Raw genomic sequence first — 144179 nt, 5'->3', positions numbered from 1 at the left:
CAAACACGCAGTTTTAACGGAAGAACTCTGCTTTAGTTGCAGGTGGAACACAAGCAGCTTTTCTCCCACAGTGTACACAATGCGCACTTCCCCTAATGAACTTGTTGTATAAGAATGGTTACCAGCGTGGAGCGAACTGCCTCAGCCTTGGCAGTCTTTAGTAAGGACTATAAGCATTTCCTCTCCCAGAACGCGCAGTTTTATCGGAAGAGCTCTGCTTTACTTGTAGGTGGAAGATAAGCAGCTTTTCTCCCACTGTGTACTCTTTGGGCTCTTCCACAAATGAACTTCTATATGCAGGGTTTCCCACGTGGAACGAACTGCCTCAACCACGGCAGGGTGTAGCGAGGACGATAAGCATGTCCTCTCCCAAAACACGCAGTTTTACCCGATGAACTCTGCTTTAGTTGCAAGGGCAACACACGCAGCATTTCCCCACGGTGTACTCTTTGGTCTCTTCCACGAAGAAAAGTCTATATGCAGTGTTTACCAGGTGGAGCGAACTGCCTCAACCACGGCAGGCTGTAGCGAGGACTGTAAGCATGTCCTCTGCCAAAACACGCAGTTTTACCCGAAGAACTCTGCTTTAGTTGCAGGTGGAACACAAGCAGCATTTCTCCCACTGTGTTCTCTTTGGGCTCTTCCACAATTGAATTTCTATATGCAGAGTTTCCCACGTGGAGCGAACTGCCTCAACCAAGGCAGGCAGGAGGGAGGACTGTAAGCATTTCCTCTACCAAAACACGCAGTTTTATCGGAAGAGCTCTGCTTTAGTTGCAGGTGGAACACAAGCAGCTTTTCTCCCACTGTGTACTCTTTGGTCTCTTCCACGAATGAAATTCTATATGCCGGGCTTCCCACGTGGAGCGAACTGCCTCAACCAAGGCAGTCTACGGCGAGGACTGTAAACATGTCCTCTCCCCAAACACGCAGTTTTACCCGAAGAACTCTGGTTTAGTTGCAGGTGGAACACTAGCAGCTTTTCTCCCACAGTGTACACAACGGGTACTTCCCCTAATGAACTTGTTCTGTAAGAATGTTTACCCGCGTGGAGCGAACTGCCTCAACCATGGCAGGCAGTAGGGAGGACTGTAAGCATTTCCTCTCCCAAAACACGCAGTTTTGGCGGAACAACTCTGCTTTATTTGCAGGTGGAACACAAGCAGCTTTTCTCCCACAGTGTACACAATGGGCACTTCCCCTAATGAACTTGTTCGATAAGAATGTTTACCCGCGTGGAGCCAACTGCCTCAACCATGGCAGTCTCTAGTAAGGACTGTAAGCATTTCGTCTCCCAATACACGCAGTTTTATCGGAAGAGCTCTGCTCTAGTTGCAGGAGGAACAGAAGCAGCTTTTCTCCCACTGTGTAATCTTTGGTCTCTTCCACAAATGAACTATTATATGCAGGGTTTCCCACGTTGAGCGAACTGCCTCAAACACGGCAGGCTGTAGAGAGGACTGTAAGCATGTCCTCTCCCAAAACACGCAGTTTTACCTGAAGAACTCTGCTTTAGTTGCAGGTGGAACACAAGCAGCTTTTCTCCCACAGTGTACCCAAAGGGCCTTTGCCCGAAAGAGTTTCCTCTCCCAAAACACGCAGTTTTACCTGAAGAACTCTGCTTTAGTTGCAGGTGGAACACAAGCAGCAATTCTCCCACTGTGTACTCTTTGTGCTCTACCTCTAATGAACTTCCATATGCAGGGTTTCCCATGTGGAGAGAACTGTCTCAACCAAGGCAGGCAGGAGGGAGGAGTGTAAGCATTTCCTCTCCCACAACACGAAGTTTTACCCTAAGAACTCTGCTTTAGTTGCAGGTGGAACACAAGCAGCTTTTCTCCCACAGTGTACACAACGGGCACTTCCCCGAATGAACTTGTTCTATAAGAATGGTTACCCGCGTGGAGCGAACTGTCTCAACCAAGGCAGGCTGTAGGGAGGCCTGTAAGCATTTCCTCTCCCAAAACACGCAGTTTTATCGGAAGAACTCTGCTTTAGGTGCAGGTGGAACACAAGCAGCTTTTCTCCCACAGTGTACACAACGGGCCCTTCCCCGAATGAACTTGTTCTATAAGAATGGTTTCCCGCGTGGAGCGAACTGCCTCAACCATGGCAGGCAGGAGGGAGGACTGTAAGCATTTCCTCTCCCAAAACACCCAGTTTTAAAGGAAGAACTCTGCTTTAGTTGCAGGTGGAACACAAGCAGCTTTTCTCCCACATTGTACCCAATGGGCGCTTCCCCTAATGAACATGTTCTATAAGAATGGTTTCCCTCGTGGAGCGAACTGCCTCAACCAAGGCAGGCTATGGCGAGGACTGTAAACATGTCCTCTCCCCAAACACGCAGTTTTACCCGAAGAACTCTGCTTTAGTTGCAGGTGGAACACAAGCAGCTTTTCTCCCACAGTGTACCCAATTGTCCTTTGCCCGAAAGAAATTCTATACGCAAGGTGTGCCGCGTGGAGTGAAAGGCCTAAACCACCGCAGGCTGAAGTGAGGACTGTAAGCACTTCCTCTCCCAAAACACGCAGTTTTACCCGAAGAACTCTGCTTTAGTTGCAGGTGGAACACAAGCAGCATTTCTCCCACTGTGTACTCTTTGCGCTCTACCTCGAATGAACTTCTATATGCAGGGTTTCCCATGTGGAGCGAACTGTCTCAACCAAGGCAGGCAGGAGGGAGGACTGTAAGCATTTCCTCGCCCAAAACACGCAGTTTTATCGGAAGAACTCTGCTTTAGGTGCAGGTGGAACACAAGCAGCTTTTCTCCCACAGTGTACACAACGGGCACTTCCCCGAATGAACTTGTTCTATAAGAATGGTTACCCGCGTGGAGCGAACTGCCTCAACCATGGCAGGCAGTAGGGAGGACTGTAAGCATTTCCTCTCCCAAAACACGCAGTTTTATCGGAAGAGCTCTGCTTTAGTTGCAGGTGGAACACAAGCAGCTTTCCTCCCACAGTGTACACAACGGGCACTTCCCCTACTGAACTTGTTGTATAAGAATGTTTACCCGCGTGGAGCGAACTGCCTCAACCACGGCAGGCTGTAGCGAGGACTGTAAGCATGTCCTCTCCCAAAACACGCAGTTTTACCTGAAGAACTCTGCTTTAGTTGCAGGTGGAACACAAGCAGCTTTTCTCCCACAGTGTACCCAAAGGGCCTTTGCCCGAAAGAGTTTCCTCTCCCAAAACACGCAGTTTTACCTGAAGAACTCTGCTTTAGTTGCAGGTGGAACACAAGCAGCAATTCTCCCACTGTGTACTTTTTGCGCTCTACCTCGAATGAACTTCCATATGCAGGGTTTCCATGTGGAGCGAACTGTCTCAACCAAGGCATGCAGGAGGGAGGAGTGTAAGCATTTCCTCTCCCACAACACGAGGTTTTACCCTAAGAACTCTGCTTTAATTGCAGGTGGAACACAAGCAGCTTTTCTCCCGCTGTGTTCCCAATTGGTCTTTGCCCGAAAGGGTTTCCTCTCCCAAAACATGCAGTTTTACCCGAAGAACTCTGCTTTAGTTGCAGGTGGAACACAAGCAGCTTTTCTCCCACAGTGTACACAACGGGCACTTCCCCTAATGAACTTGTTCTATATGAATGTTTTCCCACGTGGAGCGAACTGTCTCAACCAAGGCAGGCTGTAGGGAGGCCTGTAAGCATTTCCTCTCCCAAAACACGCAGTCTTAACGGAAGAACTCTGCTTTAGTTGCAGGTGGAACACAAGCAGCTTTTCTCCCACTGTGTACTCTTTGGTCTCTTCCACGAATGAAATTCTATATGCCGGGCTTCCCACGTGGAGCGAACTGCCTCAACGAAGGCAGGCTATGGCGAGGACTCTAAACATGTCCTCTCCCCAAACACGCAGTTTTACCCGAAGAACTCTGCTTTAGTTGCAGGTGGAACACAAGCAGCTTTTCTCCCACAGTGTACCCAAAGGGCCTTTGCCCGAAAGAGTTTCCTCTCCGAAATCACGCAGTTTTACCTGAAGAACTCTGCTATAGTTGCAGGTGGAACACAAGCAGCATTTCTCCCACTGTGTACTCTTTGTGCTCTACCTCTAATGAACTTCCATATGCAGGGTTTCCCATGTGGAGAGAACTGTCTCAACCAAGGCAGGCAGGAGGGAGGACTGTAAGCATTTCCTCTCCCAAAACACGCAGTTTTACCCGAAGAACTCTGCTTTAGTTGCAGGTGGAACACAAGCAGCTTTTCTCCCACAGTGTACACAACGGGCACTTCCCCGAATGAACTTGTTCTATAAGAATGGTTACCCGCGTGGAGCGAACTGTCTCAACCAAGGCAGGCTGTAGGGAGGCCTGTAAGCATTTCCTCTCCCAAAACACGCAGTTTTATCGGAAGAACTCTGCTTTAGGTGCAGGTGGAACACAAGCAGCTTTTCTCCCACAGTGTACACAACGGGCACTACCCCGAATGAACTTGTACTATAAGAATGGTTTCCCGCGTGGAGCGAACTGCCTCAACCATGGCAGGCAGGAGGGAGGACTGTAAGCATTTCCTCTCCCAAAACACCCAGTTTTAACGGAAGAACTCTGCTTTAGTTGCAGGTGGAACACAAGCAGCTTTTCTCCCACACTGTACCCAATGGGCCTTTGCCCAAAAGAGTTTCCTCTCCGAAATCACGCAATTTTACCTGAAGAACTCTGCTTTAGTTGCAGGTGGAACACAAGCAGCAATTCTCCCACTGTGTACTTTTTGCGCTCTACCTCGAATGAACTTCCATATGCAGGGTTTCCCATGTGGAGCGAACTGTCTCAACCAAGGCAGGCAGGAGGGAGGAGTGTAAGCATTTCCTCTCCCACAACACGAAGTTTTACCCTAAGAACTCTGCTTTAATTGCAGGTGGAACACAAGCAGCTTTTCTCCCGCTGTGTTCCCAATTGGTCTTTGCCCGAAAGGGTTTCCTCTCCCAAAACATGCAGTTTTACCCGAAGAACTCTGCTTTAGTTGCAGGTGGAACACAAGCAGCTTTTCTCCCACAGTGTACACAACGGGCACTTCCCCTAATGAACTTGTTCTATATGAATGTTTTCCCACGTGGAGCGAACTGTCTCAACCAAGGCAGGCTGTAGGGAGGCCTGTAAGCATTTCCTCTCCCAAAACACGCAGTCTTAACGGAAGAACTCTGCTTTAGTTGCAGGTGGAACACAAGCAGCTTTTCTCCCACTGTGTACTCTTTGGTCTCTTCCACGAATGAAATTCTATATGCCGGGCTTCCCACGTGGAGCGAACTGCCTCAACGAAGGCAGGCTATGGCGAGGACTCTAAACATGTCCTCTCCCCAAACACGCAGTTTTACCCGAAGAACTCTGCTTTAGTTGCAGGTGGAACACAAGCAGCTTTTCTCCCACAGTGTACCCAAAGGGACTTTGCCCGAAAGAGTTTCCTCTCCGAAATCACGCAGTTTTACCTGAAGAACTCTGCTATAGTTGCAGGTGGAACACAAGCAGCATTTCTCCCACTGTGTACTCTTTGTGCTCTACCTCTAATGAACTTCCATATGCAGGGTTTCCCATGTGGAGAGAACTGTCTCAACCAAGGCAGGCAGGAGGGAGGACTGTAAGCATTTCCTCTCCCAAAACACGCAGTTTTACCCGAAGAACTCTGCTTTAGTTGCAGGTGGAACAGAAGCTGCTTTTCTCCCACAGTGTACACAATGGGCACTTCCCCTAATGAACTTGTTCTATAAGAATGGTTTCCCACGTGGAGCGAACTGCCTCAACCATGGCAGTCTCTAGTAAGGAGTGTAAGCATTTCCTCTCCCAAAACACGCAGTTTTATCGGAAGAGATCTGCTTTAGTTGCAGGTGGAACAGAAGCAGCTTTTCTACCACTGTGTACTCTTAAGGCTCTTCCTCAAATGAACTTCTATATGCAGGGTTTCCCACGTGGAGCGAACTGCTAAACCACGGCAGGCTGTAGCGAGGACTGTAAGCATGTCCTCTCCCAAAACATGCAGTTTTACCCGAAGAACTCTGCTTTAGTTGCAGGTGGAACACAAGCAGCTTTTCTCCCACAGTGTACACAACGGGCACTTCCCCTAATGAACTTGTTCTATAAGAATGTTTTCCCACGTGGAGCGAACTGTCTCAACCAAGGCAGGCTGTAGGGAGGCCTGTAAGCATTTCCTCTCCCAAAACACGCAGTTTTACCCGAAGAACTCTGCTTTAGTTGCAGGTGGAACACAAGCAGCTTTTCTCCCACAGTGTACACAACGGGCACTTCCCCGAATGAACTTGTTCTATAAGAATGGTTACCCGCGTGGAGCGAACTGCCTCAACCATGGCAGGCAGGAGGGAGGACTGTAAGCATTTCCTCTCCCAAACACGCAGTTTTAACGGAAGAACTCTGCTTTAGTTGCAGGTGGAACACAAGCAGCTTTTCTCCCACAGTGTACACAATGCGCACTTCCCCTAATGAACTTGTTGTATAAGAATGGTTACCAGCGTGGAGCGAACTGCCTCAGCCTTGGCAGTCTTTAGTAAGGACTATAAGCATTTCCTCTCCCAGAACGCGCAGTTTTATCGGAAGAGCTCTGCTTTACTTGTAGGTGGAAGATAAGCAGCTTTTCTCCCTCTGTGTACTCTTTGGGCTCTTCCACAAATGAACTTCTATATGCAGGGTTTCCCACGTGGAACGAACTGCCTCAACCACGGCAGGGTGTAGCGAGGACGATAAGCATGTCCTCTCCCAAAACACGCAGTTTTACCCGATGAACTCTGCTTTAGTTGCAGGGGCAACACACGCAGCATTTCCCCACGGTGTACTCTTTGGTCTCTTCCACGAAGAAAAGTCTATATGCAGTGTTTACCAGGTGGAGCGAACTGCCTCAACCACGGCAGGCTGTAGCGAGGACTGTAAGCATGTCCTCTGCCAAAACACGCAGTTTTACCCGAAGAACTCTGCTTTAGTTGCAGGTGGAACACAAGCAGCATTTCTCCCACTGTGTTCTCTTTGGGCTCTTCCACAATTGAATTTCTATATGCAGAGTTTCCCACGTGGAGCGAACTGCCTCAACCAAGGCAGGCAGGAGGGAGGACTGTAAGCATTTCCTCTACCAAAACACGCAGTTTTATCGGAAGAGCTCTGCTTTAGTTGCAGGTGGAACACAAGCAGCTTTTCTCCCACTGTGTACTCTTTGGTCTCTTCCACGAATGAAATTCTATATGCCGGGCTTCCCACGTGGAGCGAACTGCCTCAACCAAGGCAGTCTACGGCGAGGACTGTAAACATGTCCTCTCCCCAAACACGCAGTTTTACCCGAAGAACTCTGGTTTAGTTGCAGGTGGAACACTAGCAGCTTTTCTCCCACAGTGTACACAACGGGTACTTCCCCGAATGAACTTGTTCTGTAAGAATGTTTACCCGCGTGGAGCGAACTGCCTCAACCATGGCAGGCAGTAGGGAGGACTGTAAGCATTTCCTCTCCCAAAACACGCAGTTTTGGCGGAACAACTCTGCTTTATTTGCAGGTGGAACACAAGCAGCTTTTCTCCCACAGTGTACACAATGGGCACTTCCCCTAATGAACTTGTTCGATAAGAATGTTTACCCGCGTGGAGCCAACTGCCTCAACCATGGCAGTCTCTAGTAAGGACTGTAAGCATTTCGTCTCCCAATACACGCAGTTTTATCGGAAGAGCTCTGCTCTAGTTGCAGGAGGAACAGAAGCAGCTTTTCTCCCACTGTGTAATCTTTGGTCTCTTCCACAAATGAACTATTATATGCAGGGTTTCCCACGTTGAGCGAACTGCCTCAAACACGGCAGGCTGTAGAGAGGACTGTAAGCATGTCCTCTCCCAAAACACGCAGTTTTACCTGAAGAACTCTGCTTTAGTTGCAGGTGGAACACAAGCAGCTTTTCTCCCACAGTGTACCCAAAGGGCCTTTGCCCGAAAGAGTTTCCTCTCCCAAAACACGCAGTTTTACCTGAAGAACTCTGCTTTAGTTGCAGGTGGAACACAAGCAGCAATTCTCCCACTGTGTACTCTTTGTGCTCTACCTCTAATGAACTTCCATATGCAGGGTTTCCCATGTGGAGAGAACTGTCTCAACCAAGGCAGGCAGGAGGGAGGAGTGTAAGCATTTCCTCTCCCACAACACGAAGTTTTACCCTAAGAACTCTGCTTTAGTTGCAGGTGGAACACAAGCAGCTTTTCTCCCACAGTGTACACAACGGGCACTTCCCCGAATGAACTTGTTCTATAAGAATGGTTACCCGCGTGGAGCGAACTGTCTCAACCAAGGCAGGCTGTAGGGAGGCCTGTAAGCATTTCCTCTCCCAAAACACGCAGTTTTATCGGAAGAACTCTGCTTTAGGTGCAGGTGGAACACAAGCAGCTTTTCTCCCACAGTGTACACAACGGGCCCTTCCCCGAATGAACTTGTTCTATAAGAATGGTTTCCCGCGTGGAGCGAACTGCCTCAACCATGGCAGGCAGGAGGGAGGACTGTAAGCATTTCCTCTCCCAAAACACCCAGTTTTAACGGAAGAACTCTGCTTTAGTTGCAGGTGGAACACAAGCAGCTTTTCTCCCACAGTGTAAGCAAAGGGCCTTTACCCGAAAGAGTTTCCTCTCCCAAACCACGCAGTTTTAATGGAAGAACTCTGCTTTAGTTGCAGGTGGAACACAAGAAGCATTTCTCCCACTATGAACTCTTTCGGCTCTTCCATGAATGAACTTCTATATGCAGGGTTTCCTACGTGGAGCGAACTGTCTCAACCAAGGCAGGCAGTAGGGAGGCCTGTAAGCATTTCCTCTCCCAAAACAAGCAGTTTTACCTGAAGAACTCTGCTTTAGTTGCAGGTGGAACACAAGCAGCTTTTCTCCCACACTGTACCCAATGGGCCTTTGCCCGAAAGAGTTTCCTCTCCGAAATCACGCAGTTTTACCTGAAGAACTCTGCTATAGTTGCAGGTGGAACACAAGCAGCATTTCTCCCACTGTGTACTCCTTGTGCTCTACCTCTAATGAACTTCCATATGCAGGGTTTCCCATGTGGAGAGAACTGTCTCAACCAAGGCAGGCAGGAGGGAGGACTGTAAGCATTTCCTCTCCCAAAACACGCAGTTTTACCCGAAGAACTCTGCTTTAGTTGCAGGTGGAACAGAAGCTGCTTTTCTCCCACAGTGTACACAATGGGCACTTCCCCTAATGAACTTGTTCTATAAGAATGGTTTCCCACGTGGAGCGAACTGCCTCAACCATGGCAGTCTCTAGTAAGGAGTGTAAGCATTTCCTCTCCCAAAACACGCAGTTTTATCGGAAGAGATCTGCTTTAGTTGCAGGTGGAACAGAAGCAGCTTTTCTACCACTGTGTACTCTTAAGGCTCTTCCTCAAATGAACTTCTATATGCAGGGTTTCCCACGTGGAGCGAACTGCTAAACCACGGCAGGCTGTAGCGAGGACTGTAAGCATGTCCTCTCCCAAAACAGGCAGTTTTACCCGAAGAACTCTGCTTTAGTTGCAGGTGGAACACAAGCAGCTTTTCTCCCACATTGTACCCAATGGGCGCTTCCCCTAATGAACATGTTCTATAAGAATGGTTTCCCTCGTGGAGCGAACTGCCTCAACCAAGGCAGGCTATGGCGAGGACTGTAAACATGTCCTCTCCCCAAACACGCAGTTTTACCCGAAGAACTCTGCTTTAGTTGCAAGTGGAACACAAGCAGCTTTTCTCCCACAGTGTACCCAATTGTCCTTTGCCCGAAAGAAATTCTATACGCAAGGTGTGCCGCGTGGAGTGAAAGGCCTAAACCACCGCAGGCTGAAGTGAGGACTGTAAGCACTTCCTCTCCCAAAACACGCAGTTTTACCCGAAGAACTCTGCTTTAGTTGCAGGTGGAACACAAGCAGCATTTCTCCCACTGTGTACTCTTTGCGCTCTACCTCGAATGAACTTCTATATGCAGGGTTTCCCATGTGGAGCGAACTGTCTCAACCAAGGCAGGCAGGAGGGAGGACTGTAAGCATTTCCTCGCCCAAAACACGCAGTTTTATCGGAAGAACTCTGCTTTAGGTGCAGGTGGAACACAAGCAGCTTTTCTCCCACAGTGTACACAACGGGCACTTCCCCGAATGAACTTGTTCTATAAGAATGGTTACCCGCGTGGAGCGAACTGCCTCAACCATGGCAGGCAGTAGATAGGACTGTAAGCATTTCGTCTCCCAAAACACACAGTTTTATCGGAAGAGCTCTGCTTTAGTTGCAGGTGGAACACAAGCAGCTTTCCTCCCACAGTGTACACAACGGGCACTTCCCCTACTGAACTTGTTGTATAAGAATGTTTACCCGCGTGGAGCGAACTGCCTCAACCACGGCAGGCTGTAGCGAGGACTGTAAGCATGTCCTCTCCCAAAACACGCAGTTTTACCTGAAGAACTCTGCTTTAGTTGCAGGTGGAACACAAGCAGCTTTTCTCCCACAGTGTACCCAAAGGGCCTTTGCCCGAAAGAGTTTCCTCTCCCAAAACACGCAGTTTTACCTGAAGAACTCTGCTTTAGTTGCAGGTGGAACACAAGCAGCAATTCTCCCACTGTGTAAGTTTTGCGCTCTACCTCGAATGAACTTCCATATGCAGGGTTTCCCATGTGGAGCGAACTGTCTCAACCAAGGCATGCAGGAGGGAGGAGTGTAAGCATTTCCTCTCCCACAACACGAGGTTTTACCCTAAGAACTCTGCTTTAATTGCAGGTGGAACACAAGCAGCTTTTCTCCCGCTGTGTTCCCAATTGGTCTTTGCCCGAAAGGGTTTCCTCTCCAAAAACATGCAGTTTTACCCGAAGAACTCTGCTTTAGTTGCAGGTGGAACACAAGCAGCTTTTCTCCCACAGTGTACACAACGGGCACTTCCCCTAATGAACTTGTTCTATATGAATGTTTTCCCACGTGGAGCGAACTGTCTCAACCAAGGCAGGCTGTAGGGAGGCCTGTAAGCATTTCCTCTCCCAAAACACGCAGTCTTAACGGAAGAACTCTGCTTTAGTTGCAGGTGGAACACAAGCAGCTTTTCTCCCACTGTGTACTCTTTGGTCTCTTCCACGAATGAAATTCTATATGCCGGGCTTCCCACGTGGAGCGAACTGCGTCAACGAAGGCAGGCTATGGCGAGGACTCTAAACATGTCCTCTCCCCAAACACGCAGTTTTACCCGAAGAACTCTGCTTTAGTTGCAGGTGGAACACAAGCAGCTTTTCTCCCACAGTGTACCCAAAGGGCCTTTGCCCGAAAGAGTTTCCTCTCCGAAATCACGCAGTTTTACCTGAAGAACTCTGCTATAGTTGCAGGTGGAACACAAGCAGCATTTCTCCCACTGTGTACTCTTTGTGCTCTACCTCTAATGAACTTCCATATGCAGGGTTTCCCATGTGGAGAGAACTGTCTCAACCAAGGCAGGCAGGAGGGAGGACTGTAAGCATTTCCTCTCCCAAAACACGCAGTTTTACCCGAAGAACTCTGCTTTAGTTGCAGGTGGAACACAAGCAGCTTTTCTCCCACAGTGTACACAACGGGCACTTCCCCGAATGAACTTGTTCTATAAGAATGGTTACCCGCGTGGAGCGAACTGTCTCAACCAAGGCAGGCTGTAGGGAGGCCTGTAAGCATTTCCTCTCCCAAAACACGCAGTTTTATCGGAAGAACTCTGCTTTAGGTGCAGGTGGAACACAAGCAGCTTTTCTCCCACAGTGTACACAACGGGCACTACCCCGAATGAACTTGTACTATAAGAATGGTTTCCCGCGTGGAGCGAACTGCCTCAACCATGGCAGGCAGGAGGGAGGACTGTAAGCATTTCCTCTCCCAAAACACCCAGTTTTAACGGAAGAACTCTGCTTTAGTTGCAGGTGGAACAGAAGCTGCTTTTCTCCCACAGTGTACACAATGGGCACTTCCCCTAATGAACTTGTTCTATAAGAATGGTTTCCCACGTGGAGCAAACTGCCTCAACCATGGCAGTCTCTAGTAAGGAGTGTAAGCATTTCCTCTCCCAAAACACGCAGTTTTATTGGAAGAGATCTGCTTTAGTTGCAGGTGGAACAGAAGCAGCTTTTCTACCACTGTGTACTCTTTGGGCTCTTCCACAAATGAACTTCTATATGCAGGGTTTCCCACGTGGAGCGAACTGCTAAACCACGGCAGGCTGTAGCGAGGACTGTAAGCATGTCCTCTCCCAAAACACGCAGTTTTACCCGAAGAACTCTGCTTTAGTTGCATGTGGAACACAAGCAGCAATTCTCCCACTGTGTACTCTTTGCGCTCTACCTCGAATGAACTTCCATATGCAGGGTTTCCCATGTGGAGCGAACTGTCTCAACCAAGGCAGGCAGGAGGGAGGTGTGTAAGCATTTCCTCTCCCACAACACGAAGTTTTACCCTAAGAACTCTGCTTTAATTGCAGGTGGAACACAAGCAGCTTTTCTCCCGCTGTGTTCCCAATTGGTCCTTGCCCGAAAGGGTTTCCTCTCCCAAAACATGCAGTTTTACCCGAAGAACTCTGCTTTAGTTGCAGGTGGAACACAAGCAGCTTTTCTCCCACAGTGTACACAACGGGCACTTCCCCTAATGAACTTGTTCTATAAGAATGTTTTCCCACGTGGAGCGAACTGTCTCAACCAAGGCAGGCTGTAGGGAGGCCTGTAAGCATTTCCTCTCCCAAAACACGCAGTTTTACCCGAAGAACTCTGCTTTAGTTGCAGGTGGAACACAAGCAGCTTTTCTCCCACAGTGTACACAACGGGCACTTCCCCGAATGAACTTGTTCTATAAGAATGGTTACCCGCGTGGAGCGAACTGCCTCAACCATGGCAGGCAGGAGGGAGGACTGTAAGCATTTCCTCTCCCAAACACGCAGTTTTAACGGAAGAACTCTGCTTTAGTTGCAGGTGGAACACAAGCAGCTTTTCTCCCACAGTGTACACAATGCGCACTTCCCCTAATGAACTTGTTGTATAAGAATGGTTACCAGCGTGGAGCGAACTGCCTCAGCCTTGGCAGTCTTTAGTAAGGACTATAAGCATTTCCTCTCCCAGAACGCGCAGTTTTATCGGAAGAGCTCTGCTTTACTTGTAGGTGGAAGATAAGCAGCTTTTCTCCCACTGTGTACTCTTTGGGCTCTTCCACAAATGAACTTCTATATGCAGGGTTTCCCACGTGGAACGAACTGCCTCAACCACGGCAGGGTGTAGCGAGGACGATAAGCATGTCCTCTCCCAAAACACGCAGTTTTACCCGATGAACTCTGCTTTAGTTGCAAGGGCAACACACGCAGCATTTCCCCACGGTGTACTCTTTGGTCTCTTCCACGAAGAAAAGTCTATATGCAGTGTTTACCAGGTGGAGCGAACTGCCTCAACCACGGCAGGCTGTAGCGAGGACTGTAAGCATGTCCTCTGCCAAAACACGCAGTTTTACCCGAAGAACTCTGCTTTAGTTGCAGGTGGAACACAAGCAGCATTTCTCCCACTGTGTTCTCTTTGGGCTCTTCCACAATTGAATTTCTATATGCAGAGTTTCCCACGTGGAGCGAACTGCCTCAACCAAGGCAGGCAGGAGGGAGGACTGTAAGCATTTCCTCTACCAAAACACGCAGTTTTATCGGAAGAGCTCTGCTTTAGTTGCAGGTGGAACACAAGCAGCTTTTCTCCCACTGTGTACTCTTTGGTCTCTTCCACGAATGAAATTCTATATGCCGGGCTTCCCACGTGGAGCGAACTGCCTCAACCAAGGCAGTCTACGGCGAGGACTGTAAACATGTCCTCTCCCCAAACACGCAGTTTTACCCGAAGAACTCTGGTTTAGTTGCAGGTGGAACACTAGCAGCTTTTCTCCCACAGTGTACACAACGGGTACTTCCCCGAATGAACTTGTTCTGTAAGAATGTTTACCCGCGTGGAGCGAACTGCCTCAACCATGGCAGGCAGTAGGGAGGACTGTAAGCATTTCCTCTCCCAAAACACGCAGTTTTGGCGGAACAACTCTGCTTTATTTGCAGGTGGAACACAAGCAGCTTTTCTCCCACAGTGTACACAATGGGCACTTCCCCTAATGAACTTGTTCGATAAGAATGTTTACCCGCGTGGAGCCAACTGCCTCAACCATGGCAGTCTCTAGTAAGGACTGTAAGCATTTCGTCTCCCAATACACGCAGTTTTATCGGAAGAGCTCTGCTCTAGTTGCAGGAGGAACAGAAGCAGCTTTTCTCCCACTGTGTAATCTTTGGTCTCTTCCACAAATGAACTATTATATGCAGGGTTTCCCACGTTGAGCGAACTGCCTCAAACACGGCAGGCTGTAGAGAGGACTGTAAGCATGTCCTCTCCCAAAACACGCAGTTTTACCTGAAGAACTCTGCTTTAGTTGCAGGTGGAACACAAGCAGCTTTTCTCCCACAGTGTACCCAAAGGGCCTTTGCCCGAAAGAGTTTCCTCTCCCAAAACACGCAGTTTTACCTGAAGAACTCTGCTTTAGTTGCAGGTGGAACACAAGCAGCAATTCTCCCACTGTGTACTCTTTGTGCTCTACCTCTAATGAACTTCCATATGCAGGGTTTCCCATGTGGAGAGAACTGTCTCAACCAAGGCAGGCAGGAGGGAGGAGTGTAAGCATTTCCTCTCCCACAACACGAAGTTTTACCCTAAGAACTCTGCTTTAGTTGCAGGTGGAACACAAGCAGCTTTTCTCCCACAGTGTACACAACGGGCACTTCCCCGAATGAACTTGTTCTATAAGAATGGTTACCCGCGTGGAGCGAACTGTCTCAACCAAGGCAGGCTGTAGGGAGGCCTGTAAGCATTTCCTCTCCCAAAACACGCAGTTTTATCGGAAGAACTCTGCTTTAGGTGCAGGTGGAACACAAGCAGCTTTTCTCCCACAGTGTACACAACGGGCCCTTCCCCGAATGAACTTGTTCTATAAGAATGGTTTCCCGCGTGGAGCGAACTGCCTCAACCATGGCAGGCAGGAGGGAGGACTGTAAGCATTTCCTCTCCCAAAACACCCAGTTTTAAAGGAAGAACTCTGCTTTAGTTGCAGGTGGAACACAAGCAGCTTTTCTCCCACATTGTACCCAATGGGCGCTTCCCCTAATGAACATGTTCTATAAGAATGGTTTCCCTCGTGGAGCGAACTGCCTCAACCAAGGCAGGCTATGGCGAGGACTGTAAACATGTCCTCTCCCCAAACACGCAGTTTTACCCGAAGAACTCTGCTTTAGTTGCAGGTGGAACACAAGCAGCTTTTCTCCCACAGTGTACCCAATTGTCCTTTGCCCGAAAGAAATTCTATACGCAAGGTGTGCCGCGTGGAGTGAAAGGCCTAAACCACCGCAGGCTGAAGTGAGGACTGTAAGCACTTCCTCTCCCAAAACACGCAGTTTTACCCGAAGAACTCTGCTTTAGTTGCAGGTGGAACACAAGCAGCATTTCTCCCACTGTGTACTCTTTGCGCTCTACCTCGAATGAACTTCTATATGCAGGGTTTCCCATGTGGAGCGAACTGTCTCAACCAAGGCAGGCAGGAGGGAGGACTGTAAGCATTTCCTCGCCCAAAACACGCAGTTTTATCGGAAGAACTCTGCTTTAGGTGCAGGTGGAACACAAGCAGCTTTTCTCCCACAGTGTACACAACGGGCACTTCCCCGAATGAACTTGTTCTATAAGAATGGTTACCCGCGTGGAGCGAACTGCCTCAACCATGGCAGGCAGTAGGGAGGACTGTAAGCATTTCCTCTCCCAAAACACGCAGTTTTATCGGAAGAGCTCTGCTTTAGTTGCAGGTGGAACACAAGCAGCTTTCCTCCCACAGTGTACACAACGGGCACTTCCCCTACTGAACTTGTTGTATAAGAATGTTTACCCGCGTGGAGCGAACTGCCTCAACCACGGCAGGCTGTAGCGAGGACTGTAAGCATGTCCTCTCCCAAAACACGCAGTTTTACCTGAAGAACTCTGCTTTAGTTGCAGGTGGAACACAAGCAGCTTTTCTCCCACAGTGTACCCAAAGGGCCTTTGCCCGAAAGAGTTTCCTCTCCCAAAACACGCAGTTTTACCTGAAGAACTCTGCTTTAGTTGCAGGTGGAACACAAGCAGCAATTCTCCCACTGTGTACTTTTTGCGCTCTACCTCGAATGAACTTCCATATGCAGGGTTTCCATGTGGAGCGAACTGTCTCAACCAAGGCATGCAGGAGGGAGGAGTGTAAGCATTTCCTCTCCCACAACACGAGGTTTTACCCTAAGAACTCTGCTTTAATTGCAGGTGGAACACAAGCAGCTTTTCTCCCGCTGTGTTCCCAATTGGTCTTTGCCCGAAAGGGTTTCCTCTCCCAAAACATGCAGTTTTACCCGAAGAACTCTGCTTTAGTTGCAGGTGGAACACAAGCAGCTTTTCTCCCACAGTGTACACAACGGGCACTTCCCCTAATGAACTTGTTCTATATGAATGTTTTCCCACGTGGAGCGAACTGTCTCAACCAAGGCAGGCTGTAGGGAGGCCTGTAAGCATTTCCTCTCCCAAAACACGCAGTCTTAACGGAAGAACTCTGCTTTAGTTGCAGGTGGAACACAAGCAGCTTTTCTCCCACTGTGTACTCTTTGGTCTCTTCCACGAATGAAATTCTATATGCCGGGCTTCCCACGTGGAGCGAACTGCCTCAACGAAGGCAGGCTATGGCGAGGACTCTAAACATGTCCTCTCCCCAAACACGCAGTTTTACCCGAAGAACTCTGCTTTAGTTGCAGGTGGAACACAAGCAGCTTTTCTCCCACAGTGTACCCAAAGGGCCTTTGCCCGAAAGAGTTTCCTCTCCGAAATCACGCAGTTTTACCTGAAGAACTCTGCTATAGTTGCAGGTGGAACACAAGCAGCATTTCTCCCACTGTGTACTCTTTGTGCTCTACCTCTAATGAACTTCCATATGCAGGGTTTCCCATGTGGAGAGAACTGTCTCAACCAAGGCAGGCAGGAGGGAGGACTGTAAGCATTTCCTCTCCCAAAACACGCAGTTTTACCCGAAGAACTCTGCTTTAGTTGCAGGTGGAACACAAGCAGCTTTTCTCCCACAGTGTACACAACGGGCACTTCCCCGAATGAACTTGTTCTATAAGAATGGTTACCCGCGTGGAGCGAACTGTCTCAACCAAGGCAGGCTGTAGGGAGGCCTGTAAGCATTTCCTCTCCCAAAACACGCAGTTTTATCGGAAGAACTCTGCTTTAGGTGCAGGTGGAACACAAGCAGCTTTTCTCCCACAGTGTACACAACGGGCACTACCCCGAATGAACTTGTACTATAAGAATGGTTTCCCGCGTGGAGCGAACTGCCTCAACCATGGCAGGCAGGAGGGAGGACTGTAAGCATTTCCTCTCCCAAAACACCCAGTTTTAACGGAAGAACTCTGCTTTAGTTGCAGGTGGAACACAAGCAGCTTTTCTCCCACACTGTACCCAATGGGCCTTTGCCCAAAAGAGTTTCCTCTCCGAAATCACGCAATTTTACCTGAAGAACTCTGCTTTAGTTGCAGGTGGAACACAAGCAGCAATTCTCCCACTGTGTACTTTTTGCGCTCTACCTCGAATGAACTTCCATATGCAGGGTTTCCCATGTGGAGCGAACTGTCTCAACCAAGGCAGGCAGGAGGGAGGAGTGTAAGCATTTCCTCTCCCACAACACGAAGTTTTACCCTAAGAACTCTGCTTTAATTGCAGGTGGAACACAAGCAGCTTTTCTCCCGCTGTGTTCCCAATTGGTCTTTGCCCGAAAGGGTTTCCTCTCCCAAAACATGCAGTTTTACCCGAAGAACTCTGCTTTAGTTGCAGGTGGAACACAAGCAGCTTTTCTCCCACAGTGTACACAACGGGCACTTCCCCTAATGAACTTGTTCTATATGAATGTTTTCCCACGTGGAGCGAACTGTCTCAACCAAGGCAGGCTGTAGGGAGGCCTGTAAGCATTTCCTCTCCCAAAACACGCAGTCTTAACGGAAGAACTCTGCTTTAGTTGCAGGTGGAACACAAGCAGCTTTTCTCCCACTGTGTACTCTTTGGTCTCTTCCACGAATGAAATTCTATATGCCGGGCTTCCCACGTGGAGCGAACTGCCTCAACGAAGGCAGGCTATGGCGAGGACTCTAAACATGTCCTCTCCCCAAACACGCAGTTTTACCCGAAGAACTCTGCTTTAGTTGCAGGTGGAACACAAGCAGCTTTTCTCCCACAGTGTACCCAAAGGGACTTTGCCCGAAAGAGTTTCCTCTCCGAAATCACGCAGTTTTACCTGAAGAACTCTGCTATAGTTGCAGGTGGAACACAAGCAGCATTTCTCCCACTGTGTACTCTTTGTGCTCTACCTCTAATGAACTTCCATATGCAGGGTTTCCCATGTGGAGAGAACTGTCTCAACCAAGGCAGGCAGGAGGGAGGACTGTAAGCATTTCCTCTCCCAAAACACGCAGTTTTACCCGAAGAACTCTGCTTTAGTTGCAGGTGGAACAGAAGCTGCTTTTCTCCCACAGTGTACACAATGGGCACTTCCCCTAATGAACTTGTTCTATAAGAATGGTTTCCCACGTGGAGCGAACTGCCTCAACCATGGCAGTCTCTAGTAAGGAGTGTAAGCATTTCCTCTCCCAAAACACGCAGTTTTATCGGAAGAGATCTGCTTTAGTTGCAGGTGGAACAGAAGCAGCTTTTCTACCACTGTGTACTCTTAAGGCTCTTCCTCAAATGAACTTCTATATGCAGGGTTTCCCACGTGGAGCGAACTGCTAAACCACGGCAGGCTGTAGCGAGGACTGTAAGCATGTCCTCTCCCAAAACATGCAGTTTTACCCGAAGAACTCTGCTTTAGTTGCAGGTGGAACACAAGCAGCTTTTCTCCCACAGTGTACACAACGGGCACTTCCCCTAATGAACTTGTTCTATAAGAATGTTTTCCCACGTGGAGCGAACTGTCTCAACCAAGGCAGGCTGTAGGGAGGCCTGTAAGCATTTCCTCTCCCAAAACACGCAGTTTTACCCGAAGAACTCTGCTTTAGTTGCAGGTGGAACACAAGCAGCTTTTCTCCCACAGTGTACACAACGGGCACTTCCCCGAATGAACTTGTTCTATAAGAATGGTTACCCGCGTGGAGCGAACTGCCTCAACCATGGCAGGCAGGAGGGAGGACTGTAAGCATTTCCTCTCCCAAACACGCAGTTTTAACGGAAGAACTCTGCTTTAGTTGCAGGTGGAACACAAGCAGCTTTTCTCCCACAGTGTACACAATGCGCACTTCCCCTAATGAACTTGTTGTATAAGAATGGTTACCAGCGTGGAGCGAACTGCCTCAGCCTTGGCAGTCTTTAGTAAGGACTATAAGCATTTCCTCTCCCAGAACGCGCAGTTTTATCGGAAGAGCTCTGCTTTACTTGTAGGTGGAAGATAAGCAGCTTTTCTCCCTCTGTGTACTCTTTGGGCTCTTCCACAAATGAACTTCTATATGCAGGGTTTCCCACGTGGAACGAACTGCCTCAACCACGGCAGGGTGTAGCGAGGACGATAAGCATGTCCTCTCCCAAAACACGCAGTTTTACCCGATGAACTCTGCTTTAGTTGCAGGGGCAACACACGCAGCATTTCCCCACGGTGTACTCTTTGGTCTCTTCCACGAAGAAAAGTCTATATGCAGTGTTTACCAGGTGGAGCGAACTGCCTCAACCACGGCAGGCTGTAGCGAGGACTGTAAGCATGTCCTCTGCCAAAACACGCAGTTTTACCCGAAGAACTCTGCTTTAGTTGCAGGTGGAACACAAGCAGCATTTCTCCCACTGTGTTCTCTTTGGGCTCTTCCACAATTGAATTTCTATATGCAGAGTTTCCCACGTGGAGCGAACTGCCTCAACCAAGGCAGGCAGGAGGGAGGACTGTAAGCATTTCCTCTACCAAAACACGCAGTTTTATCGGAAGAGCTCTGCTTTAGTTGCAGGTGGAACACAAGCAGCTTTTCTCCCACTGTGTACTCTTTGGTCTCTTCCACGAATGAAATTCTATATGCCGGGCTTCCCACGTGGAGCGAACTGCCTCAACCAAGGCAGTCTACGGCGAGGACTGTAAACATGTCCTCTCCCCAAACACGCAGTTTTACCCGAAGAACTCTGGTTTAGTTGCAGGTGGAACACTAGCAGCTTTTCTCCCACAGTGTACACAACGGGTACTTCCCCGAATGAACTTGTTCTGTAAGAATGTTTACCCGCGTGGAGCGAACTGCCTCAACCATGGCAGGCAGTAGGGAGGACTGTAAGCATTTCCTCTCCCAAAACACGCAGTTTTGGCGGAACAACTCTGCTTTATTTGCAGGTGGAACACAAGCAGCTTTTCTCCCACAGTGTACACAATGGGCACTTCCCCTAATGAACTTGTTCGATAAGAATGTTTACCCGCGTGGAGCCAACTGCCTCAACCATGGCAGTCTCTAGTAAGGACTGTAAGCATTTCGTCTCCCAATACACGCAGTTTTATCGGAAGAGCTCTGCTCTAGTTGCAGGAGGAACAGAAGCAGCTTTTCTCCCACTGTGTAATCTTTGGTCTCTTCCACAAATGAACTATTATATGCAGGGTTTCCCACGTTGAGCGAACTGCCTCAAACACGGCAGGCTGTAGAGAGGACTGTAAGCATGTCCTCTCCCAAAACACGCAGTTTTACCTGAAGAACTCTGCTTTAGTTGCAGGTGGAACACAAGCAGCTTTTCTCCCACAGTGTACCCAAAGGGCCTTTGCCCGAAAGAGTTTCCTCTCCCAAAACACGCAGTTTTACCTGAAGAACTCTGCTTTAGTTGCAGGTGGAACACAAGCAGCAATTCTCCCACTGTGTACTCTTTGTGCTCTACCTCTAATGAACTTCCATATGCAGGGTTTCCCATGTGGAGAGAACTGTCTCAACCAAGGCAGGCAGGAGGGAGGAGTGTAAGCATTTCCTCTCCCACAACACGAAGTTTTACCCTAAGAACTCTGCTTTAGTTGCAGGTGGAACACAAGCAGCTTTTCTCCCACAGTGTACACAACGGGCACTTCCCCGAATGAACTTGTTCTATAAGAATGGTTACCCGCGTGGAGCGAACTGTCTCAACCAAGGCAGGCTGTAGGGAGGCCTGTAAGCATTTCCTCTCCCAAAACACGCAGTTTTATCGGAAGAACTCTGCTTTAGGTGCAGGTGGAACACAAGCAGCTTTTCTCCCACAGTGTACACAACGGGCCCTTCCCCGAATGAACTTGTTCTATAAGAATGGTTTCCCGCGTGGAGCGAACTGCCTCAACCATGGCAGGCAGGAGGGAGGACTGTAAGCATTTCCTCTCCCAAAACACCCAGTTTTAAAGGAAGAACTCTGCTTTAGTTGCAGGTGGAACACAAGCAGCTTTTCTCCCACATTGTACCCAATGGGCGCTTCCCCTAATGAACATGTTCTATAAGAATGGTTTCCCTCGTGGAGCGAACTGCCTCAACCAAGGCAGGCTATGGCGAGGACTGTAAACATGTCCTCTCCCCAAACACGCAGTTTTACCCGAAGAACTCTGCTTTAGTTGCAGGTGGAACACAAGCAGCTTTTCTCCCACAGTGTACCCAATTGTCCTTTGCCCGAAAGAAATTCTATACGCAAGGTGTGCCGCGTGGAGTGAAAGGCCTAAACCACCGCAGGCTGAAGTGAGGACTGTAAGCACTTCCTCTCCCAAAACACGCAGTTTTACCCGAAGAACTCTGCTTTAGTTGCAGGTGGAACACAAGCAGCATTTCTCCCACTGTGTACTCTTTGCGCTCTACCTCGAATGAACTTCTATATGCAGGGTTTCCCATGTGGAGCGAACTGTCTCAACCAAGGCAGGCAGGAGGGAGGACTGTAAGCATTTCCTCGCCCAAAACACGCAGTTTTATCGGAAGAACTCTGCTTTAGGTGCAGGTGGAACACAAGCAGCTTTTCTCCCACAGTGTACACAACGGGCACTTCCCCGAATGAACTTGTTCTATAAGAATGGTTACCCGCGTGGAGCGAACTGCCTCAACCATGGCAGGCAGTAGGGAGGACTGTAAGCATTTCCTCTCCCAAAACACGCAGTTTTATCGGAAGAGCTCTGCTTTAGTTGCAGGTGGAACACAAGCAGCTTTCCTCCCACAGTGTACACAACGGGCACTTCCCCTACTGAACTTGTTGTATAAGAATGTTTACCCGCGTGGAGCGAACTGCCTCAACCACGGCAGGCTGTAGCGAGGACTGTAAGCATGTCCTCTCCCAAAACACGCAGTTTTACCTGAAGAACTCTGCTTTAGTTGCAGGTGGAACACAAGCAGCTTTTCTCCCACAGTGTACCCAAAGGGCCTTTGCCCGAAAGAGTTTCCTCTCCCAAAACACGCAGTTTTACCTGAAGAACTCTGCTTTAGTTGCAGGTGGAACACAAGCAGCAATTCTCCCACTGTGTACTTTTTGCGCTCTACCTCGAATGAACTTCCATATGCAGGGTTTCCATGTGGAGCGAACTGTCTCAACCAAGGCATGCAGGAGGGAGGAGTGTAAGCATTTCCTCTGCCACAACACGAGGTTTTACCCTAAGAACTCTGCTTTAATTGCAGGTGGAACACAAGCAGCTTTTCTCCCGCTGTGTTCCCAATTGGTCTTTGCCCGAAAGGGTTTCCTCTCCCAAAACATGCAGTTTTACCCGAAGAACTCTGCTTTAGTTGCAGGTGGAACACAAGCAGCTTTTCTCCCACAGTGTACACAACGGGCACTTCCCCTAATGAACTTGTTCTATATGAATGTTTTCCCACGTGGAGCGAACTGTCTCAACCAAGGCAGGCTGTAGGGAGGCCTGTAAGCATTTCCTCTCCCAAAACACGCAGTCTTAACGGAAGAACTCTGCTTTAGTTGCAGGTGGAACACAAGCAGCTTTTCTCCCACTGTGTACTCTTTGGTCTCTTCCACGAATGAAATTCTATATGCCGGGCTTCCCACGTGGAGCGAACTGCCTCAACGAAGGCAGGCTATGGCGAGGACTCTAAACATGTCCTCTCCCCAAACACGCAGTTTTACCCGAAGAACTCTGCTTTAGTTGCAGGTGGAACACAAGCAGCTTTTCTCCCACAGTGTACCCAAAGGGCCTTTGCCCGAAAGAGTTTCCTCTCCGAAATCACGCAGTTTTACCTGAAGAACTCTGCTATAGTTGCAGGTGGAACACAAGCAGCATTTCTCCCACTGTGTACTCTTTGTGCTCTACCTCTAATGAACTTCCATATGCAGGGTTTCCCATGTGGAGAGAACTGTCTCAACCAAGGCAGGCAGGAGGGAGGACTGTAAGCATTTCCTCTCCCAAAACACGCAGTTTTACCCGAAGAACTCTGCTTTAGTTGCAGGTGGAACACAAGCAGCTTTTCTCCCACAGTGTACACAACGGGCACTTCCCCGAATGAACTTGTTCTATAAGAATGGTTACCCGCGTGGAGCGAACTGTCTCAACCAAGGCAGGCTGTAGGGAGGCCTGTAAGCATTTCCTCTCCCAAAACACGCAGTTTTATCGGAAGAACTCTGCTTTAGGTGCAGGTGGAACACAAGCAGCTTTTCTCCCACAGTGTACACAACGGGCACTACCCCGAATGAACTTGTACTATAAGAATGGTTTCCCGCGTGGAGCGAACTGCCTCAACCATGGCAGGCAGGAGGGAGGACTGTAAGCATTTCCTCTCCCAAAACACCCAGTTTTAACGGAAGAACTCTGCTTTAGTTGCAGGTGGAACACAAGCAGCTTTTCTCCCACACTGTACCCAATGGGCCTTTGCCCGAAAGAGTTTCCTCTCCGAAATCACGCAATTTTACCTGAAGAACTCTGCTTTAGTTGCAGGTGGAACACAAGCAGCTTTTCTCCCACAGTGTACCCAAAGGGCCTTTGCCCGAAAGAGTTTCCTCTCCCAAAACACGCAGTTTTACCTGAAGAACTCTGCTTTAGTTGCAGGTGGAACACAAGCAGCAATTCTCCCACTGTGTACTCTTTGTGCTCTACCTCTAATGAACTTCCATATGCAGGGTTTCCCATGTGGAGAGAACTGTCTCAACCAAGGCAGGCAGGAGGGAGGAGTGTAAGCATTTCCTCTCCCACAACACGAAGTTTTACCCTAAGAACTCTGCTTTAGTTGCAGGTGGAACACAAGCAGCTTTTCTCCCACAGTGTACACAACGGGCACTTCCCCGAATGAACTTGTTCTATAAGAATGGTTACCCGCGTGGAGCGAACTGTCTCAACCAAGGCAGGCTGTAGGGAGGCCTGTAAGCATTTCCTCTCCCAAAACACGCAGTTTTATCGGAAGAACTCTGCTTTAGGTGCAGGTGGAACACAAGCAGCTTTTCTCCCACAGTGTACACAACGGGCCCTTCCCCGAATGAACTTGTTCTATAAGAATGGTTTCCCGCGTGGAGCGAACTGCCTCAACCATGGCAGGCAGGAGGGAGGACTGTAAGCATTTCCTCTCCCAAAACACCCAGTTTTAAAGGAAGAACTCTGCTTTAGTTGCAGGTGGAACACAAGCAGCTTTTCTCCCACATTGTACCCAATGGGCGCTTCCCCTAATGAACATGTTCTATAAGAATGGTTTCCCTCGTGGAGCGAACTGCCTCAACCAAGGCAGGCTATGGCGAGGACTGTAAACATGTCCTCTCCCCAAACACGCAGTTTTACCCGAAGAACTCTGCTTTAGTTGCAGGTGGAACACAAGCAGCTTTTCTCCCACAGTGTACCCAATTGTCCTTTGCCCGAAAGAAATTCTATACGCAAGGTGTGCCGCGTGGAGTGAAAGGCCTAAACCACCGCAGGCTGAAGTGAGGACTGTAAGCACTTCCTCTCCCAAAACACGCAGTTTTACCCGAAGAACTCTGCTTTAGTTGCAGGTGGAACACAAGCAGCATTTCTCCCACTGTGTACTCTTTGCGCTCTACCTCGAATGAACTTCTATATGCAGGGTTTCCCATGTGGAGCGAACTGTCTCAACCAAGGCAGGCAGGAGGGAGGACTGTAAGCATTTCCTCGCCCAAAACACGCAGTTTTATCGGAAGAACTCTGCTTTAGGTGCAGGTGGAACACAAGCAGCTTTTCTCCCACAGTGTACACAACGGGCACTTCCCCGAATGAACTTGTTCTATAAGAATGGTTACCCGCGTGGAGCGAACTGCCTCAACCATGGCAGGCAGTAGGGAGGACTGTAAGCATTTCCTCTCCCAAAACACGCAGTTTTATCGGAAGAGCTCTGCTTTAGTTGCAGGTGGAACACAAGCAGCTTTCCTCCCACAGTGTACACAACGGGCACTTCCCCTACTGAACTTGTTGTATAAGAATGTTTACCCGCGTGGAGCGAACTGCCTCAACCACGGCAGGCTGTAGCGAGGACTGTAAGCATGTCCTCTCCCAAAACACGCAGTTTTACCTGAAGAACTCTGCTTTAGTTGCAGGTGGAACACAAGCAGCTTTTCTCCCACAGTGTACCCAAAGGGCCTTTGCCCGAAAGAGTTTCCTCTCCCAAAACACGCAGTTTTACCTGAAGAACTCTGCTTTAGTTGCAGGTGGAACACAAGCAGCAATTCTCCCACTGTGTACTTTTTGCGCTCTACCTCGAATGAACTTCCATATGCAGGGTTTCCATGTGGAGCGAACTGTCTCAACCAAGGCATGCAGGAGGGAGGAGTGTAAGCATTTCCTCTCCCACAACACGAGGTTTTACCCTAAGAACTCTGCTTTAATTGCAGGTGGAACACAAGCAGCTTTTCTCCCGCTGTGTTCCCAATTGGTCTTTGCCCGAAAGGGTTTCCTCTCCCAAAACATGCAGTTTTACCCGAAGAACTCTGCTTTAGTTGCAGGTGGAACACAAGCAGCTTTTCTCCCACAGTGTACACAACGGGCACTTCCCCTAATGAACTTGTTCTATATGAATGTTTTCCCACGTGGAGCGAACTGTCTCAACCAAGGCAGGCTGTAGGGAGGCCTGTAAGCATTTCCTCTCCCAAAACACGCAGTCTTAACGGAAGAACTCTGCTTTAGTTGCAGGTGGAACACAAGCAGCTTTTCTCCCACTGTGTACTCTTTGGTCTCTTCCACGAATGAAATTCTATATGCCGGGCTTCCCACGTGGAGCGAACTGCCTCAACGAAGGCAGGCTATGGCGAGGACTCTAAACATGTCCTCTCCCCAAACACGCAGTTTTACCCGAAGAACTCTGCTTTAGTTGCAGGTGGAACACAAGCAGCTTTTCTCCCACAGTGTACCCAAAGGGCCTTTGCCCGAAAGAGTTTCCTCTCCGAAATCACGCAGTTTTACCTGAAGAACTCTGCTATAGTTGCAGGTGGAACACAAGCAGCATTTCTCCCACTGTGTACTCTTTGTGCTCTACCTCTAATGAACTTCCATATGCAGGGTTTCCCATGTGGAGAGAACTGTCTCAACCAAGGCAGGCAGGAGGGAGGACTGTAAGCATTTCCTCTCCCAAAACACGCAGTTTTACCCGAAGAACTCTGCTTTAGTTGCAGGTGGAACACAAGCAGCTTTTCTCCCACAGTGTACACAACGGGCACTTCCCCGAATGAACTTGTTCTATAAGAATGGTTACCCGCGTGGAGCGAACTGTCTCAACCAAGGCAGGCTGTAGGGAGGCCTGTAAGCATTTCCTCTCCCAAAACACGCAGTTTTATCGGAAGAACTCTGCTTTAGGTGCAGGTGGAACACAAGCAGCTTTTCTCCCACAGTGTACACAACGGGCACTACCCCGAATGAACTTGTACTATAAGAATGGTTTCCCGCGTGGAGCGAACTGCCTCAACCATGGCAGGCAGGAGGGAGGACTGTAAGCATTTCCTCTCCCAAAACACCCAGTTTTAACGGAAGAACTCTGCTTTAGTTGCAGGTGGAACACAAGCAGCTTTTCTCCCACACTGTACCCAATGGGCCTTTGCCCAAAAGAGTTTCCTCTCCGAAATCACGCAATTTTACCTGAAGAACTCTGCTTTAGTTGCAGGTGGAACACAAGCAGCAATTCTCCCACTGTGTACTTTTTGCGCTCTACCTCGAATGAACTTCCATATGCAGGGTTTCCCATGTGGAGCGAACTGTCTCAACCAAGGCAGGCAGGAGGGAGGAGTGTAAGCATTTCCTCTCCCACAACACGAAGTTTTACCCTAAGAACTCTGCTTTAATTGCAGGTGGAACACAAGCAGCTTTTCTCCCGCTGTGTTCCCAATTGGTCTTTGCCCGAAAGGGTTTCCTCTCCCAAAACATGCAGTTTTACCCGAAGAACTCTGCTTTAGTTGCAGGTGGAACACAAGCAGCTTTTCTCCCACAGTGTACACAACGGGCACTTCCCCTAATGAACTTGTTCTATATGAATGTTTTCCCACGTGGAGCGAACTGTCTCAACCAAGGCAGGCTGTAGGGAGGCCTGTAAGCATTTCCTCTCCCAAAACACGCAGTCTTAACGGAAGAACTCTGCTTTAGTTGCAGGTGGAACACAAGCAGCTTTTCTCCCACTGTGTACTCTTTGGTCTCTTCCACGAATGAAATTCTATATGCCGGGCTTCCCACGTGGAGCGAACTGCCTCAACGAAGGCAGGCTATGGCGAGGACTCTAAACATGTCCTCTCCCCAAACACGCAGTTTTACCCGAAGAACTCTGCTTTAGTTGCAGGTGGAACACAAGCAGCTTTTCTCCCACAGTGTACCCAAAGGGACTTTGCCCGAAAGAGTTTCCTCTCCGAAATCACGCAGTTTTACCTGAAGAACTCTGCTATAGTTGCAGGTGGAACACAAGCAGCATTTCTCCCACTGTGTACTCTTTGTGCTCTACCTCTAATGAACTTCCATATGCAGGGTTTCCCATGTGGAGAGAACTGTCTCAACCAAGGCAGGCAGGAGGGAGGACTGTAAGCATTTCCTCTCCCAAAACACGCAGTTTTACCCGAAGAACTCTGCTTTAGTTGCAGGTGGAACAGAAGCTGCTTTTCTCCCACAGTGTACACAATGGGCACTTCCCCTAATGAACTTGTTCTATAAGAATGGTTTCCCACGTGGAGCGAACTGCCTCAACCATGGCAGTCTCTAGTAAGGAGTGTAAGCATTTCCTCTCCCAAAACACGCAGTTTTATCGGAAGAGATCTGCTTTAGTTGCAGGTGGAACAGAAGCAGCTTTTCTACCACTGTGTACTCTTAAGGCTCTTCCTCAAATGAACTTCTATATGCAGGGTTTCCCACGTGGAGCGAACTGCTAAACCACGGCAGGCTGTAGCGAGGACTGTAAGCATGTCCTCTCCCAAAACATGCAGTTTTACCCGAAGAACTCTGCTTTAGTTGCAGGTGGAACACAAGCAGCTTTTCTCCCACAGTGTACACAACGGGCACTTCCCCTAATGAACTTGTTCTATAAGAATGTTTTCCCACGTGGAGCGAACTGTCTCAACCAAGGCAGGCTGTAGGGAGGCCTGTAAGCATTTCCTCTCCCAAAACACGCAGTTTTACCCGAAGAACTCTGCTTTAGTTGCAGGTGGAACACAAGCAGCTTTTCTCCCACAGTGTACACAACGGGCACTTCCCCGAATGAACTTGTTCTATAAGAATGGTTACCCGCGTGGAGCGAACTGCCTCAACCATGGCAGGCAGGAGGGAGGACTGTAAGCATTTCCTCTCCCAAACACGCAGTTTTAACGGAAGAACTCTGCTTTAGTTGCAGGTGGAACACAAGCAGCTTTTCTCCCACAGTGTACACAATGCGCACTTCCCCTAATGAACTTGTTGTATAAGAATGGTTACCAGCGTGGAGCGAACTGCCTCAGCCTTGGCAGTCTTTAGTAAGGACTATAAGCATTTCCTCTCCCAGAACGCGCAGTTTTATCGGAAGAGCTCTGCTTTACTTGTAGGTGGAAGATAAGCAGCTTTTCTCCCTCTGTGTACTCTTTGGGCTCTTCCACAAATGAACTTCTATATGCAGGGTTTCCCACGTGGAACGAACTGCCTCAACCACGGCAGGGTGTAGCGAGGACGATAAGCATGTCCTCTCCCAAAACACGCAGTTTTACCCGATGAACTCTGCTTTAGTTGCAGGGGCAACACACGCAGCATTTCCCCACGGTGTACTCTTTGGTCTCTTCCACGAAGAAAAGTCTATATGCAGTGTTTACCAGGTGGAGCGAACTGCCTCAACCACGGCAGGCTGTAGCGAGGACTGTAAGCATGTCCTCTGCCAAAACACGCAGTTTTACCCGAAGAACTCTGCTTTAGTTGCAGGTGGAACACAAGCAGCATTTCTCCCACTGTGTTCTCTTTGGGCTCTTCCACAATTGAATTTCTATATGCAGAGTTTCCCACGTGGAGCGAACTGCCTCAACCAAGGCAGGCAGGAGGGAGGACTGTAAGCATTTCCTCTACCAAAACACGCAGTTTTATCGGAAGAGCTCTGCTTTAGTTGCAGGTGGAACACAAGCAGCTTTTCTCCCACTGTGTACTCTTTGGTCTCTTCCACGAATGAAATTCTATATGCCGGGCTTCCCACGTGGAGCGAACTGCCTCAACCAAGGCAGTCTACGGCGAGGACTGTAAACATGTCCTCTCCCCAAACACGCAGTTTTACCCGAAGAACTCTGGTTTAGTTGCAGGTGGAACACTAGCAGCTTTTCTCCCACAGTGTACACAACGGGTACTTCCCCGAATGAACTTGTTCTGTAAGAATGTTTACCCGCGTGGAGCGAACTGCCTCAACCATGGCAGGCAGTAGGGAGGACTGTAAGCATTTCCTCTCCCAAAACACGCAGTTTTGGCGGAACAACTCTGCTTTATTTGCAGGTGGAACACAAGCAGCTTTTCTCCCACAGTGTACACAATGGGCACTTCCCCTAATGAACTTGTTCGATAAGAATGTTTACCCGCGTGGAGCCAACTGCCTCAACCATGGCAGTCTCTAGTAAGGACTGTAAGCATTTCGTCTCCCAATACACGCAGTTTTATCGGAAGAGCTCTGCTCTAGTTGCAGGAGGAACAGAAGCAGCTTTTCTCCCACTGTGTAATCTTTGGTCTCTTCCACAAATGAACTATTATATGCAGGGTTTCCCACGTTGAGCGAACTGCCTCAAACACGGCAGGCTGTAGAGAGGACTGTAAGCATGTCCTCTCCCAAAACACGCAGTTTTACCTGAAGAACTCTGCTTTAGTTGCAGGTGGAACACAAGCAGCTTTTCTCCCACAGTGTACCCAAAGGGCCTTTGCCCGAAAGAGTTTCCTCTCCCAAAACACGCAGTTTTACCTGAAGAACTCTGCTTTAGTTGCAGGTGGAACACAAGCAGCAATTCTCCCACTGTGTACTCTTTGTGCTCTACCTCTAATGAACTTCCATATGCAGGGTTTCCCATGTGGAGAGAACTGTCTCAACCAAGGCAGGCAGGAGGGAGGAGTGTAAGCATTTCCTCTCCCACAACACGAAGTTTTACCCTAAGAACTCTGCTTTAGTTGCAGGTGGAACACAAGCAGCTTTTCTCCCACAGTGTACACAACGGGCACTTCCCCGAATGAACTTGTTCTATAAGAATGGTTACCCGCGTGGAGCGAACTGTCTCAACCAAGGCAGGCTGTAGGGAGGCCTGTAAGCATTTCCTCTCCCAAAACACGCAGTTTTATCGGAAGAACTCTGCTTTAGGTGCAGGTGGAACACAAGCAGCTTTTCTCCCACAGTGTACACAACGGGCCCTTCCCCGAATGAACTTGTTCTATAAGAATGGTTTCCCGCGTGGAGCGAACTGCCTCAACCATGGCAGGCAGGAGGGAGGACTGTAAGCATTTCCTCTCCCAAAACACCCAGTTTTAAAGGAAGAACTCTGCTTTAGTTGCAGGTGGAACACAAGCAGCTTTTCTCCCACATTGTACCCAATGGGCGCTTCCCCTAATGAACATGTTCTATAAGAATGGTTTCCCTCGTGGAGCGAACTGCCTCAACCAAGGCAGGCTATGGCGAGGACTGTAAACATGTCCTCTCCCCAAACACGCAGTTTTACCCGAAGAACTCTGCTTTAGTTGCAGGTGGAACACAAGCAGCTTTTCTCCCACAGTGTACCCAATTGTCCTTTGCCCGAAAGAAATTCTATACGCAAGGTGTGCCGCGTGGAGTGAAAGGCCTAAACCACCGCAGGCTGAAGTGAGGACTGTAAGCACTTCCTCTCCCAAAACACGCAGTTTTACCCGAAGAACTCTGCTTTAGTTGCAGGTGGAACACAAGCAGCATTTCTCCCACTGTGTACTCTTTGCGCTCTACCTCGAATGAACTTCTATATGCAGGGTTTCCCATGTGGAGCGAACTGTCTCAACCAAGGCAGGCAGGAGGGAGGACTGTAAGCATTTCCTCGCCCAAAACACGCAGTTTTATCGGAAGAACTCTGCTTTAGGTGCAGGTGGAACACAAGCAGCTTTTCTCCCACAGTGTACACAACGGGCACTTCCCCGAATGAACTTGTTCTATAAGAATGGTTACCCGCGTGGAGCGAACTGCCTCAACCATGGCAGGCAGTAGGGAGGACTGTAAGCATTTCCTCTCCCAAAACACGCAGTTTTATCGGAAGAGCTCTGCTTTAGTTGCAGGTGGAACACAAGCAGCTTTCCTCCCACAGTGTACACAACGGGCACTTCCCCTACTGAACTTGTTGTATAAGAATGTTTACCCGCGTGGAGCGAACTGCCTCAACCACGGCAGGCTGTAGCGAGGACTGTAAGCATGTCCTCTCCCAAAACACGCAGTTTTACCTGAAGAACTCTGCTTTAGTTGCAGGTGGAACACAAGCAGCTTTTCTCCCACAGTGTACCCAAAGGGCCTTTGCCCGAAAGAGTTTCCTCTCCCAAAACACGCAGTTTTACCTGAAGAACTCTGCTTTAGTTGCAGGTGGAACACAAGCAGCAATTCTCCCACTGTGTACTTTTTGCGCTCTACCTCGAATGAACTTCCATATGCAGGGTTTCCATGTGGAGCGAACTGTCTCAACCAAGGCATGCAGGAGGGAGGAGTGTAAGCATTTCCTCTCCCACAACACGAGGTTTTACCCTAAGAACTCTGCTTTAATTGCAGGTGGAACACAAGCAGCTTTTCTCCCGCTGTGTTCCCAATTGGTCTTTGCCCGAAAGGGTTTCCTCTCCCAAAACATGCAGTTTTACCCGAAGAACTCTGCTTTAGTTGCAGGTGGAACACAAGCAGCTTTTCTCCCACAGTGTACACAACGGGCACTTCCCCTAATGAACTTGTTCTATATGAATGTTTTCCCACGTGGAGCGAACTGTCTCAACCAAGGCAGGCTGTAGGGAGGCCTGTAAGCATTTCCTCTCCCAAAACACGCAGTCTTAACGGAAGAACTCTGCTTTAGTTGCAGGTGGAACACAAGCAGCTTTTCTCCCACTGTGTACTCTTTGGTCTCTTCCACGAATGAAATTCTATATGCCGGGCTTCCCACGTGGAGCGAACTGCCTCAACGAAGGCAGGCTATGGCGAGGACTCTAAACATGTCCTCTCCCCAAACACGCAGTTTTACCCGAAGAACTCTGCTTTAGTTGCAGGTGGAACACAAGCAGCTTTTCTCCCACAGTGTACCCAAAGGGCCTTTGCCCGAAAGAGTTTCCTCTCCGAAATCACGCAGTTTTACCTGAAGAACTCTGCTATAGTTGCAGGTGGAACACAAGCAGCATTTCTCCCACTGTGTACTCTTTGTGCTCTACCTCTAATGAACTTCCATATGCAGGGTTTCCCATGTGGAGAGAACTGTCTCAACCAAGGCAGGCAGGAGGGAGGACTGTAAGCATTTCCTCTCCCAAAACACGCAGTTTTACCCGAAGAACTCTGCTTTAGTTGCAGGTGGAACACAAGCAGCTTTTCTCCCACAGTGTACACAACGGGCACTTCCCCGAATGAACTTGTTCTATAAGAATGGTTACCCGCGTGGAGCGAACTGTCTCAACCAAGGCAGGCTGTAGGGAGGCCTGTAAGCATTTCCTCTCCCAAAACACGCAGTTTTATCGGAAGAACTCTGCTTTAGGTGCAGGTGGAACACAAGCAGCTTTTCTCCCACAGTGTACACAACGGGCACTACCCCGAATGAACTTGTACTATAAGAATGGTTTCCCGCGTGGAGCGAACTGCCTCAACCATGGCAGGCAGGAGGGAGGACTGTAAGCATTTCCTCTCCCAAAACACCCAGTTTTAACGGAAGAACTCTGCTTTAGTTGCAGGTGGAACACAAGCAGCTTTTCTCCCACACTGTACCCAATGGGCCTTTGCCCAAAAGAGTTTCCTCTCCGAAATCACGCAATTTTACCTGAAGAACTCTGCTTTAGTTGCAGGTGGAACACAAGCAGCAATTCTCCCACTGTGTACTTTTTGCGCTCTACCTCGAATGAACTTCCATATGCAGGGTTTCCCATGTGGAGCGAACTGTCTCAACCAAGGCAGGCAGGAGGGAGGAGTGTAAGCATTTCCTCTCCCACAACACGAAGTTTTACCCTAAGAACTCTGCTTTAATTGCAGGTGGAACACAAGCAGCTTTTCTCCCGCTGTGTTCCCAATTGGTCTTTGCCCGAAAGGGTTTCCTCTCCCAAAACATGCAGTTTTACCCGAAGAACTCTGCTTTAGTTGCAGGTGGAACACAAGCAGCTTTTCTCCCACAGTGTACACAACGGGCACTTCCCCTAATGAACTTGTTCTATATGAATGTTTTCCCACGTGGAGCGAACTGTCTCAACCAAGGCAGGCTGTAGGGAGGCCTGTAAGCATTTCCTCTCCCAAAACACGCAGTCTTAACGGAAGAACTCTGCTTTAGTTGCAGGTGGAACACAAGCAGCTTTTCTCCCACTGTGTACTCTTTGGTCTCTTCCACGAATGAAATTCTATATGCCGGGCTTCCCACGTGGAGCGAACTGCCTCAACGAAGGCAGGCTATGGCGAGGACTCTAAACATGTCCTCTCCCCAAACACGCAGTTTTACCCGAAGAACTCTGCTTTAGTTGCAGGTGGAACACAAGCAGCTTTTCTCCCACAGTGTACCCAAAGGGACTTTGCCCGAAAGAGTTTCCTCTCCGAAATCACGCAGTTTTACCTGAAGAACTCTGCTATAGTTGCAGGTGGAACACAAGCAGCATTTCTCCCACTGTGTACTCTTTGTGCTCTACCTCTAATGAACTTCCATATGCAGGGTTTCCCATGTGGAGAGAACTGTCTCAACCAAGGCAGGCAGGAGGGAGGACTGTAAGCATTTCCTCTCCCAAAACACGCAGTTTTACCCGAAGAACTCTGCTTTAGTTGCAGGTGGAACAGAAGCTGCTTTTCTCCCACAGTGTACACAATGGGCACTTCCCCTAATGAACTTGTTCTATAAGAATGGTTTCCCACGTGGAGCGAACTGCCTCAACCATGGCAGTCTCTAGTAAGGAGTGTAAGCATTTCCTCTCCCAAAACACGCAGTTTTATCGGAAGAGATCTGCTTTAGTTGCAGGTGGAACAGAAGCAGCTTTTCTACCACTGTGTACTCTTAAGGCTCTTCCTCAAATGAACTTCTATATGCAGGGTTTCCCACGTGGAGCGAACTGCTAAACCACGGCAGGCTGTAGCGAGGACTGTAAGCATGTCCTCTCCCAAAACATGCAGTTTTACCCGAAGAACTCTGCTTTAGTTGCAGGTGGAACACAAGCAGCTTTTCTCCCACAGTGTACACAACGGGCACTTCCCCTAATGAACTTGTTCTATAAGAATGTTTTCCCACGTGGAGCGAACTGTCTCAACCAAGGCAGGCTGTAGGGAGGCCTGTAAGCATTTCCTCTCCCAAAACACGCAGTTTTACCCGAAGAACTCTGCTTTAGTTGCAGGTGGAACACAAGCAGCTTTTCTCCCACAGTGTACACAACGGGCACTTCCCCGAATGAACTTGTTCTATAAGAATGGTTACCCGCGTGGAGCGAACTGCCTCAACCATGGCAGGCAGGAGGGAGGACTGTAAGCATTTCCTCTCCCAAACACGCAGTTTTAACGGAAGAACTCTGCTTTAGTTGCAGGTGGAACACAAGCAGCTTTTCTCCCACAGTGTACACAATGCGCACTTCCCCTAATGAACTTGTTGTATAAGAATGGTTACCAGCGTGGAGCGAACTGCCTCAGCCTTGGCAGTCTTTAGTAAGGACTATAAGCATTTCCTCTCCCAGAACGCGCAGTTTTATCGGAAGAGCTCTGCTTTACTTGTAGGTGGAAGATAAGCAGCTTTTCTCCCTCTGTGTACTCTTTGGGCTCTTCCACAAATGAACTTCTATATGCAGGGTTTCCCACGTGGAACGAACTGCCTCAACCACGGCAGGGTGTAGCGAGGACGATAAGCATGTCCTCTCCCAAAACACGCAGTTTTACCCGATGAACTCTGCTTTAGTTGCAGGGGCAACACACGCAGCATTTCCCCACGGTGTACTCTTTGGTCTCTTCCACGAAGAAAAGTCTATATGCAGTGTTTACCAGGTGGAGCGAACTGCCTCAACCACGGCAGGCTGTAGCGAGGACTGTAAGCATGTCCTCTGCCAAAACACGCAGTTTTACCCGAAGAACTCTGCTTTAGTTGCAGGTGGAACACAAGCAGCATTTCTCCCACTGTGTTCTCTTTGGGCTCTTCCACAATTGAATTTCTATATGCAGAGTTTCCCACGTGGAGCGAACTGCCTCAACCAAGGCAGGCAGGAGGGAGGACTGTAAGCATTTCCTCTACCAAAACACGCAGTTTTATCGGAAGAGCTCTGCTTTAGTTGCAGGTGGAACACAAGCAGCTTTTCTCCCACTGTGTACTCTTTGGTCTCTTCCACGAATGAAATTCTATATGCCGGGCTTCCCACGTGGAGCGAACTGCCTCAACCAAGGCAGTCTACGGCGAGGACTGTAAACATGTCCTCTCCCCAAACACGCAGTTTTACCCGAAGAACTCTGGTTTAGTTGCAGGTGGAACACTAGCAGCTTTTCTCCCACAGTGTACACAACGGGTACTTCCCCTAATGAACTTGTTCTGTAAGAATGTTTACCCGCGTGGAGCGAACTGCCTCAACCATGGCAGGCAGTAGGGAGGACTGTAAGCATTTCCTCTCCCAAAACACGCAGTTTTGGCGGAACAACTCTGCTTTATTTGCAGGTGGAACACAAGCAGCTTTTCTCCCACAGTGTACACAATGGGCACTTCCCCTAATGAACTTGTTCGATAAGAATGTTTACCCGCGTGGAGCCAACTGCCTCAACCATGGCAGTCTCTAGTAAGGACTGTAAGCATTTCGTCTCCCAATACACGCAGTTTTATCGGAAGAGCTCTGCTCTAGTTGCAGGAGGAACAGAAGCAGCTTTTCTCCCACTGTGTAATCTTTGGTCTCTTCCACAAATGAACTATTATATGCAGGGTTTCCCACGTTGAGCGAACTGCCTCAAACACGGCAGGCTGTAGAGAGGACTGTAAGCATGTCCTCTCCCAAAACACGCAGTTTTACCTGAAGAACTCTGCTTTAGTTGCAGGTGGAACACAAGCAGCTTTTCTCCCACACTGTACCCAATGGGCCTTTGCCCAAAAGAGTTTCCTCTCCGAAATCACGCAATTTTACCTGAAGAACTCTGCTTTAGTTGCAGGTGGAACACAAGCAGCAATTCTCCCACTGTGTACTTTTTGCGCTCTACCTCGAATGAACTTCCATATGCAGGGTTTCCCATGTGGAGCGAACTGTCTCAACCAAGGCAGGCAGGAGGGAGGAGTGTAAGCATTTCCTCTCCCACAACACGAAGTTTTACCCTAAGAACTCTGCTTTAATTGCAGGTGGAACACAAGCAGCTTTTCTCCCGCTGTGTTCCCAATTGGTCTTTGCCCGAAAGGGTTTCCTCTCCCAAAACATGCAGTTTTACCCGAAGAACTCTGCTTTAGTTGCAGGTGGAACACAAGCAGCTTTTCTCCCACAGTGTACACAACGGGCACTTCCCCTAATGAACTTGTTCTATATGAATGTTTTCCCACGTGGAGCGAACTGTCTCAACCAAGGCAGGCTGTAGGGAGGCCTGTAAGCATTTCCTCTCCCAAAACACGCAGTCTTAACGGAAGAACTCTGCTTTAGTTGCAGGTGGAACACAAGCAGCTTTTCTCCCACTGTGTACTCTTTGGTCTCTTCCACGAATGAAATTCTATATGCCGGGCTTCCCACGTGGAGCGAACTGCCTCAACGAAGGCAGGCTATGGCGAGGACTCTAAACATGTCCTCTCCCCAAACACGCAGTTTTACCCGAAGAACTCTGCTTTAGTTGCAGGTGGAACACAAGCAGCTTTTCTCCCACAGTGTACCCAAAGGGACTTTGCCCGAAAGAGTTTCCTCTCCGAAATCACGCAGTTTTACCTGAAGAACTCTGCTATAGTTGCAGGTGGAACACAAGCAGCATTTCTCCCACTGTGTACTCTTTGTGCTCTACCTCTAATGAACTTCCATATGCAGGGTTTCCCATGTGGAGAGAACTGTCTCAACCAAGGCAGGCAGGAGGGAGGACTGTAAGCATTTCCTCTCCCAAAACACGCAGTTTTACCCGAAGAACTCTGCTTTAGTTGCAGGTGGAACAGAAGCTGCTTTTCTCCCACAGTGTACACAATGGGCACTTCCCCTAATGAACTTGTTCTATAAGAATGGTTTCCCACGTGGAGCGAACTGCCTCAACCATGGCAGTCTCTAGTAAGGAGTGTAAGCATTTCCTCTCCCAAAACACGCAGTTTTATCGGAAGAGATCTGCTTTAGTTGCAGGTGGAACAGAAGCAGCTTTTCTACCACTGTGTACTCTTAAGGCTCTTCCTCAAATGAACTTCTATATGCAGGGTTTCCCACGTGGAGCGAACTGCTAAACCACGGCAGGCTGTAGCGAGGACTGTAAGCATGTCCTCTCCCAAAACATGCAGTTTTACCCGAAGAACTCTGCTTTAGTTGCAGGTGGAACACAAGCAGCTTTTCTCCCACAGTGTACACAACGGGCACTTCCCCTAATGAACTTGTTCTATAAGAATGTTTTCCCACGTGGAGCGAACTGTCTCAACCAAGGCAGGCTGTAGGGAGGCCTGTAAGCATTTCCTCTCCCAAAACACGCAGTTTTACCCGAAGAACTCTGCTTTAGTTGCAGGTGGAACACAAGCAGCTTTTCTCCCACAGTGTACACAACGGGCACTTCCCCGAATGAACTTGTTCTATAAGAATGGTTACCCGCGTGGAGCGAACTGCCTCAACCATGGCAGGCAGGAGGGAGGACTGTAAGCATTTCCTCTCCCAAACACGCAGTTTTAACGGAAGAACTCTGCTTTAGTTGCAGGTGGAACACAAGCAGCTTTTCTCCCACAGTGTACACAATGCGCACTTCCCCTAATGAACTTGTTGTATAAGAATGGTTACCAGCGTGGAGCGAACTGCCTCAGCCTTGGCAGTCTTTAGTAAGGACTATAAGCATTTCCTCTCCCAGAACGCGCAGTTTTATCGGAAGAGCTCTGCTTTACTTGTAGGTGGAAGATAAGCAGCTTTTCTCCCTCTGTGTACTCTTTGGGCTCTTCCACAAATGAACTTCTATATGCAGGGTTTCCCACGTGGAACGAACTGCCTCAACCACGGCAGGGTGTAGCGAGGACGATAAGCATGTCCTCTCCCAAAACACGCAGTTTTACCCGATGAACTCTGCTTTAGTTGCAGGGGCAACACACGCAGCATTTCCCCACGGTGTACTCTTTGGTCTCTTCCACGAAGAAAAGTCTATATGCAGTGTTTACCAGGTGGAGCGAACTGCCTCAACCACGGCAGGCTGTAGCGAGGACTGTAAGCATGTCCTCTGCCAAAACACGCAGTTTTACCCGAAGAACTCTGCTTTAGTTGCAGGTGGAACACAAGCAGCATTTCTCCCACTGTGTTCTCTTTGGGCTCTTCCACAATTGAATTTCTATATGCAGAGTTTCCCACGTGGAGCGAACTGCCTCAACCAAGGCAGGCAGGAGGGAGGACTGTAAGCATTTCCTCTACCAAAACACGCAGTTTTATCGGAAGAGCTCTGCTTTAGTTGCAGGTGGAACACAAGCAGCTTTTCTCCCACTGTGTACTCTTTGGTCTCTTCCACGAATGAAATTCTATATGCCGGGCTTCCCACGTGGAGCGAACTGCCTCAACCAAGGCAGTCTACGGCGAGGACTGTAAACATGTCCTCTCCCCAAACACGCAGTTTTACCCGAAGAACTCTGGTTTAGTTGCAGGTGGAACACTAGCAGCTTTTCTCCCACAGTGTACACAACGGGTACTTCCCCGAATGAACTTGTTCTGTAAGAATGTTTACCCGCGTGGAGCGAACTGCCTCAACCATGGCAGGCAGTAGGGAGGACTGTAAGCATTTCCTCTCCCAAAACACGCAGTTTTGGCGGAACAACTCTGCTTTATTTGCAGGTGGAACACAAGCAGCTTTTCTCCCACAGTGTACACAATGGGCACTTCCCCTAATGAACTTGTTCGATAAGAATGTTTACCCGCGTGGAGCCAACTGCCTCAACCATGGCAGTCTCTAGTAAGGACTGTAAGCATTTCGTCTCCCAATACACGCAGTTTTATCGGAAGAGCTCTGCTCTAGTTGCAGGAGGAACAGAAGCAGCTTTTCTCCCACTGTGTAATCTTTGGTCTCTTCCACAAATGAACTATTATATGCAGGGTTTCCCACGTTGAGCGAACTGCCTCAAACACGGCAGGCTGTAGAGAGGACTGTAAGCATGTCCTCTCCCAAAACACGCAGTTTTACCTGAAGAACTCTGCTTTAGTTGCAGGTGGAACACAAGCAGCTTTTCTCCCACAGTGTACCCAAAGGGCCTTTGCCCGAAAGAGTTTCCTCTCCCAAAACACGCAGTTTTACCTGAAGAACTCTGCTTTAGTTGCAGGTGGAACACAAGCAGCAATTCTCCCACTGTGTACTCTTTGTGCTCTACCTCTAATGAACTTCCATATGCAGGGTTTCCCATGTGGAGAGAACTGTCTCAACCAAGGCAGGCAGGAGGGAGGAGTGTAAGCATTTCCTCTCCCACAACACGAAGTTTTACCCTAAGAACTCTGCTTTAGTTGCAGGTGGAACACAAGCAGCTTTTCTCCCACAGTGTACACAACGGGCACTTCCCCGAATGAACTTGTTCTATAAGAATGGTTACCCGCGTGGAGCGAACTGTCTCAACCAAGGCAGGCTGTAGGGAGGCCTGTAAGCATTTCCTCTCCCAAAACACGCAGTTTTATCGGAAGAACTCTGCTTTAGGTGCAGGTGGAACACAAGCAGCTTTTCTCCCACAGTGTACACAACGGGCCCTTCCCCGAATGAACTTGTTCTATAAGAATGGTTTCCCGCGTGGAGCGAACTGCCTCAACCATGGCAGGCAGGAGGGAGGACTGTAAGCATTTCCTCTCCCAAAACACCCAGTTTTAACGGAAGAACTCTGCTTTAGTTGCAGGTGGAACACAAGCAGCTTTTCTCCCACAGTGTAAGCAAAGGGCCTTTACCCGAAAGAGTTTCCTCTCCCAAACCACGCAGTTTTAATGGAAGAACTCTGCTTTAGTTGCAGGTGGAACACAAGAAGCATTTCTCCCACTATGAACTCTTTCGGCTCTTCCATGAATGAACTTCTATATGCAGGGTTTCCTACGTGGAGCGAACTGTCTCAACCAAGGCAGGCAGTAGGGAGGCCTGTAAGCATTTCCTCTCCCAAAACAAGCAGTTTTACCTGAAGAACTCTGCTTTAGTTGCAGGTGGAACACAAGCAGCTTTTCTCCCACACTGTACCCAATGGGCCTTTGCCCGAAAGAGTTTCCTCTCCGAAATCACGCAGTTTTACCTGAAGAACTCTGCTATAGTTGCAGGTGGAACACAAGCAGCATTTCTCCCACTGTGTACTCCTTGTGCTCTACCTCTAATGAACTTCCATATGCAGGGTTTCCCATGTGGAGAGAACTGTCTCAACCAAGGCAGGCAGGAGGGAGGACTGTAAGCATTTCCTCTCCCAAAACACGCAGTTTTACCCGAAGAACTCTGCTTTAGTTGCAGGTGGAACAGAAGCTGCTTTTCTCCCACAGTGTACACAATGGGCACTTCCCCTAATGAACTTGTTCTATAAGAATGGTTTCCCACGTGGAGCGAACTGCCTCAACCATGGCAGTCTCTAGTAAGGAGTGTAAGCATTTCCTCTCCCAAAACACGCAGTTTTATCGGAAGAGATCTGCTTTAGTTGCAGGTGGAACAGAAGCAGCTTTTCTACCACTGTGTACTCTTAAGGCTCTTCCTCAAATGAACTTCTATATGCAGGGTTTCCCACGTGGAGCGAACTGCTAAACCACGGCAGGCTGTAGCGAGGACTGTAAGCATGTCCTCTCCCAAAACACGCAGTTTTACCCGAAGAACTCTGCTTTAGTTGCAGGTGGAACACAAGCAGCTTTTCTCCCACATTGTACCCAATGGGCGCTTCCCCTAATGAACATGTTCTATAAGAATGGTTTCCCTCGTGGAGCGAACTGCCTCAACCAAGGCAGGCTATGGCGAGGACTGTAAACATGTCCTCTCCCCAAACACGCAGTTTTACCCGAAGAACTCTGCTTTAGTTGCAAGTGGAACACAAGCAGCTTTTCTCCCACAGTGTACCCAATTGTCCTTTGCCCGAAAGAAATTCTATACGCAAGGTGTGCCGCGTGGAGTGAAAGGCCTAAACCACCGCAGGCTGAAGTGAGGACTGTAAGCACTTCCTCTCCCAAAACACGCAGTTTTACCCGAAGAACTCTGCTTTAGTTGCAGGTGGAACACAAGCAGCATTTCTCCCACTGTGTACTCTTTGCGCTCTACCTCGAATGAACTTCTATATGCAGGGTTTCCCATGTGGAGCGAACTGTCTCAACCAAGGCAGGCAGGAGGGAGGACTGTAAGCATTTCCTCGCCCAAAACACGCAGTTTTATCGGAAGAACTCTGCTTTAGGTGCAGGTGGAACACAAGCAGCTTTTCTCCCACAGTGTACACAACGGGCACTTCCCCGAATGAACTTGTTCTATAAGAATGGTTACCCGCGTGGAGCGAACTGCCTCAACCATGGCAGGCAGTAGATAGGACTGTAAGCATTTCGTCTCCCAAAACACACAGTTTTATCGGAAGAGCTCTGCTTTAGTTGCAGGTGGAACACAAGCAGCTTTCCTCCCACAGTGTACACAACGGGCACTTCCCCTACTGAACTTGTTGTATAAGAATGTTTACCCGCGTGGAGCGAACTGCCTCAACCACGGCAGGCTGTAGCGAGGACTGTAAGCATGTCCTCTCCCAAAACACGCAGTTTTACCTGAAGAACTCTGCTTTAGTTGCAGGTGGAACACAAGCAGCTTTTCTCCCACAGTGTACCCAAAGGGCCTTTGCCCGAAAGAGTTTCCTCTCCCAAAACACGCAGTTTTACCTGAAGAACTCTGCTTTAGTTGCAGGTGGAACACAAGCAGCAATTCTCCCACTGTGTAAGTTTTGCGCTCTACCTCGAATGAACTTCCATATGCAGGGTTTCCCATGTGGAGCGAACTGTCTCAACCAAGGCATGCAGGAGGGAGGAGTGTAAGCATTTCCTCTCCCACAACACGAGGTTTTACCCTAAGAACTCTGCTTTAATTGCAGGTGGAACACAAGCAGCTTTTCTCCCGCTGTGTTCCCAATTGGTCTTTGCCCGAAAGGGTTTCCTCTCCAAAAACATGCAGTTTTACCCGAAGAACTCTGCTTTAGTTGCAGGTGGAACACAAGCAGCTTTTCTCCCACAGTGTACACAACGGGCACTTCCCCTAATGAACTTGTTCTATATGAATGTTTTCCCACGTGGAGCGAACTGTCTCAACCAAGGCAGGCTGTAGGGAGGCCTGTAAGCATTTCCTCTCCCAAAACACGCAGTCTTAACGGAAGAACTCTGCTTTAGTTGCAGGTGGAACACAAGCAGCTTTTCTCCCACTGTGTACTCTTTGGTCTCTTCCACGAATGAAATTCTATATGCCGGGCTTCCCACGTGGAGCGAACTGCGTCAACGAAGGCAGGCTATGGCGAGGACTCTAAACATGTCCTCTCCCCAAACACGCAGTTTTACCCGAAGAACTCTGCTTTAGTTGCAGGTGGAACACAAGCAGCTTTTCTCCCACAGTGTACCCAAAGGGCCTTTGCCCGAAAGAGTTTCCTCTCCGAAATCACGCAGTTTTACCTGAAGAACTCTGCTATAGTTGCAGGTGGAACACAAGCAGCATTTCTCCCACTGTGTACTCTTTGTGCTCTACCTCTAATGAACTTCCATATGCAGGGTTTCCCATGTGGAGAGAACTGTCTCAACCAAGGCAGGCAGGAGGGAGGACTGTAAGCATTTCCTCTCCCAAAACACGCAGTTTTACCCGAAGAACTCTGCTTTAGTTGCAGGTGGAACACAAGCAGCTTTTCTCCCACAGTGTACACAACGGGCACTTCCCCGAATGAACTTGTTCTATAAGAATGGTTACCCGCGTGGAGCGAACTGTCTCAACCAAGGCAGGCTGTAGGGAGGCCTGTAAGCATTTCCTCTCCCAAAACACGCAGTTTTATCGGAAGAACTCTGCTTTAGGTGCAGGTGGAACACAAGCAGCTTTTCTCCCACAGTGTACACAACGGGCACTACCCCGAATGAACTTGTACTATAAGAATGGTTTCCCGCGTGGAGCGAACTGCCTCAACCATGGCAGGCAGGAGGGAGGACTGTAAGCATTTCCTCTCCCAAAACACCCAGTTTTAACGGAAGAACTCTGCTTTAGTTGCAGGTGGAACACAAGCAGCTTTTCTCCCACACTGTACCCAATGGGCCTTTGCCCGAAAGAGTTTCCTCTCCGAAATCACGCAATTTTACCTGAAGAACTCTGCTATAGTTGCAGGTGGAACACAAGCAGCATTTCTCCCACTGTGTACTCCTTGTGCTCTACCTCTAATGAACTTCCATATGCAGGGTTTCCCATGTGGAGAGAACTGTCTCAACCAAGGCAGGCAGGAGGGAGGACTGTAAGCATTTCCTCTCCCAAAACACGCAGTTTTACCCGAAGAACTCTGCTTTAGTTGCAGGTGGAACAGAAGCTGCTTTTCTCCCACAGTGTACACAATGGGCACTTCCCCTAATGAACTTGTTCTATAAGAATGGTTTCCCACGTGGAGCGAACTGCCTCAACCATGGCAGTCTCTAGTAAGGAGTGTAAGCATTTCCTCTCCCAAAACACGCAGTTTTATCGGAAGAGATCTGCTTTAGTTGCAGGTGGAACACAAGCAGCTTTTCTACCACTGTGTACTCTTAAGGCTCTTCCTCAAATGAACTTCTATATGCAGGGTTTCCCACGTGGAGCGAACTGCTAAACCACGGCAGGCTGTAGCGAGGACTGTAAGCATGTCCTCTCCCAAAACACGCAGTTTTACCCGAAGAACTCTGCTTTAGTTGCAGGTGGAACACAAGCAGCTTTTCTCCCACATTGTACCCAATGGGCGCTTCCCCTAATGAACATGTTCTATAAGAATGGTTTCCCTCGTGGAGCGAACTGCCTCAACCAAGGCAGGCTATGGCGAGGACTGTAAACATGTCCTCTCCCCAAACACGCAGTTTTACCCGAAGAACTCTGCTTTAGTTGCAGGTGGAACACAAGCAGCTTTTCTCCCACAGTGTACCCAATTGTCCTTTGCCCGAAAGAAATTCTATACGCAAGGTGTGCCGCGTGGAGTGAAAGGCCTAAACCACCGCAGGCTGAAGTGAGGACTGTAAGCACTTCCTCTCCCAAAACACGCAGTTTTACCCGAAGAACTCTGCTTTAGTTGCAGGTGGAACACAAGCAGCATTTCTCCCACTGTGTACTCTTTGCGCTCTACCTCGAATGAACTTCTATATGCAGGGTTTCCCATGTGGAGCGAACTGTCTCAACCAAGGCAGGCAGGAGGGAGGACTGTAAGCATTTCCTCGCCCAAAACACGCAGTTTTATCGGACGAACTCTGCTTTAGGTGCAGGTGGAACACAAGCAGCTTTTCTCCCACAGTGTACACAACGGGCACTTCCCCGAATGAACTTGTTCTATAAGAATGGTTACCCGCGTGGAGCGAACTGCCTCAACCATGGCAGGCAGTAGATAGGACTGTAAGCATTTCGTCTCCCAAAACACGCAGTTTTATCGGAAGAGCTCTGCTTTAGTTGCAGGTGGAACACAAGCAGCTTTCCTCCCACAGTGTACACAACGGGCACTTCCCCTACTGAACTTGTTGTATAAGAATGTTTACCCGCGTGGAGCGAACTGCCTCAACCACGGCAGGCTGTAGCGAGGACTGTAAGCATGTCCTCTCCCAAAACACGCAGTTTTACCTGAAGAACTCTGCTTTAGTTGCAGGTGGAACACAAGCAGCTTTTCTCCCACAGTGTACCCAAAGGGCCTTTGCCCGAAAGAGTTTCCTCTCCCAAAACACGCAGTTTTACCCGAAGAACTCTGCTTTAGTTGCAGGTGGAACACAAGCAGCAATTCTCCCACTGTGTACTTTTTGCGCTCTACCTCGAATGAACTTCCATATGCAGGGTTTCCCATGTGGAGCGAACTGTCTCAACCAAGGCAGGCAGGAGGGAGGAGTGTAAGCATTTCCTCTCCCACAACACGAAGTTTTACCCTAAGAACTCTGCTTTAATTGCAGGTGGAACACAAGCAGCTTTTCTCCCGCTGTGTTCCCAATTGGTCTTTGCCCGAAAGGGTTTCCTCTCCCAAAACATGCAGTTTTACCCGAAGAACTCTGCTTTAGTTGCAGGTGGAACACAAGCAGCTTTTCTCCCACAGTGTACACAACGGGCACTTCCCCTAATGAACTTGTTCTATATGAATGTTTTCCCACGTGGAGCGAACTGTCTCAACCAAGGCAGGCTGTAGGGAGGCCTGTAAGCATTTCCTCTCCCAAAACACGCAGTCTTAACGGAAGAACTCTGCTTTAGTTGCAGGTGGAACACAAGCAGCTTTTCTCCCACTGTGTACTCTTTGGTCTCTTCCACGAATGAAATTCTATATGCCGGGCTTCCCACGTGGAGCGAACTGCCTCAACGAAGGCAGGCTATGGCGAGGACTCTAAACATGTCCTCTCCCCAAACACGCAGTTTTACCCGAAGAACTCTGCTTTAGTTGCAGGTGGAACACAAGCAGCTTTTCTCCCACAGTGTACCCAAAGGGACTTTGCCTGAAAGAGTTTCCTCTCCGAAATCACGCAGTTTTACCTGAAGAACTCTGCTATAGTTGCAGGTGGAACACAAGCAGCATTTCTCCCACTGTGTACTCTTTGTGCTCTACCTCTAATGAACTTCCATATGCAGGGTTTCCCACGTGGAGAGAACTGTCTCAACCAAGGCAGGCAGGAGGGAGGACTGTAAGCATTTCCTCTCCCAAAACACGCAGTTTTACCCGAAGAACTCTGCTTTAGTTGCAGGTGGAACAGAAGCTGCTTTTCTCCCACAGTGTACACAATGGGCACTTCCCCTAATGAACTTGTTCTATAAGAATGGTTTCCCACGTGGAGCGAACTGCCTCAACCATGGCAGTCTCTAGTAAGGAGTGTAAGCATTTCCTCTCCCAAAACACGCAGTTTTATCGGAAGAGATCTGCTTTAGTTGCAGGTGGAACAGAAGCAGCTTTTCTACCACTGTGTACTCTTAAGGCTCTTCCTCAAATGAACTTCTGTATGCAGGGTTTCCCACGTGGAGCGAACTGCTAAACCACGGCAGGCTGTAGCGAGGACTGTAAGCATGTCCTCTCCCAAAACATGCAGTTTTACCCGAAGAACTCTGCTTTAGTTGCAGGTGGAACACAAGCAGCTTTTCTCCCACAGTGTACACAACGGGCACTTCCCCTAATGAACTTGTTCTATAAGAATGTTTTCCCACGTGGAGCGAACTGTCTCAACCAAGGCAGGCTGTAGGGAGGCCTGTAAGCATTTCCTCTCCCAAAACACGCAGTTTTACCCGAAGAACTCTGCTTTAGTTGCAGGTGGAACACAAGCAGCTTTTCTCCCACAGTGTACACAACGGGCACTTCCCCGAATGAACTTGTTCTATAAGAATGGTTACCCGCGTGGAGCGAACTGCCTCAACCATGGCAGGCAGGAGGGAGGACTGTAAGCATTTCCTCTCCCAAACACGCAGTTTTAACGGAAGAACTCTGCTTTAGTTGCAGGTGGAACACAAGCAGCTTTTCTCCCACAGTGTACACAATGCGCACTTCCCCTAATGAACTTGTTGTATAAGAATGGTTACCAGCGTGGAGCGAACTGCCTCAGCCTTGGCAGTCTTTAGTAAGGACTATAAGCATTTCCTCTCCCAGAACGCGCAGTTTTATCGGAAGAGCTCTGCTTTACTTGTAGGTGGAAGATAAGCAGCTTTTCTCCCACTGTGTACTCTTTGGGCTCTTCCACAAATGAACTTCTATATGCAGGGTTTCCCACGTGGAACGAACTGCCTCAACCACGGCAGGGTGTAGCGAGGACGATAAGCATGTCCTCTCCCAAAACACGCAGTTTTACCCGATGAACTCTGCTTTAGTTGCAGGGGCAACACACGCAGCATTTCCCCACGGTGTACTCTTTGGTCTCTTCCACGAAGAAAAGTCTATATGCAGTGTTTACCAGGTGGAGCGAACTGCCTCAACCACGGCAGGCTGTAGCGAGGACTGTAAGCATGTCCTCTGCCAAAACACGCAGTTTTACCCGAAGAACTCTGCTTTAGTTGCAGGTGGAACACAAGCAGCATTTCTCCCACTGTGTTCTCTTTGGGCTCTTCCACAATTGAATTTCTATATGCAGAGTTTCCCACGTGGAGCGAACTGCCTCAGCCAAGGCAGGCAGGAGGGAGGACTGTAAGCATTTCCTCTACCAAAACACGCAGTTTTATCGGAAGAGCTCTGCTTTAGTTGCAGGTGGAACACAAGCAGCTTTTCTCCCACTGTGTACTCTTTGGTCTCTTCCACGAATGAAATTCTATATGCCGGGCTTCCCACGTGGAGCGAACTGCCTCAACCAAGGCAGTCTACGGCGAGGACTGTAAACATGTCCTCTCCCCAAACACGCAGTTTTACCCGAAGAACTCTGGTTTAGTTGCAGGTGGAACACTAGCAGCTTTTCTCCCACAGTGTACACAACGGGTACTTCCCCTAATGAACTTGTTCTGTAAGAATGTTTACCCGCGTGGAGCGAACTGCCTCAACCATGGCAGGCAGTAGGGAGGACTGTAAGCATTTCCTCTCCCAAAACACGCAGTTTTGGCGGAACAACTCTGCTTTATTTGCAGGTGGAACACAAGCAGCTTTTCTCCCACAGTGTACACAATGGGCACTTCCCCTAATGAACTTGTTCGATAAGAATGTTTACCCGCGTGGAGCCAACTGCCTCAACCATGGCAGTCTCTAGTAAGGACTGTAAGCATTTCGTCTCCCAATACACGCAGTTTTATCGGAAGAGCTCTGCTCTAGTTGCAGGAGGAACAGAAGCAGCTTTTCTCCCACTGTGTAATCTTTGGTCTCTTCCACAAATGAACTATTATATGCAGGGTTTCCCACGTTGAGCGAACTGCCTCAAACACGGCAGGCTGTAGAGAGGACTGTAAGCATGTCCTCTCCCAAAACACGCAGTTTTACCTGAAGAACTCTGCTTTAGTTGCAGGTGGAACACAAGCAGCTTTTCTCCCACAGTGTACCCAAAGGGCCTTTGCCCGAAAGAGTTTCCTCTCCCAAAACACGCAGTTTTACCTGAAGAACTCTGCTTTTGTTGCAGGTGGAACACAAGCAGCAATTCTCCCACTGTGTACTCTTTGTGCTCTACCTCTAATGAACTTCCATATGCAGGGTTTCCCATGTGGAGACAACTGTCTCAACCAAGGCAGGCAGGAGGGAGGAGTGTAAGCATTTCCTCTCCCACAACACGAAGTTTTACCCTAAGAACTCTGCTTTAGTTGCAGGTGGAACACAAGCAGCTTTTCTCCCACAGTGTACACAACGGGCACTTCCCCGAATGAACTTGTTCTATAAGAATGGTTACCCGCGTGGAGCGAACTGTCTCAACCAAGGCAGGCTGTAGGGAGGCCTGTAAGCATTTCCTCTCCCAAAACACGCAGTTTTATCGGAAGAACTCTGCTTTAGGTGCAGGTGGAACACAAGCAGCTTTTCTCCCACAGTGTACACAACGGGCCCTTCCCCGAATGAACTTGTTCTATAAGAATGGTTTCCCGCGTGGAGCGAACTGCCTCAACCATGGCAGGCAGGAGGGAGGACTGTAAGCATTTCCTCTCCCAAAACACCCAGTTTTAACGGAAGAACTCTGCTTTAGTTGCAGGTGGAACACAAGCAGCTTTTCTCCCACAGTGTAAGCAAAGGGCCTTTACCCGAAAGAGTTTCCTCTCCCAAACCACGCAGTTTTAATGGAAGAACTCTGCTTTAGTTGCAGGTGGAACACAAGAAGCATTTCTCCCACTATGAACTGTTTCGGCTCTTCCATGAATGAACTTCTATATGCAGGGTTTCCTACGTGGAGCGAACTGTCTCAACCAAGGCAGGCAGTAGGGAGGCCTGTAAGCATTTCCTCTCCCAAAACAAGCAGTTTTACCCGAAGAACTCTGCTTTAGTTGCAGGTGGAACACAAGCAGCTTTTCTCCCACACTGTACCCAATGGGCCTTTGCCCGAAAGAGTTTCCTCTCCGAAATCACGCAGTTTTACCTGAAGAACTCTGCTATAGTTGCAGGTGGAACACAAGCAGCATTTCTCCCACTGTGTACTCCTTGTGCTCTACCTCTAATGAACTTCCATATGCAGGGTTTCCCATGTGGAGAGAACTGTCTCAACCAAGGCAGGCAGGAGGGAGGACTGTAAGCATTTCCTCTCCCAAAACACGCAGTTTTACCCAAAGAACTCTGCTTTAGTTGCAGGTGGAACAGAAGCTGCTTTTCTCCCACAGTGTACACAATGGGCACTTCCCCTAATGAACTTGTTCTATAAGAATGGTTTCCCACGTGGAGCGAACTGCCTCAACCATGGCAGTCTCTAGTAAGGAGTGTAAGCATTTCCTCTCCCAAAACACGCAGTTTTATCGGAAGAGATCTGCTTTAGTTGCAGGTGGAACAGAAGCAGCTTTTCTACCACTGTGTACTCTTAAGGCTCTTCCTCAAATGAACTTCTATATGCAGGGTTTCCCACGTGGAGCGAACTGCTAAACCACGGCAGGCTGTAGCGAGGACTGTAAGCATGTCCTCTCCCAAAACACGCAGTTTTACCCGAAGAACTCTGCTTTAGTTGCAGGTGGAACACAAGCAGCTTTTCTCCCACATTGTACCCAATGGGCGCTTCCCCTAATGAACATGTTCTATAAGAATGGTTTCCCTCGTGGAGCGAACTGCCTCAACCAAGGCAGGCTATGGCGAGGACTGTAAACATGTCCTCTCCCCAAACACGCAGTTTTACCCGAAGAACTCTGCTTTAGTTGCAGGTGGAACACAAGCAGCTTTTCTCCCACAGTGTACCCAATTGTCCTTTGCCCGAAAGAAATTCTATACGCAAGGTGTGCCGCGTGGAGTGAAAGGCCTAAACCACCGCAGGCTGAAGTGAGGACTGTAAGCACTTCCTCTCCCAAAACACGCAGTTTTACCCGAAGAACTCTGCTTTAGTTGCAGGTGGAACACAAGCAGCATTTCTCCCACTGTGTACTCTTTGCGCTCTACCTCGAATGAACTTCTATATGCAGGGTTTCCCATGTGGAGCGAACTGTCTCAACCAAGGCAGGCAGGAGGGAGGACTGTAAGCATTTCCTCGCCCAAAACACGCAGTTTTATCGGACGAACTCTGCTTTAGGTGCAGGTGGAACACAAGCAGCTTTTCTCCCACAGTGTACACAACGGGCACTTCCCCGAATGAACTTGTTCTATAAGAATGGTTACCCGCGTGGAGCGAACTGTCTCAACCAAGGCAGGCTGTAGGGAGGCCTGTAAGCATTTCCTCTCCCAAAACACGCAGTTTTATCGGAAGAACTCTGCTTTAGGTGCAGGTGGAACACAAGCAGCTTTTCTCCCACAGTGTACACAACGGGCCCTTCCCCGAATGAACTTGTTCTATAAGAATGGTTTCCCGCGTGGAGCGAACTGCCTCAACCATGGCAGGCAGGAGGGAGGACTGTAAGCATTTCCTCTCCCAAAACACCCAGTTTTAACGGAAGAACTCTGCTTTAGTTGCAGGTGGAACACAAGCAGCTTTTCTCCCACAGTGTAAGCAAAGGGCCTTTACCCGAAAGAGTTTCCTCTCCCAAACCACGCAGTTTTAATGGAAGAACTCTGCTTTAGTTGCAGGTGGAACACAAGAAGCATTTCTCCCACTATGAACTGTTTCGGCTCTTCCATGAATGAACTTCTATATGCAGGGTTTCCTACGTGGAGCGAACTGTCTCAACCAAGGCAGGCAGTAGGGAGGCCTGTAAGCATTTCCTCTCCCAAAACAAGCAGTTTTACCCGAAGAACTCTGCTTTAGTTGCAGGTGGAACACAAGCAGCTTTTCTCCCACACTGTACCCAATGGGCCTTTGCCCGAAAGAGTTTCCTCTCCGAAATCACGCAGTTTTACCTGAAGAACTCTGCTATAGTTGCAGGTGGAACACAAGCAGCATTTCTCCCACTGTGTACTCCTTGTGCTCTACCTCTAATGAACTTCCATATGCAGGGTTTCCCATGTGGAGAGAACTGTCTCAACCAAGGCAGGCAGGAGGGAGGACTGTAAGCATTTCCTCTCCCAAAACACGCAGTTTTACCCAAAGAACTCTGCTTTAGTTGCAGGTGGAACAGAAGCTGCTTTTCTCCCACAGTGTACACAATGGGCACTTCCCCTAATGAACTTGTTCTATAAGAATGGTTTCCCACGTGGAGCGAACTGCCTCAACCATGGCAGTCTCTAGTAAGGAGTGTAAGCATTTCCTCTCCCAAAACACGCAGTTTTATCGGAAGAGATCTGCTTTAGTTGCAGGTGGAACAGAAGCAGCTTTTCTACCACTGTGTACTCTTAAGGCTCTTCCTCAAATGAACTTCTATATGCAGGGTTTCCCACGTGGAGCGAACTGCTAAACCACGGCAGGCTGTAGCGAGGACTGTAAGCATGTCCTCTCCCAAAACACGCAGTTTTACCCGAAGAACTCTGCTTTAGTTGCAGGTGGAACACAAGCAGCTTTTCTCCCACATTGTACCCAATGGGCGCTTCCCCTAATGAACATGTTCTATAAGAATGGTTTCCCTCGTGGAGCGAACTGCCTCAACCAAGGCAGGCTATGGCGAGGACTGTAAACATGTCCTCTCCCCAAACACGCAGTTTTACCCGAAGAACTCTGCTTTAGTTGCAGGTGGAACACAAGCAGCTTTTCTCCCACAGTGTACCCAATTGTCCTTTGCCAGAAAGAAATTCTATACGCAAGGTGTGCCGCGTGGAGTGAAAGGCCTAAACCACCGCAGGCTGAAGTGAGGACTGTAAGCACTTCCTCTCCCAAAACACGCAGTTTTACCCGAAGAACTCTGCTTTAGTTGCAGGTGGAACACAAGCAGCATTTCTCCCACTGTGTACTCTTTGCGCTCTACCTCGAATGAACTTCTATATGCAGGGTTTCCCATGTGGAGCGAACTGTCTCAACCAAGGCAGGCAGGAGGGAGGACTGTAAGCATTTCCTCGCCCAAAACACGCAGTTTTATCGGACAAACTCTGCTTTAGGTGCAGGTGGAACACAAGCAGCTTTTCTCCCACAGTGTACACAACGGGCACTTCCCCGAATGAACTTGTTCTATAAGAATGGTTACCCGCGTGGAGCGAACTGCCTCAACCATGGCAGGCAGTAGATAGGACTGTAAGCATTTCGTCTCCCAAAACACGCAGTTTTATCGGAAGAGCTCTGCTTTAGTTGCAGGTGGAACACAAGCAGCTTTCCTCCCACAGTGTACACAACGGGCACTTCCCCTACTGAACTTGTTGTATAAGAATGTTTACCCGCGTGGAGCGAACTGCCTCAACCACGGCAGGCTGTAGCGAGGACTGTAAGCATGTCCTCTCCCAAAACACGCAGTTTTACCTGAAGAACTCTGCTTTAGTTGCAGGTGGAACACAAGCAGCTTTTCTCCCACAGTGTACCCAAAGGGCCTTTGCCCGAAAGAGTTTCCTCTCAGAAATCACGCAGTTTTACCTGAAGGACTCTGCTATAGTTGCAGGTGGAACACAAGCAGCATTTCTCCCACTGTGTACTCTTTGTGCTCTACCTCTAATGAACTTCCATATGCAGGGTTTCCCACGTGGAGAGAACTGTCTCAACCAAGGCAGGCAGGAGGGAGGACTGTAAGCATTTCCTCTCCCAAAACACGCAGTTTTACCCGAAGAACTGTGCTTTAGTTGCAGGTGGAACAGAAGCTGCTTTTCTCCCACAGTGTACACAATGGGCACTTCCCCTAATGAACTTGTTCTATAAGAATGGTTTCCCACGTGGAGCGAACTGCCTCAACCATGGCAGTCTCTAGTAAGGAGTGTAAGCATTTCCTCTCCCAAAACACGCAGTTTTATCGGAAGAGATCTGCTTTAGTTGCAGGTGGAACAGAAGCAGCTTTTCTACCACTGTGTACTCTTAAGGCTCTTCCTCAAATGAACTTCTATATGCAGGGTTTCCCACGTGGAGCGAACTGCTAAACCACGGCAGGCTGTAGCGAGGACTGTAAGCATGTCCTCTCCCAAAACATGCAGTTTTACCCGAAGAACTCTGCTTTAGTTGCAGGTGGAACACAAGCAGCTTTTCTCCCACAGTGTACACAACGGGCACTTCCCCTAATGAACTTGTTCTATAAGAATGTTTTCCCACGTGGAGCGAACTGTCTCAACCAAGGCAGGCTGTAGGGAGGCCTGTAAGCATTTCCTCTCCCAAAACACGCAGTTTTACCCGAAGAACTCTGCTTTAGTTGCAGGTGGAACACAAGCAGCTTTTCTCCCACAGTGTACACAACGGGCACTTCCCCGAATGAACTTGTTCTATAAGAATGGTTACCCGCGTGGAGCGAACTGCCTCAACCATGGCAGGCAGGAGGGAGGACTGTAAGCATTTCCTCTCCCAAACACGCAGTTTTAACGGAAGAACTCTGCTTTAGTTGCAGGTGGAACACAAGCAGCTTTTCTCCCACAGTGTACACAATGCGCACTTCCCCTAATGAACTTGTTGTATAAGAATGGTTACCAGCGTGGAGCGAACTGCCTCAGCCTTGGCAGTCTTTAGTAAGGACTATAAGCATTTCCTCTCCCAGAACGCGCAGTTTTATCGGAAGAGCTCTGCTTTACTTGTAGGTGGAAGATAAGCAGCTTTTCTCCCACTGTGTACTCTTTGGGCTCTTCCACAAATGAACTTCTATATGCAGGGTTTCCCACGTGGAACGAACTGCCTCAACCACGGCAGGGTGTAGCGAGGACGATAAGCATGTCCTCTCCCAAAACACGCAGTTTTACCCGATGAACTCTGCTTTAGTTGCAGGGGCAACACACGCAGCATTTCCCCACGGTGTACTCTTTGGTCTCTTCCACGAAGAAAAGTCTATATGCAGTGTTTACCAGGTGGAGCGAACTGCCTCAACCACGGCAGGCTGTAGCGAGGACTGTAAGCATGTCCTCTGCCAAAACACGCAGTTTTACCCGAAGAACTCTGCTTTAGTTGCAGGTGGAACACAAGCAGCATTTCTCCCACTGTGTTCTCTTTGGGCTCTTCCACAATTGAATTTCTATATGCAGAGTTTCCCACGTGGAGCGAACTGCCTCAACCAAGGCAGGCAGGAGGGAGGACTGTAAGCATTTCCTCTACCAAAACACGCAGTTTTATCGGAAGAGCTCTGCTTTAGTTGCAGGTGGAACACAAGCAGCTTTTCTCCCACTGTGTACTCTTTGGTCTCTTCCACGAATGAAATTCTATATGCCGGGCTTCCCACGTGGAGCGAACTGCCTCAACCAAGGCAGTCTACGGCGAGGACTGTAAACATGTCCTCTCCCCAAACACGCAGTTTTACCCGAAGAACTCTGGTTTAGTTGCAGGTGGAACACTAGCAGCTTTTCTCCCACAGTGTACACAACGGGTACTTCCCCTAATGAACTTGTTCTGTAAGAATGTTTACCCGCGTGGAGCGAACTGCCTCAACCATGGCAGGCAGTAGGGAGGACTGTAAGCATTTCCTCTCCCAAAACACGCAGTTTTGGCGGAACAACTCTGCTTTATTTGCAGGTGGAACACAAGCAGCTTTTCTCCCACAGTGTACACAATGGGCACTTCCCCTAATGAACTTGTTCGATAAGAATGTTTACCCGCGTGGAGCCAACTGCCTCAACCATGGCAGTCTCTAGTAAGGACTGTAAGCATTTCGTCTCCCAATACACGCAGTTTTATCGGAAGAGCTCTGCTCTAGTTGCAGGAGGAACAGAAGCAGCTTTTCTCCCACTGTGTAATCTTTGGTCTCTTCCACAAATGAACTATTATATGCAGGGTTTCCCACGTTGAGCGAACTGCCTCAAACACGGCAGGCTGTAGAGAGGACTGTAAGCATGTCCTCTCCCAAAACACGCAGTTTTACCTGAAGAACTCTGCTTTAGTTGCAGGTGGAACACAAGCAGCTTTTCTCCCACAGTGTACCCAAAGGGCCTTTGCCCGAAAGAGTTTCCTCTCCCAAAACACGCAGTTTTACCTGAAGAACTCTGCTTTTGTTGCAGGTGGAACACAAGCAGCAATTCTCCCACTGTGTACTCTTTGTGCTCTACCTCTAATGAACTTCCATATGCAGGGTTTCCCATGTGGAGAGAACTGTCTCAACCAAGGCAGGCAGGAGGGAGGAGTGTAAGCATTTCCTCTCCCACAACACGAAGTTTTACCCTAAGAACTCTGCTTTAGTTGCAGGTGGAACACAAGCAGCTTTTCTCCCACAGTGTACACAACGGGCACTTCCCCGAATGAACTTGTTCTATAAGAATGGTTACCCGCGTGGAGCGAACTGTCTCAACCAAGGCAGGCTGTAGGGAGGCCTGTAAGCATTTCCTCTCCCAAAACACGCAGTTTTATCGGAAGAACTCTGCTTTAGGTGCAGGTGGAACACAAGCAGCTTTTCTCCCACAGTGTACACAACGGGCCCTTCCCCGAATGAACTTGTTCTATAAGAATGGTTTCCCGCGTGGAGCGAACTGCCTCAACCATGGCAGGCAGGAGGGAGGACTGTAAGCATTTCCTCTCCCAAAACACCCAGTTTTAACGGAAGAACTCTGCTTTAGTTGCAGGTGGAACACAAGCAGCTTTTCTCCCACAGTGTAAGCAAAGGGCCTTTACCCGAAAGAGTTTCCTCTCCCAAACCACGCAGTTTTAATGGAAGAACTCTGCTTTAGTTGCAGGTGGAACACAAGAAGCATTTCTCCCACTATGAACTGTTTCGGCTCTTCCATGAATGAACTTCTATATGCAGGGTTTCCTACGTGGAGCGAACTGTCTCAACCAAGGCAGGCAGTAGGGAGGCCTGTAAGCATTTCCTCTCCCAAAACAAGCAGTTTTACCCGAAGAACTCTGCTTTAGTTGCAGGTGGAACACAAGCAGCTTTTCTCCCACACTGTACCCAATGGGCCTTTGCCCGAAAGAGTTTCCTCTCCGAAATCACGCAGTTTTACCTGAAGAACTCTGCTATAGTTGCAGGTGGAACACAAGCAGCATTTCTCCCACTGTGTACTCCTTGTGCTCTACCTCTAATGAACTTCCATATGCAGGGTTTCCCATGTGGAGAGAACTGTCTCAACCAAGGCAGGCAGGAGGGAGGACTGTAAGCATTTCCTCTCCCAAAACACGCAGTTTTACCCGAAGAACTCTGCTTTAGTTGCAGGTGGAACAGAAGCTGCTTTTCTCCCACAGTGTACACAATGGGCACTTCCCCTAATGAACTTGTTCTATAAGAATGGTTTCCCACGTCGAGCGAACTGCCTCAACCATGGCAGTCTCTAGTAAGGAGTGTAAGCATTTCCTCTCCCAAAACACGCAGTTTTATCGGAAGAGATCTGCTTTAGTTGCAGGTGGAACAGAAGCAGCTTTTCTACCACTGTGTACTCTTAAGGCTCTTCCTCAAATGAACTTCTATATGCAGGGTTTCCCACGTGGAGCGAACTGCTAAACCACGGCAGGCTGTAGCGAGGACTGTAAGCATGTCCTCTCCCAAAACACGCAGTTTTACCCGAAGAACTCTGCTTTAGTTGCAGGTGGAACACAAGCAGCTTTTCTCCCACATTGTACCCAATGGGCGCTTCCCCTAATGAACATGTTCTATAAGAATGGTTTCCCTCGTGGAGCGAACTGCCTCAACCAAGGCAGGCTATGGCGAGGACTGTAAACATGTCCTCTCCCCAAACACGCAGTTTTACCCGAAGAACTCTGCTTTAGTTGCAGGTGGAACACAAGCAGCTTTTCTCCCACAGTGTACCCAATTGTCCTTTGCCCGAAAGAAATTGTATACGCAAGGTGTGCCGCGTGGAGTGAAAGGCCTAAACCACCGCAGGCTGAAGTGAGGACTGTAAGCACTTCCTCTCCCAAAACACGCAGTTTTACCCGAAGAACTCTGCTTTAGTTGCAGGTGGAACACAAGCAGCATTTCTCCCACTGTGTACTCTTTGCGCTCTACCTCGAATGAACTTCTATATGCAGGGTTTCCCATGTGGAGCGAACTGTCTCAACCAAGGCAGGCAGGAGGGAGGACTGTAAGCATTTCCTCGCCCAAAACACGCAGTTTTATCGGAAGAACTCTGCTTTAGGTGCAGGTGGAACACAAGCAGCTTTTCTCCCACAGTGTACACAACGGGCACTTCCCCGAATGAACTTGTTCTATAAGAATGGTTACCCGCGTGGAGCGAACTGCCTCAACCATGGCAGGCAGTAGGGAGGACTGTAAGCATTTCCTCTCCCAAAACACGCAGTTTTATCGGAAGAGCTCTGCTTTAGTTGCAGGTGGAACACAAGCAGCTTTCCTCTCACAGTGTACACAACGGGCACTTCCCCTACTGAACTTGTTGTATAAGAATGTTTACCCGCGTGGAGCGAACTGCCTCAACCACGGCAGGCTGTAGCGAGGACTGTAAGCATGTCCTCTCCCAAAACACGCAGTTTTACCTGAAGAACTCTGCTTTAGTTGCAGGTGGAACACAAGCAGCTTTTCTCCCACAGTGTACCCAAAGGGCCTTTGCCCGAAAGAGTTTCCTCTCCCAAAACACGCAGTTTTACCTGAAGAACTCTGCTTTAGTTGCAGGTGGAACACAAGCAGCAATTCTCCCACTGTGTACTTTTTGCGCTCTACCTCGAATGAACTTCCATATGCAGGGTTTCCCATGTGGAGCGAACTGTCTCAACCAAGGCATGCAGGAGGGAGGAGTGTAAGCATTTCCTCTCCCACAACACGAGGTTTTACCCTAAGAACTCTGCTTTAATTGCAGGTGGAACACAAGCAGCTTTTCTCCTGCTGTGTTCCCAATTGGTCTTTGCCCGAAAGGGTTTCCTCTCCAAAAACATGCAGTTTTACCCGAAGAACTCTGCTTTAGTTGCAGGTGGAACACAAGCAGCTTTTCTCCCACAGTGTACACAACGGGCACTTCCCCTAATGAACTTGTTCTATAAGAATGTTTTCCCACGTGGAGCGAACTGTCTCAACCAAGGCAGGCTGTAGGGAGGCCTGTAAGCATTTCCTCTCCCAAAACACGCAGTCTTAACGGAAGAACTCTGCTTTAGTTGCAGGTGGAACACAAGCAGCTTTTCTCCCACTGTGTACTCTTTGGTCTCTTCCACGAATGAAATTCTATATGCCGGGCTTCCCACGTGGAGCGAACTGCCTCAACGAAGGCAGGCTATGGCGAGGACTCTAAACATGTCCTCTCCCCAAACACGCAGTTTTACCCGAAGAACTCTGCTTTAGTTGCAGGTGGAACACAAGCAGCTTTTCTCCCACAGTGTACCCAAAGGGCCTTTGCCCGAAAGAGTTTCCTCTCAGAAATCACGCAGTTTTACCTGAAGAACTCTGCTATAGTTGCAGGTGGAACACAAGCAGCATTTCTCCCACTGTGTACTCTTTGTGCTCTACATCTAATGAACTTCCATATGCAGGGTTTCCCATGTGGAGAGAACTGTCTCAACCAAGGCAGGCTGTAGGGAGGCCTGTAAGCATTTCCTCTCCCAAAACACGCAGTTTTATCGGAAGAACTCTGCTTTAGGTGCAGGTGGAACACAAGCAGCTTTTCTCCCACAGTGTACACAACCGGCACTACCCCGAATGAACTTGTACTATAAGAATGGTTTCCCGCGTGGAGCGAACTGCCTCAACCATGGCTGGCAGGAGGGAGGACTGTAAGCATTTCCTCTCCCAAAACACCCAGTTTTAACGGAAGAACTCTGCTTTAGTTGCAGGTGGAACACAAGCAGCTTTTCTCCCACACTGTACCCAATGGGCCTTTGCCCGAAAGAGTTTCCTCTCCGAAATCACGCAGTTTTACCTGAAGAACTCTGCTATAGTTGCAGGTGGAACACAAGCAGCATTTCTCCCACTGTGTACTCCTTGTCCTCTACCTCTAATGAACTTCCATATGCAGGGTTTCCCATGTGGAGAGAACTGTCTCAACGAAGGCAGGCAGGAGGGAGGACTGTAAGCATTTCCTCTCCCAAAACACGCAGTTTTACCCGAAGAACTCTGCTTTAGTTGCAGGTGGAACAGAAGCTGCTTTTCTCCCACAGTGTACACAATGGGCACTTCCCCTAATGAACTTGTTCTATAAGAATTGTTTCCCACGTGGAGCGAACTGCCTCAACCATGGCAGTCTCTAGTAAGGAGTGTAAGCATTTCCTCTCCCAAAACACGCAGTTTTATCGGAAGAGATCTGCTTTAGTTGCAGGTGGAACAGAAGCAGCTTTTCTACCACTGTGTACTCTTTGGGCTCTTCCACAAATGAACTTCTATATGCAGGGTTTCCCACGTGGAGCGAACTGCTAAACCACGGCAGGCTGTAGCGAGGACTGTAAGCATGTCCTCTCCCAAAACACGCAGTTTTACCCGAAGAACTCTGCTTTAGTTGCATGTGGAACACAAGCAGCATTTCTCCCACTGTGTACTCTTTGCGCTCTACCTCGAATGAACTTCCATATGCAGGGTTTCCCATGTGGAGCGAACTGTCTCAACCAAGGCAGGCAGGAGGGAGGAGTGTAAGCATTTCCTCTCCCACAACACGAAGTTTTACCCTAAGAACTCTGCTTTAATTGCAGGTGGAACACAAGCAGCTTTTCTCCCGCTGTGTTCCCAATTGGTCTTTGCCCGAAAGGGTTTCCTCTCCCAAAACATGCAGTTTTACCCGAAGAACTCTGCTTTAGTTGCAGGTGGAACACAAGCAGCTTTTCTCCCACAGTGTACACAACGGGCACTTCCCCTAATGAACTTGTTCTATAAGAATGTTTTCCCACGTGGAGCGAACTGTCTCAACCAAGGCAGGCTGTAGGGAGGCCTGTAAGCATTTCCTCTCCCAAAACACGCAGTTTTACCCGAAGAACTCTGCTTTAGTTGCAGGTGGAACACAAGCAGCTTTTCTCCCACAGTGTACACAACGGGCACTTCCCCGAATGAACTTGTTCTATAAGAATGGTTACCCGCGTGGAGCGAACTGCCTCAACCATGGCAGGCAGGAGGGAGGACTGTAAGCATTTCCTCTCCCAAACACGCAGTTTTAACGGAAGAACTCTGCTTTAGTTGCAGGTGGAACACAAGCAGCTTTTCTCCCACAGTGTACACAATGCGCACTTCCCCTAATGAACTTGTTGTATAAGAATGGTTACCAGCGTGGAGCGAACTGCCTCAGCCTTGGCAGTCTTTAGTAAGGACTATAAGCATTTCCTCTCCCAGAACACGCAGTTTTATCGGAAGAGCTCTGCTTTACTTGTAGGTGGAAGATAAGCAGCTTTTCTCCCACTGTGTACTCTTTGGGCTCTTCCACAAATGAACTTCTATATGCAGGGTTTCCCACGTGGAACGAACTGCCTCAACCACGGCAGGGTGTAGCGAGGACGATAAGCATGTCCTCTCCCAAAACACGCAGTTTTACCCGATGAACTCTGCTTTAGTTGCAGGGGCAACACACGCAGCATTTCCCCACGGTGTACTCTTTGGTCTCTTCCACGAAGAAAAGTCTATATGCAGTGTTTACCAGGTGGAGCGAACTGCCTCAACCACGGCAGGCTGTAGCGAGGACTGTAAGCATGTCCTCTGCCAAAACACGCAGTTTTACCCGAAGAACTCTGCTTTAGTTGCAGGTGGAACACAAGCAGCATTTCTCCCACTGTGTTCTCTTTGGGCTCTTCCACAATTGAATTTCTATATGCAGAGTTACCCACGTGGAGCGAACTGCCTCAACCAAGGCAGGCAGGAGGGAGGACTGTAAGCATTTCCTCTACCAAAACACGCAGTTTTAACGGAAGAGCACTGCTTTAGTTGCAGGTGGAACACAAGCAGCTTTTCTCCCACTGTGTACTCTTTGGTCTCTTCCACGAATGAAATTCTATATGCCGGGCTTCCCACGTGGAGCGAACTGCCTCAACCAAGGCAGTCTACGGCGAGGACTGTAAACATGTCCTCTCCCCAAACACGCAGTTTTACCCGAAGAACTCTGGTTTAGTTGCAGGTGGAACACTAGCAGCTTTTCTCCCACAGTGTACACAACGGGTACTTCCCCGAATGAACTTGTTCTGTAAGAATGTTTACCCGCGTGGAGCGAACTGCCTCAACCATGGCAGGCAGTAGGGAGGACTGTAAGCATTTCCTCTCCCAAAACACGCAGTTTTGGCGGAACAACTCTGCTTTATTTGCAGGTGGAACACAAGCAGCTTTTCTCCCACAGTGTACACAATGGGCACTTCCCCTAATGAACTTGTTCGATAAGAATGTTTACCCGCGTGGAGCCAACTGCCTCAACCATGGCAGTCTCTAGTAAGGACTGTAAGCATTTCGTCTCCCAATACACGCAGTTTTATCGGAAGAGCTCTGCTCTAGTTGCAGGAGGAACAGAAGCAGCTTTTCTCCCACTGTGTAATCTTTGGTCTCTTCCACAAATGAACTATTATATGCAGGGTTTCCCACGTTGAGCGAACTGCCTCAAACACGGCAGGCTGTAGAGAGGACTGTAAGCATGTCCTCTCCCAAAACACGCAGTTTTACCTGAAGAACTCTGCTTTAGTTGCAGGTGGAACACAAGCAGCTTTTCTCCCACACTGTACCCAATGGGCCTTTGCCCGAAAGAGTTTCCTCTCCGAAAACCCGCAGTTTTACCTGAAGAACTCTGCTATAGTTGCAGGTGGAACACAAGCAGCATTTCTCCCACTGTGTACTCTTTGTGCTCTACCTCTAATGAACTTCCATATGCAGGGTTTCCCATGTGGAGAGAACTGTCTCAACCAAGGCAGGCAGGAGGGAGGAGTGTAAGCATTTCCTCTCCCACAACACGAAGTTTTACCCTAAGAACTCTGCTTTAGTTGCAGGTGGAACACAAGCAGCTTTTCTCCCACAGTGTACACAACGGGCACTTCCCCGAATGAACTTGTTCTATAAGAATGGTTACCCGCGTGGAGCGAACTGTCTCAACCAAGGCAGGCTGTAGGGAGGCCTGTAAGCATTTCCTCTCCCAAAACACGCAGTTTCATCGGAAGAACTCTGCTTTAGGTGCAGGTGGAACACAAGCAGCTTTTCTCCCACAGTGTACACAACGGGCCCTTCCCCGAATGAACTTGTTCTATAAGAATGGTTACCCGCGTGGAGCGAACTGCCTCAACCATGGCAGGCAGGAGGGAGGACTGTAAGCATTTCCTCTCCCAAAACACCCAGTTTTAACGGAAGAACTCTGCTTTAGTTGCAGGTGGAACACAAGCAGCTTTTCTCCCACAGTGTAAGCAAAGGGCCTTTACCCGAAAGAGTTTCCTCTCCCAAACCACGCAGTTTTAATGGAAGAACTCTGCTTTAGTTGCAGGTGGAACACAAGAAGCATTTCTCCCACTATGAACTCTTTCGGCTCTTCCATGAATGAACTTCTATAAGCAGGGTTTCCTACGTGGAGCGAACTGTCTCAACCAAGGCAGGCAGTAGGGAGTCCTGTAAGCATTTCCTCTCCCAAAACAAGCAGTTTTACCCGAAGAACTCTGCTTTAGTTGCAGGTGGAACACAAGCAGCTTTTCTCCCACACTGTACCCAATGGGCCTTTGCCCGAAAGAGTTTCCTCTCAGAAATCACGCAGTTTTACCTGAAGAACTCTGCTATAGTTGCAGGTGGAACACAAGCAGCATTTCTCCCACTGTGTACTCCTTGTGCTCTACCTCTAATGAACTTCCAAATGCAGGGTTTCCCATGTGGAGAGAACTGTCTCAACCAAGGCAGGCAGGAGGGAGGACTGTAAGCATTTCCTCTCCCAAAACACGCAGTTTTACCCGAAGAACTCTGCTTTAGTTGCAGGTGGAACAGAAGCTGCTTTTCTCCCACAGTGTACACAATGGGCACTTCCCCTAATGAACTTGTTCTATAAGAATGGTTTCCCACGTGGAGCGAACTGCCTCAACCATGGCAGTCTCTAGTAAGGAGTGTAAGCATTTCCTCTCCCAAAACACGCAGTTTTATCGGAAGAGATCTGCTTTAGTTGCAGGTGGAACAGAAGCAGCTTTTCTACCACTGTGTACTCTTAAGGCTCTTCCTCAAATGAACTTCTATATGCAGGGTTTCCCACGTGGAGCGAACTGCTAAACCACGGCAGGCTGTAGCGAGGACTGTAAGCATGTCCTCTCCCAAAACACGCAGTTTTACCCGAAGAACTCTGCTTTAGTTGCAGGTGGAACACAAGCAGCTTTTCTCCCACATTGTACCCAATGGGCGCTTCCCCTAATGAACATGTTCTATAAGAATGGTTTCCCTCGTGGAGCGAACTGCCTCAACCAAGGCAGGCTATGGCGAGGACTGTAAACATGTCCTCTCCCCAAACACGCAGTTTTACCCGAAGAACTCTGCTTTAGTTGCAGGTGGAACACAAGCAGCTTTTCTCCCACAGTGTACCCAATTGTCCTTTGCCCGAAAGAAATTCTATACGCAAGGTGTGCCGCGTGGAGTGAAAGGCCTAAACCACCGCAGGCTGAAGTGAGGACTGCAAGCACTTCCTCTCCCAAAACACGCAGTTTTACCCGAAGAACTCTGCTTTAGTTGCAGGTGGAACACAAGCAGCATTTCTCCCACTGTGTACTCTTTGCGCTCTACCTCGAATGAACTTCTATATGCAGGGTTTCCCATGTGGAGCGAACTGTCTCAACCAAGGCAAGCAGGAGGGAGGACTGTAAGCATTTCCTCGCCCAAAACACGCAGTTTTATCGGAAGAACTCTGCTTTAGGTGCAGGTGGAACACAAGCAGCTTTTCTCCCACAGTGTACACAACGGGCACTTCCCCGAATGAACTTGTTCTATAAGAATGGTTACCCGCGTGGAGCGAACTGCCTCAACCATGGCAGGCAGTAGATAGGACTGTAAGCATTTCGTCTCCCAAAACACGCAGTTTTATCGGAAGAGCTCTGCTTTAGTTGCAGGTGGAACACAAGCAGCTTTCCTCCCACAGTGTACACAACGGGCACTTCCCCTACTGAACTTGTTGTATAAGAATGTTTACCCGCGTGGAGCGAACTGCCTCAACCACGGCAGGCTGTAGCGAGGACTGTAAGCATGTCCTCTCCCAAAACACGCAGTTTTACCTGAAGAACCCTGCTTTAGTTGCAGGTGGAACACAAGCAGCTTTTCTCCCACAGTGTACCCAAAGGGCCTTTGCCCGAAAGAGTTTCCTCTCCCAAAACACGCAGTTTTACCTGAAGAACTCTGCTTTAGTTGCAGGTGGAACACAAGCAGCAATTCTCCCACTGTGTACTTTTTGCGCTCTACCTCGAATGAACTTCCATATGCAGGGTTTCCCATGTGGAGCGAACTGTCTCAACCAAGGCATGCAGGAGGGAGGAGTGTAAGCATTTCCTCTCCCACAACACGAGGTTTTACCCTAAGAACTCTGCTTTAATTGCAGGTGGAACACAAGCAGCTTTTCTCCCGCTGTGTTCCCAATTGGTCTTTGCCCGAAAGGGTTTCCTCTCCAAAAACATGCAGTTTTACCCGAAGAACTCTGCTTTAGTTGCAGGTGGAACACAAGCAGCTTTTCTCCCACAGTGTACACAACGGGCACTTCCCCTAATGAACTTGTTCTATATGAATGTTTTCCCACGTGGAGCGAACTGTCTCAACCAAGGCAGGCTGTAGGGAGGCCTGTAAGCATTTCCTCTCCCAAAACACGCAGTCTTAACGGAAGAACTCTGCTTTAGTTGCAGGTGGAACACAAGCAGCTTTTCTCCCACTGTGTGCTCTTTGGTCTCTTCCACGAATGAAATTCTATATGCCGGGCTTCCCACGTGGAGCGAACTGCCTCAACGAAGGCAGGCTATGGCGAGGACTCTAAACATGTCCTCTCCCCAAACACGCAGTTTTACCCGAAGAACTCTGCTTTAGTTGCAGGTGGAACACAAGCAGCTTTTCTCCCACACTGTACCCAATGGGCCTTTGCCCGAAAGAGTTTCCTCTCCGAAATCACGCAGTTTTACCTGAAGAACTCTGCTATAGTTGCAGGTGGAACACAAGCAGCATTTCTCCCACTGTGTACTCTTTGTGCTCTACCTCTAATGAACTTCCATATGCAGGGTTTCCCATGTGGAGAGAACTGTCTCAACCAAGGCAGGCAGGAGGGAGGACTGTAAGCATTTCCTCTCCCAAAACACGCAGTTTTACCCGAAGAACTCTGCTTTAGTTGCAGGTGGAACAGAAGCTGCTTTTCTCCCACAGTGTACACAATGGGCACTTCCCCTAATGAACTTGTTCTATAAGAATGGTTTCCCACGTGGAGCGAACTGCCTCAACCATGGCAGTCTCTAGTAAGGAGTGTAAGCATTTCCTCTCCCAAAACACGCAGTTTTATCGGAAGAGATCTGCTTTAGTTGCAGGTGGAACAGAAGCAGCTTTTCTACCACTGTGTACTCTTAAGGCTCTTCCTCAAATGAACTTCTATATGCAGGGTTTCCCACGTGGAGCGAACTGCTAAACCACGGCAGGCTGTAGCGAGGACTGTAAGCATGTCCTCTCCCAAAACACGCAGTTTTACCCGAAGAACTCTGCTTTAGTTGCAGGTGGAACACAAGCAGCTTTTCTCCCACATTGTACCCAATGGGCGCTTCCCCTAATGAACATGTTCTATAAGAATGGTTTCCCTCGTGGAGCGAACTGCCTCAACCAAGGCAGGCTATGGCGAGGACTGTAAACATGTCCTCTCCCCAAACACGCAGTTTTACCCGAAGAACTCTGCTTTAGTTGCAGGTGGAACACAAGCAGCTTTTCTCCCACAGTGTACCCAATTGTCCTTTGCCCGAAAGAAATTCTATACGCAAGGTGTGCCGCGTGGAGTGAAAGGCCTAAACCACCGCAGGCTGAAGTGAGGACTGCAAGCACTTCCTCTCCCAAAACACGCAGTTTTACCCGAAGAACTCTGCTTTAGTTGCAGGTGGAACACAAGCAGCATTTCTCCCACTGTGTACTCTTTGCGCTCTACCTCGAATGAACTTCTATATGCAGGGTTTCCCATGTGGAGCGAACTGTCTCAACCAAGGCAAGCAGGAGGGAGGACTGTAAGCATTTCCTCGCCCAAAACACGCAGTTTTATCGGAAGAACTCTGCTTTAGGTGCAGGTGGAACACAAGCAGCTTTTCTCCCACAGTGTACACAACGGGCACTTCCCCGAATGAACTTGTTCTATAAGAATGGTTACCCGCGTGGAGCGAACTGCCTCAACCATGGCAGGCAGTAGATAGGACTCTAAGCATTTCGTCTCCCAAAACACGCAGTTTTATCGGAAGAGCTCTGCTTTAGTTGCAGGTGGAACACAAGCAGCTTTCCTCCCACAGTGTACACAACGGGCACTTCCCCTACTGAACTTGTTGTATAAGAATGTTTACCCGCGTGGAGCGAACTGCCTCAACCACGGCAGGCTGTAGCGAGGACTGTAAGCATGTCCTCTCCCAAAACACGCAGTTTTACCTGAAGAACTCTGCTTTAGTTGCAGGTGGAACACAAGCAGCTTTTCTCCCACAGTGTACCCAAAGGGCCTTTGCCCGAAAGAGTTTCCTCTCCCAAAACACGCAGTTTTACCTGAAGAACTCTGCTTTAGTTGCAGGTGGAACACAAGCAGCAATTCTCCCACTGTGTACTTTTTGCGCTCTACCTCGAATGAACTTCCATATGCAGGGTTTCCCATGTGGAGCGAACTGTCTCAACCAAGGCATGCAGGAGGGAGGAGTGTAAGCATTTCCTCTCCCACAACACGAGGTTTTACCCTAAGAACTCTGCTTTAATTGCAGGTGGAACACAAGCAGCTTTTCTCCCGCTGTGTTCCCAATTGGTCTTTGCCCGAAAGGGTTTCCTCTCCAAAAACATGCAGTTTTACCCGAAGAACTCTGCTTTAGTTGCAGGTGGAACACAAGCAGCTTTTCTCCCACAGTGTACACAACGGGCACTTCCCCTAATGAACTTGTTCTATATGAATGTTTTCCCACGTGGAGCGAACTGTCTCAACCAAGGCAGGCTGTAGGGAGGCCTGTAAGCATTTCCTCTCCCAAAACACGCAGTCTTAACGGAAGAACTCTGCTTTAGTTGCAGGTGGAACACAAGCAGCTTTTCTCCCACTGTGTACTCTTTGGTCTCTTCCACGAATGAAATTCTATATGCCGGGCTTCCCACGTGGAGCGAACTGCCTCAACGAAGGCAGGCTATGGCGAGGACTCTAAACATGTCCTCTCCCCAAACACGCAGTTTTACCCGAAGAACTCTGCTTTAGTTGCAGGTGGAACACAAGCAGCTTTTCTCCCACAGTGTACCCAAAGGGCCTTTGCCCGAAAGAGTTTCCTCTCAGAAATCACGCAGTTTTACCTGAAGAACTCTGCTATAGTTGCAGGTGGAACACAAGCAGCATTTCTCCCACTGTGTACTCTTTGTGCTCTACCTCTAATGAACTTCCATATGCAGGGTTTCCCATGTGGAGAGAACTGTCTCAACCAAGGCAGGCAGGAGGGAGGACTGTAAGCATTTCCTCTCCCAAAACACGCAGTTTTACCCGAAGAACTCTGCTTTAGTTGCAGGTGGAACAGAAGCTGCTTTTCTCCCACAGTGTACACAATGGGCACTTCCCCTAATGAACTTGTTCTATAAGAATGGTTTCCCACGTGGAGCAAACTGCCTCAACCATGGCAGTCTCTAGTAAGGAGTGTAAGCATTTCCTCTCCCAAAACACGCAGTTTTATCGGAAGAGATCTGCTTTAGTTGCAGGTGGAACAGAAGCAGCTTTTCTACCACTGTGTACTCTTTGGGCTCTTCCACAAATGAACTTCTATATGCAGGGTTTCCCACGTGGAGTGAACTGCTAAACCACGGCAGGCTGTAGCGAGGACTGTAAGCATGTCCTCTCCCAAAACACGCAGTTTTACCTGAAGAACTCTGCTTTAGTTGCATGTGGAACACAAGCAGCATTTCTCCCACTGTGTACTCTTTGCGCTCTACCTCGAATGAACTTCCATATGCAGGGTTTCCCATGTGGAGCGAACTGTCTCAACCAAGGCAGGCAGGAGGGAGGAGTGTAAGCATTTCCTCTCCCACAACACGAAGTTTTACCCTAAGAACTCTGCTTTAATTGCAGGTGGAACACAAGCAGCTTTTCTCCCGCTGTGTTCCCAATTGGTCTTTGCCCGAAAGGGTTTCCTCTCCCAAAACATGCAGTTTTACCCGAAGAACTCTGCTTTAGTTGCAGGTGGAACACAAGCAGCTTTTCTCCCACAGTGTACACAACGGGCACTTCCCCTAATGAACTTGTTCTATAAGAATGTTTTCCCACGTGGAGCGAACTGTCTCAACCAAGGCAGGCTGTAGGGAGGCCTGTAAGCATTTCCTCTCCCAAAACACGCAGTTTTACCCGAAGAACTCTGCTTTAGTTGCAGGTGGAACCCAAGCAGCTTTTCTCCCACAGTGTACACAACGGGCACTTCCCCGAATGAACTTGTTCTATAAGAATGGTTACCCGCGTGGAGCGAACTGCCTCAACCATGGCAGGCAGGAGGGAGGACTGTAAGCATTTCCTCTCCCAAACACGCAGTTTTAACGGAAGAACTCTGCTTTAGTTGCAGGTGGAACACAAGCAGCTTTTCTCCCACAGTGTACACAATGCGCACTTCCCCTAATGAACTTGTTGTATAAGAATGGTTACCAGCGTGGAGCGAACTGCCTCAGCCTTGGCAGTCTTTAGTAAGGACTATAAGCATTTCCTCTCCCAGAACACGCAGTTTTATCGGAAGAGCTCTGCTTTACTTGTAGGTGGAAGATAAGCAGCTTTTCTCCCACTGTGTACTCTTTGGGCTCTTCCACAAATGAACTTCTATATGCAGGGTTTCCCACGTGGAACGAACTGCCTCAACCACGGCAGGGTGTAGCGAGGACGATAAGCATGTCCTCTCCCAAAACACGCAGTTTTACCCGATGAACTCTGCTTTAGTTGCAGGGGCAACACACGCAGCATTTCCCCACGGTGTACTCTTTGGTCTCTTCCACGAAGAAAAGTCTATATGCAGTGTTTACCAGGTGGAGCGAACTGCCTCAACCACGGCAGGCTGTAGCGAGGACTGTAAGCATGTCCTCTGCCAAAACACGCAGTTTTACCCGAAGAACTCTGCTTTAGTTGCAGGTGGAACACAAGCAGCATTTCTCCCACTGTGTTCTCTTTGGGCTCTTCCACAATTGAATTTCTATATGCAGAGTTTCCCACGTGGAGCGAACTGCCTCAACCAAGGCAGGCAGGAGGGAGGACTGTAAGCATTTCCTCTACCAAAACACGCAGTTTTATCGGAAGAGCTCTGCTTTAGTTGCAGGTGGAACACAAGCAGCTTTTCTCCCACTGTGTACTCTTTGGTCTCTTCCACGAATGAAATTCTATATGCCGGGCTTCCCACGTGGAGCGAACTGCCTCAACCAAGGCAGTCTACGGCGAGGACTGTAAACATGTCCTCTCCCCAAACACGCAGTTTTACCCGAAGAACTCTGGTTTAGTTGCAGGTGGAACACTAGCAGCTTTTCTCCCACAGTGTACACAACGGGTACTTCCCCTAATGAACTTGTTCTGTAAGAATGTTTACCCGCGTGGAGCGAACTGCCTCAACCATGGCAGGCAGTAGGGAGGACTGTAAGCATTTCCTCTCCCAAAACACGCAGTTTTGGCGGAACAACTCTGCTTTATTTGCAGGTGGAACACAAGCAGCTTTTCTCCCACAGTGTACACAATGGGCACTTCCGATAATGAACTTGTTCGATAAGAATGTTTACCCGCGTGGAGCGAACTGCCTCAACCATGGCAGTCTCTAGTAAGGACTGTAAGCATTTCGTCTCCCAATACACGCAGTTTTATCGGAAGAGCTCTGCTCTAGTTGCAGGAGGAACAGAAGCAGCTTTTCTCCCACTGTGTAATATTTGGTCTCTTCCACAAATGAACTATTATATGCAGGGTTTCCCACGTTGAGCGAACTGCCTCAAACACGGCAGGCTGTAGAGAGGACTGTAAGCATGTCCTCTCCCAAAACACGCAGTTTTACCTGAAGAACTCTGCTTTAGTTGCAGGTGGAACACAAGCAGCTTTTCTCCCACACTGTACCCAATGGGCCTTTGCCCGAAAGAGTTTCCTCTCCGAAAACCCGCAGTTTTACCTGAAGAACTCTGCTATAGTTGCAGGTGGAACACAAGCAGCATTTCTCCCACTGTGTACTCTTTGTGCTCTACCTCTAATGAACTTCCATATGCAGGGTTTCCCATGTGGAGAGAACTGTCTCAACCAAGGCAGGCAGGAGGGAGGAGTGTAAGCATTTCCTCTCCCACAACACGAAGTTTTACCCTAAGAACTCTGCTTTAGTTGCAGGTGGAACACAAGCAGCTTTTCTCCCACAGTGTACACAACGGGCACTTCCCCGAATGAACTTGTTCTATAAGAATGGTTACCCGCGTGGAGCGAACTGTCTCAACCAAGGCAGGCTGTAGGGAGGCCTGTAAGCATTTCCTCTCCCAAAACACGCAGTTTCATCGGAAGAACTCTGCTTTAGGTGCAGGTGGAACACAAGCAGCTTTTCTCCCACAGTGTACACAACGGGCCCTTCCCCGAATGAACTTGTTCTATAAGAATGGTTACCCGCGTGGAGCGAACTGCCTCAACCATGGCAGGCAGGAGGGAGGACTGTAAGCATTTCCTCTCCCAAAACACCCAGTTTTAACGGAAGAACTCTGCTTTAGTTGCAGGTGGAACACAAGCAGCTTTTCTCCCACAGTGTAAGCAAAGGGCCTTTACCCGAAAGAGTTTCCTCTCCCAAACCACGCAGTTTTAATGGAAGAACTCTGCTTTAGTTGCAGGTGGAACACAAGAAGCATTTCTCCCACTATGAACTCTTTCGGCTCTTCCATGAATGAACTTCTATAAGCAGGGTTTCCTACGTGGAGCGAACTGTCTCAACCAAGGCAGGCAGTAGGGAGGCCTGTAAGCATTTCCTCTCCCAAAACAAGCAGTTTTACCCGAAGAACTCTGCTTTAGTTGCAGGTGGAACACAAGCAGCTTTTCTCCCACACTGTACCCAATGGGCCTTTGCCCGAAAGAGTTTCCTCTCCGAAATCACGCAGTTTTACCTGAAGAACTCTGCTATAGTTGCAGGTGGAACACAAGCAGCATTTCTCCCACTGTGTACTCCTTGTGCTCTACCTCTAATGAACTTCCAAATGCAGGGTTTCCCATGTGGAGAGAACTGTCTCAACCAAGGCAGGCAGGAGGGAGGACTGTAAGCATTTCCTCTCCCAAAACACGCAGTTTTACCCGAAGAACTCTGCTTTAGTTGCAGGTGGAACAGAAGCTGCTTTTCTCCCACAGTGTACACAATGGGCACTTCCCCTAATGAACTTGTTCTATAAGAATGGTTTCCCACGTGGAGCGAACTGCCTCAACCATGGCAGTCTCTAGTAAGGAGTGTAAGCATTTCCTCTCCCAAAACACGCAGTTTTATCGGAAGAGATCTGCTTTAGTTGCAGGTGGAACAGAAGCAGCTTTTCTACCACTGTGTACTCTTAAGGCTCTTCCTCAAATGAACTTCTATATGCAGGGTTTCCCACGTGGAGCGAACTGCTAAACCACGGCAGGCTGTAGCGAGGACTGTAAGCATGTCCTCTCCCAAAACACGCAGTTTTACCCGAAGAACTCTGCTTTAGTTGCAGGTGGAACACAAGCAGCTTTTCTCCCACATTGTACCCAATGGGCGCTTCCCCTAATGAACATGTTCTATAAGAATGGTTTCCCTCGTGGAGCGAACTGCCTCAACCAAGGCAGGCTATGGCGAGGACTGTAAACATGTCCTCTCCCCAAACACGCAGTTTTACCCGAAGAACTCTGCTTTAGTTGCAGGTGGAACACAAGCAGCTTTTCTCCCACAGTGTACCCAAAGGGCCTTTGCCCGAAAGAGTTTCCTCTCAGAAATCACGCAGTTTTACCTGAAGAACTCTGCTATAGTTGCAGGTGGAACACAAGCAGCATTTCTCCCACTGTGTACTCTTTGTGCTCTACCTCTAATGAACTTCCATATGCAGGGTTTCCCACGTGGAGAGAACTGTCTCAACCAAGGCAGGCAGGAGGGAGGACTGTAAGCATTTCCTCTCCCAAAACACGCAGTTTTACCCGAAGTACTCTGCTTTAGTTGCAGGTGGAACAGAAGCTGCTTTTCTCCCACAGTGTACACAATGGGCACTTCCCCTAATGAACTTGTTCTATAAGAATGGTTTCCCACGTGGAGCGAACTGCCTCAACCATGGCAGTCTCTAGTAAGGAGTGTAAGCATTTCCTCTCCCAAAACACGCAGTTTTATCGGAAGAGATCTGCTTTAGTTGCAGGTGGAACAGAAGCAGCTTTTCTACCACTGTGTACTCTTAAGGCTCTTCCTCAAATGAACTTCTATATGCAGGGTTTCCCACGTGGAGCGAACTGCTAAACCACGGCAGGCTGTAGCGAGGACTGTAAGCATGTCCTCTCCCAAAACATGCAGTTTTACCCGAAGAACTCTGCTTTAGTTGCAGGTGGAACACAAGCAGCTTTTCTCCCACAGTGTACACAACGGGCACTTCCCCTAATGAACTTGTTCTATAAGAATGTTTTCCCACGTGGAGCGAACTGTCTCAACCAAGGCAGGCTGTAGGGAGGCCTGTAAGCATTTCCTCTCCCAAAACACGCAGTTTTACCCGAAGAACTCTGCTTTAGTTGCAGGTGGAACACAAGCAGCTTTTCTCCCACAGTGTACACAACGGGCACTTCCCCGAATGAACTTGTTCTATAAGAATGGTTACCCGCGTGGAGCGAACTGCCTCAACCATGGCAGGCAGGAGGGAGGACTGTAAGCATTTCCTCTCCCAAACACGCAGTTTTAACGGAAGAACTCTGCTTTAGTTGCAGGTGGAACACAAGCAGCTTTTCTCCCACAGTGTACACAATGCGCACTTCCCCTAATGAACTTGTTGTATAAGAATGGTTACCAGCGTGGAGCGAACTGCCTCAGCCTTGGCAGTCTTTAGTAAGGACTATAAGCATTTCCTCTCCCAGAACGCGCAGTTTTATCGGAAGAGCTCTGCTTTACTTGTAGGTGGAAGATAAGCAGCTTTTCTCCCACTGTGTACTCTTTGGGCTCTTCCACAAATGAACTTCTATATGCAGGGTTTCCCACGTGGAACGAACTGCCTCAACCACGGCAGGGTGTAGCGAGGACGATAAGCATGTCCTCTCCCAAAACACGCAGTTTTACCCGATGAACTCTGCTTTAGTTGCAGGGGCAACACACGCAGCATTTCCCCACGGTGTACTCTTTGGTCTCTTCCACGAAGAAAAGTCTATATGCAGTGTTTACCAGGTGGAGCGAACTGCCTCAACCACGGCAGGCTGTAGCGAGGACTGTAAGCATGTCCTCTGCCAAAACACGCAGTTTTACCCGAAGAACTCTGCTTTAGTTGCAGGTGGAACACAAGCAGCATTTCTCCCACTGTGTTCTCTTTGGGCTCTTCCACAATTGAATTTCTATATGCAGAGTTTCCCACGTGGAGCGAACTGCCTCAACCAAGGCAGGCAGGAGGGAGGACTGTAAGCATTTCCTCTACCAAAACACGCAGTTTTATCGGAAGAGCTCTGCTTTAGTTGCAGGTGGAACACAAGCAGCTTTTCTCCCACTGTGTACTCTTTGGTCTCTTCCACGAATGAAATTCTATATGCCGGGCTTCCCACGTGGAGCGAACTGCCTCAACCAAGGCAGTCTACGGCGAGGACTGTAAACATGTCCTCTCCCCAAACACGCAGTTTTACCCGAAGAACTCTGGTTTAGTTGCAGGTGGAACACTAGCAGCTTTTCTCCCACAGTGTACACAACGGGTACTTCCCCTAATGAACTTGTTCTGTAAGAATGTTTACCCGCGTGGAGCGAACTGCCTCAACCATGGCAGGCAGTAGGGAGGACTGTAAGCATTTCCTCTCCCAAAACACGCAGTTTTGGCGGAACAACTCTGCTTTATTTGCAGGTGGAACACAAGCAGCTTTTCTCCCACAGTGTACACAATGGGCACTTCCCCTAATGAACTTGTTCAATAAGAATGTTTACCCGCGTGGAGCCAACTGCCTCAACCATGGCAGTCTCTAGTAAGGACTGTAAGCATTTCGTCTCCCAATACACGCAGTTTTATCGGAAGAGCTCTGCTCTAGTTGCAGGAGGAACAGAAGCAGCTTTTCTCCCACTGTGTAATCTTTGGTCTCTTCCACAAATGAACTATTATATGCAGGGTTTCCCACGTTGAGCGAACTGCCTCAAACACGGCAGGCTGTAGAGAGGACTGTAAGCATGTCCTCTCCCAAAACACGCAGTTTTACCTGAAGAACTCTGCTTTAGTTGCAGGTGGAACACAAGCAGCTTTTCTCCCACAGTGTACCCAAAGGGCCTTTGCCCGAAAGAGTTTCCTCTCCCAAAACACGCAGTTTTACCTGAAGAACTCTGCTTTTGTTGCAGGTGGAACACAAGCAGCAATTCTCCCACTGTGTACTCTTTGTGCTCTACCTCTAATGAACTTCCATATGCAGGGTTTCCCATGTGGAGACAACTGTCTCAACCAAGGCAGGCAGGAGGGAGGAGTGTAAGCATTTCCTCTCCCACAACACGAAGTTTTACCCTAAGAACTCTGCTTTAGTTGCAGGTGGAACACAAGCAGCTTTTCTCCCACAGTGTACACAACGGGCACTTCCCCGAATGAACTTGTTCTATAAGAATGGTTACCCGCGTGGAGCGAACTGTCTCAACCAAGGCAGGCTGTAGGGAGGCCTGTAAGCATTTCCTCTCCCAAAACACGCAGTTTTATCGGAAGAACTCTGCTTTAGGTGCAGGTGGAACACAAGCAGCTTTTCTCCCACAGTGTACACAACGGGCCCTTCCCCGAATGAACTTGTTCTATAAGAATGGTTTCCCGCGTGGAGCGAACTGCCTCAACCATGGCAGGCAGGAGGGAGGACTGTAAGCATTTCCTCTCCCAAAACACCCAGTTTTAACGGAAGAACTCTGCTTTAGTTGCAGGTGGAACACAAGCAGCTTTTCTCCCACAGTGTAAGCAAAGGGCCTTTACCCGAAAGAGTTTCCTCTCCCAAACCACGCAGTTTTAATGGAAGAACTCTGCTTTAGTTGCAGGTGGAACACAAGAAGCATTTCTCCCACTATGAACTGTTTCGGCTCTTCCATGAATGAACTTCTATATGCAGGGTTTCCTACGTGGAGCGAACTGTCTCAACCAAGGCAGGCAGTAGGGAGGCCTGTAAGCATTTCCTCTCCCAAAACAAGCAGTTTTACCCGAAGAACTCTGCTTTAGTTGCAGGTGGAACACAAGCAGCTTTTCTCCCACACTGTACCCAATGGGCCTTTGCCCGAAAGAGTTTCCTCTCCGAAATCACGCAGTTTTACCTGAAGAACTCTGCTATAGTTGCAGGTGGAACACAAGCAGCATTTCTCCCACTGTGTACTCCTTGTGCTCTACCTCTAATGAACTTCCATATGCAGGGTTTCCCATGTGGAGAGAACTGTCTCAACCAAGGCAGGCAGGAGGGAGGACTGTAAGCATTTCCTCTCCCAAAACACGCAGTTTTACCCAAAGAACTCTGCTTTAGTTGCAGGTGGAACAGAAGCTGCTTTTCTCCCACAGTGTACACAATGGGCACTTCCCCTAATGAACTTGTTCTATAAGAATGGTTTCCCACGTGGAGCGAACTGCCTCAACCATGGCAGTCTCTAGTAAGGAGTGTAAGCATTTCCTCTCCCAAAACACGCAGTTTTATCGGAAGAGATCTGCTTTAGTTGCAGGTGGAACAGAAGCAGCTTTTCTACCACTGTGTACTCTTAAGGCTCTTCCTCAAATGAACTTCTATATGCAGGGTTTCCCACGTGGAGCGAACTGCTAAACCACGGCAGGCTGTAGCGAGGACTGTAAGCATGTCCTCTCCCAAAACACGCAGTTTTACCCGAAGAACTCTGCTTTAGTTGCAGGTGGAACACAAGCAGCTTTTCTCCCACATTGTACCCAATGGGCGCTTCCCCTAATGAACATGTTCTATAAGAATGGTTTCCCTCGTGGAGCGAACTGCCTCAACCAAGGCAGGCTATGGCGAGGACTGTAAACATGTCCTCTCCCCAAACACGCAGTTTTACCCGAAGAACTCTGCTTTAGTTGCAGGTGGAACACAAGCAGCTTTTCTCCCACAGTGTACCCAATTGTCCTTTGCCCGAAAGAAATTCTATACGCAAGGTGTGCCGCGTGGAGTGAAAGGCCTAAACCACCGCAGGCTGAAGTGAGGACTGTAAGCACTTCCTCTCCCAAAACACGCAGTTTTACCCGAAGAACTCTGCTTTAGTTGCAGGTGGAACACAAGCAGCATTTCTCCCACTGTGTACTCTTTGCGCTCTACCTCGAATGAACTTCTATATGCAGGGTTTCCCATGTGGAGCGAACTGTCTCAACCAAGGCAGGCAGGAGGGAGGACTGTAAGCATTTCCTCGCCCAAAACACGCAGTTTTATCGGACAAACTCTGCTTTAGGTGCAGGTGGAACACAAGCAGCTTTTCTCCCACAGTGTACACAACGGGCACTTCCCCGAATGAACTTGTTCTATAAGAATGGTTACCCGCGTGGAGGGAACTGCCTCAACCATGGCAGGCAGTAGATAGGACTGTAAGCATTTCGTCTCCCAAAACACGCAGTTTTATCGGAAGAGCTCTGCTTTAGTTGCAGGTGGAACACAAGCAGCTTTCCTCCCACAGTGTACACAACGGGCACTTCCCCTACTGAACTTGTTGTATAAGAATGTTTACCCGCGTGGAGCGAACTGCCTCAACCACGGCAGGCTGTAGCGAGGACTGTAAGCATGTCCTCTCCCAAAACACGCAGTTTTACCTGAAGAACTCTGCTTTAGTTGCAGGTGGAACACAAGCAGCTTTTCTCCCACAGTGTACCCAAAGGGCCTTTGCCCGAAAGAGTTTCCTCTCAGAAATCACGCAGTTTTACCTGAAGAACTCTGCTATAGTTGCAGGTGGAACACAAGCAGCATTTCTCCCACTGTGTACTCTTTGTGCTCTACCTCTAATGAACTTCCATATGCAGGGTTTCCCACGTGGAGAGAACTGTCTCAACCAAGGCAGGCAGGAGGGAGGACTGTAAGCATTTCCTCTCCCAAAACACGCAGTTTTACCCGAAGAACTCTGCTTTAGTTGCAGGTGGAACAGAAGCTGCTTTTCTCCCACAGTGTACACAATGGGCACTTCCCCTAATGAACTTGTTCTATAAGAATGGTTTCCCACGTGGAGCGAACTGCCTCAACCATGGCAGTCTCTAGTAAGGAGTGTAAGCATTTCCTCTCCCAAAACACGCAGTTTTATCGGAAGAGATCTGCTTTAGTTGCAGGTGGAACAGAAGCAGCTTTTCTACCACTGTGTACTCTTAAGGCTCTTCCTCAAATGAACTTCTATATGCAGGGTTTCCCACGTGGAGCGAACTGCTAAACCACGGCAGGCTGTAGCGAGGACTGTAAGCATGTCCTCTCCCAAAACATGCAGTTTTACCCGAAGAACTCTGCTTTAGTTGCAGGTGGAACACAAGCAGCTTTTCTCCCACTGTGTACTCTTTGGTCTCTTCCACGAATGAAATTCTATATGCCGGGCTTCCCACGTGGAGCGAACTGCCTCAACGAAGGCAGGCTATGGCGAGGACTCTAAACATGTCCTCTCCCCAAACACGCAGTTTTACCCGAAGAACTCTGCTTTAGTTGCAGGTGGAACACAAGCAGCTTTTCTCCCACAGTGTACCCAAAGGGCCTTTGCCCGAAAGAGTTTCCTCTCAGAAATCACGCAGTTTTACCTGAAGAACTCTGCTATAGTTGCAGGTGGAACACAAGCAGCATTTCTCCCACTGTGTACTCTTTGTGCTCTACCTCTAATGAACTTCCATATGCAGGGTTTCCCATGTGGAGAGAACTGTCTCAACCAAGGCAGGCAGGAGGGAGGACTGTAAGCATTTCCTCTCCCAAAACACGCAGTTTTACCCGAAGAACTCTGCTTTAGTTGCAGGTGGAACAGAAGCTGCTTTTCTCCCACAGTGTACACAATGGGCACTTCCCCTAATGAACTTGTTCTATAAGAATGGTTTCCCACGTGGAGCAAACTGCCTCAACCATGGCAGTCTCTAGTAAGGAGTGTAAGCATTTCCTCTCCCAAAACACGCAGTTTTATCGGAAGAGATCTGCTTTAGTTGCAGGTGGAACAGAAGCAGCTTTTCTACCACTGTGTACTCTTTGGGCTCTTCCACAAATGAACTTCTATATGCAGGGTTTCCCACGTGGAGTGAACTGCTAAACCACGGCAGGCTGTAGCGAGGACTGTAAGCATGTCCTCTCCCAAAACACGCAGTTTTACCTGAAGAACTCTGCTTTAGTTGCATGTGGAACACAAGCAGCATTTCTCCCACTGTGTACTCTTTGCGCTCTACCTCGAATGAACTTCCATATGCAGGGTTTCCCATGTGGAGCGAACTGTCTCAACCAAGGCAGGCAGGAGGGAGGAGTGTAAGCATTTCCTCTCCCACAACACGAAGTTTTACCCTAAGAACTCTGCTTTAATTGCAGGTGGAACACAAGCAGCTTTTCTCCCGCTGTGTTCCCAATTGGTCTTTGCCCGAAAGGGTTTCCTCTCCCAAAACATGCAGTTTTACCCGAAGAACTCTGCTTTAGTTGCAGGTGGAACACAAGCAGCTTTTCTCCCACAGTGTACACAACGGGCACTTCCCCTAATGAACTTGTTCTATAAGAATGTTTTCCCACGTGGAGCGAACTGTCTCAACCAAGGCAGGCTGTAGGGAGGCCTGTAAGCATTTCCTCTCCCAAAACACGCAGTTTTACCCGAAGAACTCTGCTTTAGTTGCAGGTGGAACCCAAGCAGCTTTTCTCCCACAGTGTACACAACGGGCACTTCCCCGAATGAACTTGTTCTATAAGAATGGTTACCCGCGTGGAGCGAACTGCCTCAACCATGGCAGGCAGGAGGGAGGACTGTAAGCATTTCCTCTCCCAAACACGCAGTTTTAACGGAAGAACTCTGCTTTAGTTGCAGGTGGAACACAAGCAGCTTTTCTCCCACAGTGTACACAATGCGCACTTCCCCTAATGAACTTGTTGTATAAGAATGGTTACCAGCGTGGAGCGAACTGCCTCAGCCTTGGCAGTCTTTAGTAAGGACTATAAGCATTTCCTCTCCCAGAACACGCAGTTTTATCGGAAGAGCTCTGCTTTACTTGTAGGTGGAAGATAAGCAGCTTTTCTCCCACTGTGTACTCTTTGGGCTCTTCCACAAATGAACTTCTATATGCAGGGTTTCCCACGTGGAACGAACTGCCTCAACCACGGCAGGGTGTAGCGAGGACGATAAGCATGTCCTCTCCCAAAACACGCAGTTTTACCCGATGAACTCTGCTTTAGTTGCAGGGGCAACACACGCAGCATTTCCCCACGGTGTACTCTTTGGTCTCTTCCACGAAGAAAAGTCTATATGCAGTGTTTACCAGGTGGAGCGAACTGCCTCAACCACGGCAGGCTGTAGCGAGGACTGTAAGCATGTCCTCTGCCAAAACACGCAGTTTTACCCGAAGAACTCTGCTTTAGTTGCAGGTGGAACACAAGCAGCATTTCTCCCACTGTGTTCTCTTTGGGCTCTTCCACAATTGAATTTCTATATGCAGAGTTTCCCACGTGGAGCGAACTGCCTCAACCAAGGCAGGCAGGAGGGAGGACTGTAAGCATTTCCTCTACCAAAACACGCAGTTTTATCGGAAGAGCTCTGCTTTAGTTGCAGGTGGAACACAAGCAGCTTTTCTCCCACTGTGTACTCTTTGGTCTCTTCCACGAATGAAATTCTATATGCCGGGCTTCCCACGTGGAGCGAACTGCCTCAACCAAGGCAGTCTACGGCGAGGACTGTAAACATGTCCTCTCCCCAAACACGCAGTTTTACCCGAAGAACTCTGGTTTAGTTGCAGGTGGAACACTAGCAGCTTTTCTCCCACAGTGTACACAACGGGTACTTCCCCTAATGAACTTGTTCTGTAAGAATGTTTACCCGCGTGGAGCGAACTGCCTCAACCATGGCAGGCAGTAGGGAGGACTGTAAGCATTTCCTCTCCCAAAACACGCAGTTTTGGCGGAACAACTCTGCTTTATTTGCAGGTGGAACACAAGCAGCTTTTCTCCCACAGTGTACACAATGGGCACTTCCGATAATGAACTTGTTCGATAAGAATGTTTACCCGCGTGGAGCGAACTGCCTCAACCATGGCAGTCTCTAGTAAGGACTGTAAGCATTTCGTCTCCCAATACACGCAGTTTTATCGGAAGAGCTCTGCTCTAGTTGCAGGAGGAACAGAAGCAGCTTTTCTCCCACTGTGTAATATTTGGTCTCTTCCACAAATGAACTATTATATGCAGGGTTTCCCACGTTGAGCGAACTGCCTCAAACACGGCAGGCTGTAGAGAGGACTGTAAGCATGTCCTCTCCCAAAACACGCAGTTTTACCTGAAGAACTCTGCTTTAGTTGCAGGTGGAACACAAGCAGCTTTTCTCCCACACTGTACCCAATGGGCCTTTGCCCGAAAGAGTTTCCTCTCCGAAAACCCGCAGTTTTACCTGAAGAACTCTGCTATAGTTGCAGGTGGAACACAAGCAGCATTTCTCCCACTGTGTACTCTTTGTGCTCTACCTCTAATGAACTTCCATATGCAGGGTTTCCCATGTGGAGAGAACTGTCTCAACCAAGGCAGGCAGGAGGGAGGAGTGTAAGCATTTCCTCTCCCACAACACGAAGTTTTACCCTAAGAACTCTGCTTTAGTTGCAGGTGGAACACAAGCAGCTTTTCTCCCACAGTGTACACAACGGGCACTTCCCCGAATGAACTTGTTCTATAAGAATGGTTACCCGCGTGGAGCGAACTGTCTCAACCAAGGCAGGCTGTAGGGAGGCCTGTAAGCATTTCCTCTCCCAAAACACGCAGTTTCATCGGAAGAACTCTGCTTTAGGTGCAGGTGGAACACAAGCAGCTTTTCTCCCACAGTGTACACAACGGGCCCTTCCCCGAATGAACTTGTTCTATAAGAATGGTTACCCGCGTGGAGCGAACTGCCTCAACCATGGCAGGCAGGAGGGAGGACTGTAAGCATTTCCTCTCCCAAAACACCCAGTTTTAACGGAAGAACTCTGCTTTAGTTGCAGGTGGAACACAAGCAGCTTTTCTCCCACAGTGTAAGCAAAGGGCCTTTACCCGAAAGAGTTTCCTCTCCCAAACCACGCAGTTTTAATGGAAGAACTCTGCTTTAGTTGCAGGTGGAACACAAGAAGCATTTCTCCCACTATGAACTCTTTCGGCTCTTCCATGAATGAACTTCTATAAGCAGGGTTTCCTACGTGGAGCGAACTGTCTCAACCAAGGCAGGCAGTAGGGAGGCCTGTAAGCATTTCCTCTCCCAAAACAAGCAGTTTTACCCGAAGAACTCTGCTTTAGTTGCAGGTGGAACACAAGCAGCTTTTCTCCCACACTGTACCCAATGGGCCTTTGCCCGAAAGAGTTTCCTCTCCGAAATCACGCAGTTTTACCTGAAGAACTCTGCTATAGTTGCAGGTGGAACACAAGCAGCATTTCTCCCACTGTGTACTCCTTGTGCTCTACCTCTAATGAACTTCCAAATGCAGGGTTTCCCATGTGGAGAGAACTGTCTCAACCAAGGCAGGCAGGAGGGAGGACTGTAAGCATTTCCTCTCCCAAAACACGCAGTTTTACCCGAAGAACTCTGCTTTAGTTGCAGGTGGAACAGAAGCTGCTTTTCTCCCACAGTGTACACAATGGGCACTTCCCCTAATGAACTTGTTCTATAAGAATGGTTTCCCACGTGGAGCGAACTGCCTCAACCATGGCAGTCTCTAGTAAGGAGTGTAAGCATTTCCTCTCCCAAAACACGCAGTTTTATCGGAAGAGATCTGCTTTAGTTGCAGGTGGAACAGAAGCAGCTTTTCTACCACTGTGTACTCTTAAGGCTCTTCCTCAAATGAACTTCTATATGCAGGGTTTCCCACGTGGAGCGAACTGCTAAACCACGGCAGGCTGTAGCGAGGACTGTAAGCATGTCCTCTCCCAAAACACGCAGTTTTACCCGAAGAACTCTGCTTTAGTTGCAGGTGGAACACAAGCAGCTTTTCTCCCACATTGTACCCAATGGGCGCTTCCCCTAATGAACATGTTCTATAAGAATGGTTTCCCTCGTGGAGCGAACTGCCTCAACCAAGGCAGGCTATGGCGAGGACTGTAAACATGTCCTCTCCCCAAACACGCAGTTTTACCCGAAGAACTCTGCTTTAGTTGCAGGTGGAACACAAGCAGCTTTTCTCCCACAGTGTACCCAAAGGGCCTTTGCCCGAAAGAGTTTCCTCTCAGAAATCACGCAGTTTTACCTGAAGAACTCTGCTATAGTTGCAGGTGGAACACAAGCAGCATTTCTCCCACTGTGTACTCTTTGTGCTCTACCTCTAATGAACTTCCATATGCAGGGTTTCCCACGTGGAGAGAACTGTCTCAACCAAGGCAGGCAGGAGGGAGGACTGTAAGCATTTCCTCTCCCAAAACACGCAGTTTTACCCGAAGTACTCTGCTTTAGTTGCAGGTGGAACAGAAGCTGCTTTTCTCCCACAGTGTACACAATGGGCACTTCCCCTAATGAACTTGTTCTATAAGAATGGTTTCCCACGTGGAGCGAACTGCCTCAACCATGGCAGTCTCTAGTAAGGAGTGTAAGCATTTCCTCTCCCAAAACACGCAGTTTTATCGGAAGAGATCTGCTTTAGTTGCAGGTGGAACAGAAGCAGCTTTTCTACCACTGTGTACTCTTAAGGCTCTTCCTCAAATGAACTTCTATATGCAGGGTTTCCCACGTGGAGCGAACTGCTAAACCACGGCAGGCTGTAGCGAGGACTGTAAGCATGTCCTCTCCCAAAACATGCAGTTTTACCCGAAGAACTCTGCTTTAGTTGCAGGTGGAACACAAGCAGCTTTTCTCCCACAGTGTACACAACGGGCACTTCCCCTAATGAACTTGTTCTATAAGAATGTTTTCCCACGTGGAGCGAACTGTCTCAACCAAGGCAGGCTGTAGGGAGGCCTGTAAGCATTTCCTCTCCCAAAACACGCAGTTTTACCCGAAGAACTCTGCTTTAGTTGCAGGTGGAACACAAGCAGCTTTTCTCCCACAGTGTACACAACGGGCACTTCCCCGAATGAACTTGTTCTATAAGAATGGTTACCCGCGTGGAGCGAACTGCCTCAACCATGGCAGGCAGGAGGGAGGACTGTAAGCATTTCCTCTCCCAAACACGCAGTTTTAACGGAAGAACTCTGCTTTAGTTGCAGGTGGAACACAAGCAGCTTTTCTCCCACAGTGTACACAATGCGCACTTCCCCTAATGAACTTGTTGTATAAGAATGGTTACCAGCGTGGAGCGAACTGCCTCAGCCTTGGCAGTCTTTAGTAAGGACTATAAGCATTTCCTCTCCCAGAACGCGCAGTTTTATCGGAAGAGCTCTGCTTTACTTGTAGGTGGAAGATAAGCAGCTTTTCTCCCACTGTGTACTCTTTGGGCTCTTCCACAAATGAACTTCTATATGCAGGGTTTCCCACGTGGAACGAACTGCCTCAACCACGGCAGGGTGTAGCGAGGACGATAAGCATGTCCTCTCCCAAAACACGCAGTTTTACCCGATGAACTCTGCTTTAGTTGCAGGGGCAACACACGCAGCATTTCCCCACGGTGTACTCTTTGGTCTCTTCCACGAAGAAAAGTCTATATGCAGTGTTTACCAGGTGGAGCGAACTGCCTCAACCACGGCAGGCTGTAGCGAGGACTGTAAGCATGTCCTCTGCCAAAACACGCAGTTTTACCCGAAGAACTCTGCTTTAGTTGCAGGTGGAACACAAGCAGCATTTCTCCCACTGTGTTCTCTTTGGGCTCTTCCACAATTGAATTTCTATATGCAGAGTTTCCCACGTGGAGCGAACTGCCTCAACCAAGGCAGGCAGGAGGGAGGACTGTAAGCATTTCCTCTACCAAAACACGCAGTTTTATCGGAAGAGCTCTGCTTTAGTTGCAGGTGGAACACAAGCAGCTTTTCTCCCACTGTGTACTCTTTGGTCTCTTCCACGAATGAAATTCTATATGCCGGGCTTCCCACGTGGAGCGAACTGCCTCAACCAAGGCAGTCTACGGCGAGGACTGTAAACATGTCCTCTCCCCAAACACGCAGTTTTACCCGAAGAACTCTGGTTTAGTTGCAGGTGGAACACTAGCAGCTTTTCTCCCACAGTGTACACAACGGGTACTTCCCCTAATGAACTTGTTCTGTAAGAATGTTTACCCGCGTGGAGCGAACTGCCTCAACCATGGCAGGCAGTAGGGAGGACTGTAAGCATTTCCTCTCCCAAAACACGCAGTTTTGGCGGAACAACTCTGCTTTATTTGCAGGTGGAACACAAGCAGCTTTTCTCCCACAGTGTACACAATGGGCACTTCCCCTAATGAACTTGTTCAATAAGAATGTTTACCCGCGTGGAGCCAACTGCCTCAACCATGGCAGTCTCTAGTAAGGACTGTAAGCATTTCGTCTCCCAATACACGCAGTTTTATCGGAAGAGCTCTGCTCTAGTTGCAGGAGGAACAGAAGCAGCTTTTCTCCCACTGTGTAATCTTTGGTCTCTTCCACAAATGAACTATTATATGCAGGGTTTCCCACGTTGAGCGAACTGCCTCAAACACGGCAGGCTGTAGAGAGGACTGTAAGCATGTCCTCTCCCAAAACACGCAGTTTTACCTGAAGAACTCTGCTTTAGTTGCAGGTGGAACACAAGCAGCTTTTCTCCCACAGTGTACCCAAAGGGCCTTTGCCCGAAAGAGTTTCCTCTCCCAAAACACGCAGTTTTACCTGAAGAACTCTGCTTTTGTTGCAGGTGGAACACAAGCAGCAATTCTCCCACTGTGTACTCTTTGTGCTCTACCTCTAATGAACTTCCATATGCAGGGTTTCCCATGTGGAGACAACTGTCTCAACCAAGGCAGGCAGGAGGGAGGAGTGTAAGCATTTCCTCTCCCACAACACGAAGTTTTACCCTAAGAACTCTGCTTTAGTTGCAGGTGGAACACAAGCAGCTTTTCTCCCACAGTGTACACAACGGGCACTTCCCCGAATGAACTTGTTCTATAAGAATGGTTACCCGCGTGGAGCGAACTGTCTCAACCAAGGCAGGCTGTAGGGAGGCCTGTAAGCATTTCCTCTCCCAAAACACGCAGTTTTATCGGAAGAACTCTGCTTTAGGTGCAGGTGGAACACAAGCAGCTTTTCTCCCACAGTGTACACAACGGGCCCTTCCCCGAATGAACTTGTTCTATAAGAATGGTTTCCCGCGTGGAGCGAACTGCCTCAACCATGGCAGGCAGGAGGGAGGACTGTAAGCATTTCCTCTCCCAAAACACCCAGTTTTAACGGAAGAACTCTGCTTTAGTTGCAGGTGGAACACAAGCAGCTTTTCTCCCACAGTGTAAGCAAAGGGCCTTTACCCGAAAGAGTTTCCTCTCCCAAACCACGCAGTTTTAATGGAAGAACTCTGCTTTAGTTGCAGGTGGAACACAAGAAGCATTTCTCCCACTATGAACTGTTTCGGCTCTTCCATGAATGAACTTCTATATGCAGGGTTTCCTACGTGGAGCGAACTGTCTCAACCAAGGCAGGCAGTAGGGAGGCCTGTAAGCATTTCCTCTCCCAAAACAAGCAGTTTTACCCGAAGAACTCTGCTTTAGTTGCAGGTGGAACACAAGCAGCTTTTCTCCCACACTGTACCCAATGGGCCTTTGCCCGAAAGAGTTTCCTCTCCGAAATCACGCAGTTTTACCTGAAGAACTCTGCTATAGTTGCAGGTGGAACACAAGCAGCATTTCTCCCACTGTGTACTCCTTGTGCTCTACCTCTAATGAACTTCCATATGCAGGGTTTCCCATGTGGAGAGAACTGTCTCAACCAAGGCAGGCAGGAGGGAGGACTGTAAGCATTTCCTCTCCCAAAACACGCAGTTTTACCCAAAGAACTCTGCTTTAGTTGCAGGTGGAACAGAAGCTGCTTTTCTCCCACAGTGTACACAATGGGCACTTCCCCTAATGAACTTGTTCTATAAGAATGGTTTCCCACGTGGAGCGAACTGCCTCAACCATGGCAGTCTCTAGTAAGGAGTGTAAGCATTTCCTCTCCCAAAACACGCAGTTTTATCGGAAGAGATCTGCTTTAGTTGCAGGTGGAACAGAAGCAGCTTTTCTACCACTGTGTACTCTTAAGGCTCTTCCTCAAATGAACTTCTATATGCAGGGTTTCCCACGTGGAGCGAACTGCTAAACCACGGCAGGCTGTAGCGAGGACTGTAAGCATGTCCTCTCCCAAAACACGCAGTTTTACCCGAAGAACTCTGCTTTAGTTGCAGGTGGAACACAAGCAGCTTTTCTCCCACATTGTACCCAATGGGCGCTTCCCCTAATGAACATGTTCTATAAGAATGGTTTCCCTCGTGGAGCGAACTGCCTCAACCAAGGCAGGCTATGGCGAGGACTGTAAACATGTCCTCTCCCCAAACACGCAGTTTTACCCGAAGAACTCTGCTTTAGTTGCAGGTGGAACACAAGCAGCTTTTCTCCCACAGTGTACCCAATTGTCCTTTGCCCGAAAGAAATTCTATACGCAAGGTGTGCCGCGTGGAGTGAAAGGCCTAAACCACCGCAGGCTGAAGTGAGGACTGTAAGCACTTCCTCTCCCAAAACACGCAGTTTTACCCGAAGAACTCTGCTTTAGTTGCAGGTGGAACACAAGCAGCATTTCTCCCACTGTGTACTCTTTGCGCTCTACCTCGAATGAACTTCTATATGCAGGGTTTCCCATGTGGAGCGAACTGTCTCAACCAAGGCAGGCAGGAGGGAGGACTGTAAGCATTTCCTCGCCCAAAACACGCAGTTTTATCGGACAAACTCTGCTTTAGGTGCAGGTGGAACACAAGCAGCTTTTCTCCCACAGTGTACACAACGGGCACTTCCCCGAATGAACTTGTTCTATAAGAATGGTTACCCGCGTGGAGGGAACTGCCTCAACCATGGCAGGCAGTAGATAGGACTGTAAGCATTTCGTCTCCCAAAACACGCAGTTTTATCGGAAGAGCTCTGCTTTAGTTGCAGGTGGAACACAAGCAGCTTTCCTCCCACAGTGTACACAACGGGCACTTCCCCTACTGAACTTGTTGTATAAGAATGTTTACCCGCGTGGAGCGAACTGCCTCAACCACGGCAGGCTGTAGCGAGGACTGTAAGCATGTCCTCTCCCAAAACACGCAGTTTTACCTGAAGAACTCTGCTTTAGTTGCAGGTGGAACACAAGCAGCTTTTCTCCCACAGTGTACCCAAAGGGCCTTTGCCCGAAAGAGTTTCCTCTCAGAAATCACGCAGTTTTACCTGAAGAACTCTGCTATAGTTGCAGGTGGAACACAAGCAGCATTTCTCCCACTGTGTACTCTTTGTGCTCTACCTCTAATGAACTTCCATATGCAGGGTTTCCCACGTGGAGAGAACTGTCTCAACCAAGGCAGGCAGGAGGGAGGACTGTAAGCATTTCCTCTCCCAAAACACGCAGTTTTACCCGAAGAACTCTGCTTTAGTTGCAGGTGGAACAGAAGCTGCTTTTCTCCCACAGTGTACACAATGGGCACTTCCCCTAATGAACTTGTTCTATAAGAATGGTTTCCCACGTGGAGCGAACTGCCTCAACCATGGCAGTCTCTAGTAAGGAGTGTAAGCATTTCCTCTCCCAAAACACGCAGTTTTATCGGAAGAGATCTGCTTTAGTTGCAGGTGGAACAGAAGCAGCTTTTCTACCACTGTGTACTCTTAAGGCTCTTCCTCAAATGAACTTCTATATGCAGGGTTTCCCACGTGGAGCGAACTGCTAAACCACGGCAGGCTGTAGCGAGGACTGTAAGCATGTCCTCTCCCAAAACATGCAGTTTTACCCGAAGAACTCTGCTTTAGTTGCAGGTGGAACACAAGCAGCTTTTCTCCCACAGTGTACACAACGGGCACTTCCCCTAATGAACTTGTTCTATAAGAATGTTTTCCCACGTGGAGCGAACTGTCTCAACCAAGGCAGGCTGTAGGGAGGCCTGTAAGCATTTCCTCTCCCAAAACACGCAGTTTTACCCGAAGAACTCTGCTTTAGTTGCAGGTGGAACACAAGCAGCTTTTCTCCCACAGTGTACACAACGGGCACTTCCCCGAATGAACTTGTTCTATAAGAATGGTTACCCGCGTGGAGCGAACTGCCTCAACCATGGCAGGCAGGAGGGAGGACTGTAAGCATTTCCTCTCCCAAACACGCAGTTTTAACGGAAGAACTCTGCTTTAGTTGCAGGTGGAACACAAGCAGCTTTTCTCCCACAGTGTACACAATGCGCACTTCCCCTAATGAACTTGTTGTATAAGAATGGTTACCAGCGTGGAGCGAACTGCCTCAGCCTTGGCAGTCTTTAGTAAGGACTATAAGCATTTCCTCTCCCAGAACGCGCAGTTTTATCGGAAGAGCTCTGCTTTACTTGTAGGTGGAAGATAAGCAGCTTTTCTCCCACTGTGTACTCTTTGGGCTCTTCCACAAATGAACTTCTATATGCAGGGTTTCCCACGTGGAACGAACTGCCTCAACCACGGCAGGGTGTAGCGAGGACGATAAGCATGTCCTCTCCCAAAACACGCAGTTTTACCCGATGAACTCTGCTTTAGTTGCAGGGGCAACACACGCAGCATTTCCCCACGGTGTACTCTTTGGTCTCTTCCACGAAGAAAAGTCTATATGCAGTGTTTACCAGGTGGAGCGAACTGCCTCAACCACGGCAGGCTGTAGCGAGGACTGTAAGCATGTCCTCTGCCAAAACACGCAGTTTTACCCGAAGAACTCTGCTTTAGTTGCAGGTGGAACACAAGCAGCATTTCTCCCACTGTGTTCTCTTTGGGCTCTTCCACAATTGAATTTCTATATGCAGAGTTTCCCACGTGGAGCGAACTGCCTCAACCAAGGCAGGCAGGAGGGAGGACTGTAAGCATTTCCTCTACCAAAACACGCAGTTTTATCGGAAGAGCTCTGCTTTAGTTGCAGGTGGAACACAAGCAGCTTTTCTCCCACTGTGTACTCTTTGGTCTCTTCCACGAATGAAATTCTATATGCCGGGCTTCCCACGTGGAGCGAACTGCCTCAACCAAGGCAGTCTACGGCGAGGACTGTAAACATGTCCTCTCCCCAAACACGCAGTTTTACCCGAAGAACTCTGGTTTAGTTGCAGGTGGAACACTAGCAGCTTTTCTCCCACAGTGTACACAACGGGTACTTCCCCTAATGAACTTGTTCTGTAAGAATGTTTACCCGCGTGGAGCGAACTGCCTCAACCATGGCAGGCAGTAGGGAGGACTGTAAGCATTTCCTCTCCCAAAACACGCAGTTTTGGCGGAACAACTCTGCTTTATTTGCAGGTGGAACACAAGCAGCTTTTCTCCCACAGTGTACACAATGGGCACTTCCCCTAATGAACTTGTTCGATAAGAATGTTTACCCGCGTGGAGCCAACTGCCTCAACCATGGCAGTCTCTAGTAAGGACTGTAAGCATTTCGTCTCCCAATACACGCAGTTTTATCGGAAGAGCTCTGCTCTAGTTGCAGGAGGAACAGAAGCAGCTTTTCTCCCACTGTGTAATCTTTGGTCTCTTCCACAAATGAACTATTATATGCAGGGTTTCCCACGTTGAGCGAACTGCCTCAAACACGGCAGGCTGTAGAGAGGACTGTAAGCATGTCCTCTCCCAAAACACGCAGTTTTACCTGAAGAACTCTGCTTTAGTTGCAGGTGGAACACAAGCAGCTTTTCTCCCACAGTGTACCCAAAGGGCCTTTGCCCGAAAGAGTTTCCTCTCCCAAAACACGCAGTTTTACCTGAAGAACTCTGCTTTTGTTGCAGGTGGAACACAAGCAGCAATTCTCCCACTGTGTACTCTTTGTGCTCTACCTCTAATGAACTTCCATATGCAGGGTTTCCCATGTGGAGAGAACTGTCTCAACCAAGGCAGGCAGGAGGGAGGAGTGTAAGCATTTCCTCTCCCACAACACGAAGTTTTACCCTAAGAACTCTGCTTTAGTTGCAGGTGGAACACAAGCAGCTTTTCTCCCACAGTGTACACAACGGGCACTTCCCCGAATGAACTTGTTCTATAAGAATGGTTACCCGCGTGGAGCGAACTGTCTCAACCAAGGCAGGCTGTAGGGAGGCCTGTAAGCATTTCCTCTCCCAAAACACGCAGTTTTATCGGAAGAACTCTGCTTTAGGTGCAGGTGGAACACAAGCAGCTTTTCTCCCACAGTGTACACAACGGGCCCTTCCCCGAATGAACTTGTTCTATAAGAATGGTTTCCCGCGTGGAGCGAACTGCCTCAACCATGGCAGGCAGGAGGGAGGACTGTAAGCATTTCCTCTCCCAAAACACCCAGTTTTAACGGAAGAACTCTGCTTTAGTTGCAGGTGGAACACAAGCAGCTTTTCTCCCACAGTGTAAGCAAAGGGCCTTTACCCGAAAGAGTTTCCTCTCCCAAACCACGCAGTTTTAATGGAAGAACTCTGCTTTAGTTGCAGGTGGAACACAAGAAGCATTTCTCCCACTATGAACTGTTTCGGCTCTTCCATGAATGAACTTCTATATGCAGGGTTTCCTACGTGGAGCGAACTGTCTCAACCAAGGCAGGCAGTAGGGAGGCCTGTAAGCATTTCCTCTCCCAAAACAAGCAGTTTTACCCGAAGAACTCTGCTTTAGTTGCAGGTGGAACACAAGCAGCTTTTCTCCCACACTGTACCCAATGGGCCTTTGCCCGAAAGAGTTTCCTCTCCGAAATCACGCAGTTTTACCTGAAGAACTCTGCTATAGTTGCAGGTGGAACACAAGCAGCATTTCTCCCACTGTGTACTCCTTGTGCTCTACCTCTAATGAACTTCCATATGCAGGGTTTCCCATGTGGAGAGAACTGTCTCAACCAAGGCAGGCAGGAGGGAGGACTGTAAGCATTTCCTCTCCCAAAACACGCAGTTTTACCCGAAGAACTCTGCTTTAGTTGCAGGTGGAACAGAAGCTGCTTTTCTCCCACAGTGTACACAATGGGCACTTCCCCTAATGAACTTGTTCTATAAGAATGGTTTCCCACGTGGAGCGAACTGCCTCAACCATGGCAGTCTCTAGTAAGGAGTGTAAGCATTTCCTCTCCCAAAACACGCAGTTTTATCGGAAGAGATCTGCTTTAGTTGCAGGTGGAACAGAAGCAGCTTTTCTACCACTGTGTACTCTTAAGGCTCTTCCTCAAATGAACTTCTATATGCAGGGTTTCCCACGTGGAGCGAACTGCTAAACCACGGCAGGCTGTAGCGAGGACTGTAAGCATGTCCTCTCCCAAAACATGCAGTTTTACCCGAAGAACTCTGCTTTAGTTGCAGGTGGAACACAAGCAGCTTTTCTCCCACAGTGTACACAACGGGCACTTCCCCTAATGAACTTGTTCTATAAGAATGTTTTCCCACGTGGAGCGAACTGTCTCAACCAAGGCAGGCTGTAGGGAGGCCTGTAAGCATTTCCTCTCCCAAAACACGCAGTTTTACCCGAAGAACTCTGCTTTAGTTGCAGGTGGAACACAAGCAGCTTTTCTCCCACAGTGTACACAACGGGCACTTCCCCGAATGAACTTGTTCTATAAGAATGGTTACCCGCGTGGAGCGAACTGCCTCAACCATGGCAGGCAGGAGGGAGGACTGTAAGCATTTCCTCTCCCAAACACGCAGTTTTAACGGAAGAACTCTGCTTTAGTTGCAGGTGGAACACAAGCAGCTTTTCTCCCACAGTGTACACAATGCGCACTTCCCCTAATGAACTTGTTGTATAAGAATGGTTACCAGCGTGGAGCGAACTGCCTCAGCCTTGGCAGTCTTTAGTAAGGACTATAAGCATTTCCTCTCCCAGAACGCGCAGTTTTATCGGAAGAGCTCTGCTTTACTTGTAGGTGGAAGATAAGCAGCTTTTCTCCCACTGTGTACTCTTTGGGCTCTTCCACAAATGAACTTCAATATGCAGGGTTTTCCCCACGTGGAACGAACTGCCTCAACCACGGCAGGGTGTAGCGAGGACGATAAGCATGTCCTCTCCCAAAACACGCAGTTTTACCCGATGAACTCTGCTTTAGTTGCAGGGGCAACACACGCAGCATTTCCCCACGGTGTACTCTTTGGTCTCTTCCACGAAGAAAAGTCTATATGCAGTGTTTACCAGGTGGAGCGAACTGCCTCAACCACGGCAGGCTGTAGCGAGGACTGTAAGCATGTCCTCTGCCAAAACACGCAGTTTTACCCGAAGAACTCTGCTTTAGTTGCAGGTGGAACACAAGCAGCATTTCTCCCACTGTGTTCTCTTTGGGCTCTTCCACAATTGAATTTCTATATGCAGATTCCCACGTGGAGCGAACTGCCTCAACCAAGGCAGGCAGGAGGGAGGACTGTAAGCATTTCCTCTACCAAAACACGCAGTTTTATCGGAAGAGCTCTGCTTTAGTTGCAGGTGGAACACAAGCAGCTTTTCTCCCACTGTGTACTCTTTGGTCTCTTCCACGAATGAAATTCTATATGCCGGGCTTCCCACGTGGAGCGAACTGCCTCAACCAAGGCAGTCTACGGCGAGGACTGTAAACATGTCCTCTCCCCAAACACGCAGTTTTACCCGAAGAACTCTGGTTTAGTTGCAGGTGGAACACTAGCAGCTTTTCTCCCACAGTGTACACAACGGGTACTTCCCCTAATGAACTTGTTCTGTAAGAATGTTTACCCGCGTGGAGCGAACTGCCTCAACCATGGCAGGCAGTAGGGAGGACTGTAAGCATTTCCTCTCCCAAAACACGCAGTTTTGGCGGAACAACTCTGCTTTATTTGCAGGTGGAACACAAGCAGCTTTTCTCCCACAGTGTACACAATGGGCACTTCCCCTAATGAACTTGTTCGATAAGAATGTTTACCCGCGTGGAGCCAACTGCCTCAACCATGGCAGTCTCTAGTAAGGACTGTAAGCATTTCGTCTCCCAATACACGCAGTTTTATCGGAAGAGCTCTGCTCTAGTTGCAGGAGGAACAGAAGCAGCTTTTCTCCCACTGTGTAATCTTTGGTCTCTTCCACAAATGAACTATTATATGCAGGGTTTCCCACGTTGAGCGAACTGCCTCAAACACGGCAGGCTGTAGAGAGGACTGTAAGCATGTCCTCTCCCAAAACACGCAGTTTTACCTGAAGAACTCTGCTTTAGTTGCAGGTGGAACACAAGCAGCTTTTCTCCCACAGTGTACCCAAAGGGCCTTTGCCCGAAAGAGTTTCCTCTCCCAAAACACGCAGTTTTACCTGAAGAACTCTGCTTTTGTTGCAGGTGGAACACAAGCAGCAATTCTCCCACTGTGTACTCTTTGTGCTCTACCTCTAATGAACTTCCATATGCAGGGTTTCCCATGTGGAGAGAACTGTCTCAACCAAGGCAGGCAGGAGGGAGGAGTGTAAGCATTTCCTCTCCCACAACACGAAGTTTTACCCTAAGAACTCTGCTTTAGTTGCAGGTGGAACACAAGCAGCTTTTCTCCCACAGTGTACACAACGGGCACTTCCCCGAATGAACTTGTTCTATAAGAATGGTTACCCGCGTGGAGCGAACTGTCTCAACCAAGGCAGGCTGTAGGGAGGCCTGTAAGCATTTCCTCTCCCAAAACACGCAGTTTTATCGGAAGAACTCTGCTTTAGGTGCAGGTGGAACACAAGCAGCTTTTCTCCCACAGTGTACACAACGGGCCCTTCCCCGAATGAACTTGTTCTATAAGAATGGTTTCCCGCGTGGAGCGAACTGCCTCAACCATGGCAGGCAGGAGGGAGGACTGTAAGCATTTCCTCTCCCAAAACACCCAGTTTTAACGGAAGAACTCTGCTTTAGTTGCAGGTGGAACACAAGCAGCTTTTCTCCCACAGTGTAAGCAAAGGGCCTTTACCCGAAAGAGTTTCCTCTCCCAAACCACGCAGTTTTAATGGAAGAACTCTGCTTTAGTTGCAGGTGGAACACAAGAAGCATTTCTCCCACTATGAACTGTTTCGGCTCTTCCATGAATGAACTTCTATATGCAGGGTTTCCTACGTGGAGCGAACTGTCTCAACCAAGGCAGGCAGTAGGGAGGCCTGTAAGCATTTCCTCTCCCAAAACAAGCAGTTTTACCCGAAGAACTCTGCTTTAGTTGCAGGTGGAACACAAGCAGCTTTTCTCCCACACTGTACCCAATGGGCCTTTGCCCGAAAGAGTTTCCTCTCCGAAATCACGCAGTTTTACCTGAAGAACTCTGCTATAGTTGCAGGTGGAACACAAGCAGCATTTCTCCCACTGTGTACTCCTTGTGCTCTACCTCTAATGAACTTCCATATGCAGGGTTTCCCATGTGGAGAGAACTGTCTCAACCAAGGCAGGCAGGAGGGAGGACTGTAAGCATTTCCTCTCCCAAAACACGCAGTTTTACCCAAAGAACTCTGCTTTAGTTGCAGGTGGAACAGAAGCTGCTTTTCTCCCACAGTGTACACAATGGGCACTTCCCCTAATGAACTTGTTCTATAAGAATGGTTTCCCACGTGGAGCGAACTGCCTCAACCATGGCAGTCTCTAGTAAGGAGTGTAAGCATTTCCTCTCCCAAAACACGCAGTTTTATCGGAAGAGATCTGCTTTAGTTGCAGGTGGAACAGAAGCAGCTTTTCTACCACTGTGTACTCTTAAGGCTCTTCCTCAAATGAACTTCTATATGCAGGGTTTCCCACGTGGAGCAAACTGCTAAACCACGGCAGGCTGTAGCGAGGACTGTAAGCATGTCCTCTCCCAAAACACGCAGTTTTACCCGAAGAACTCTGCTTTAGTTGCAGGTGGAACACAAGCAGCTTTTCTCCCACATTGTACCCAATGGGCGCTTCCCCTAATGAACATGTTCTATAAGAATGGTTTCCCTCGTGGAGCGAACTGCCTCAACCAAGGCAGGCTATGGCGAGGACTGTAAACATGTCCTCTCCCCAAACACGCAGTTTTACCCGAAGAACTCTGCTTTAGTTGCAGGTGGAACACAAGCAGCTTTTCTCCCACAGTGTACCCAATTGTCCTTTGCCCGAAAGAAATTCTATACGCAAGGTGTGCCGCGTGGAGTGAAAGGCCTAAACCACCGCAGGCTGAAGTGAGGACTGTAAGCACTTCCTCTCCCAAAACACGCAGTTTTACCCGAAGAACTCTGCTTTAGTTGCAGGTGGAACACAAGCAGCATTTCTCCCACTGTGTACTCTTTGCGCTCTACCTCGAATGAACTTCTATATGCAGGGTTTCCCATGTGGAGCGAACTGTCTCAACCAAGGCAGGCAGGAGGGAGGACTGTAAGCATTTCCTCGCCCAAAACACGCAGTTTTATCGGACAAACTCTGCTTTAGGTGCAGGTGGAACACAAGCAGCTTTTCTCCCACAGTGTACACAACGGGCACTTCCCCGAATGAACTTGTTCTATAAGAATGGTTACCCGCGTGGAGGGAACTGCCTCAACCATGGCAGGCAGTAGATAGGACTGTAAGCATTTCGTCTCCCAAAACACGCAGTTTTATCGGAAGAGCTCTGCTTTAGTTGCAGGTGGAACACAAGCAGCTTTCCTCCCACAGTGTACACAACGGGCACTTCCCCTACTGAACTTGTTGTATAAGAATGTTTACCCGCGTGGAGCGAACTGCCTCAACCACGGCAGGCTGTAGCGAGGACTGTAAGCATGTCCTCTCCCAAAACACGCAGTTTTACCTGAAGAACTCTGCTTTAGTTGCAGGTGGAACACAAGCAGCTTTTCTCCCACAGTGTACCCAAAGGGCCTTTGCCCGAAAGAGTTTCCTCTCAGAAATCACGCAGTTTTACCTGAAGAACTCTGCTATAGTTGCAGGTGGAACACAAGCAGCATTTCTCCCACTGTGTACTCTTTGTGCTCTACCTCTAATGAACTTCCATATGCAGGGTTTCCCACGTGGAGAGAACTGTCTCAACCAAGGCAGGCAGGAGGGAGGACTGTAAGCATTTCCTCTCCCAAAACACGCAGTTTTACCCGAAGAACTCTGCTTTAGTTGCAGGTGGAACAGAAGCTGCTTTTCTCCCACAGTGTACACAATGGGCACTTCCCCTAATGAACTTGTTCTATAAGAATGGTTTCCCACGTGGAGCGAACTGCCTCAACCATGGCAGTCTCTAGTAAGGAGTGTAAGCATTTCCTCTCCCAAAACACGCAGTTTTATCGGAAGAGATCTGCTTTAGTTGCAGGTGGAACAGAAGCAGCTTTTCTACCACTGTGTACTCTTAAGGCTCTTCCTCAAATGAACTTCTATATGCAGGGTTTCCCACGTGGAGCGAACTGCTAAACCACGGCAGGCTGTAGCGAGGACTGTAAGCATGTCCTCTCCCAAAACATGCAGTTTTACCCGAAGAACTCTGCTTTAGTTGCAGGTGGAACACAAGCAGCTTTTCTCCCACAGTGTACACAACGGGCACTTCCCCTAATGAACTTGTTCTATAAGAATGTTTTCCCACGTGGAGCGAACTGTCTCAACCAAGGCAGGCTGTAGGGAGGCCTGTAAGCATTTCCTCTCCCAAAACACGCAGTTTTACCCGAAGAACTCTGCTTTAGTTGCAGGTGGAACACAAGCAGCTTTTCTCCCACAGTGTACACAACGGGCACTTCCCCGAATGAACTTGTTCTATAAGAATGGTTACCCGCGTGGAGCGAACTGCCTCAACCATGGCAGGCAGGAGGGAGGACTGTAAGCATTTCCTCTCCCAAACACGCAGTTTTAACGGAAGAACTCTGCTTTAGTTGCAGGTGGAACACAAGCAGCTTTTCTCCCACAGTGTACACAATGCGCACTTCCCCTAATGAACTTGTTGTATAAGAATGGTTACCAGCGTGGAGCGAACTGCCTCAGCCTTGGCAGTCTTTAGTAAGGACTATAAGCATTTCCTCTCCCAGAACGCGCAGTTTTATCGGAAGAGCTCTGCTTTACTTGTAGGTGGAAGATAAGCAGCTTTTCTCCCACTGTGTACTCTTTGGGCTCTTCCACAAATGAACTTCTATATGCAGGGTTTCCCACGTGGAACGAACTGCCTCAACCACGGCAGGGTGTAGCGAGGACGATAAGCATGTCCTCTCCCAAAACACGCAGTTTTACCCGATGAACTCTGCTTTAGTTGCAGGGGCAACACACGCAGCATTTCCCCACGGTGTACTCTTTGGTCTCTTCCACGAAGAAAAGTCTATATGCAGTGTTTACCAGGTGGAGCGAACTGCCTCAACCACGGCAGGCTGTAGCGAGGACTGTAAGCATGTCCTCTGCCAAAACACGCAGTTTTACCCGAAGAACTCTGCTTTAGTTGCAGGTGGAACACAAGCAGCATTTCTCCCACTGTGTTCTCTTTGGGCTCTTCCACAATTGAATTTCTATATGCAGAGTTTCCCACGTGGAGCGAACTGCCTCAACCAAGGCAGGCAGGAGGGAGGACTGTAAGCATTTCCTCTACCAAAACACGCAGTTTTATCGGAAGAGCTCTGCTTTAGTTGCAGGTGGAACACAAGCAGCTTTTCTCCCACTGTGTACTCTTTGGTCTCTTCCACGAATGAAATTCTATATGCCGGGCTTCCCACGTGGAGCGAACTGCCTCAACCAAGGCAGTCTACGGCGAGGACTGTAAACATGTCCTCTCCCCAAACACGCAGTTTTACCCGAAGAACTCTGGTTTAGTTGCAGGTGGAACACTAGCAGCTTTTCTCCCACAGTGTACACAACGGGTACTTCCCCTAATGAACTTGTTCTGTAAGAATGTTTACCCGCGTGGAGCGAACTGCCTCAACCATGGCAGGCAGTAGGGAGGACTGTAAGCATTTCCTCTCCCAAAACACGCAGTTTTGGCGGAACAACTCTGCTTTATTTGCAGGTGGAACACAAGCAGCTTTTCTCCCACAGTGTACACAATGGGCACTTCCCCTAATGAACTTGTTCGATAAGAATGTTTACCCGCGTGGAGCCAACTGCCTCAACCATGGCAGTCTCTAGTAAGGACTGTAAGCATTTCGTCTCCCAATACACGCAGTTTTATCGGAAGAGCTCTGCTCTAGTTGCAGGAGGAACAGAAGCAGCTTTTCTCCCACTGTGTAATCTTTGGTCTCTTCCACAAATGAACTATTATATGCAGGGTTTCCCACGTTGAGCGAACTGCCTCAAACACGGCAGGCTGTAGAGAGGACTGTAAGCATGTCCTCTCCCAAAACACGCAGTTTTACCTGAAGAACTCTGCTTTAGTTGCAGGTGGAACACAAGCAGCTTTTCTCCCACAGTGTACCCAAAGGGCCTTTGCCCGAAAGAGTTTCCTCTCCCAAAACACGCAGTTTTACCTGAAGAACTCTGCTTTTGTTGCAGGTGGAACACAAGCAGCAATTCTCCCACTGTGTACTCTTTGTGCTCTACCTCTAATGAACTTCCATATGCAGGGTTTCCCATGTGGAGAGAACTGTCTCAACCAAGGCAGGCAGGAGGGAGGAGTGTAAGCATTTCCTCTCCCACAACACGAAGTTTTACCCTAAGAACTCTGCTTTAGTTGCAGGTGGAACACAAGCAGCTTTTCTCCCACAGTGTACACAACGGGCACTTCCCCGAATGAACTTGTTCTATAAGAATGGTTACCCGCGTGGAGCGAACTGTCTCAACCAAGGCAGGCTGTAGGGAGGCCTGTAAGCATTTCCTCTCCCAAAACACGCAGTTTTATCGGAAGAACTCTGCTTTAGGTGCAGGTGGAACACAAGCAGCTTTTCTCCCACAGTGTACACAACGGGCCCTTCCCCGAATGAACTTGTTCTATAAGAATGGTTTCCCGCGTGGAGCGAACTGCCTCAACCATGGCAGGCAGGAGGGAGGACTGTAAGCATTTCCTCTCCCAAAACACCCAGTTTTAACGGAAGAACTCTGCTTTAGTTGCAGGTGGAACACAAGCAGCTTTTCTCCCACAGTGTAAGCAAAGGGCCTTTACCCGAAAGAGTTTCCTCTCCCAAACCACGCAGTTTTAATGGAAGAACTCTGCTTTAGTTGCAGGTGGAACACAAGAAGCATTTCTCCCACTATGAACTGTTTCGGCTCTTCCATGAATGAACTTCTATATGCAGGGTTTCCTACGTGGAGCGAACTGTCTCAACCAAGGCAGGCAGTAGGGAGGCCTGTAAGCATTTCCTCTCCCAAAACAAGCAGTTTTACCCGAAGAACTCTGCTTTAGTTGCAGGTGGAACACAAGCAGCTTTTCTCCCACACTGTACCCAATGGGCCTTTGCCCGAAAGAGTTTCCTCTCCGAAATCACGCAGTTTTACCTGAAGAACTCTGCTATAGTTGCAGGTGGAACACAAGCAGCATTTCTCCCACTGTGTACTCCTTGTGCTCTACCTCTAATGAACTTCCAAATGCAGGGTTTCCCATGTGGAGAGAACTGTCTCAACCAAGGCAGGCAGGAGGGAGGACTGTAAGCATTTCCTCTCCCAAAACACGCAGTTTTACCCGAAGAACTCTGCTTTAGTTGCAGGTGGAACAGAAGCTGCTTTTCTCCCACAGTGTACACAATGGGCACTTCCCCTAATGAACTTGTTCTATAAGAATGGTTTCCCACGTGGAGCGAACTGCCTCAACCATGGCAGTCTCTAGTAAGGAGTGTAAGCATTTCCTCTCCCAAAACACGCAGTTTTATCGGAAGAGATCTGCTTTAGTTGCAGGTGGAACAGAAGCAGCTTTTCTACCACTGTGTACTCTTAAGGCTCTTCCTCAAATGAACTTCTATATGCAGGGTTTCCCACGTGGAGCGAACTGCTAAACCACGGCAGGCTGTAGCGAGGACTGTAAGCATGTCCTCTCCCAAAACACGCAGTTTTACCCGAAGAACTCTGCTTTAGTTGCAGGTGGAACACAAGCAGCTTTTCTCCCACATTGTACCCAATGGGCGCTTCCCCTAATGAACATGTTCTATAAGAATGGTTTCCCTCGTGGAGCGAACTGCCTCAACCAAGGCAGGCTATGGCGAGGACTGTAAACATGTCCTCTCCCCAAACACGCAGTTTTACCCGAAGAACTCTGCTTTAGTTGCAGGTGGAACACAAGCAGCTTTTCTCCCACAGTGTACCCAATTGTCCTTTGCCCGAAAGAAATTCTATACGCAAGGTGTGCCGCGTGGAGTGAAAGGCCTAAACCACCGCAGGCTGAAGTGAGGACTGTAAGCACTTCCTCTCCCAAAACACGCAGTTTTACCCGAAGAACTCTGCTTTAGTTGCAGGTGGAACACAAGCAGCATTTCTCCCACTGTGTACTCTTTGCGCTCTACCTCGAATGAACTTCTATATGCAGGGTTTCCCATGTGGAGCGAACTGTCTCAACCAAGGCAGGCAGGAGGGAGGACTGTAAGCATTTCCTCGCCCAAAACACGCAGTTTTATCGGAAGAACTCTGCTTTAGGTGCAGGTGGAACACAAGCAGCTTTTCTCCCACAGTGTACACAACGGGCACTTCCCCGAATGAACTTGTTCTATAAGAATGGTTACCCGCGTGGAGCGAACTGCCTCAACCATGGCAGGCAGTAGGGAGGACTGTAAGCATTTCCTCTCCCAAAACACGCAGTTTTATCGGAAGAGCTCTGCTTTAGTTGCAGGTGGAACACAAGCAGCTTTCCTCCCACAGTGTACACAACGGGCACTTCCCCTACTGAACTTGTTGTATAAGAATGTTTACCCGCGTGGAGCGAACTGCCTCAACCACGGCAGGCTGTAGCGAGGACTGTAAGCATGTCCTCTCCCAAAACACGCAGTTTTACCTGAAGAACTCTGCTTTAGTTGCAGGTGGAACACAAGCAGCTTTTCTCCCACAGTGTACCCAAAGGGCCTTTGCCCGAAAGAGTTTCCTCTCCCAAAACACGCAGTTTTACCTGAAGAACTCTGCTTTAGTTGCAGGTGGAACACAAGCAGCAATTCTCCCACTGTGTACTTTTTGCGCTCTACCTCGAATGAACTTCCATATGCAGGGTTTCCCATGTGGAGCGAACTGTCTCAACCAAGGCATGCAGGAGGGAGGAGTGTAAGCATTTCCTCTCCCACAACACGAGGTTTTACCCTAAGAACTCTGCTTTAATTGCAGGTGGAACACAAGCAGCTTTTCTCCTGCTGTGTTCCCAATTGGTCTTTGCCCGAAAGGGTTTCCTCTCCAAAAACATGCAGTTTTACCCGAAGAACTCTGCTTTAGTTGCAGGTGGAACACAAGCAGCTTTTCTCCCACAGTGTACACAACGGGCACTTCCCCTAATGAACTTGTTCTATAAGAATGTTTTCCCACGTGGAGCGAACTGTCTCAACCAAGGCAGGCTGTAGGGAGGCCTGTAAGCATTTCCTCTCCCAAAACACGCAGTCTTAACGGAAGAACTCTGCTTTAGTTGCAGGTGGAACACAAGCAGCTTTTCTCCCACTGTGTACTCTTTGGTCTCTTCCACGAATGAAATTCTATATGCCGGGCTTCCCACGTGGAGCGAACTGCCTCAACGAAGGCAGGCTATGGCGAGGACTCTAAACATGTCCTCTCCCCAAACACGCAGTTTTACCCGAAGAACTCTGCTTTAGTTGCAGGTGGAACACAAGCAGCTTTTCTCCCACAGTGTACCCAAAGGGCCTTTGCCCGAAAGAGTTTCCTCTCAGAAATCACGCAGTTTTACCTGAAGAACTCTGCTATAGTTGCAGGTGGAACACAAGCAGCATTTCTCCCACTGTGTACTCTTTGTGCTCTACCTCTAATGAACTTCCATATGCAGGGTTTCCCATGTGGAGAGAACTGTCTCAACCAAGGCAGGCAGGAGGGAGGACTGTAAGCATTTCCTCTCCCAAAACACGCAGTTTTACCCGAAGAACTCTGCTTTAGTTGCAGGTGGAACACAAGCAGCTTTTCTCCCACAGTGTACACAACGGGCATTCCCCGAATGAACTTGTTCTATAAGAATGGTTACCCGCGTGGAGCGAACTGTCTCAACCAAGGCAGGCTGTAGGGAGGCCTGTAAGCATTTCCTCTCCCAAAACACGCAGTTTTATCGGAAGAACTCTGCTTTAGGTGCAGGTGGAACACAAGCAGCTTTTCTCCCACAGTGTACACAACTGGCACTACCCCGAATGAACTTGTACTATAAGAATGGTTTCCCGCGTGGAGCGAACTGCCTCAACCATGGCTGGCAGGAGGGAGGACTGTAAGCATTTCCTCTCCCAAAACACCCAGTTTTAACGGAAGAACTCTGCTTTAGTTGCAGGTGGAACACAAGCAGCTTTTCTCCCACACTGTACCCAATGGGCCTTTGCCCGAAAGAGTTTCCTCTCCGAAATCACGCAGTTTTACCTGAAGAACTCTGCTATAGTTGCAGGTGGAACACAAGCAGCATTTCTCCCACTGTGTACTCCTTGTCCTCTACCTCTAATGAACTTCCATATGCAGGGTTTCCCATGTGGAGAGAACTGTCTCAACGAAGGCAGGCAGGAGGGAGGACTGTAAGCATTTCCTCTCCCAAAACACGCAGTTTTACCCGAAGAACTCTGCTTTAGTTGCAGGTGGAACAGAAGCTGCTTTTCTCCCACAGTGTACACAATGGGCACTTCCCCTAATGAACTTGTTCTATAAGAATTGTTTCCCACGTGGAGCGAACTGCCTCAACCATGGCAGTCTCTAGTAAGGAGTGTAAGCATTTCCTCTCCCAAAACACGCAGTTTTATCGGAAGAGATCTGCTTTAGTTGCAGGTGGAACAGAAGCAGCTTTTCTACCACTGTGTACTCTTTGGGCTCTTCCACAAATGAACTTCTATATGCAGGGTTTCCCACGTGGAGCGAACTGCTAAACCACGGCAGGCTGTAGCGAGGACTGTAAGCATGTCCTCTCCCAAAACACGCAGTTTTACCCGAAGAACTCTGCTTTAGTTGCATGTGGAACACAAGCAGCATTTCTCCCACTGTGTACTCTTTGCGCTCTACCTCGAATGAACTTCCATATGCAGGGTTTCCCATGTGGAGCGAACTGTCTCAACCAAGGCAGGCAGGAGGGAGGAGTGTAAGCATTTCCTCTCCCACAACACGAAGTTTTACCCTAAGAACTCTGCTTTAATTGCAGGTGGAACACAAGCAGCTTTTCTCCCGCTGTGTTCCCAATTGGTCTTTGCCCGAAAGGGTTTCCTCTCCCAAAACATGCAGTTTTACCCGAAGAACTCTGCTTTAGTTGCAGGTGGAACACAAGCAGCTTTTCTCCCACAGTGTACACAACGGGCACTTCCCCTAATGAACTTGTTCTATAAGAATGTTTTCCCACGTGGAGCGAACTGTCTCAACCAAGGCAGGCTGTAGGGAGGCCTGTAAGCATTTCCTCTCCCAAAACACGCAGTTTTACCCGAAGAACTCTGCTTTAGTTGCAGGTGGAACACAAGCAGCTTTTCTCCCACAGTGTACACAACGGGCACTTCCCCGAATGAACTTGTTCTATAAGAATGGTTACCCGCGTGGAGCGAACTGCCTCAACCATGGCAGGCAGGAGGGAGGACTGTAAGCATTTCCTCTCCCAAACACGCAGTTTTAACGGAAGAACTCTGCTTTAGTTGCAGGTGGAACACAAGCAGCTTTTCTCCCACAGTGTACACAATGCGCACTTCCCCTAATGAACTTGTTGTATAAGAATGGTTACCAGCGTGGAGCGAACTGCCTCAGCCTTGGCAGTCTTTAGTAAGGACTATAAGCATTTCCTCTCCCAGAACACGCAGTTTTATCGGAAGAGCTCTGCTTTACTTGTAGGTGGAAGATAAGCAGCTTTTCTCCCACTGTGTACTCTTTGGGCTCTTCCACAAATGAACTTCTATATGCAGGGTTTCCCACGTGGAACGAACTGCCTCAACCACGGCAGGGTGTAGCGAGGACGATAAGCATGTCCTCTCCCAAAACACGCAGTTTTACCCGATGAACTCTGCTTTAGTTGCAGGGGCAACACACGCAGCATTTCCCCACGGTGTACTCTTTGGTCTCTTCCACGAAGAAAAGTCTATATGCAGTGTTTACCAGGTGGAGCGAACTGCCTCAACCACGGCAGGCTGTAGCGAGGACTGTAAGCATGTCCTCTGCCAAAACACGCAGTTTTACCCGAAGAACTCTGCTTTAGTTGCAGGTGGAACACAAGCAGCATTTCTCCCACTGTGTTCTCTTTGGGCTCTTCCACAATTGAATTTCTATATGCAGAGTTACCCACGTGGAGCGAACTGCCTCAACCAAGGCAGGCAGGAGGGAGGACTGTAAGCATTTCCTCTACCAAAACACGCAGTTTTATCGGAAGAGCACTGCTTTAGTTGCAGGTGGAACACAAGCAGCTTTTCTCCCACTGTGTACTCTTTGGTCTCTTCCACGAATGAAATTCTATATGCCGGGCTTCCCACGTGGAGCGAACTGCCTCAACCAAGGCAGTCTACGGCGAGGACTGTAAACATGTCCTCTCCCCAAACACGCAGTTTTACCCGAAGAACTCTGGTTTAGTTGCAGGTGGAACACTAGCAGCTTTTCTCCCACAGTGTACACAACGGGTACTTCCCCGAATGAACTTGTTCTGTAAGAATGTTTACCCGCGTGGAGCGAACTGCCTCAACCATGGCAGGCAGTAGGGAGGACTGTAAGCATTTCCTCTCCCAAAACACGCAGTTTTGGCGGAACAACTCTGCTTTATTTGCAGGTGGAACACAAGCAGCTTTTCTCCCACAGTGTACACAATGGGCACTTCCCCTAATGAACTTGTTCGATAAGAATGTTTACCCGCGTGGAGCCAACTGCCTCAACCATGGCAGTCTCTAGTAAGGACTGTAAGCATTTCGTCTCCCAATACACGCAGTTTTATCGGAAGAGCTCTGCTCTAGTTGCAGGAGGAACAGAAGCAGCTTTTCTCCCACTGTGTAATCTTTGGTCTCTTCCACAAATGAACTATTATATGCAGGGTTTCCCACGTTGAGCGAACTGCCTCAAACACGGCAGGCTGTAGAGAGGACTGTAAGCATGTCCTCTCCCAAAACACGCAGTTTTACCTGAAGAACTCTGCTTTAGTTGCAGGTGGAACACAAGCAGCTTTTCTCCCACACTGTACCCAATGGGCCTTTGCCCGAAAGAGTTTCCTCTCCGAAAACCCGCAGTTTTACCTGAAGAACTCTGCTATAGTTGCAGGTGGAACACAAGCAGCATTTCTCCCACTGTGTACTCTTTGTGCTCTACCTCTAATGAACTTCCATATGCAGGGTTTCCCATGTGGAGAGAACTGTCTCAACCAAGGCAGGCAGGAGGGAGGAGTGTAAGCATTTCCTCTCCCACAACACGAAGTTTTACCCTAAGAACTCTGCTTTAGTTGCAGGTGGAACACAAGCAGCTTTTCTCCCACAGTGTACACAACGGGCACTTCCCCGAATGAACTTGTTCTATAAGAATGGTTACCCGCGTGGAGCGAACTGTCTCAACCAAGGCAGGCTGTAGGGAGGCCTGTAAGCATTTCCTCTCCCAAAACACGCAGTTTCATCGGAAGAACTCTGCTTTAGGTGCAGGTGGAACACAAGCAGCTTTTCTCCCACAGTGTACACAACGGGCCCTTCCCCGAATGAACTTGTTCTATAAGAATGGTTTCCCGCGTGGAGCGAACTGCCTCAACCATGGCAGGCAGGAGGGAGGACTGTAAGCATTTCCTCTCCCAAAACACCCAGTTTTAACGGAAGAACTCTGCTTTAGTTGCAGGTGGAACACAAGCAGCTTTTCTCCCACAGTGTAAGCAAAGGGCCTTTACCCGAAAGAGTTTCCTCTCCCAAACCACGCAGTTTTAATGGAAGAACTCTGCTTTAGTTGCAGGTGGAACACAAGAAGCATTTCTCCCACTATGAACTCTTTCGGCTCTTCCATGAATGAACTTCTATAAGCAGGGTTTCCTACGTGGAGCGAACTGTCTCAACCAAGGCAGGCAGTAGGGAGTCCTGTAAGCATTTCCTCTCCCAAAACAAGCAGTTTTACCCGAAGAACTCTGCTTTAGTTGCAGGTGGAACACAAGCAGCTTTTCTCCCACACTGTACCCAATGGGCCTTTGCCCGAAAGAGTTTCCTCTCAGAAATCACGCAGTTTTACCTGAAGAACTCTGCTATAGTTGCAGGTGGAACACAAGCAGCATTTCTCCCACTGTGTACTCCTTGTGCTCTACCTCTAATGAACTTCCAAATGCAGGGTTTCCCATGTGGAGAGAACTGTCTCAACCAAGGCAGGCAGGAGGGAGGACTGTAAGCATTTCCTCTCCCAAAACACGCAGTTTTACCCGAAGAACTCTGCTTTAGTTGCAGGTGGAACAGAAGCTGCTTTTCTCCCACAGTGTACACAATGGGCACTTCCCCTAATGAACTTGTTCTATAAGAATGGTTTCCCACGTGGAGCGAACTGCCTCAACCATGGCAGTCTCTAGTAAGGAGTGTAAGCATTTCCTCTCCCAAAACACGCAGTTTTATCGGAAGAGATCTGCTTTAGTTGCAGGTGGAACAGAAGCAGCTTTTCTACCACTGTGTACTCTTAAGGCTCTTCCTCAAATGAACTTCTATATGCAGGGTTTCCCACGTGGAGTGAACTGCTAAACCACGGCAGGCTGTAGCGAGGACTGTAAGCATGTCCTCTCCCAAAACACGCAGTTTTACCCGAAGAACTCTGCTTTAGTTGCAGGTGGAACACAAGCAGCTTTTCTCCCACATTGTACCCAATGGGCGCTTCCCCTAATGAACATGTTCTATAAGAATGGTTTCCCTCGTGGAGCGAACTGCCTCAACCAAGGCAGGCTATGGCGAGGACTGTAAACATGTCCTCTCCCCAAACACGCAGTTTTACCCGAAGAACTCTGCTTTAGTTGCAGGTGGAACACAAGCAGCTTTTCTCCCACAGTGTACCCAATTGTCCTTTGCCCGAAAGAAATTCTATACGCAAGGTGTGCCGCGTGGAGTGAAAGGCCTAAACCACCGCAGGCTGAAGTGAGGACTGCAAGCACTTCCTCTCCCAAAACACGCAGTTTTACCCGAAGAACTCTGCTTTAGTTGCAGGTGGAACACAAGCAGCATTTCTCCCACTGTGTACTCTTTGCGCTCTACCTCGAATGAACTTCTATATGCAGGGTTTCCCATGTGGAGCGAACTGTCTCAACCAAGGCAAGCAGGAGGGAGGACTGTAAGCATTTCCTCGCCCAAAACACGCAGTTTTATCGGAAGAACTCTGCTTTAGGTGCAGGTGGAACACAAGCAGCTTTTCTCCCACAGTGTACACAACGGGCACTTCCCCGAATGAACTTGTTCTATAAGAATGGTTACCCGCGTGGAGCGAACTGCCTCAACCATGGCAGGCAGTAGATAGGACTCTAAGCATTTCGTCTCCCAAAACACGCAGTTTTATCGGAAGAGCTCTGCTTTAGTTGCAGGTGGAACACAAGCAGCTTTCCTCCCACAGTGTACACAACGGGCACTTCCCCTACTGAACTTGTTGTATAAGAATGTTTACCCGCGTGGAGCGAACTGCCTCAACCACGGCAGGCTGTAGCGAGGACTGTAAGCATGTCCTCTCCCAAAACACGCAGTTTTACCTGAAGAACCCTGCTTTAGTTGCAGGTGGAACACAAGCAGCTTTTCTCCCACAGTGTACCCAAAGGGCCTTTGCCCGAAAGAGTTTCCTCTCCCAAAACACGCAGTTTTACCTGAAGAACTCTGCTTTAGTTGCAGGTGGAACACAAGCAGCAATTCTCCCACTGTGTACTTTTTGCGCTCTACCTCGAATGAACTTCCATATGCAGGGTTTCCCATGTGGAGCGAACTGTCTCAACCAAGGCATGCAGGAGGGAGGAGTGTAAGCATTTCCTCTCCCACAACACGAGGTTTTACCCTAAGAACTCTGCTTTAATTGCAGGTGGAACACAAGCAGCTTTTCTCCCGCTGTGTTCCCAATTGGTCTTTGCCCGAAAGGGTTTCCTCTCCAAAAACATGCAGTTTTACCCGAAGAACTCTGCTTTAGTTGCAGGTGGAACACAAGCAGCTTTTCTCCCACAGTGTACACAACGGGCACTTCCCCTAATGAACTTGTTCTATATGAATGTTTTCCCACGTGGAGCGAACTGTCTCAACCAAGGCAGGCTGTAGGGAGGCCTGTAAGCATTTCCTCTCCCAAAACACGCAGTCTTAACGGAAGAACTCTGCTTTAGTTGCAGGTGGAACACAAGCAGCTTTTCTCCCACTGTGTACTCTTTGGTCTCTTCCACGAATGAAATTCTATATGCCGGGCTTCCCACGTGGAGCGAACTGCCTCAACGAAGGCAGGCTATGGCGAGGACTCTAAACATGTCCTCTCCCCAAACACGCAGTTTTACCCGAAGAACTCTGCTTTAGTTGCAGGTGGAACACAAGCAGCTTTTCTCCCACACTGTACCCAATGGGCCTTTGCCCGAAAGAGTTTCCTCTCCGAAATCACGCAGTTTTACCTGAAGAACTCTGCTATAGTTGCAGGTGGAACACAAGCAGCATTTCTCCCACTGTGTACTCTTTGTGCTCTACCTCTAATGAACTTCCATATGCAGGGTTTCCCATGTGGAGAGAACTGTCTCAACCAAGGCAGGCAGGAGGGAGGACTGTAAGCATTTCCTCTCCCAAAACACGCAGTTTTACCCGAAGAACTCTGCTTTAGTTGCAGGTGGAACAGAAGCTGCTTTTCTCCCACAGTGTACACAATGGGCACTTCCCCTAATGAACTTGTTCTATAAGAATGGTTTCCCACGTGGAGCGAACTGCCTCAACCATGGCAGTCTCTAGTAAGGAGTGTAAGCATTTCCTCTCCCAAAACACGCAGTTTTATCGGAAGAGATCTGCTTTAGTTGCAGGTGGAACAGAAGCAGCTTTTCTACCACTGTGTACTCTTAAGGCTCTTCCTCAAATGAACTTCTATATGCAGGGTTTCCCACGTGGAGCGAACTGCTAAACCACGGCAGGCTGTAGCGAGGACTGTAAGCATGTCCTCTCCCAAAACACGCAGTTTTACCCGAAGAACTCTGCTTTAGTTGCAGGTGGAACACAAGCAGCTTTTCTCCCACATTGTACCCAATGGGCGCTTCCCCTAATGAACATGTTCTATAAGAATGGTTTCCCTCGTGGAGCGAACTGCCTCAACCAAGGCAGGCTATGGCGAGGACTGTAAACATGTCCTCTCCCCAAACACGCAGTTTTACCCGAAGAACTCTGCTTTAGTTGCAGGTGGAACACAAGCAGCTTTTCTCCCACAGTGTACCCAATTGTCCTTTGCCCGAAAGAAATTCTATACGCAAGGTGTGCCGCGTGGAGTGAAAGGCCTAAACCACCGCAGGCTGAAGTGAGGACTGCAAGCACTTCCTCTCCCAAAACACGCAGTTTTACCCGAAGAACTCTGCTTTAGTTGCAGGTGGAACACAAGCAGCATTTCTCCCACTGTGTACTCTTTGCGCTCTACCTCGAATGAACTTCTATATGCAGGGTTTCCCATGTGGAGCGCACTGTCTCAACCAAGGCAAGCAGGAGGGAGGACTGTAAGCATTTCCTCGCCCAAAACACGCAGTTTTATCGGAAGAACTCTGCTTTAGGTGCAGGTGGAACACAAGCAGCTTTTCTCCCACAGTGTACACAACGGGCACTTCCCCGAATGAACTTGTTCTATAAGAATGGTTACCCGCGTGGAGCGAACTGCCTCAACCATGGCAGGCAGTAGATAGGACTCTAAGCATTTCGTCTCCCAAAACACGCAGTTTTATCGGAAGAGCTCTGCTTTAGTTGCAGGTGGAACACAAGCAGCTTTCCTCCCACAGTGTACACAACGGGCACTTCCCCTACTGAACTTGTTGTATAAGAATGTTTACCCGCGTGGAGCGAACTGCCTCAACCACGGCAGGCTGTAGCGAGGACTGTAAGCATGTCCTCTCCCAAAACACGCAGTTTTACCTGAAGAACTCTGCTTTAGTTGCAGGTGGAACACAAGCAGCTTTTCTCCCACAGTGTACCCAAAGGGCCTTTGCCCGAAAGAGTTTCCTCTCCCAAAACACGCAGTTTTACCTGAAGAACTCTGCTTTAGTTGCAGGTGGAACACAAGCAGCAATTCTCCCACTGTGTACTTTTTGCGCTCTACCTCGAATGAACTTCCATATGCAGGGTTTCCCATGTGGAGCGAACTGTCTCAACCAAGGCATGCAGGAGGGAGGAGTGTAAGCATTTCCTCTCCCACAACACGAGGTTTTACCCTAAGAACTCTGCTTTAATTGCAGGTGGAACACAAGCAGCTTTTCTCCCGCTGTGTTCCCAATTGGTCTTTGCCCGAAAGGGTTTCCTCTCCAAAAACATGCAGTTTTACCCGAAGAACTCTGCTTTAGTTGCAGGTGGAACACAAGCAGCTTTTCTCCCACAGTGTACACAACGGGCACTTCCCCTAATGAACTTGTTCTATATGAATGTTTTCCCACGTGGAGCGAACTGTCTCAACCAAGGCAGGCTGTAGGGAAGCCTGTAAGCATTTCCTCTCCCAAAACACGCAGTCTTAACGGAAGAACTCTGCTTTAGTTGCAGGTGGAACACAAGCAGCTTTTCTCCCACTGTGTACTCTTTGGTCTCTTCCACGAATGAAATTCTATATGCCGGGCTTCCCACGTGGAGCGAACTGCCTCAACGAAGGCAGGCTATGGCGAGGACTCTAAACATGTCCTCTCCCCAAACACGCAGTTTTACCCGAAGAACTCTGCTTTAGTTGCAGGTGGAACACAAGCAGCTTTTCTCCCACAGTGTACCCAAAGGGCCTTTGCCCGAAAGAGTTTCCTCTCAGAAATCACGCAGTTTTACCTGAAGAACTCTGCTATAGTTGCAGGTGGAACACAAGCAGCATTTCTCCCACTGTGTACTCTTTGTGCTCTACCTCTAATGAACTTCCATATGCAGGGTTTCCCATGTGGAGAGAACTGTCTCAACCAAGGCAGGCAGGAGGGAGGACTGTAAGCATTTCCTCTCCCAAAACACGCAGTTTTACCCGAAGAACTCTGCTTTAGTTGCAGGTGGAACAGAAGCTGCTTTTCTCCCACAGTGTACACAATGGGCACTTCCCCTAATGAACTTGTTCTATAAGAATGGTTTCCCACGTGGAGCAAACTGCCTCAACCATGGCAGTCTCTAGTAAGGAGTGTAAGCATTTCCTCTCCCAAAACACGCAGTTTTATCGGAAGAGATCTGCTTTAGTTGCAGGTGGAACAGAAGCAGCTTTTCTACCACTGTGTACTCTTTGGGCTCTTCCACAAATGAACTTCTATATGCAGGGTTTCCCACGTGGAGTGAACTGCTAAACCACGGCAGGCTGTAGCGAGGACTGTAAGCATGTCCTCTCCCAAAACACGCAGTTTTACCTGAAGAACTCTGCTTTAGTTGCATGTGGAACACAAGCAGCATTTCTCCCACTGTGTACTCTTTGCGCTCTACCTCGAATGAACTTCCATATGCAGGGTTTCCCATGTGGAGCGAACTGTCTCAACCAAGGCAGGCAGGAGGGAGGAGTGTAAGCATTTCCTCTCCCACAACACGAAGTTTTACCCTAAGAACTCTGCTTTAATTGCAGGTGGAACACAAGCAGCTTTTCTCCCGCTGTGTTCCCAATTGGTCTTTGCCCGAAAGGGTTTCCTCTCCCAAAACATGCAGTTTTACCCGAAGAACTCTGCTTTAGTTGCAGGTGGAACACAAGCAGCTTTTCTCCCACAGTGTACACAACGGGCACTTCCCCTAATGAACTTGTTCTATAAGAATGTTTTCCCACGTGGAGCGAACTGTCTCAACCAAGGCAGGCTGTAGGGAGGCCTGTAAGCATTTCCTCTCCCAAAACACGCAGTTTTACCCGAAGAACTCTGCTTTAGTTGCAGGTGGTACCCAAGCAGCTTTTCTCCCACAGTGTACACAACGGGCACTTCCCCGAATGAACTTGTTCTATAAGAATGGTTACCCGCGTGGAGCGAACTGCCTCAACCATGGCAGGCAGGAGGGAGGACTGTAAGCATTTCCTCTCCCAAACACGCAGTTTTAACGGAAGAACTCTGCTTTAGTTGCAGGTGGAACACAAGCAGCTTTTCTCCCACAGTGTACACAATGCGCACTTCCCCTAATGAACTTGTTGTATAAGAATGGTTACCAGCGTGGAGCGAACTGCCTCAGCCTTGGCAGTCTTTAGTAAGGACTATAAGCATTTCCTCTCCCAGAACACGCAGTTTTATCGGAAGAGCTCTGCTTTACTTGTAGGTGGAAGATAAGCAGCTTTTCTCCCACTGTGTACTCTTTGGGCTCTTCCACAAATGAACTTCTATATGCAGGGTTTCCCACGTGGAACGAACTGCCTCAACCACGGCAGGGTGTAGCGAGGACGATAAGCATGTCCTCTCCCAAAACACGCAGTTTTACCCGATGAACTCTGCTTTAGTTGCAGGGGCAACACACGCAGCATTTCCCCACGGTGTACTCTTTGGTCTCTTCCACGAAGAAAAGTCTATATGCAGTGTTTACCAGGTGGAGCGAACTGCCTCAACCACGGCAGGCTGTAGCAAGGACTGTAAGCATGTCCTCTGCCAAAACACGCAGTTTTACCCGAAGAACTCTGCTTTAGTTGCAGGTGGAACACAAGCAGCATTTCTCCCACTGTGTTCTCTTTGGGCTCTTCCACAATTGAATTTCTATATGCAGAGTTTCCCACGTGGAGCGAACTGCCTCAACCAAGGCAGGCAGGAGGGAGGACTGTAAGCATTTCCTCTACCAAAACACGCAGTTTTATCGGAAGAGCTCTGCTTTAGTTGCAGGTGGAACACAAGCAGCTTTTCTCCCACTGTGTACTCTTTGGTCTCTTCCACGAATGAAATTCTATATGCCGGGCTTCCCACGTGGAGCGAACTGCCTCAACCAAGGCAGTCTACGGCGAGGACTGTAAACATGTCCTCTCCCCAAACACGCAGTTTTACCCGAAGAACTCTGGTTTAGTTGCAGGTGGAACACTAGCAGCTTTTCTCCCACAGTGTACACAACGGGTACTTCCCCTAATGAACTTGTTCTGTAAGAATGTTTACCCGCGTGGAGCGAACTGCCTCAACCATGGCAGGCAGTAGGGAGGACTGTAAGCATTTCCTCTCCCAAAACACGCAGTTTTGGTGGAACAACTCTGCTTTATTTGCAGGTGGAACACAAGCAGCTTTTCTCCCACAGTGTACACAATGGGCACTTCCGATAATGAACTTGTTCGATAAGAATGTTTACCCGCGTGGAGCGAACTGCCTCAACCATGGCAGTCTCTAGTAAGGACTGTAAGCATTTCGTCTCCCAATACACGCAGTTTTATCGGAAGAGCTCTGCTCTAGTTGCAGGAGGAACAGAAGCAGCTTTTCTCCCACTGTGTAATATTTGGTCTCTTCCACAAATGAACTATTATATGCAGGGTTTCCCACGTTGAGCGAACTGCCTCAAACACGGCAGGCTGTAGAGAGGACTGTAAGCATGTCCTCTCCCAAAACACGCAGTTTTACCTGAAGAACTCTGCTTTAGTTGCAGGTGGAACACAAGCAGCTTTTCTCCCACACTGTACCCAATGGGCCTTTGCCCGAAAGAGTTTCCTCTCCGAAAACCCGCAGTTTTACCTGAAGAACTCTGCTATAGTTGCAGGTGGAACACAAGCAGCATTTCTCCCACTGTGTACTCTTTGTGCTCTACCTCTAATGAACTTCCATATGCAGGGTTTCCCATGTGGAGAGAACTGTCTCAACCAAGGCAGGCAGGAGGGAGGAGTGTAAGCATTTCCTCTCCCACAACACGAAGTTTTACCCTAAGAACTCTGCTTTAGTTGCAGGTGGAACACAAGCAGCTTTTCTCCCACAGTGTACACAACGGGCACTTCCCCGAATGAACTTGTTCTATAAGAATGGTTACCCGCGTGGAGCGAACTGTCTCAACCAAGGCAGGCTGTAGGGAGGCCTGTAAGCATTTCCTCTCCCAAAACACGCAGTTTCATCGGAAGAACTCTGCTTTAGGTGCAGGTGGAACACAAGCAGCTTTTCTCCCACAGTGTACACAACGGGCCCTTCCCCGAATGAACTTGTTCTATAAGAATGGTTACCCGCGTGGAGCGAACTGCCTCAACCATGGCAGGCAGGAGGGAGGACTGTAAGCATTTCCTCTCCCAAAACACCCAGTTTTAACGGAAGAACTCTGCTTTAGTTGCAGGTGGAACACAAGCAGCTTTTCTCCCACAGTGTAAGCAAAGGGCCTTTACCCGAAAGAGTTTCCTCTCCCAAACCACGCAGTTTTAATGGAAGAACTCTGCTTTAGTTGCAGGTGGAACACAAGAAGCATTTCTCCCACTATGAACTCTTTCGGCTCTTCCATGAATGAACTTCTATAAGCAGGGTTTCCTACGTGGAGCGAACTGTCTCAACCAAGGCAGGCAGTAGGGAGGCCTGTAAGCATTTCCTCTCCCAAAACAAGCAGTTTTACCCGAAGAACTCTGCTTTAGTTGCAGGTGGAACACAAGCAGCTTTTCTCCCACACTGTACCCAATGGGCCTTTGCCCGAAAGAGTTTCCTCTCCGAAATCACGCAGTTTTACCTGAAGAACTCTGCTATAGTTGCAGGTGGAACACAAGCAGCATTTCTCCCACTGTGTACTCCTTGTGCTCTACCTCTAATGAACTTCCAAATGCAGGGTTTCCCATGTGGAGAGAACTGTCTCAACCAAGGCAGGCAGGAGGGAGGACTGTAAGCATTTCCTCTCCCAAAACACGCAGTTTTACCCGAAGAACTCTGCTTTAGTTGCAGGTGGAACAGAAGCTGCTTTTCTCCCACAGTGTACACAATGGGCACTTCCCCTAATGAACTTGTTCTATAAGAATGGTTTCCCACGTGGAGCGAACTGCCTCAACCATGGCAGTCTCTAGTAAGGAGTGTAAGCATTTCCTCTCCCAAAACACGCAGTTTTATCGGAAGAGATCTGCTTTAGTTGCAGGTGGAACAGAAGCAGCTTTTCTACCACTGTGTACTCTTAAGGCTCTTCCTCAAATGAACTTCTATATGCAGGGTTTCCCACGTGGAGCGAACTGCTAAACCACGGCAGGCTGTAGCGAGGACTGTAAGCATGTCCTCTCCCAAAACACGCAGTTTTACCCGAAGAACTCTGCTTTAGTTGCAGGTGGAACACAAGCAGCTTTTCTCCCACATTGTACCCAATGGGCGCTTCCCCTAATGAACATGTTCTATAAGAATGGTTTCCCTCGTGGAGCGAACTGCCTCAACCAAGGCAGGCTATGGCGAGGACTGTAAACATGTCCTCTCCCCAAACACGCAGTTTTACCCGAAGAACTCTGCTTTAGTTGCAGGTGGAACACAAGCAGCTTTTCTCCCACAGTGTACCCAAAGGGCCTTTGCCCGAAAGAGTTTCCTCTCAGAAATCACGCAGTTTTACCTGAAGAACTCTGCTATAGTTGCAGGTGGAACACAAGCAGCATTTCTCCCACTGTGTACTCTTTGTGCTCTACCTCTAATGAACTTCCATATGCAGGGTTTCCCACGTGGAGAGAACTGTCTCAACCAAGGCAGGCAGGAGGGAGGACTGTAAGCATTTCCTCTCCCAAAACACGCAGTTTTACCCGAAGAACTCTGCTTTAGTTGCAGGTGGAACAGAAGCTGCTTTTCTCCCACAGTGTACACAATGGGCACTTCCCCTAATGAACTTGTTCTATAAGAATGGTTTCCCACGTGGAGCGAACTGCCTCAACCATGGCAGTCTCTAGTAAGGAGTGTAAGCATTTCCTCTCCCAAAACACGCAGTTTTATCGGAAGAGATCTGCTTTAGTTGCAGGTGGAACAGAAGCAGCTTTTCTACCACTGTGTACTCTTAAGGCTCTTCCTCAAATGAACTTCTATATGCAGGGTTTCCCACGTGGAGCGAACTGCTAAACCACGGCAGGCTGTAGCGAGGACTGTAAGCATGTCCTCTCCCAAAACATGCAGTTTTACCCGAAGAACTCTGCTTTAGTTGCAGGTGGAACACAAGCAGCTTTTCTCCCACAGTGTACACAACGGGCACTTCCCCTAATGAACTTGTTCTATAAGAATGTTTTCCCACGTGGAGCGAACTGTCTCAACCAAGGCAGGCTGTAGGGAGGCCTGTAAGCATTTCCTCTCCCAAAACACGCAGTTTTACCCGAAGAACTCTGCTTTAGTTGCAGGTGGAACACAAGCAGCTTTTCTCCCACAGTGTACACAACGGGCACTTCCCCGAATGAACTTGTTCTATAAGAATGGTTACCCGCGTGGAGCGAACTGCCTCAACCATGGCAGGCAGGAGGGAGGACTGTAAGCATTTCCTCTCCCAAACACGCAGTTTTAACGGAAGAACTCTGCTTTAGTTGCAGGTGGAACACAAGCAGCTTTTCTCCCACAGTGTACACAATGCGCACTTCCCCTAATGAACTTGTTGTATAAGAATGGTTACCAGCGTGGAGCGAACTGCCTCAGCCTTGGCAGTCTTTAGTAAGGACTATAAGCATTTCCTCTCCCAGAACGCGCAGTTTTATCGGAAGAGCTCTGCTTTACTTGTAGGTGGAAGATAAGCAGCTTTTCTCCCACTGTGTACTCTTTGGGCTCTTCCACAAATGAACTTCTATATGCAGGGTTTCCCACGTGGAACGAACTGCCTCAACCACGGCAGGGTGTAGCGAGGACGATAAGCATGTCCTCTCCCAAAACACGCAGTTTTACCCGATGAACTCTGCTTTAGTTGCAGGGGCAACACACGCAGCATTTCCCCACGGTGTACTCTTTGGTCTCTTCCACGAAGAAAAGTCTATATGCAGTGTTTACCAGGTGGAGCGAACTGCCTCAACCACGGCAGGCTGTAGCGAGGACTGTAAGCATGTCCTCTGCCAAAACACGCAGTTTTACCCGAAGAACTCTGCTTTAGTTGCAGGTGGAACACAAGCAGCATTTCTCCCACTGTGTTCTCTTTGGGCTCTTCCACAATTGAATTTCTATATGCAGAGTTTCCCACGTGGAGCGAACTGCCTCAACCAAGGCAGGCAGGAGGGAGGACTGTAAGCATTTCCTCTACCAAAACACGCAGTTTTATCGGAAGAGCTCTGCTTTAGTTGCAGGTGGAACACAAGCAGCTTTTCTCCCACTGTGTACTCTTTGGTCTCTTCCACGAATGAAATTCTATATGCCGGGCTTCCCACGTGGAGCGAACTGCCTCAACCAAGGCAGTCTACGGCGAGGACTGTAAACATGTCCTCTCCCCAAACACGCAGTTTTACCCGAAGAACTCTGGTTTAGTTGCAGGTGGAACACTAGCAGCTTTTCTCCCACAGTGTACACAACGGGTACTTCCCCTAATGAACTTGTTCTGTAAGAATGTTTACCCGCGTGGAGCGAACTGCCTCAACCATGGCAGGCAGTAGGGAGGACTGTAAGCATTTCCTCTCCCAAAACACGCAGTTTTGGCGGAACAACTCTGCTTTATTTGCAGGTGGAACACAAGCAGCTTTTCTCCCACAGTGTACACAATGGGCACTTCCCCTAATGAACTTGTTCAATAAGAATGTTTACCCGCGTGGAGCCAACTGCCTCAACCATGGCAGTCTCTAGTAAGGACTGTAAGCATTTCGTCTCCCAATACACGCAGTTTTATCGGAAGAGCTCTGCTCTAGTTGCAGGAGGAACAGAAGCAGCTTTTCTCCCACTGTGTAATCTTTGGTCTCTTCCACAAATGAACTATTATATGCAGGGTTTCCCACGTTGAGCGAACTGCCTCAAACACGGCAGGCTGTAGAGAGGACTGTAAGCATGTCCTCTCCCAAAACACGCAGTTTTACCTGAAGAACTCTGCTTTAGTTGCAGGTGGAACACAAGCAGCTTTTCTCCCACAGTGTACCCAAAGGGCCTTTGCCCGAAAGAGTTTCCTCTCCCAAAACACGCAGTTTTACCTGAAGAACTCTGCTTTTGTTGCAGGTGGAACACAAGCAGCAATTCTCCCACTGTGTACTCTTTGTGCTCTACCTCTAATGAACTTCCATATGCAGGGTTTCCCATGTGGAGACAACTGTCTCAACCAAGGCAGGCAGGAGGGAGGAGTGTAAGCATTTCCTCTCCCACAACACGAAGTTTTACCCTAAGAACTCTGCTTTAGGTGCAGGTGGAACACAAGCAGCTTTTCTCCCACAGTGTACACAACGGGCACTTCCCCGAATGAACTTGTTCTATAAGAATGGTTACCCGCGTGGAGCGAACTGTCTCAACCAAGGCAGGCTGTAGGGAGGCCTGTAAGCATTTCCTCTCCCAAAACACGCAGTTTTATCGGAAGAACTCTGCTTTAGGTGCAGGTGGAACACAAGCAGCTTTTCTCCCACAGTGTACACAACGGGCCCTTCCCCGAATGAACTTGTTCTATAAGAATGGTTTCCCGCGTGGAGCGAACTGCCTCAACCATGGCAGGCAGGAGGGAGGACTGTAAGCATTTCCTCTCCCAAAACACCCAGTTTTAACGGAAGAACTCTGCTTTAGTTGCAGGTGGAACACAAGCAGCTTTTCTCCCACAGTGTAAGCAAAGGGCCTTTACCCGAAAGAGTTTCCTCTCCCAAACCACGCAGTTTTAATGGAAGAACTCTGCTTTAGTTGCAGGTGGAACACAAGAAGCATTTCTCCCACTATGAACTGTTTCGGCTCTTCCATGAATGAACTTCTATATGCAGGGTTTCCTACGTGGAGCGAACTGTCTCAACCAAGGCAGGCAGTAGGGAGGCCTGTAAGCATTTCCTCTCCCAAAACAAGCAGTTTTACCCGAAGAACTCTGCTTTAGTTGCAGGTGGAACACAAGCAGCTTTTCTCCCACACTGTACCCAATGGGCCTTTGCCCGAAAGAGTTTCCTCTCCGAAATCACGCAGTTTTACCTGAAGAACTCTGCTATAGTTGCAGGTGGAACACAAGCAGCATTTCTCCCACTGTGTACTCCTTGTGCTCTACCTCTAATGAACTTCCATATGCAGGGTTTCCCATGTGGAGAGAACTGTCTCAACCAAGGCAGGCAGGAGGGAGGACTGTAAGCATTTCCTCTCCCAAAACACGCAGTTTTACCCAAAGAACTCTGCTTTAGTTGCAGGTGGAACAGAAGCTGCTTTTCTCCCACAGTGTACACAATGGGCACTTCCCCTAATGAACTTGTTCTATAAGAATGGTTTCCCACTTGGAGCGAACTGCCTCAACCATGGCAGTCTCTAGTAAGGAGTGTAAGCATTTCCTCTCCCAAAACACGCAGTTTTATCGGAAGAGATCTGCTTTAGTTGCAGGTGGAACAGAAGCAGCTTTTCTACCACTGTGTACTCTTAAGGCTCTTCCTCAAATGAACTTCTATATGCAGGGTTTCCCACGTGGAGCGAACTGCTAAACCACGGCAGGCTGTAGCGAGGACTGTAAGCATGTCCTCTCCCAAAACACGCAGTTTTACCCGAAGAACTCTGCTTTAGTTGCAGGTGGAACACAAGCAGCTTTTCTCCCACATTGTACCCAATGGGCGCTTCCCCTAATGAACATGTTCTATAAGAATGGTTTCCCTCGTGGAGCGAACTGCCTCAACCAAGGCAGGCTATGGCGAGGACTGTAAACATGTCCTCTCCCCAAACACGCAGTTTTACCCGAAGAACTCTGCTTTAGTTGCAGGTGGAACACAAGCAGCTTTTCTCCCACAGTGTACCCAATTGTCCTTTGCCCGAAAGAAATTCTATACGCAAGGTGTGCCGCGTGGAGTGAAAGGCCTAAACCACCGCAGGCTGAAGTGAGGACTGTAAGCACTTCCTCTCCCAAAACACGCAGTTTTACCCGAAGAACTCTGCTTTAGTTGCAGGTGGAACACAAGCAGCATTTCTCCCACTGTGTACTCTTTGCGCTCTACCTCGAATGAACTTCTATATGCAGGGTTTCCCATGTGGAGCGAACTGTCTCAACCAAGGCAGGCAGGAGGGAGGACTGTAAGCATTTCCTCGCCCAAAACACGCAGTTTTATCGGACAAACTCTGCTTTAGGTGCAGGTGGAACACAAGCAGCTTTTCTCCCACAGTGTACACAACGGGCACTTCCCCGAATGAACTTGTTCTATAAGAATGGTTACCCGCGTGGAGCGAACTGCCTCAACCATGGCAGGCAGTAGATAGGACTGTAAGCATTTCGTCTCCCAAAACACGCAGTTTTATCGGAAGAGCTCTGCTTTAGTTGCAGGTGGAACACAAGCAGCTTTCCTCCCACAGTGTACACAACGGGCACTTCCCCTACTGAACTTGTTGTATAAGAATGTTTACCCGCGTGGAGCGAACTGCCTCAACCACGGCAGGCTGTAGCGAGGACTGTAAGCATGTCCTCTCCCAAAACACGCAGTTTTACCTGAAGAACTCTGCTTTAGTTGCAGGTGGAACACAAGCAGCTTTTCTCCCACAGTGTACCCAAAGGGCCTTTGCCCGAAAGAGTTTCCTCTCAGAAATCACGCAGTTTTACCTGAAGAACTCTGCTATAGTTGCAGGTGGAACACAAGCAGCATTTCTCCCACTGTGTACTCTTTGTGCTCTACCTCTAATGAACTTCCATATGCAGGGTTTCCCACGTGGAGAGAACTGTCTCAACCAAGGCAGGCAGGAGGGAGGACTGTAAGCATTTCCTCTCCCAAAACACGCAGTTTTACCCGAAGAACTCTGCTTTAGTTGCAGGTGGAACAGAAGCTGCTTTTCTCCCACAGTGTACACAATGGGCACTTCCCCTAATGAACTTGTTCTATAAGAATGGTTTCCCACGTGGAGCGAACTGCCTCAACCATGGCAGTCTCTAGTAAGGAGTGTAAGCATTTCCTCTCCCAAAACACGCAGTTTTATCGGAAGAGATCTGCTTTAGTTGCAGGTGGAACAGAAGCAGCTTTTCTACCACTGTGTACTCTTAAGGCTCTTCCTCAAATGAACTTCTATATGCAGGGTTTCCCACGTGGAGCGAACTGCTAAACCACGGCAGGCTGTAGCGAGGACTGTAAGCATGTCCTCTCCCAAAACATGCAGTTTTACCCGAAGAACTCTGCTTTAGTTGCAGGTGGAACACAAGCAGCTTTTCTCCCACAGTGTACACAACGGGCACTTCCCCTAATGAACTTGTTCTATAAGAATGTTTTCCCACGTGGAGCGAACTGTCTCAACCAAGGCAGGCTGTAGGGAGGCCTGTAAGCATTTCCTCTCCCAAAACACGCAGTTTTACCCGAAGAACTCTGCTTTAGTTGCAGGTGGAACACAAGCAGCTTTTCTCCCACAGTGTACACAACGGGCACTTCCCCGAATGAACTTGTTCTATAAGAATGGTTACCCGCGTGGAGCGAACTGCCTCAACCATGGCAGGCAGGAGGGAGGACTGTAAGCATTTCCTCTCCCAAACACGCAGTTTTAACGGAAGAACTCTGCTTTAGTTGCAGGTGGAACACAAGCAGCTTTTCTCCCACAGTGTACACAATGCGCACTTCCCCTAATGAACTTGTTGTATAAGAATGGTTACCAGCGTGGAGCGAACTGCCTCAGCCTTGGCAGTCTTTAGTAAGGACTATAAGCATTTCCTCTCCCAGAACGCGCAGTTTTATCGGAAGAGCTCTGCTTTACTTGTAGGTGGAAGATAAGCAGCTTTTCTCCCACTGTGTACTCTTTGGGCTCTTCCACAAATGAACTTCTATATGCAGGGTTTCCCACGTGGAACGAACTGCCTCAACCACGGCAGGGTGTAGCGAGGACGATAAGCATGTCCTCTCCCAAAACACGCAGTTTTACCCGATGAACTCTGCTTTAGTTGCAGGGGCAACACACGCAGCATTTCCCCACGGTGTACTCTTTGGTCTCTTCCACGAAGAAAAGTCTATATGCAGTGTTTACCAGGTGGAGCGAACTGCCTCAACCACGGCAGGCTGTAGCGAGGACTGTAAGCATGTCCTCTGCCAAAACACGCAGTTTTACCCGAAGAACTCTGCTTTAGTTGCAGGTGGAACACAAGCAGCATTTCTCCCACTGTGTTCTCTTTGGGCTCTTCCACAATTGAATTTCTATATGCAGAGTTTCCCACGTGGAGCGAACTGCCTCAACCAAGGCAGGCAGGAGGGAGGACTGTAAGCATTTCCTCTACCAAAACACGCAGTTTTATCGGAAGAGCTCTGCTTTAGTTGCAGGTGGAACACAAGCAGCTTTTCTCCCACTGTGTACTCTTTGGTCTCTTCCACGAATGAAATTCTATATGCCGGGCTTCCCACGTGGAGCGAACTGCCTCAACCAAGGCAGTCTACGGCGAGGACTGTAAACATGTCCTCTCCCCAAACACGCAGTTTTACCCGAAGAACTCTGGTTTAGTTGCAGGTGGAACACTAGCAGCTTTTCTCCCACAGTGTACACAACGGGTACTTCCCCTAATGAACTTGTTCTGTAAGAATGTTTACCCGCGTGGAGCGAACTGCCTCAACCATGGCAGGCAGTAGGGAGGACTGTAAGCATTTCCTCTCCCAAAACACGCAGTTTTGGCGGAACAACTCTGCTTTATTTGCAGGTGGAACACAAGCAGCTTTTCTCCCACAGTGTACACAATGGGCACTTCCCCTAATGAACTTGTTCGATAAGAATGTTTACCCGCGTGGAGCCAACTGCCTCAACCATGGCAGTCTCTAGTAAGGACTGTAAGCATTTCGTCTCCCAATACACGCAGTTTTATCGGAAGAGCTCTGCTCTAGTTGCAGGAGGAACAGAAGCAGCTTTTCTCCCACTGTGTAATCTTTGGTCTCTTCCACAAATGAACTATTATATGCAGGGTTTCCCACGTTGAGCGAACTGCCTCAAACACGGCAGGCTGTAGAGAGGACTGTAAGCATGTCCTCTCCCAAAACACGCAGTTTTACCTGAAGAACTCTGCTTTAGTTGCAGGTGGAACACAAGCAGCTTTTCTCCCACAGTGTACCCAAAGGGCCTTTGCCCGAAAGAGTTTCCTCTCCCAAAACACGCAGTTTTACCTGAAGAACTCTGCTTTTGTTGCAGGTGGAACACAAGCAGCAATTCTCCCACTGTGTACTCTTTGTGCTCTACCTCTAATGAACTTCCATATGCAGGGTTTCCCATGTGGAGAGAACTGTCTCAACCAAGGCAGGCAGGAGGGAGGAGTGTAAGCATTTCCTCTCCCACAACACGAAGTTTTACCCTAAGAACTCTGCTTTAGTTGCAGGTGGAACACAAGCAGCTTTTCTCCCACAGTGTACACAACGGGCACTTCCCCGAATGAACTTGTTCTATAAGAATGGTTACCCGCGTGGAGTGAACTGTCTCAACCAAGGCAGGCTGTAGGGAGGCCTGTAAGCATTTCCTCTCCCAAAACACGCAGTTTTATCGGAAGAACTCTGCTTTAGGTGCAGGTGGAACACAAGCAGCTTTTCTCCCACAGTGTACACAACGGGCCCTTCCCCGAATGAACTTGTTCTATAAGAATGGTTTCCCGCGTGGAGCGAACTGCCTCAACCATGGCAGGCAGGAGGGAGGACTGTAAGCATTTCCTCTCCCAAAACACCCAGTTTTAACGGAAGAACTCTGCTTTAGTTGCAGGTGGAACACAAGCAGCTTTTCTCCCACAGTGTAAGCAAAGGGCCTTTACCCGAAAGAGTTTCCTCTCCCAAACCACGCAGTTTTAATGGAAGAACTCTGCTTTAGTTGCAGGTGGAACACAAGAAGCATTTCTCCCACTATGAACTGTTTCGGCTCTTCCATGAATGAACTTCTATATGCAGGGTTTCCTACGTGGAGCGAACTGTCTCAACCAAGGCAGGCAGTAGGGAGGCCTGTAAGCATTTCCTCTCCCAAAACAAGCAGTTTTACCCGAAGAACTCTGCTTTAGTTGCAGGTGGAACACAAGCAGCTTTTCTCCCACACTGTACCCAATGGGCCTTTGCCCGAAAGAGTTTCCTCTCCGAAATCACGCAGTTTTACCTGAAGAACTCTGCTATAGTTGCAGGTGGAACACAAGCAGCATTTCTCCCACTGTGTACTCCTTGTGCTCTACCTCTAATGAACTTCCATATGCAGGGTTTCCCATGTGGAGAGAACTGTCTCAACCAAGGCAGGCAGGAGGGAGGACTGTAAGCATTTCCTCTCCCAAAACACGCAGTTTTACCCGAAGAACTCTGCTTTAGTTGCAGGTGGAACAGAAGCTGCTTTTCTCCCACAGTGTACACAATGGGCACTTCCCCTAATGAACTTGTTCTATAAGAATGGTTTCCCACGTGGAGCGAACTGCCTCAACCATGGCAGTCTCTAGTAAGGAGTGTAAGCATTTCCTCTCCCAAAACACGCAGTTTTATCGGAAGAGATCTGCTTTAGTTGCAGGTGGAACAGAAGCAGCTTTTCTACCACTGTGTACTCTTAAGGCTCTTCCTCAAATGAACTTCTATATGCAGGGTTTCCCACGTGGAGCGAACTGCTAAACCACGGCAGGCTGTAGCGAGGACTGTAAGCATGTCCTCTCCCAAAACACGCAGTTTTACCCGAAGAACTCTGCTTTAGTTGCAGGTGGAACACAAGCAGCTTTTCTCCCACATTGTACCCAATGGGCGCTTCCCCTAATGAACATGTTCTATAAGAATGGTTTCCCTCGTGGAGCGAACTGCCTCAACCAAGGCAGGCTATGGCGAGGACTGTAAACATGTCCTCTCCCCAAACACGCAGTTTTACCCGAAGAACTCTGCTTTAGTTGCAGGTGGAACAGAAGCTGCTTTTCTCCCACAGTGTACACAATGGGCACTTCCCCTAATGAACTTGTTCTATAAGAATGGTTTCCCACGTGGAGCGAACTGCCTCAACCATGGCAGTCTCTAGTAAGGAGTGTAAGCATTTCCTCTCCCAAAACACGCAGTTTTATCGGAAGAGATCTGCTTTAGTTGCAGGTGGAACAGAAGCAGCTTTTCTACCACTGTGTACTCTTAAGGCTCTTCCTCAAATGAACTTCTATATGCAGGGTTTCCCACGTGGAGCGAACTGCTAAACCACGGCAGGCTGTAGCGAGGACTGTAAGCATGTCCTCTCCCAAAACATGCAGTTTTACCCGAAGAACTCTGCTTTAGTTGCAGGTGGAACACAAGCAGCTTTTCTCCCACAGTGTACACAACGGGCACTTCCCCTAATGAACTTGTTCTATAAGAATGTTTTCCCACGTGGAGCGAACTGTCTCAACCAAGGCAGGCTGTAGGGAGGCCTGTAAGCATTTCCTCTCCCAAAACACGCAGTTTTACCCGAAGAACTCTGCTTTAGTTGCAGGTGGAACACAAGCAGCTTTTCTCCCACAGTGTACACAACGGGCACTTCCCCGAATGAACTTGTTCTATAAGAATGGTTACCCGCGTGGAGCGAACTGCCTCAACCATGGCAGGCAGGAGGGAGGACTGTAAGCATTTCCTCTCCCAAACACGCAGTTTTAACGGAAGAACTCTGCTTTAGTTGCAGGTGGAACACAAGCAGCTTTTCTCCCACAGTGTACACAATGCGCACTTCCCCTAATGAACTTGTTGTATAAGAATGGTTACCAGCGTGGAGCGAACTGCCTCAGCCTTGGCAGTCTTTAGTAAGGACTATAAGCATTTCCTCTCCCAGAACGCGCAGTTTTATCGGAAGAGCTCTGCTTTACTTGTAGGTGGAAGATAAGCAGCTTTTCTCCCACTGTGTACTCTTTGGGCTCTTCCACAAATGAACTTCTATATGCAGGGTTTCCCACGTGGAACGAACTGCCTCAACCACGGCAGGGTGTAGCGAGGACGATAAGCATGTCCTCTCCCAAAACACGCAGTTTTACCCGATGAACTCTGCTTTAGTTGCAGGGGCAACACACGCAGCATTTCCCCACGGTGTACTCTTTGGTCTCTTCCACGAAGAAAAGTCTATATGCAGTGTTTACCAGGTGGAGCGAACTGCCTCAACCACGGCAGGCTGTAGCGAGGACTGTAAGCATGTCCTCTGCCAAAACACGCAGTTTTACCCGAAGAACTCTGCTTTAGTTGCAGGTGGAACACAAGCAGCATTTCTCCCACTGTGTTCTCTTTGGGCTCTTCCACAATTGAATTTCTATATGCAGAGTTTCCCACGTGGAGCGAACTGCCTCAACCAAGGCAGGCAGGAGGGAGGACTGTAAGCATTTCCTCTACCAAAACACGCAGTTTTATCGGAAGAGCTCTGCTTTAGTTGCAGGTGGAACACAAGCAGCTTTTCTCCCACTGTGTACTCTTTGGTCTCTTCCACGAATGAAATTCTATATGCCGGGCTTCCCACGTGGAGCGAACTGCCTCAACCAAGGCAGTCTACGGCGAGGACTGTAAACATGTCCTCTCCCCAAACACGCAGTTTTACCCGAAGAACTCTGGTTTAGTTGCAGGTGGAACACTAGCAGCTTTTCTCCCACAGTGTACACAACGGGTACTTCCCCTAATGAACTTGTTCTGTAAGAATGTTTACCCGCGTGGAGCGAACTGCCTCAACCATGGCAGGCAGTAGGGAGGACTGTAAGCATTTCCTCTCCCAAAACACGCAGTTTTGGCGGAACAACTCTGCTTTATTTGCAGGTGGAACACAAGCAGCTTTTCTCCCACAGTGTACACAATGGGCACTTCCCCTAATGAACTTGTTCGATAAGAATGTTTACCCGCGTGGAGCCAACTGCCTCAACCATGGCAGTCTCTAGTAAGGACTGTAAGCATTTCGTCTCCCAATACACGCAGTTTTATCGGAAGAGCTCTGCTCTAGTTGCAGGAGGAACAGAAGCAGCTTTTCTCCCACTGTGTAATCTTTGGTCTCTTCCACAAATGAACTATTATATGCAGGGTTTCCCACGTTGAGCGAACTGCCTCAAACACGGCAGGCTGTAGAGAGGACTGTAAGCATGTCCTCTCCCAAAACACGCAGTTTTACCTGAAGAACTCTGCTTTAGTTGCAGGTGGAACACAAGCAGCTTTTCTCCCACAGTGTACCCAAAGGGCCTTTGCCCGAAAGAGTTTCCTCTCCCAAAACACGCAGTTTTACCTGAAGAACTCTGCTTTTGTTGCAGGTGGAACACAAGCAGCAATTCTCCCACTCTGTACTCTTTGTGCTCTACCTCTAATGAACTTCCATATGCAGGGTTTCCCATGTGGAGAGAACTGTCTCAACCAAGGCAGGCAGGAGGGAGGAGTGTAAGCATTTCCTCTCCCACAACACGAAGTTTTACCCTAAGAACTCTGCTTTAGTTGCAGGTGGAACACAAGCAGCTTTTCTCCCACAGTGTACACAACGGGCACTTCCCCGAATGAACTTGTTCTATAAGAATGGTTACCCGCGTGGAGTGAACTGTCTCAACCAAGGCAGGCTGTAGGGAGGCCTGTAAGCATTTCCTCTCCCAAAACACGCAGTTTTATCGGAAGAACTCTGCTTTAGGTGCAGGTGGAACACAAGCAGCTTTTCTCCCACAGTGTACACAACGGGCCCTTCCCCGAATGAACTTGTTCTATAAGAATGGTTTCCCGCGTGGAGCGAACTGCCTCAACCATGGCAGGCAGGAGGGAGGACTGTAAGCATTTCCTCTCCCAAAACACCCAGTTTTAACGGAAGAACTCTGCTTTAGTTGCAGGTGGAACACAAGCAGCTTTTCTCCCACAGTGTAAGCAAAGGGCCTTTACCCGAAAGAGTTTCCTCTCCCAAACCACGCAGTTTTAATGGAAGAACTCTGCTTTAGTTGCAGGTGGAACACAAGAAGCATTTCTCCCACTATGAACTGTTTCGGCTCTTCCATGAATGAACTTCTATATGCAGGGTTTCCTACGTGGAGCGAACTGTCTCAACCAAGGCAGGCAGTAGGGAGGCCTGTAAGCATTTCCTCTCCCAAAACAAGCAGTTTTACCCGAAGAACTCTGCTTTAGTTGCAGGTGGAACACAAGCAGCTTTTCTCCCACACTGTACCCAATGGGCCTTTGCCCGAAAGAGTTTCCTCTCCGAAATCACGCAGTTTTACCTGAAGAACTCTGCTATAGTTGCAGGTGGAACACAAGCAGCATTTCTCCCACTGTGTACTCCTTGTGCTCTACCTCTAATGAACTTCCATATGCAGGGTTTCCCATGTGGAGAGAACTGTCTCAACCAAGGCAGGCAGGAGGGAGGACTGTAAGCATTTCCTCTCCCAAAACACGCAGTTTTACCCGAAGAACTCTGCTTTAGTTGCAGGTGGAACAGAAGCTGCTTTTCTCCCACAGTGTACACAATGGGCACTTCCCCTAATGAACTTGTTCTATAAGAATGGTTTCCCACGTGGAGCGAACTGCCTCAACCATGGCAGTCTCTAGTAAGGAGTGTAAGCATTTCCTCTCCCAAAACACGCAGTTTTATCGGAAGAGATCTGCTTTAGTTGCAGGTGGAACAGAAGCAGCTTTTCTACCACTGTGTACTCTTAAGGCTCTTCCTCAAATGAACTTCTATATGCAGGGTTTCCCACGTGGAGCGAACTGCTAAACCACGGCAGGCTGTAGCGAGGACTGTAAGCATGTCCTCTCCCAAAACACGCAGTTTTACCCGAAGAACTCTGCTTTAGTTGCAGGTGGAACACAAGCAGCTTTTCTCCCACATTGTACCCAATGGGCGCTTCCCCTAATGAACATGTTCTATAAGAATGGTTTCCCTCGTGGAGCGAACTGCCTCAACCAAGGCAGGCTATGGCGAGGACTGTAAACATGTCCTCTCCCCAAACACGCAGTTTTACCCGAAGAACTCTGCTTTAGTTGCAGGTGGAACACAAGCAGCTTTTCTCCCACAGTGTACCCAATTGTCCTTTGCCCGAAAGAAATTCTATACGCAAGGTGTGCCGCGTGGAGTGAAAGGCCTAAACCACCGCAGGCTGAAGTGAGGACTGTAAGCACTTCCTCTCCCAAAACACGCAGTTTTACCCGAAGAACTCTGCTTTAGTTGCAGGTGGAACACAAGCAGCATTTCTCCCACTGTGTACTCTTTGCGCTCTACCTCGAATGAACTTCTATATGCAGGGTTTCCCATGTGGAGCGAACTGTCTCAACCAAGGCAGGCAGGAGGGAGGACTGTAAGCATTTCCTCGCCCAAAACACGCAGTTTTATCGGAAGAACTCTGCTTTAGGTGCAGGTGGAACACAAGCAGCTTTTCTCCCACAGTGTACACAACGGGCACTTCCCCGAATGAACTTGTTCTATAAGAATGGTTACCCGCGTGGAGCGAACTGCCTCAACCATGGCAGGCAGTAGGGAGGACTGTAAGCATTTCCTCTCCCAAAACACGCAGTTTTATCGGAAGAGCTCTGCTTTAGTTGCAGGTGGAACACAAGCAGCTTTCCTCCCACAGTGTACACAACGGGCACTTCCCCTACTGAACTTGTTGTATAAGAATGTTTACCCGCGTGGAGCGAACTGCCTCAACCACGGCAGGCTGTAGCGAGGACTGTAAGCATGTCCTCTCCCAAAACACGCAGTTTTACCTGAAGAACTCTGCTTTAGTTGCAGGTGGAACACAAGCAGCTTTTCTCCCACAGTGTACCCAAAGGGCCTTTGCCCGAAAGAGTTTCCTCTCCCAAAACACGCAGTTTTACCTGAAGAACTCTGCTTTAGTTGCAGGTGGAACACAAGCAGCAATTCTCCCACTGTGTACTTTTTGCGCTCTACCTCGAATGAACTTCCATATGCAGGGTTTCCCATGTGGAGCGAACTGTCTCAACCAAGGCATGCAGGAGGGAGGAGTGTAAGCATTTCCTCTCCCACAACACGAGGTTTTACCCTAAGAACTCTGCTTTAATTGCAGGTGGAACACAAGCAGCTTTTCTCCTGCTGTGTTCCCAATTGGTCTTTGCCCGAAAGGGTTTCCTCTCCAAAAACATGCAGTTTTACCCGAAGAACTCTGCTTTAGTTGCAGGTGGAACACAAGCAGCTTTTCTCCCACAGTGTACACAACGGGCACTTCCCCTAATGAACTTGTTCTATAAGAATGTTTTCCCACGTGGAGCGAACTGTCTCAACCAAGGCAGGCTGTAGGGAGGCCTGTAAGCATTTCCTCTCCCAAAACACGCAGTCTTAACGGAAGAACTCTGCTTTAGTTGCAGGTGGAACACAAGCAGCTTTTCTCCCACTGTGTACTCTTTGGTCTCTTCCACGAATGAAATTCTATATGCCGGGCTTCCCACGTGGAGCGAACTGCCTCAACGAAGGCAGGCTATGGCGAGGACTCTAAACATGTCCTCTCCCCAAACACGCAGTTTTACCCGAAGAACTCTGCTTTAGTTGCAGGTGGAACACAAGCAGCTTTTCTCCCACAGTGTACCCAAAGGGCCTTTGCCCGAAAGAGTTTCCTCTCAGAAATCACGCAGTTTTACCTGAAGAACTCTGCTATAGTTGCAGGTGGAACACAAGCAGCATTTCTCCCACTGTGTACTCTTTGTGCTCTACCTCTAATGAACTTCCATATGCAGGGTTTCCCATGTGGAGAGAACTGTCTCAACCAAGGCAGGCAGGAGGGAGGACTGTAAGCATTTCCTCTCCCAAAACACGCAGTTTTACCCGAAGAACTCTGCTTTAGTTGCAGGTGGAACACAAGCAGCTTTTCTCCCACAGTGTACACAACGGGCATTCCCCGAATGAACTTGTTCTATAAGAATGGTTACCCGCGTGGAGCGAACTGTCTCAACCAAGGCAGGCTGTAGGGAGGCCTGTAAGCATTTCCTCTCCCAAAACACGCAGTTTTATCGGAAGAACTCTGCTTTAGGTGCAGGTGGAACACAAGCAGCTTTTCTCCCACAGTGTACACAACCGGCACTACCCCGAATGAACTTGTACTATAAGAATGGTTTCCCGCGTGGAGCGAACTGCCTCAACCATGGCTGGCAGGAGGGAGGACTGTAAGCATTTCCTCTCCCAAAACACCCAGTTTTAACGGAAGAACTCTGCTTTAGTTGCAGGTGGAACACAAGCAGCTTTTCTCCCACACTGTACCCAATGGGCCTTTGCCCGAAAGAGTTTCCTCTCCGAAATCACGCAGTTTTACCTGAAGAACTCTGCTATAGTTGCAGGTGGAACACAAGCAGCATTTCTCCCACTGTGTACTCCTTGTCCTCTACCTCTAATGAACTTCCATATGCAGGGTTTCCCATGTGGAGAGAACTGTCTCAACGAAGGCAGGCAGGAGGGAGGACTGTAAGCATTTCCTCTCCCAAAACACGCAGTTTTACCCGAAGAACTCTGCTTTAGTTGCAGGTGGAACAGAAGCTGCTTTTCTCCCACAGTGTACACAATGGGCACTTCCCCTAATGAACTTGTTCTATAAGAATTGTTTCCCACGTGGAGCGAACTGCCTCAACCATGGCAGTCTCTAGTAAGGAGTGTAAGCATTTCCTCTCCCAAAACACGCAGTTTTATCGGAAGAGATCTGCTTTAGTTGCAGGTGGAACAGAAGCAGCTTTTCTACCACTGTGTACTCTTTGGGCCCTTCCACAAATGAACTTCTATATGCAGGGTTTCCCACGTGGAGCGAACTGCTAAACCACGGCAGGCTGTAGCGAGGACTGTAAGCATGTCCTCTCCCAAAACACGCAGTTTTACCCGAAGAACTCTGCTTTAGTTGCATGTGGAACACAAGCAGCATTTCTCCCACTGTGTACTCTTTGCGCTCTACCTCGAATGAACTTCCATATGCAGGGTTTCCCATGTGGAGCGAACTGTCTCAACCAAGGCAGGCAGGAGGGAGGAGTGTAAGCATTTCCTCTCCCACAACACGAAGTTTTACCCTAAGAACTCTGCTTTAATTGCAGGTGGAACACAAGCAGCTTTTCTCCCGCTGTGTTCCCAATTGGTCTTTGCCCGAAAGGGTTTCCTCTCCCAAAACATGCAGTTTTACCCGAAGAACTCTGCTTTAGTTGCAGGTGGAACACAAGCAGCTTTTCTCCCACAGTGTACACAACGGGCACTTCCCCTAATGAACTTGTTCTATAAGAATGTTTTCCCACGTGGAGCGAACTGTCTCAACCAAGGCAGGCTGTAGGGAGGCCTGTAAGCATTTCCTCTCCCAAAACACGCAGTTTTACCCGAAGAACTCTGCTTTAGTTGCAGGTGGAACACAAGCAGCTTTTCTCCCACAGTGTACACAACGGGCACTTCCCCGAATGAACTTGTTCTATAAGAATGGTTACCCGCGTGGAGCGAACTGCCTCAACCATGGCAGGCAGGAGGGAGGACTGTAAGCATTTCCTCTCCCAAACACGCAGTTTTAACGGAAGAACTCTGCTTTAGTTGCAGGTGGAACACAAGCAGCTTTTCTCCCACAGTGTACACAATGCGCACTTCCCCTAATGAACTTGTTGTATAAGAATGGTTACCAGCGTGGAGCGAACTGCCTCAGCCTTGGCAGTCTTTAGTAAGGACTATAAGCATTTCCTCTCCCAGAACACGCAGTTTTATCGGAAGAGCTCTGCTTTACTTGTAGGTGGAAGATAAGCAGCTTTTCTCCCACTGTGTACTCTTTGGGCTCTTCCACAAATGAACTTCTATATGCAGGGTTTCCCACGTGGAACGAACTGCCTCAACCACGGCAGGGTGTAGCGAGGACGATAAGCATGTCCTCTCCCAAAACACGCAGTTTTACCCGATGAACTCTGCTTTAGTTGCAGGGGCAACACACGCAGCATTTCCCCACGGTGTACTCTTTGGTCTCTTCCACGAAGAAAAGTCTATATGCAGTGTTTACCAGGTGGAGCGAACTGCCTCAACCACGGCAGGCTGTAGCGAGGACTGTAAGCATGTCCTCTGCCAAAACACGCAGTTTTACCCGAAGAACTCTGCTTTAGTTGCAGGTGGAACACAAGCAGCATTTCTCCCACTGTGTTCTCTTTGGGCTCTTCCACAATTGAATTTCTATATGCAGAGTTACCCACGTGGAGCGAACTGCCTCAACCAAGGCAGGCAGGAGGGAGGACTGTAAGCATTTCCTCTACCAAAACACGCAGTTTTATCAGAAGAGCACTGCTTTAGTTGCAGGTGGAACACAAGCAGCTTTTCTCCCACTGTGTACTCTTTGGTCTCTTCCACGAATGAAATTCTATATGCCGGGCTTCCCACGTGGAGCGAACTGCCTCAACCAAGGCAGTCTACGGCGAGGACTGTAAACATGTCCTCTCCCCAAACACGCAGTTTTACCCGAAGAACTCTGGTTTAGTTGCAGGTGGAACACTAGCAGCTTTTCTCCCACAGTGTACACAACGGGTACTTCCCCGAATGAACTTGTTCTGTAAGAATGTTTACCCGCGTGGAGCGAACTGCCTCAACCATGGCAGGCAGTAGGGAGGACTGTAAGCATTTCCTCTCCCAAAACACGCAGTTTTGGCGGAACAACTCTGCTTTATTTGCAGGTGGAACACAAGCAGCTTTTCTCCCACAGTGTACCCAATGGGCACTTCCCCTAATGAACTTGTTCGATAAGAATGTTTACCCGCGTGGAGCCAACTGCCTCAACCATGGCAGTCTCTAGTAAGGACTGTAAGCATTTCGTCTCCCAATACACGCAGTTTTATCGGAAGAGCTCTGCTCTAGTTGCAGGAGGAACAGAAGCAGCTTTTCTCCCACTGTGTAATCTTTGGTCTCTTCCACAAATGAACTATTATATGCAGGGTTTCCCACGTTGAGCGAACTGCCTCAAACACGGCAGGCTGTAGAGAGGACTGTAAGCATGTCCTCTCCCAAAACACGCAGTTTTACCTGAAGAACTCTGCTTTAGTTGCAGGTGGAACACAAGCAGCATTTCTCCCACACTGTACCCAATGGGCCTTTGCCCGAAAGAGTTTCCTCTCCGAAAACCCGCAGTTTTACCTGAAGAACTCTGCTATAGTTGCAGGTGGAACACAAGCAGCATTTCTCCCACTGTGTACTCTTTGTGCTCTACCTCTAATGAACTTCCATATGCAGGGTTTCCCATGTGGAGAGAACTGTCTCAACCAAGGCAGGCAGGAGGGAGGAGTGTAAGCATTTCCTCTCCCACAACACGAAGTTTTACCCTAAGAACTCTGCTTTAGTTGCAGGTGGAACACAAGCAGCTTTTCTCCCACAGTGTACACAACGGGCACTTCCCCGAATGAACTTGTTCTATAAGAATGGTTACCCGCGTGGAGCGAACTGTCTCAACCAAGGCAGGCTGTAGGGAGGCCTGTAAGCATTTCCTCTCCCAAAACACGCAGTTTCATCGGAAGAACTCTGCTTTAGGTGCAGGTGGAACACAAGCAGCTTTTCTCCCACAGTGTACACAACGGGCCCTTCCCCGAATGAACTTGTTCTATAAGAATGGTTACCCGCGTGGAGCGAACTGCCTCAACCATGGCAGGCAGGAGGGAGGACTGTAAGCATTTCCTCTCCCAAAACACCCAGTTTTAACGGAAGAACTCTGCTTTAGTTGCAGGTGGAACACAAGCAGCTTTTCTCCCACAGTGTAAGCAAAGGGCCTTTACCCGAAAGAGTTTCCTCTCCCAAACCACGCAGTTTTAATGGAAGAACTCTGCTTTAGTTGCAGGTGGAACACAAGAAGCATTTCTCCCACTATGAACTCTTTCGGCTCTTCCATGAATGAACTTCTATAAGCAGGGTTTCCTACGTGGAGCGAACTGTCTCAACCAAGGCAGGCAGTAGGGAGTCCTGTAAGCATTTCCTCTCCCAAAACAAGCAGTTTTACCCGAAGAACTCTGCTTTAGTTGCAGGTGGAACACAAGCAGCTTTTCTCCCACACTGTACCCAATGGGCCTTTGCCCGAAAGAGTTTCCTCTCAGAAATCACGCAGTTTTACCTGAAGAACTCTGCTATAGTTGCAGGTGGAACACAAGCAGCATTTCTCCCACTGTGTACTCCTTGTGCTCTACCTCTAATGAACTTCCAAATGCAGGGTTTCCCATGTGGAGAGAACTGTCTCAACCAAGGCAGGCAGGAGGGAGGACTGTAAGCATTTCCTCTCCCAAAACACGCAGTTTTACCCGAAGAACTCTGCTTTAGTTGCAGGTGGAACAGAAGCTGCTTTTCTCCCACAGTGTACACAATGGGCACTTCCCCTAATGAACTTGTTCTATAAGAATGGTTTCCCACGTGGAGCGAACTGCCTCAACCATGGCAGTCTCTAGTAAGGAGTGTAAGCATTTCCTCTCCCAAAACACGCAGTTTTATCGGAAGAGATCTGCTTTAGTTGCAGGTGGAACAGAAGCAGCTTTTCTACCACTGTGTACTCTTAAGGCTCTTCCTCAAATGAACTTCTATATGCAGGGTTTCCCACGTGGAGCGAACTGCTAAACCACGGCAGGCTGTAGCGAGGACTGTAAGCATGTCCTCTCCCAAAACACGCAGTTTTACCCGAAGAACTCTGCTTTAGTTGCAGGTGGAACACAAGCAGCTTTTCTCCCACATTGTACCCAATGGGCGCTTCCCCTAATGAACATGTTCTATAAGAATGGTTTCCCTCGTGGAGCGAACTGCCTCAACCAAGGCAGGCTATGGCGAGGACTGTAAACATGTCCTCTCCCCAAACACGCAGTTTTACCCGAAGAACTCTGCTTTAGTTGCAGGTGGAACACAAGCAGCTTTTCTCCCACAGTGTACCCAATTGTCCTTTGCCCGAAAGAAATTCTATACGCAAGGTGTGCCGCGTGGAGTGAAAGGCCTAAACCACCGCAGGCTGAAGTGAGGACTGCAAGCACTTCCTCTCCCAAAACACGCAGTTTTACCCGAAGAACTCTGCTTTAGTTGCAGGTGGAACACAAGCAGCATTTCTCCCACTGTGTACTCTTTGCGCTCTACCTCGAATGAACTTCTATATGCAGGGTTTCCCATGTGGAGCGAACTGTCTCAACCAAGGCAAGCAGGAGGGAGGACTGTAAGCATTTCCTCGCCCAAAACACGCAGTTTTATCGGAAGAACTCTGCTTTAGGTGCAGGTGGAACACAAGCAGCTTTTCTCCCACAGTGTACACAACGGGCACTTCCCCGAATGAACTTGTTCTATAAGAATGGTTACCCGCGTGGAGCGAACTGCCTCAACCATGGCAGGCAGTAGATAGGACTGTAAGCATTTCGTCTCCCAAAACACGCAGTTTTATCGGAAGAGCTCTGCTTTAGTTGCAGGTGGAACACAAGCAGCTTTCCTCCCACAGTGTACACAACGGGCACTTCCCCTACTGAACTTGTTGTATAAGAATGTTTACCCGCGTGGAGCGAACTGCCTCAACCACGGCAGGCTGTAGCGAGGACTGTAAGCATGTCCTCTCCCAAAACACGCAGTTTTACCTGAAGAACTCTGCTTTAGTTGCAGGTGGAACACAAGCAGCTTTTCTCCCACAGTGTACCCAAAGGGCCTTTGCCCGAAAGAGTTTCCTCTCCCAAAACACGCAGTTTTACCTGAAGAACTCTGCTTTAGTTGCAGGTGGAACACAAGCAGCAATTCTCCCACTGTGTACTTTTTGCGCTCTACCTCGAATGAACTTCCATATGCAGGGTTTCCCATGTGGAGCGAACTGTCTCAACCAAGGCATGCAGGAGGGAGGAGTGTAAGCATTTCCTCTCCCACAACACGAGGTTTTACCCTAAGAACTCTGCTTTAATTGCAGGTGGAACACAAGCAGCTTTTCTCCCGCTGTGTTCCCAATTGGTCTTTGCCCGAAAGGGTTTCCTCTCCAAAAACATGCAGTTTTACCCGAAGAACTCTGCTTTAGTTGCAGGTGGAACACAAGCAGCTTTTCTCCCACAGTGTACACAACGGGCACTTCCCCTAATGAACTTGTTCTATATGAATGTTTTCCCACGTGGAGCGAACTGTCTCAACCAAGGCAGGCTGTAGGGAGGCCTGTAAGCATTTCCTCTCCCAAAACACGCAGTCTTAACGGAAGAACTCTGCTTTAGTTGCAGGTGGAACACAAGCAGCTTTTCTCCCACTGTGTGCTCTTTGGTCTCTTCCACGAATGAAATTCTATATGCCGGGCTTCCCACGTGGAGCGAACTGCCTCAACGAAGGCAGGCTATGGCGAGGACTCTAAACATGTCCTCTCCCCAAACACGCAGTTTTACCCGAAGAACTCTGCTTTAGTTGCAGGTGGAACACAAGCAGCTTTTCTCCCACAGTGTACCCAAAGGGCCTTTGCCCGAAAGAGTTTCCTCTCCGAAATCACGCAGTTTTACCTGAAGAACTCTGCTATAGTTGCAGGTGGAACACAAGCAGCATTTCTCCCACTGTGTACTCTTTGTGCTCTACCTCTAATGAACTTCCATATGCAGGGTTTCCCATGTGGAGAGAACTGTCTCAACCAAGGCAGGCAGGAGGGAGGACTGTAAGCATTTCCTCTCCCAAAACACGCAGTTTTACCCGAAGAACTCTGCTTTAGTTGCAGGTGGAACAGAAGCTGCTTTTCTCCCACAGTGTACACAATGGGCACTTCCCCTAATGAACTTGTTCTATAAGAATGGTTTCCCACGTGGAGCGAACTGCCTCAACCATGGCAGTCTCTAGTAAGGAGTGTAAGCATTTCCTCTCCCAAAACACGCAGTTTTATCGGAAGAGATCTGCTTTAGTTGCAGGTGGAACAGAAGCAGCTTTTCTACCACTGTGTACTCTTAAGGCTCTTCCTCAAATGAACTTCTATATGCAGGGTTTCCCACGTGGAGCGAACTGCTAAACCACGGCAGGCTGTAGCGAGGACTGTAAGCATGTCCTCTCCCAAAACACGCAGTTTTACCCGAAGAACTCTGCTTTAGTTGCAGGTGGAACACAAGCAGCTTTTCTCCCACATTGTACCCAATGGGCGCTTCCCCTAATGAACATGTTCTATAAGAATGGTTTCCCTCGTGGAGCGAACTGCCTCAACCAAGGCAGGCTATGGCGAGGACTGTAAACATGTCCTCTCCCCAAACACGCAGTTTTACCCGAAGAACTCTGCTTTAGTTGCAGGTGGAACACAAGCAGCTTTTCTCCCACAGTGTACCCAATTGTCCTTTGCCCGAAAGAAATTCTATACGCAAGGTGTGCCGCGTGGAGTGAAAGGCCTAAACCACCGCAGGCTGAAGTGAGGACTGCAAGCACTTCCTCTCCCAAAACACGCAGTTTTACCCGAAGAACTCTGCTTTAGTTGCAGGTGGAACACAAGCAGCATTTCTCCCACTGTGTACTCTTTGCGCTCTACCTCGAATGAACTTCTATATGCAGGGTTTCCCATGTGGAGCGAACTGTCTCAACCAAGGCAAGCAGGAGGGAGGACTGTAAGCATTTCCTCGCCCAAAACACGCAGTTTTATCGGAAGAACTCTGCTTTAGGTGCAGGTGGAACACAAGCAGCTTTTCTCCCACAGTGTACACAACGGGCACTTCCCCGAATGAACTTGTTCTATAAGAATGGTTACCCGCGTGGAGCGAACTGCCTCAACCATGGCAGGCAGTAGATAGGACTGTAAGCATTTCGTCTCCCAAAACACGCAGTTTTATCGGAAGAGCTCTGCTTTAGTTGCAGGTGGAACACAAGCAGCTTTCCTCCCACAGTGTACACAACGGGCACTTCCCCTACTGAACTTGTTGTATAAGAATGTTTACCCGCGTGGAGCGAACTGCCTCAACCACGGCAGGCTGTAGCGAGGACTGTAAGCATGTCCTCTCCCAAAACACGCAGTTTTACCTGAAGAACTCTGCTTTAGTTGCAGGTGGAACACAAGCAGCTTTTCTCCCACAGTGTACCCAAAGGGCCTTTGCCCGAAAGAGTTTCCTCTCCCAAAACACGCAGTTTTACCTGAAGAACTCTGCTTTAGTTGCAGGTGGAACACAAGCAGCAATTCTCCCACTGTGTACTTTTTGCGCTCTACCTCGAATGAACTTCCATATGCAGGGTTTCCCATGTGGAGCGAACTGTCTCAACCAAGGCATGCAGGAGGGAGGAGTGTAAGCATTTCCTCTCCCACAACACGAGGTTTTACCCTAAGAACTCTGCTTTAATTGCAGGTGGAACACAAGCAGCTTTTCTCCCGCTGTGTTCCCAATTGGTCTTTGCCCGAAAGGGTTTCCTCTCCAAAAACATGCAGTTTTACCCGAAGAACTCTGCTTTAGTTGCAGGTGGAACACAAGCAGCTTTTCTCCCACAGTGTACACAACGGGCACTTCCCCTAATGAACTTGTTCTATATGAATGTTTTCCCACGTGGAGCGAACTGTCTCAACCAAGGCAGGCTGTAGGGAGGCCTGTAAGCATTTCCTCTCCCAAAACACGCAGTCTTAACGGAAGAACTCTGCTTTAGTTGCAGGTGGAACACAAGCAGCTTTTCTCCCACTGTGTACTCTTTGGTCTCTTCCACGAATGAAATTCTATATGCCGGGCTTCCCACGTGGAGCGAACTGCCTCAACGAAGGCAGGCTATGGCGAGGACTCTAAACATGTCCTCTCCCCAAACACGCAGTTTTACCCGAAGAACTCTGCTTTAGTTGCAGGTGGAACACAAGCAGCTTTTCTCCCACAGTGTACCCAAAGGGCCTTTGCCCGAAAGAGTTTCCTCTCAGAAATCACGCAGTTTTACCTGAAGAACTCTGCTATAGTTGCAGGTGGAACACAAGCAGCATTTCTCCCACTGTGTACTCTTTGTGCTCTACCTCTAATGAACTTCCATATGCAGGGTTTCCCATGTGGAGAGAACTGTCTCAACCAAGGCAGGCAGGAGGGAGGACTGTAAGCATTTCCTCTCCCAAAACACGCAGTTTTACCCGAAGAACTCTGCTTTAGTTGCAGGTGGAACAGAAGCTGCTTTTCTCCCACAGTGTACACAATGGGCACTTCCCCTAATGAACTTGTTCTATAAGAATGGTTTCCCACGTGGAGCAAACTGCCTCAACCATGGCAGTCTCTAGTAAGGAGTGTAAGCATTTCCTCTCCCAAAACACGCAGTTTTATCGGAAGAGATCTGCTTTAGTTGCAGGTGGAACAGAAGCAGCTTTTCTACCACTGTGTACTCTTTGGGCTCTTCCACAAATGAACTTCTATATGCAGGGTTTCCCACGTGGAGTGAACTGCTAAACCACGGCAGGCTGTAGCGAGGACTGTAAGCATGTCCTCTCCCAAAACACGCAGTTTTACCTGAAGAACTCTGCTTTAGTTGCATGTGGAACACAAGCAGCATTTCTCCCACTGTGTACTCTTTGCGCTCTACCTCGAATGAACTTCCATATGCAGGGTTTCCCATGTGGAGCGAACTGTCTCAACCAAGGCAGGCAGGAGGGAGGAGTGTAAGCATTTCCTCTCCCACAACACGAAGTTTTACCCTAAGAACTCTGCTTTAATTGCAGGTGGAACACAAGCAGCTTTTCTCCCGCTGTGTTCCCAATTGGTCTTTGCCCGAAAGGGTTTCCTCTCCCAAAACATGCAGTTTTACCCGAAGAACTCTGCTTTAGTTGCAGGTGGAACACAAGCAGCTTTTCTCCCACAGTGTACACAACGGGCACTTCCCCTAATGAACTTGTTCTATAAGAATGTTTTCCCACGTGGAGCGAACTGTCTCAACCAAGGCAGGCTGTAGGGAGGCCTGTAAGCATTTCCTCTCCCAAAACACGCAGTTTTACCCGAAGAACTCTGCTTTAGTTGCAGGTGGAACCCAAGCAGCTTTTCTCCCACAGTGTACACAACGGGCACTTCCCCGAATGAACTTGTTCTATAAGAATGGTTACCCGCGTGGAGCGAACTGCCTCAACCATGGCAGGCAGGAGGGAGGACTGTAAGCATTTCCTCTCCCAAACACGCAGTTTTAACGGAAGAACTCTGCTTTAGTTGCAGGTGGAACACAAGCAGCTTTTCTCCCACAGTGTACACAATGCGCACTTCCCCTAATGAACTTGTTGTATAAGAATGGTTACCAGCGTGGAGCGAACTGCCTCAGCCTTGGCAGTCTTTAGTAAGGACTATAAGCATTTCCTCTCCCAGAACGCGCAGTTTTATCGGAAGAGCTCTGCTTTACTTGTAGGTGGAAGATAAGCAGCTTTTCTCCCACTGTGTACTCTTTGGGCTCTTCCACAAATGAACTTCTATATGCAGGGTTTCCCACGTGGAACGAACTGCCTCAACCACGGCAGGGTGTAGCGAGGACGATAAGCATGTCCTCTCCCAAAACACGCAGTTTTACCCGATGAACTCTGCTTTAGTTGCAGGGGCAACACACGCAGCATTTCCCCACGGTGTACTCTTTGGTCTCTTCCACGAAGAAAAGTCTATATGCAGTGTTTACCAGGTGGAGCGAACTGCCTCAACCACGGCAGGCTGTAGCGAGGACTGTAAGCATGTCCTCTGCCAAAACACGCAGTTTTACCCGAAGAACTCTGCTTTAGTTGCAGGTGGAACACAAGCAGCATTTCTCCCACTGTGTTCTCTTTGGGCTCTTCCACAATTGAATTTCTATATGCAGAGTTTCCCACGTGGAGCGAACTGCCTCAACCAAGGCAGGCAGGAGGGAGGACTGTAAGCATTTCCTCTACCAAAACACGCAGTTTTATCGGAAGAGCTCTGCTTTAGTTGCAGGTGGAACACAAGCAGCTTTTCTCCCACTGTGTACTCTTTGGTCTCTTCCACGAATGAAATTCTATATGCCGGGCTTCCCACGTGGAGCGAACTGCCTCAACCAAGGCAGTCTACGGCGAGGACTGTAAACATGTCCTCTCCCCAAACACGCAGTTTTACCCGAAGAACTCTGGTTTAGTTGCAGGTGGAACACTAGCAGCTTTTCTCCCACAGTGTACACAACGGGTACTTCCCCTAATGAACTTGTTCTGTAAGAATGTTTACCCACGTGGAGCGAACTGCCTCAACCATGGCAGGCAGTAGGGAGGACTGTAAGCATTTCCTCTCCCAAAACACGCAGTTTTGGCGGAACAACTCTGCTTTATTTGCAGGTGGAACACAAGCAGCTTTTCTCCCACAGTGTACACAATGGGCACTTCCGATAATGAACTTGTTCGATAAGAATGTTTACCCGCGTGGAGCGAACTGCCTCAACCATGGCAGTCTCTAGTAAGGACTGTAAGCATTTCGTCTCCCAATACACGCAGTTTTATCGGAAGAGCTCTGCTCTAGTTGCAGGAGGAACAGAAGCAGCTTTTCTCCCACTGTGTAATATTTGGTCTCTTCCACAAATGAACTATTATATGCAGGGTTTCCCACGTTGAGCGAACTGCCTCAAACACGGCAGGCTGTAGAGAGGACTGTAAGCATGTCCTCTCCCAAAACACGCAGTTTTACCTGAAGAACTCTGCTTTAGTTGCAGGTGGAACACAAGCAGCTTTTCTCCCACACTGTACCCAATGGGCCTTTGCCCGAAAGAGTTTCCTCTCCGAAAACCCGCAGTTTTACCTGAAGAACTCTGCTATAGTTGCAGGTGGAACACAAGCAGCATTTCTCCCACTGTGTACTCTTTGTGCTCTACCTCTAATGAACTTCCATATGCAGGGTTTCCCATGTGGAGAGAACTGTCTCAACCAAGGCAGGCAGGAGGGAGGAGTGTAAGCATTTCCTCTCCCACAACACGAAGTTTTACCCTAAGAACTCTGCTTTAGTTGCAGGTGGAACACAAGCAGCTTTTCTCCCACAGTGTACACAACGGGCACTTCCCCGAATGAACTTGTTCTATAAGAATGGTTACCCGCGTGGAGCGAACTGTCTCAACCAAGGCAGGCTGTAGGGAGGCCTGTAAGCATTTCCTCTCCCAAAACACGCAGTTTCATCGGAAGAACTCTGCTTTAGGTGCAGGTGGAACACAAGCAGCTTTTCTCCCACAGTGTACACAACGGGCCCTTCCCCGAATGAACTTGTTCTATAAGAATGGTTACCCGCGTGGAGCGAACTGCCTCAACCATGGCAGGCAGGAGGGAGGACTGTAAGCATTTCCTCTCCCAAAACACCCAGTTTTAACGGAAGAACTCTGCTTTAGTTGCAGGTGGAACACAAGCAGCT

The sequence above is a fragment of the Hyperoodon ampullatus genome (assembly GCF_949752795.1).
Source record: "Hyperoodon ampullatus genome assembly, contig: scaffold_107, whole genome shotgun sequence".
NCBI lineage: Eukaryota > Metazoa > Chordata > Mammalia > Artiodactyla > Ziphiidae > Hyperoodon > Hyperoodon ampullatus.
Note: the sequence above shows the minus strand (reverse complement) of the source record.